Source organism: Notechis scutatus, chromosome 1 (genome assembly GCF_049901735.1).
Source record: "Notechis scutatus isolate UNSWTSFEM ecotype Mainland chromosome 1, rNotScu1.2, whole genome shotgun sequence".
NCBI lineage: Eukaryota > Metazoa > Chordata > Lepidosauria > Squamata > Elapidae > Notechis > Notechis scutatus.
In genome coordinates, this window is record NC_142009.1 from 115,168,729 (window position 1) to 115,312,907 (window position 144,179).

Genomic DNA, 144,179 nt, shown 5'->3' on the forward strand with positions numbered 1-144,179 from the left:
GGAGTGGGAGACCTTCTCTACTGCCTTCTCCACTGACTTTGCATATTGAAACGGGCAAGAAGAAGTCACAAGTCCCAGTCATGTGAAGTCCTCGCTTAATGACCCATGATCCTAACTTAACAACAGCAATTGCCAGGATTGTCATCGCTAAGCAGTGCAATTATGTGACATTGCATATTAAGACCTCGTTGCTGAGCTATGGAAATTCAAATCCCAATGAGCGTTCAACAACAGCACTAGTACAAAATAGGGAACAAGAGTTATCAGATAAGCTAATACCATGCTTAATGTTTTGTGGTTTAATTATTACCTGCAAATCCTGAACATAGAACAGCAATTGCTATCGCTCCAAATCCTAGCAGTGGATTCTGTTCCATCTAAAGATATAATAAACAAGAAAATCAATTTATTTCTTCTCTATTGGCAACAACTACTTCTCAAAACTTAGGACACCGATTTATTAAGCCAGAATAGGTTTAAGCAACCCTGTACTGTTTGCCTATAAGTTGAGCTGCAACGTTTGAATATAATGCAAATATATAATCTCAAGAAAATAAAGTCAGGTGCCAAAACCTTCTGGACTAAAGGAGGGAATTGCCCCAATAACTGCACACAGATCCCTCATTTCTATTTTTGTAATGTTCTTTAGGTCCTTTGGCTATTGTCATTTGCATTACCATTAGACAAATAAGTAGCACTTTATTTATCTATAATCTATGTTCCAAAGAACACAGCCAGTGTTTTTGATGGATTAAATAAATTCTGATAAAGTAGTAATAGAGAACAAATCTGTATCACTGGTTCTGGATGAAAATATTGGCTATTTTGGACACAGAGTAGAAGTGCAGGTATTTTTCGTAGATCTCACTCATCCCATTAAATTCAATGAGTCCAATTGCCAAGTCCCTATGCCCAAGATTGGGATTTATTTATTTTTCCTACCAGATCTCACTTTGCATTTATGTAACACGTAAAGTAGCTTATTATGATCCCAAACAGGAATAGGAAACCTTTGGGTGCATTGAGATTAACTTATTTCATCAGACTCTTAAGCTAAACTCAGAAGCTTTTGCCATTAATTCACACTTATCTCTTTCTTGCAAAAGAGAGTCAGAAAGAAGGATACAGTGGAGGCAAAAAGAGGGAGGTCAGAAAGAAAACAAAAATGCTAGAGAGTAATGTAAGAATTTCCTGGAAGTTCTGAAATCGCTCCTTCCTCATTTCAACCCCCATAAAAATTGTGCCAAGAAATAGCTGGCCCCTCTACTGAGAAAAGGTAGAGTGCTCTTGTCCTAGGAGTACTCCCCAAAAAATTACCCATGTTTAAATATTAAAACAAAGCAAAAACTATAATTCGATACATGTGCACTTCTGTTAAACATTCAACTATGGAACACAGGTTTCGGTTCTTTGTTCCCTAAAAACCTACTGTCCTTGGTACAAGTCGCCATTTTTTTTTCTATAAGAAAAAATGAAAATTAAAGCTCCCAAGGAGAATGCTTACCTGAACTTTAGTAGCCTGAGCTGGTTTCCACTGCACAAGTGTGACTCCACCACACAGCATAAACACTGAGAACCACTGCAATCGACTAAGACTACGGTTCAGCATCAGGACAGTACATAAGGCTGTGCAGGGGATTTTCAGCTGGTATGTCACCTAAACCATTGGGTTTAAAACATGTTTTATTTCAGAGATGCATAATCCCAACTATAGGGCCAAAAATCATTTTAATGTAGAGACAAATAAGGAAAAAGTGATTGTTATGTCATTCAAATGATACGGAGACTAATATTAATAGCATATAGTTAAATGTAATTTTTGTTTTGATGAGCTGTAAGTGACCAATTATATCAACTGTTACTGTTACAGTGTCCCTTCTATGAAGTGTGATTTGCAGAGTTCTACTTATATGCCAAATATAGTTGTCACCAATCAAAATTGCACACCCTGGTCGTCTTTAATTTTGAATATGGCATTAAATGCCAGATAGCAAAAATAATCATTCGCTTCCCCATTCATCCCCAAAATGTTCCAACATTTTGCATTTTCCCTGTCATTTTTCAGTAATGACACTGTTAAGACAACCTACTGAGTTACCAACTTCTCTTCCTACATCAACAAAAGTTCACACAAGAATTATGGAGGACCTAAAGCACTTCACTTATGGAAGTTTTCTATGATCTTTCTTTCTTGACTTTTCCTTCAGAAGCATACAGCTAAAAGGTTAACTATTTCTACTGGAAAATAGTTGAGTTACAATGCCACCCTTCCCCCAGTAGCACTGCTATTCCTCTTCCTTGTGTGCCAGAGGTCCCTAGACATTGCAATCATTCACTGAAGAACACACACATGTGTGTCTACGAGATTCTCACTCATCCAGGTCATGGTTGTCCCAAAGGTGCTTTTCCAAAAGGCAACTGGACTTTGCTTTTCTTTGAAGATGTTTCCCTTCTCATCCAAGAAGCTTCTTCAGTTTCAGGACTGTATGTTTCACTTCTTAGATGAGAACCAAAACATCTCCAGTGAAAAACAACGGCCTGTTGCGTTTTGGAAAAAGCACCTTTGGGACAACCACATATGTGTAAAACCTGCTTCTAGCTGTCACGGCAAAGGATTCAACTTTCGAACATCAAGTTACCTGATAAACTGCTGCATCCAAGTTGCTGAGAGCCAGGAAGGCCATATTATTCTGAACAGCATACACAACTGAAGGAACACTTAATTTCAATAATTCTTTAGGACTGCCTAAAACATTTTCTTTCAAAGACATTGACAATTTACCCAGGCTTCCTGTCTCCCTGAGGAAAATAAAAAGGGAAATGTTTTAGGAGAAATAGGACTACTTCTCTTCTTTTTTTTTTTTTAAATAATTTTATTAAGAATTATAAATGAACAGAATAAAAGTGAATACAAACTACAAAAAATACCAACAGAAAAATACAAAAACTGCACTCATAACTGCCCGGTCTAGTCAGTGAAAGCCAGAAAGGCATCAGCTCACCATGGTGCTTACAGGAAGTCAGGATTGCCACTTCTTATAGTAGGGAGGTACAGGCATTATATTAGATTCAAAGTCAGTCTATTTCGGTCTTTGACCAGAAAGAGGCCATTGAAGAGATCTGTGCTCAGAACTTTCCCCTTTGCCAGAGTTTTTTTACACCAGTTTCAGTGAAAACAATTCCATCTGAGATGAGCTTGGCGAAATTCCACTTTGTTAACATGCATTTATTAACCAGATGGTTCCTGAGAAAGTGCAAAAGGACAGGACACTTCTTAATCTATCCTGTCAAACGACTTGGATTGGTCTACAGTAATTCTGAATAGATCTTCCCTGCCCTTAAACATCTTTCCCATTATCATCCACTATGGTGACAGCCATATTTGCCGGTGCTCCATCAGGTATAGAGTTTGGTTTTATGTGCAGGAAAGAGGGAGAGGAGAGCAGTTGACCAACCTCTTACTTTTTTCACACATAAGAAAAAACATAACGCCCTAGAACAGGGGTGTCAAACTCAAGGCCCGTGGGCCGGATTTGACCCATAGGGGACAAGGCCAGTGGGGCCAGCCTGGAAATAGCAAAGGACCGACCCGCAGTGCCTCTGGAAGACAAAACGGGGTGTGAGGGGGACCTGTTTTTGGCTTGGACCCCTCCCCACGCACTCTGGTTTGGCCAGCAGGGTGCTGCAGGAGGAGTACGTCCCATCTCCCCGCCAGCCAGCCCACGGAGGACAACTACAATGATGATCCAGCCCTCAAAGAAATCCAGTTTGACACCACTGTCCTAGAAGAAAGGTTTTATTTTTATTTATTTATTAAATCTATTACATTTTTATCCCTTTATATTACTTCATAAATAACTCAAGACGGCGAATATGCATAAATGTCTTGGTATTTAGAAAACTGTATTTATTGAAACTCTGATTTCAGAATAACTCAAACCTCTCAGAGATAATTAAGACTTGGTATCAGAACAAATCTCTCTTGGTAACAATGCCAAATGACCAGTAAATAAGATACTACAGTGGTCCCTGCAAACTTTTGGGGAGTTGTTGTTGAGTCAAGCTGTATGCAACAGCTTACCAAGCTAGGAGCTTAAATATAAAAACAACGCGTCGTAGCTTAAACTTGGATTTTATCCATCATGTGGGCTGGTAGGCCCAATTTTAGGAGTAGTAGGGACATGTGGCTAGTTGTGGAACCTATTCTCTCATCAGCCCCACCTGGGTGTGTCATTTTTCCTTCTCACCCAGGGTTCCTTTTGGTGCCTAAATCCAATTGAAAGAAAAGTAGCTTCAGGGAACAGACCGTGGAGAGGGAACCCTGTTCTTATAGCCGATACCACTGAGGAATTAATAAAGCTCATTATAAATCCTTTACACCAGCATTCTCCGACTCACTGTCCTCCAAAATGTATTCGGACTGTATCATCTCCATCCATCATGGTCATGACAAAGGAGGGTGATTTGAATTGCTGATCTATATCCCTAGAAAGTACAATGCTGATTCCTCAATTATGACTCCTTAAGAAACTCAGCATAAACAGAAAAAAAAAAACGCAGGGGAGTTTGTTATTTGTATGATGTATCCAAGCATCAGATGGCAATATATCATAGCAATTGTCTAAATATTGTCATGATCTACCTATGCCACAAAGGCAGCATAGTATATTTTGCTGCAAATTCAAGGCAGCAGGTTTGAAGTACCACTAAATAAAGACTGAAAGTTATACATTTGTTGAGACTGTTTTCAGGTTATTTTTGTTACATGAACTCTAAGTTTGCCTTGTTCAAAAGCTCTAAGGAAGTCATAACTGAGGAAGAACAGCATGAATAAATTGCCAATCTTTAAATGCCCTCTTGTAAGAATATAGGATCTTTTGAATGTTTGCAAAGAATCATGTCTGCACTAAATCACTTCGGCTCAAGTTTCAGAATTCAATTCACACTAACACTCTGGTCTTTAGCCGGAACAATGAACAAGTATTTGAGTAATGGCATCTGTTTATTAAGTTGCTGGGAGGAAAAAAAAATCTAGAACAAAAACTCAATCCGGAATGTTTTTGTTCGCTTTGAAAATATTCTTCTATTTAAAGAAGCAAAACTCACACAGCATACAAGAATCATAACAGGAACTATGGGAGGGTTTTTTTTAAAGGAAGAAAATAAATCAGAAACAAGCAAGTAAATTTATCATCTGACTATCCTCACCGGCATTCATACTTACTTTGCTAAAATGCCCAAACTTAGGAACAATTTGATAACTTCTGTAATGCAAACAGCTGTGGATGAAAAGTACAGAACTGCTCCAGTTGTTCTTGTATATCGTAACGCTACTGTATATGTTGCAGCCACTAAGGTCATCACCGTCAAGCAGTACAATTTAAAAAGTAGGCTGACATTTTCTGGAAAAGCAAAAGGATCCCTCTGTGAAATGCAAGAATTAAAACCCCACCTTCAACAGTCACAAATAAGTTCACATGGATCATATTGATCTTAAATACAGAAAGAGAGAGGGGAGGAGAGGAAGTGGGAGAGGGGAAAGAAGAGAGGGAAAGAGAGGGAATATAATAAATTAATTTTAGATACCCCAGCAACTATGACAGCTGGCTATCTACAGAGGAATATCTAGTAGCCATTAGAGCAAGTTTCCGAAATTTGGCAATCTTAAAATGTGCAGATTTAAACTTCCACAGCTGGCTGAGGAATTCTGGAAATTGAACACTGCCAAGTTTCAGAAACACTGCATTAGAGGCTGATACATGAATCTTCACTGGCATCATATATAACAATTGTTCAGGCTGGTCAGATCTGTTTCACAGTGTGCATGGGAAACAAATTTTCCCTATGTCTAAGTCAACTGCTATTTTTTTTTAGGATCATTACCATGGCATCTCCCACCTAATCAGCCTATTTGGGAGGGATGCAATTTTGTGCCTCAGTATTATTTCTCTTCTATGCCAACCAACCTAAAACAAGAGGATGGGGGCTTGGTTCAGAGTGAGCTGTCCTGGAGCAAAAAGCCTCAGATCTTCATGTCTTTGGGATGGAGAGTGGGTTTCAGTCACTGACTGCCTAAACTAGTCCCTGCAGTTTTTCTTGGTGAGGTTTTTCAGAAGTGGCTTGCCCTTGTCTCCTTCCTAAGTTGAGAAAGAGTGATTGGTCCAAGGTCATCTTCTAGCTGCTGTGTGCAACTGGCTCTCCTCACATCTCCAGTGATTAACATCAGGGTATTCACTGCATAGCATCTCATAAAGATACATCTAGCTCTACCCAATTTTTCAGATAGGATAATTTTCTGTAATTTTATTTCTTTGTTACAGATTTTGTTTTAATAATTATATAAGAGATTAAGAATTAAAAATCCTGGCAGCATCCAGTTCCAGGTAATGATTTAGAACTGATACCATCTCTCATTATCAAGAAAGACTAGTAATGTTTGCCTCAGATTTTTTGCTTTACTTCTACAAAGTTAGGTTTTTTTTTTGTATTCCCACAACATTGGTATACATGGATCATTATACCGGTATTCCAATACAGCTTTGCATTCCCAAATCCATTTATTATTTCAAGGGAGTTCCACCTTGTATAAATATTCCTCCAAGGTATGACAGGTTACACTTTGCAATCATATAATTTATGCTTGTCTTAAAGATAAGATCTCATTTGCTTCAACATGTGGCATGTGAGGCTAGGTTCTGCAGCAGATACAAATATCATCCAGTGCAACCAGGTGATGAACAGTGTTAGGGATAACATTGTTTACCTAACTTAGTTTGGGTAAAATAATATATATAGACTATGACTGTGTGTATCACTTTAAACTGTAAACCAAGTTTTTGGTTGCGGTTGTAAAATCACCATAAGAGGGAGCAAGAGAGCTCACTGTTGCCCTGGCTTTTACTGGAATGCTGACAATGGATTGGTGGTGATAGCTGCGTGTTTGCTGAGAGAAGAAAAGGGGTTTGATTTTTCTTCATATCTCTGACTGCAAAAGAGATATATCACTGGACTGATTGATTGTAAGTTTAATGAACTCTTCTTCGACACTGGACTTTGCAAACTGAATAACCCCTGGACTGATTGAACTTAGTGTATGACATATGGACCGTTTTGACTATGCTATAACTCTTGCTGGAATAAAAACTATTTAACTTGCACAGTGTATCTGTCTTACTGAGTGTAAGCTACTACAACGTTTTGTCTCACATATCTGCCTGTCTGCTAGACTGCCGTTGCACGTTCTGCTAGGGTGTATATCCCTAACAAACAGCACTATTAAATGTTTTTCTTCCTTTGAGTAGTAACAAGGAAACTTACTTTTCATATTATTTGGGGTGGGTATATTGTTTATTCTGCTTCCAGGACAGAATGCAAAATTGTTACACATGGTGCCTACATGGCAAGGTGATTAAATAAAATTAAGAGAAAGACTTGTTTATTTAAAACACTAAATTGCAGAGATACGGTATCATAACGGTATAACCATATGATATAATTTAACTTTGACTTCAAAAGAGCATTGCATATTTATAACATAATACCTCATAAAGCCAAATCAGTTTTTTTAAAATTACCATATTAACAACTCTGCCAAACTAGCAATGAATTAAAACTTCTCTTTAAATATATATTAAACCTACATATAAACATGCCAAAAACTGGATCAATCTGTAAAATGTGAACCACTTCCACAGAGAACTATTAGAAGTACAGAGAACAGCTACATTTAAATTAGGGGTCTACATGGCACAAATCTTTGAAAGCAAGAAATATTGTAGTTCTCTCAAAATGAACTGAATTCAATGAACAATTTGTGTACTTCCTTCACACATCCAGATCATTGTGAACATTGTCTTCATTTCTACAATTTCTGATATCAAATCTAATTTGGTAATCAAAATATAATTTCATTCCATAGTTAGCTCATATGCTTCCAAACTAAGTTCCTATGTTACTCTATTATTTCAGCCAGGTCAATTCATATTTAAAGAATAAATCACTTGTCATGCCTGACAACTGAATATTTACTTGACTGAAAACAAGAATGGGAGTCATTAGATCTGGATATCGCTTGCACAAATTAAGGATTATTTCCACAGAGTAAATTACAAGCTATCCTTTCAAACAGCTCTGGAGACTTATTTTAGCAACACAGACGGGACTGGAAAGGCGTGCATTTTTTTCCGTGCCAAAAGGCTCTTACGGACCAGTTACTTCAACCAAAATCACTCCGACCATTTTTTCCAACATGGGGCCAAATCAGTTGGACTTCTAAACCTATCATTCCCAGCCAGCATAATTTCTTTTTTTTAAAAAGTCCAATACATCTGAAAAGCTTTGGTTGGGGAAAACTTGTTATAATGCAACGGAACGGTTACCCACAGACAGCAGAATGGGTGGCAACAAGCGGATATCGGCTTGCGTCTTATTTAAACTAGCCACCTTCTTCTAATCAGACTGGGTTCCATTCCGGGGGGGGGGGCTTCAGAATTCCTCCTTTTCTATACGGAATCCCCCCGCCGCACGTGGGGATGCCCAACCATTAGCGGATCGCTCTCTTTCTGCACAAGTAGTAAAGCGGAGCCGATCGCAGCGGCTGGTTTTGCGATCCGAGTACCAGCGGGATCAGACGTTAGGATACGAGTCATCGTTTACCTTTCGGAGGCGCCATAGTAGCCAAGAGAAGGTATCAATTGGCGTGAGAATAAGCCCGCCCAGCCGATCAGTCCAATTTACCATAGAGAGCTATAGAAGCCAACTAGAGGGTCCGTTCCGGTACGCGTCGCTTCGATCCTACCGCCGGAAAGAGAAATAGACCGAAGCTTTCCGTGGAACTTCTCAGTTGTCTGTTCTAGGAAGTAGATTGGTGTTGGCAGGGCTGTTCCTTAAAGGAACAGGACGGCGCAGATTCTTATTTTTAATATCAAGACAGACTTCAGCTAGCCCAATTCAGCAACTTTTAAGACATGTGGACTTCAAATCATGTAGTCTTCAGCCTGCTGGTTGGGGAATGCTGGGAGTTGAAATCCACGTCTTAAGGGTCTATATGGAGATTCTCAGTCATCCAGGTGATATTTGTTCCAAAGGTGCATTTTTCAGAAGATAATTGGACTTTCTTGTTTTTCTTTGAAGACATTTCGCTTCTCATCCAAGAAGCTTCTTCAGTTCGGACTGGATGGTGGAGATCTTTTTTCTTCAAGGAAAAAAACAAGAAGGTCCAGTTATCTTTTTGGGGGGGAAAGCACCTTTGGGCCCATGTATTAAGGTTGACAAGTTTGAGAAACCCTGAGCTAGTAGAGCGCACCTAAGGTCTGATCTCTTCTTGTGTCTTTTTTTGGAACGGACAGTAGTATCACTGTCCAATGCCATCTTTTACAGCCAGGATTTCTCCCAATGAAAAGAAGCAATTTCTAGAACAATATTTGTTAAAGTGTAGCCTGAGGATCGCCAGAGACAATCTAAATCAAAATTATTAGCCAAATATTGAAGATATTTGCAAAAACGTAAAACAACACTCTTTATTATGTTAAAATTACAAGGTTTTTCATGAAAAATATGTTAGTATCCAATGGATAAAGTAGTTAATTTTACATGGATCAATAATTTTTTTTGCAAATGCATCAATTTTAATTTTTAATATGGTTAATATCAATAAATCTAATTCATATAAGCAAAAGCTCTTTTTAAAAGTGGGAGGTGGTCTTGAGAGGGAAAAGTTTAAGAAATAGTGTTCTGGAGCACTTTTAGGCAGATGTATACTGTGATGGCATGACCTTTCCTGGAGTGTGAGTCATTCATCTTGGATTATTTACACCTCAGACATTGGTTTGGTTTTTGTTATACTAAAATTAGTTTTTGGTTTTTAACTCTTGCCTGCCCACTCCAGTCACTTAGACTGTATCCTCATGGTAAAGTCCTTCAAATTCAGGTCCTAGTAATTATGTCAACCCGTTCATAGTTTTCTTGGCAACAATGTGTAAGTAGTTTGTCACTGCCTTGTTCTCTTGTTTTCTTTTTTCTATTTCCCAGTGTAAAAGTGATGTCCTCTAAGCCAGGGGTCCTCAACCACCGGTCCGCTGACCGGGACCGGTCCGTGGAGTACTCTGTACCGGGCCGCAAAGAAAAAAATTTAAAAATGGCGGCTTTCTTCGCCTTCGGTGAATGCTGCTGGGATCGGGATCAAGGACACAAATGAGAGAAGGGGAGGGAGGAAGCAACCAAAGCCTGTCCTGCTCTCTGGCTCAGCAGCTCGGTTTCCTCCCGCCAGTCGTTCCTCGCTGCCCACCAGCCCAGGCTGTCAAAGAAGCGGGGGGGGTGGCTTCCTGTTGGGGGCGGGTCACCCCCCCCGCCCCCGCCCGCCGCGCCATCAGGCATCGCGCCGCTCTGGGTTTGGGAGCGCCGCTGAGAATAACTATTCGCCTCTTTCAGGGGCGCCACGCAGCGGGGCTGGGGCGGGGGGGGGGGGGGAAAGGCGCGGGGGCGGGGGGCCCGGGCCTGGGTGGTGGGGGGGGAGGGCGCCTGAGGGGGGGGCACCGGGTGGGGCTGAGGAGGCAGGGCGGGCCCTGAACTTGGTGGGCTGGCGGGTTCCGCAGGTAACAACTCGATGTCCGTCAGGTAGCCCGCAACCACCAAACTGCCCCCGGTCCGAAGGTTGTGCGAAACGGCCCTGGAAGGTGGGGACCCTGCTCTAAGCAATGCATGTGCTGGTAGCATTTTTTTTCCCATTTACTGTTACATTAATAAACATGCCTTTCCTGCCCCACAATGTCTGTGTATAGGAATATTGGTTGTTGAGGTTGAGATTTAATATGACCAACCATATATACATATAAAGTCACTGTGGGGTTCTGAGGCTCTAAGGCAGGCCTATAGGGACGTGGTGGCTCAATGGCTAAGATGCTGAGCTTGTCGATCAGAAAGGTCAGCAGTTTGGCAGTTCGAATTCCTAGCACCACGTAACGGAGTGAGCTCCCATTACTTGTCCCAGCTTCTGCCAACCTAGCAGTTTGAAAGCATGTAAAAATGCAAGTAGAAAAATAGGGGCCACTTTGGTGGGAAGGTAACAGCATTCCATGCGCCTTCGGCATTTAGTCATTCCAGACTTTAGTCATGACTAAGAGAATAAGCAATCTGAAAATGCAAGAAATAAATATCAGTAATAAGAAACTGAAGTGCAGTCGATGAGATGCAGTGTATCTTAATTTATATTTGATAAAATTAAGTTATTGTTTAATACAGGGCATCATAGAGGGACAGGTCTGGCCATGAATATACTGCAGCTTATTATTGATATTTGGAGCCCCCCCTCCTATTAATGAAATGTATTTCCAACCTTCCAACAAAAAAAATGGGACGCTCATTTATATTTTTAAACATTTTAATTTATTGATTTTTTTCTCAGTTAAACAACAACATTATGTTTCATCAACTGCTCTAGTTAAATTCACTTTGGTCATACGAGTAGTTGGGGGTGTTCCTCCACGAAGACCAGCTAGGAAAATCTGTGGCTTCGGTACATTGCTACTGTTCTCTCGCTTAGTTTGTGAGCTAGAATCCTTTAACAAGTATACTTGGCTGCAGTTGTCCCGTCTCATATGGCTGAGGTTAGTTTGCATTGAATGAGTTAGCTTTTGGCGCAAGTTGGCCTGAATACAGAAAAATATATGCAACTAAGCAAAATCACACTCTTGAAATTATATGGATTCACTGCATATGTTTTAATGCTGGAATGCCAGTAATTGAAAGCTAATATATATGAAACTATAACTATGAATCTAGGTCAACTAGATTGTTAATAGGAAATAATCATTTTGAGAAGATTTCTATCTGTTTTAAAATTGGCACAGTCTAGACTTTTCTCTTGTAATAGAGAGGGCAAAGGCAGAACAGGCATCTGTTTAATTCAGTTAAACTTCTATGAATTAAATTTCCAGCTGAACGATTATCTACGAGTAAATATAGATTCAAGAGCCTCACTCAATCTTCTCTAGTTTCTGGTTTAAAAATAAAGATTAACTTCATTCTGGAGAATCCATTGGCTTATAAGTGTACTGTACCATTTTGAATTAGCATAGCTTTCTTCTTACATGTTAAAAAGAACAAGGGCAATTTATGCCATGATAATTTATTAAATATATATCCTGGCTTTCCATTACAAAAATTCAAAAGAAAGTTTACTTTTTAAAAACACTTAAAAATTAAAATAGTGTAAGAGCAAACAAGAGCAGATCTTATGGAAAACTTGTAGAAAATTGTTTTAAACTGGAGCTCAAACACTGTTAAATTAATTAACATTTCAAACTTAAAACTTTCAGAGCTTCACATAGTTGCAAAGAATATTCAAACATGGGGTATAAATAAAAAGTCTATTCTGCATACTGTATAAATGATTATTCTCAATCTTCGTAGTTCACATTTCTTGCAAATAATCAACCATCGCCCCAGCTTTAATAATCTGAATATTTTGTCTCATAATCTCAGATCTTACCAAAACTAGATATTTTGTTCAACTGGAAAATTGGGAATTCCAGTAATTAACTGAGATTGTGGGACAAAAATTCCAGCCCTTTTAGTTCAATTATCAGGCTAGGATACAGACCAGTTTGATGGCTTTTCTCCTCAACTCCCATTCATTCCACTCATAATTCTTCACAATTGTTGGTGGCAAAATGTGGGTATCAGTCTGAGTACTGGTGTCACATTTTGAGATTGGCTGCTGTAAATGTTTGTCTTTAGTTCTAAACTGGAACAACGGCACAAATAAAAACAAAATGTTATTCTCATCCCCTTTCCTTAATTTTTGGACCAATATCACAGAAACTCAATCTGAATTTTTTAAGAAAAAGGTTTTAAGTAGTATGGCTCACTGCTTTCTTCTCATTAAGCATGCCTAAGAAGAATATCAGTTACCGATTGCTTAGCGTATTTCAAATTGGGAAGTCTGCAGAGCTAAACTCACTACCAACAGTGCAGACATCACCACTGCACCAAGTTCCACCTTTGCTTTGAGAGATATTCTAGTCAGCTTCCTAGAACAGGTGTTTTCCAGCAGTGCCTCTTTAAAGCAATCATTGAAGAATATAATGGAGCACCTGAGAATAAGGAGCCAAGTATTCAAACTGATGGTGAAGCTCAAGCAGCTGAATAAGCTCTGCACATTCCTTTGCTTTTTCTGCTACCATCTTAATATATTTATCTGGACACTTGGCAAAAGTATATGCAGCTTCCTTAGAATTAAAAGAATAATATCTCTCCTTATGTTTCAAGACTCCAATGGAAGGATTTCCTAAAAAATGAAAAGCACAAAACATTCACTATACATATATCTAAACATAATTTTCTTAACTTTTGAATGAAGAAAACATGCAATATACAGATTCTTTTTTAAAAAAGCTAAGCCCAATTTTTACATTGTGTTATCCTCTCCCGCTCCCTGTTTTTCAGCTGTGTTCTTAAAAGAAAAGGGGGAGAGAAGAGGAGAAAAGAGGGAGATAGAGAGACACTAATATAGTGTGGCTGCACAGCAAATAGCATCAGGAAGCCATTATCATGCTACATTCATATCATGCTCATGAATCTGAGAAGTGTCCTAAATAACACTGTCTTCCATTTATAACCATTTCATATGATCTGATCTTTAAATATATTTAAATATATATCTGATCTTTAAATATATCATATTTTTATGATATTTAAATATATTTAAAGCAAGAATTATCTATAATTACCTGGGATAAGAAGGCCATCCTTAACAGCAAAAGTGTATGCACAAAAACCATGATACTGAAGCAGCAGTTGACTAAAATTAATTGTACTTTCTGGAAAGAACCATTCTTCTTTGACAAAATCAGCAGGATTTACTTTGTCATCTAAAACGAATAAATTGAGAAGAATACAAATTAAAGCCTTAGCCAGTACAGGACACCTAAGGCCAGGGCCTGTAGTATTCCCCGGGATGTTCTCATCAATGTCTTCAAAAGAGATCATACATGAATCATTACATGTGCGGAACAGCTAGCTTGCAGTAGTTTGGGCACAAACTAGATATTCAGCAGGTTCTGACCAGTTCTGGAGAACCGGTAGCGGAAATTTTGAATAGTTGTATACATGTCCCAGGATAATGTTGCAATTGGATCCTGCATCATCCAGAACACTTTGTGTTTGTTCCAGAAGTTCCAGAATGCAGCATTTGTTTTAGATTAGAAGCTAAATACATTTTTCTATTTCATGCTCATTTTTCATGCTTAACATCACGCTGCCTTCTCCCTGAGGGATAAAAAGTTCACTATAATTTTTTTCTATCCTGAACCAATTCCAACTTAAGCCATGGAACTATGTTGTCAATATTTCCTTAAAATATCAATATAGTATAAGAAAAGTATGAATGCAAAACATGTTATTTTGTCTACAAAATTAAAGATACAAGAGATTCTTGATATTATATGGTTTAAAGACATGGGGACTGCTACTTTGTTCCCCCACCCCCAAACTTCACAATTGCAAAGAATATATAGCAGCTTCCATTTTTTATTTACTCCTTCTACTTACCAGCATTTTTAAATAACCTTTCTTCATCAGTTTTGATAACAAGGCCTTCAAGAAGAGGCACTATCAACTCTTCGGGAAAGATTAATGTGTGGGATTCTAAGAACTGCTGGAGACTGACGGTCAAATTATTGAGGAAACTGAGCACCAATATTTCATCTTGAAAACTGGTCCAAAGGTTAGAAAGTCCAATAAATATAGGCTAGAAGGAAAAATATATATATACATCTAAAAATATGTTTCTATTATGGCTGCGAAACTGTATTGTACATTTGTCAAAAGTATGCAGAACCTATTTTGTACGCACCAGAGGTGGTATTCAGCAGGTTCTGATCAGTTCTGGAGAACCAGTAGCGGAAATTTTGAGTAGTTCAGAGAACAGGCAAATACCACCTCTGACTGGAGATTTTACAGTATCCTTCCCCTGCCACACCCACCAAGCCACACCCACAGAACCGGTAGTAAAAAAAATTGAATCCTACCACTGGTACGCACCTTGTATATTATAAGGTATGTCCATCAAAAATGTATATAAGCGGTGCGTTTGTGGATGTGTCTTTTTTTTTTTTTTAGTAAAATTTTATTGATTTTAACGACAAACAAAAACACATAAAACATAAAACATAACATAAAAAACATCATCATTCATATATTTACAGACAGTGTATCGGTTGCTTTACCACTCCTTTTTGTGCATCCATTTCATAGTCATCATAATAATTATATTACATAATAACTCATATTATCAATCAACAATTATATATCCTAATATCATTATTAAACAATCATTTGACTATAATTTTACTAATTCATACTTAAGCGAGATAACTGTAATTTAGTTACTTTATTTTATAACAGATCATAAAATCATACCAAATCTATCTTAATAAATATTCTAAAAATGTTATCAAGACCAAGAAAAAATGTATATTCGTTATTTCCTAAATTTCTAACTATTCTATTATTATATTATATTATCTAACCATTGATAAAAAAGATCCCAAACTTCATAAAATTGTTTATCTTCTTGTTCTCTAATTTCAAATGTCAATCTACTCATTTCAGCACATTCCAATATTTTCTTAATAATTTCTTCCTCTAATGGTATTTTCTCACTCTTCCAATTTTTAGCAAATACAATCCTAGCCGCTGTTAATACATTTACAATCAAATACTTTAAGTTTTTATTATATGTACCAGGTAAGATTCCCAATAAAAAAATCTCTGGTTTCAAATCTATATGTTTCTTTGTCATTTTTTCCAACCATATGCGAATTCTAGTCCAGTATTTCCTGGCCTCCTCACAAGTCCACCACATATGGTAATATGAATCAGGAATCTAATGACATTTCCAGCACTTTTCAGATTTGTTCTTGAACATTCTTGCTATTCTTGTCGGGGGAAAGTGCCACCTGTAAAACATCTTATACAAATTTTCTTTATATGCTGTTGACATTGTCATTTTATAATTTTGAGACCACAATTTTTGCCATTTCTCTAAATCAATCCCATATCCAAAATTCTTCTCCCAAGCAATCATTGTTTCTTTAACTTGTTCTTCCTCTAATTTAATTTCCAACAAATAACTATATAATTTTTTGATCACTTTTTCATCAGTACCTGTCAAAATCCTATCTAAATCAGTCAATTTATCATAAAATCCTTCCATTTTAGAATCTTTAAGATACCTTGAATGTATTTGCGCATATGAAAACCAATTCATCTTTATACCTTGTTCTTCTAAATTTTGCATCGTTTTAAGTTCACCCTTTTCATCCAATATTTCCCCATATCTAACTGTTTGTTCCTTCTTATAAATTATAGGATAAGAAAAAGCTTCAATAGTTGATAACCAAACTGGGATTTTCAAATAACATTGTTTCTTAATTTTCTCCCAATTCAACCATAACGATTCCCATATAAATGCCTTCTAAAGTAACCCTGTGTTTTAGTTCCCTTATAGCATAGAAAAGCATGCCAACCCAATAATAAATCATGTCCTTCTAATGCCAACAATCTAGTCTTTCTTAACGTTATCCATTCTTTAGCCCACATTAAATTTGCAGCTTGATAGTACAACTCCCAATTAGGAAGGCCAAAGCCTCCTCTAATTCTAGCATCCTGTAAGAGTTTTAATTTTATTCTCGCTTTCTTACCTTGCCATATATACTTCAACACAATTTTATTTAGTTCTATTTAACTGGTATTGTTTGGAAAAAATATAAAATTCTGGGTAAAATATTCATCTTAATTGTTGAAATTCTACCTATCAATGACAATTGTAGGTTTTCCCATTTTTTCAGATCAGATGCTATCTGCTGTTTAAGTTTAATATAGTTATTCTCTTTCAGTGTAGTACATCTTGACGTCAAATATATCCCCAAATATTTAACTTTGTTCGTGACTTGAATTTTCAATAGGTCTGCCAGCTCTTCTCTTTGTCTTAATAACATGTTCTTTGTCAAAATCTTTGTTTTATCTTTATTTATTTTCAAGCCAGCCATCTCACCATACATCTCTATCTTTTCCAATAATTTTAAGGCTGTCTCTAGAGGGTCTTCCAAAATAAAGACCAAGTCGTCCGCAAAGGCTTGTAATTTAAATTCCTCCTTTTTAACTTTCATTCCTTTTATGTTTGTATCCTCTCTGATATTTCTATTTAACACTTCCAAGGTCAATACAAATAACAAAGGAGATAATGGGCATCCTTGTCTTGTACCTTTTTTAATATTAATAAAGTCTGTAAATTCTCCGTCTATCATTACTTTTGCCGTTTGCTTATAATATATGGCTTCTATTGCTTGGATAAATTTTCTACCAAAGCCCATCTGTTCCAATAATAATAACATAAATCTCCAATTCACATTATCAAATGCCTTTTGGGCATCTAAGAATATCAAAGCCATTTGTTTTTCAGGGTGTGCCTCGTAATATTCCAATGTGTCCAGGATTACCCTCATATTGTCTTTAATTTGTCTCTTTGGTAAAAATCCATTCTGATCAGAGTGAATAAAGTTGTTTAAGTATTTTTTAAGCCTTTCTGCCAAGATTGAAGCAAAGATTTTATAGTCTGCATTCAATAAGGAAATAGGTCTATAGTTCTTAATTTGTAATGGGTCAACCCCTTCTTTTGGGATAAGTGTAATATAAGCTTCTGACCATGTTTTAGGTATTTTCTTATTTATCATAACTTCATTCACGACTTCTAACAGTGAAGTGCTCAACGATTCTTGTAAAGTTTTATAAAATTCTGCCGGGAGACCATCTGGTCCAGGTGCTTTTCCATTGTTCTGTCTGTTGAGTGCTTCGGTAAGTTCCATCATTGTTATAGCACTTTCTAACATTTTCCCAGTTTCATCAGGTATCTTAGGTAGGTTAGCATTTTGTAAATACTGTTTAATTTTTTCCTCATCAAGATCCTCCTGTTTATATAATTGTCCTTTTATAAAAGTCTTGGATGATTGCCTTTTTCTCCTTATTACCATAACAAATTTGACCTTGATCATTTATTAACTGTAATATTTTCCTTGATTCTTTCTCTTTTCTCAATTTATATGCTAACCATCTACCTGGCCTATTTGCATCTTCAAAATAGTTCTGATAAGCACTTCTAATTTTTTATGCCAGTTCTTCTTTCTCTACTTGATCCATTTTATGTTTAATTATGTCCATTTTAAGTTTAATATGTTTTTTCTGTGGCGTTTTCTGTAATTCTTTTTCCAGTTTTTTATGGTCATCTTCTAGAGCTTTGATCATTTGCCTCTTCCTAATGTTCTTTTTCTTTGAATAGTCTATTATTAATCCTCTTGCGTATGCCTTCATTGTATCCCAAACATTCTGTATTGAAGTATCTTCTTTTTTGTTTTCATTAAAGAAGAAGGCCAATTCTTTTTCCATCCATTGTGTAAAGTTTTTTTCCTTTAAAATAGTATTATTTAATGTCCATCTAGATCTTCTTTTTTGTCCTTTCCATTTAATTATCATTGGATTGTGGTCTGCCCATGTACTTGTTTCAATATTTATTTCTTGAATATTGGATAATAATTCTGTTGATGTCCAAATCATATCTATTCTGGACCATGATAAATGTCTATTTGAGTAAAAAGTATATTGTTGAATTTTAGCATTTCTTTCTCTCCATATATCTTTTAAATTTAATTCATCTGTCATTTTAAAAAAGGATTTAGGGAGGGTCTTCCTATTTTGTCGTGTTGCTTTTGCTGTATAGTCCAGTTTATTGTCTACAATTTCATTGAAATCTCCCATCATAAGTATATTAGCATAGTCCAGTCCAATTATTTTCATGTGTAATTTTTTATAGAATTCTTCTTGTTTATCATTCGGGGCATAAATTGCAACCAAGAGTGTTTTTGTAATATTATCGACTATTTCAACCATTAATACTCTTCCGTCTTCATCAGTATAAATCAGTTTTGCTGGAATGGTTTCTTTAATGTACAAAGCCACTCCTCTTTTCTTACAGTGAGTCAGAGAAGTAAATATTTTCCCTAATTTTGATCGTACCAGTAGTTGTTCGTGTTGTTTTTTAATGTGTAGTTCTTGTAAACAAATTATATCAAATTTTAGCTTCTCTAGTTTGTGAAAAAAATTTCTTCTTTTGATAGCTGAATTCAGTCCATTTATATTCATGGAAATCAGTTTTTTTTCCTCCATGGTTATGCTTTATATTTAGGTCTAACAGCTCTCGTGGATCTTACTTCACGTTGTTCTTTGGTCTCCACTTGTCCACCTATTGCGCCTTCCTCTTTTCCCATTCCCATTTGGTCCTCTTCAAATTCAGTTAATATATTCTCTTTTTCTATCTCCATTTCTCTTCTTTCGAAAAATTCCTTGTAGAATATTTCTGCTTTCTCAATTGAATCAATTCTGTGTCTCTGTTCTTGCCATGTAAACATTAATCCTTCTGGAATCAGCCATCTTTAGTTCACCTCTTTTTTCAATAGCATTTTGGTCAAAAATCGATATTCTCTTCTGATCTCTCTCACTTTTCTAGGTACTTGTTTTAAGACCACAATCTCTTTGTCTTTGTATTTCAACACCTTCTCTCTTGCCACTTGTAATATTTGAGTTTTAATAGTTTTTTTGGTGAATCTAACATGGACCTCTCTTGGTAATTGGTTCCTTATCGCATATCTTGTGAAGACCCGATATATCTCATCTACTCCATCCATCATCTTTTCCTCTGTTATTTCCAGGGCTCCAGCCAAAATTTCAATCATTACTGCAGCCAAATTTTGTCCTTTTTCTTCCTCGATATTTTGGAATCTAAGATAAAATTCTGACCTGTCCATCTCCCACTTCAACATCCCACTTTTTTCTTGTTCAACCGTTGTTAATCTGCTATCAATATTTCCAATTGTGTCATCTCTTTGCTTATCTTTCTCTTCTATTTTTTGGATTCTCTCATCATGTTTCACCATCATTTGTTGAACATTTTCAAATTTTTCATCAATCTTCCCAATTCTTTGGTCAATACTCTCCATTCTTTGTTTAATACTCATTTTAAGTTCTTGTATTCCTTGCTAAACCATCGTTAAATCCACTTGTGCTTTATCTTGCTTCGCCATTGTTGGAAGTCGTCCTCCAGATGATGGGGAGACAGGAGCAGAAGTTGAGATGCCCGAAGGTAAAATTTTCTTACTCATTTCCATAGCTCAGAGTCTTCCGGCTCTTTTAATCCAATTAATAAGGTAACCAATTATAATCCAGTTAGGAAAAAGGAAAACACACAGACAAAAAAAAAAGCCAATAAAAAGTAAAAAGGCCAAAAAATTTTAAAAAAGGAAATTCTTCAGGTTCTTCAAGACCTTAATGCAATTGTGAAATACTCAATTATAATTCAAAAGTAAAAAATTAAAAATAAAGAGATAAAAAGACAAAATAAAGCCCAACAATATTAAAAAATAATAAGCAAATAAAAAGGAAAAAAAGGAGTTCTTCAGGTTCTTCCCACCTTAATCCAATTGAAAGACCTCAAAAAATGGAAAATAGCCATAAAAATAAGCCAAAAATAGAGATAGATAGGCAAACATCCCAATAAAAAAAAAGCGAAAAACAAATATTCTGAGGCTTCCCCTTTAAAAATAAAAATAAGGTAAAATAAAAAAATAAGTATACCAATATTACAAAATACTATGGGGTTGGAGGGAGGGGATAGAACAATTAATAGAAGATTAAAAAAAAAAAAGCACACACTGCCTTTTATTTATCCAAGGCTCTTATTTGGCTTCTACACAAATTTCAAAGCCAAGCTTCAAATATTCAATTGATAATAGAAGTCCCAAAGAGCACCTGTATAAACATCCTCCAGTGTTCTTCCCTCTATCTTATCATTTCCAGTAGCCTTGAGAAGAATTTTCTTTTCCCAGCTCTCAACTTCAAATAAAGTATTTTCAGCCTCTAGTTGGCAGTGTTATAAAGTTTCTTAAATCCACTCCCCCTTCTTTCCCCCCTGAAAAAGCCTATATATGTATGTATGTATGTATGTATGTATGTATGTATGTATATTTATATATATTTTAAAAAAGATACTAAAGGGAGCCTCTATTTTAAAAAATATAAACAGTCAAAAAGGAGAAAAAAGAGCAAGTAAATATAAAAGAAAAAACCAGTCTGATTAACTAGATCACGATAGAAGTTCAATGAAGAAAAAAAAAGTAAAAGTAAAAAGCCAAGCCTCACTTTGACATTCTTTAAAGAATCGCCGCTAAATCAGATTTTGTCAAAAATTTTACAGATTTCTTCTCACTCTAGAGTGTCCTTAAGTCCCAAGTATTAAAAAAAAAAAAAAGTCCTCATCAGCCGATACACTTTCTTTCTGTCTCTTCCTTCCGGAGCTGTCCCAGCTTCCGCAGCTTTGATGGCTGCCTCTCCGCCAATGGTATAAGGGCTTCTCCTCGATCCACCAGGGACTTGCGATGTCCCTGGGATCAACAGAACGCGCCCCTTACTATCACCGTCTCTACGGGACAGTTTAGGTCCGTTAGAACCGACCAGGGGCGAAGATATCAGCTGCGATCTCAGAACCCCGAGATCGCAGCTGTATTGCAGCGACGAAGCTCCGCCTTCTCCGTGGATGTGTCTATAGGTAATCTTTGACTTACAACCACAATTGAGCCCAAAGTCTTTATTGCTAAGCAAGACAGTTAGTTAGTTATTAAGTGATTTCTGTGCCATGTTATGGTTTTTCTTGCCAGGGTTGTTAAGTCAGTAGCATGGTTGCTAAGTGAATCTGGCTTCCCCCACTGACTTTGCTTGTCAGAAGTTCACAAAAGGTGATCACATAACCCTGGGACACTGCAACTGTCACAAATATATGCCAGGTGCCAAGCCTCTGAATTTTGATAATGTGTGACCGCAGGAAAGCTTCAATAGTCGTAAGTATGAAAAATGGTCATAGATCACCTTTTTCAGTGCTGCTGTAACTTCGAGTGGTCACTAAGCGAATGGTTTTAAGTCAAGGCCTACCTGTGTATGGATTGGGGAGGTACCTTTAAAGCTAATCCAGATATACTGTCAGAAATGCTGTTGTCATGCCCCTATCAGAATCTGATTCTGAGGGGGAGGCCAAGCAGCTGACAGGGAGTGTGAGTGAGGCTCCATTGGCTGTGGAAGAAACCGGGGAAGAGCAAAGTCTGCCTGGGCAGAGCAGGGAGAGGTAGAGCAAGGCAGAGAGGAACGGAGAAGGGAGCAACGTGAGTTGCATGACTTACGGGGGAGGAAAGGGCCCTGATTCCCTTCATTAGCTGCAGCTGGGAACACAGTGTTTAAAAAGGGAAGATGCGCACAACAAAGTTGTTGGGAGCAAATCATGAATTGTCTGGTATCGTGGAGGCTTATCTGGGTTCCTGATGTCTTCCCAACTGTGTGTGTTTTGCTGGGCTTTCAGCAAAACACACACAGATTTCCTTCTCCTGCCCTGTCAAGTTAATTGCTGCAGCATGGTTTGTGAGGATTTTTATTTACAGCTTGTATGTACTTTGTTTTTGGACTGAATTTCCTCCACTTAAAAACTGTTCTTTTTCTCCAGCCGAAGGTCACCTGGACATTGGGGGCAAGTTGGAGGTATTAAAGGGACTCTTCTTATTTATGTGACTGTGTTGCCTTTGTGCCACGCCCCGGGTCATCACAGCTGTGTTCAGATCTCCTGCAGGTGCTTTAAAAGTTAAACAAAGTAGTTGATGCATTTTTTGCCACATATAGTGTGCATGTCACATTGAGCAAGTATTCTTTGGTTGGCAAATTAAACATAGAGCAGGTATGATGCAAATGTAATGGCAAGTGACAGTTCTGGGAAAAATTCTACTTGATAAAACAAGATGAAGTCCTTGAAAGCTTGGAGATCATGATCCTGTAATGAGGAACAATAAGAAGACTCTGGCCAGGGTATGTGATAAATGAACAGAATTAAGAATGGAGTGATACTGGGAGTTTGTGCCAGCGGGCTCTAAACACATTTCATATGGTCTGAACAGGATGCTGGGAAGAACCCTACAGGTTAACAAAATATGAGCTGAAGTTGGAAGGTGTAGAACAGGCCAAATGACTCAGTTCTGGATTAGGATCAGGAAACAGAGAGAAGATTTGCCAAGAGACAATTGCAATAATCTAACTGAGAAACAACCAGAGCCTGCATCAATAAAGCTACAGCTTTTCTATCAAATCCATTGGATTCAACAATCATCAAGTGAATATCTGTGCCCTTGCTATATGCATCTTAAAAGGGTTTAAAATCAGCTTATCACATGGCAAGATATTGAAACTGCAGAAAAGATATATCTAGTACAGTGGTGGGATTCAAAAAAATTTTACTACCATTTTGTGGGCGTGGCATGGCTTGGTGGGTGTGGCAGGGGAAGGATACTGCAAAATCCCCATTCCCTCCTCATCCCACTAACCTGCTTTCAGCTCCATTCTCCTGTGCAGGCAACAAAAGAAGACCCACCCAATCAGCTGGGACTCAGGAGGCAGAGAATAGATGGGGGCAGGGCCAGTCAGAGGTGCTATTTGCCAGTTCTCCAAACTACTCAACATTTCTGCTACCGGTTCTCCAGAACTGGTCAGAACTTGCTGAGTACCATCTCTGATCTAGTATGTTAGAATGTTAAAGCTTTAGTCTGGCAAGATACTGTCCATTAGATGTAAGCAAATAAAGGATAGGACTTGACTGGATTTCTTTGTGTTGTCTTTGAGACTGGGCCAGTGGCCTTGCCTAATGACCATGGGATTCAATTCCAATTCCCACATAAATTGAGGATTGCTTGTATTGTTTTTAACTACAGCTAGCCAACCAGTAATACAGGAGTCGATGACTATAGAAACTGAAATTAAATAAATAAGAGCACAAAGGATTACAAAATAGGAGTTGGAACTAATCCTCAAGGGATATCTCAATTGCAAAAGAAAACAAAGAAAACTTGAACTAATGCAATGCTTAGCCAATGATGTTCAGGGCCTGTACCCTAGACAGCAATGTCTGTTAATCAAAAGTATTAAACACTGGGTCCAAAAAGACAAACATCAATTTAAGATGTTGGGGTTTGACCCCCAGATTCAGTACTCTTGACAGCATTACCCAAGTTGAATGACCTGCCCCAAATCTTAATTGGACAAACAAGACCACTGGAAGACAAAGGAACAAGTGTGAGAAGACAGTTGACTCAAAAACCTCGATAAAAAGGGAAGCAGAGATACAGGTTAGTAAGTTTATTTAGTAATATTATAGTACTATATTTTAGCTATGTTAGCGTATTTGTAACAATTTGTAACAACACTGTGCAGGTTGAGTTGTGTTTAGACATGTTTAAATGCCTGCAGAACAATTCCTTATCAGTCTGGTACAGAGCTCACAATGGAAGCATGTTATGTACATTCTCTGTACTCAAATTAAATATTTGGTTGTAATAATGTTGCGCTTATTTACAATGCCACAAAACAGTGTAATTCATCCTGTGATATGTGTGATGAATTTGCATTTAAATTTCCGAAACAAAACTTGTCCAAAAAATGCAATGAACATTATTTTGGTTGTAAAGTGGATAACCAACATAAGAACTGGGGAATTGGGGCCCTCACATTTGTTGTATAATATGTGTTAAGATTTTTAACACAATGATTAGAAGATTCACACCATATGCCGTTCTCTGTTTCTATGACTGTAGGAAGCCCATCGCCCTCCACCCCACCCCAAATATATCTCTGCCTAAAAAGCACAATAGCAATCCACTTCTAAAAGAAAGCATGCTGTGAAATACCACTTAACCATCTGGAATGAGGACCGGTCCCACATAACAAGGAGGTGACTGTACCAAGGTCTCCAGAAAATGTGACATTTAGTTTTCTTCTCTCCTTTTCACATCAATTTTGGGCTCAATAAAAGCAGTGAATAAAATTGCAATTGGATTCAGTTGCTAGAGGAATACATTTCCCAGGTTTAGGGATGTTAAATTTAAGGAAGATATTTCTGTAGCTCCTTGGATTAAAAAAAAAAAAAAAGATAAAACATGACAAATTGGATGAAGTGATTGATGAAGTGCTAAGGGAGATTGGAAATGCTTCATGGTAATTATTCCACAGCACCTGTATAAACTTTTAGGAACATTATAAGGCAGAAAGCTATTGCAAAACAGTGAGTGATTTCTTGATGTCGTGCCAAGTTATGCAATGTAACATGTCATTGAAAGTTCATTTCTCAGACTCTCTCTTGGATCTTTTTCCTGACAACCACAGTGCAGTCAAGTGATGAGCACGGCGAGTGATTTTATCAGGATTTTTCGAACATGGGAAAGCATCACAAAGGCAAGTGGAGACTTGGTATCCTGGCTGTGTCTACTGCTAGATATTTGGGAGAGATATTCCTAAAATGAGATTCAGCAGAAAATCAAACACTGCTTCTTTTGGATATTATTTTTCTGCTTTTAATTAACTTTTAAATATAGGCTGTAATCAAAGTAAAGTTGCGTGTCACTCAAAAACCCTGCCAGACTGATTGGGTAAATCTATCAACTGGTAAATAAAAGCTTATAATTTCAGAACATTCTTGAAATTCAGAAACTCACATAAACAAGAGATGTGGGCACTGCCGTTTTTGACTTAACAATGTTGTTGACCTGTTCCATCTCGGCTGCAAATTCCTTTTGCATCATTTCAACTTCTTGTGCGCATGTGATCACATCAGACTGAAAATATATGTTAGAGGTGGCAGATATAACGTTTGTAGGAAATTATAAAAGTTGTATCGAGTTGCTTAATAAACAAAAACAATACTTTGAAGATTGGACCATTTCACTTTTCAAAGAATGAGAACATGAGAACATTGTATATTCTTATTTCAGCTAAAAGTGATTTGCCATCACTCAAATTTTGCCCACCTTTCACTAAGAGAGTTTTAGCTATATTGAACGTTTGCAACACACAATGGAATCTCACCAGTATAATGCAGAGGAAAGCTTCGTGTTGTCTGACATTGTAGAGGGCTTCTTTCAACATTGTCTGCCTCAGTTCTATGTCAGCGTTTTTATCCTGGTGCATCATTTCAATCAAGGCCGTGTATCGGTAGGCTAGCTGTTGGGAAGCATGCAGTTCAATGTCTATATGATGGCTGGCTGCTGGGATAGCTTCATTCAGAATCGCTGGCACTGTTGACACACAATTCATCTCAAAGTTCCATTTCTTTAATTAGCAAAATACATTTTCCTCACACTTCCAGGTCTAAATTATTACTCAAAGAGCATTCTCCATCCCTTAACTGTACACTTGGGCTTTTGAGAAGTCCTTCCTCTATAGCCACCTACATGCTTCAGAAAGTGTCCCCAGAAACCGAGATTCTCCAATAATATCTATATCGAACACAAAAGGTTAAATAAGAAAGGAAACATCACCCATTGGTGAATGTGCATAAGGACTTCATGTATATCCACAGATCTCCTTGGATTGTGCTTTAAATCAATTAGGCACAAATAAGGAATATTCTATCTAATTTTCTATCTTTGGAAAAAACTATGATCAGATTGTTCTGGAGGATATTCGGAGAAAAATAACTTATCATTTTGGGGTGGGAGGAATTAAAGGTAACTTTCATCTCAAGCAACTCTCTTGAAGTTCTTAAACAATTCCAAGCAGCTCTGAACATTTCTGATATGTTCAAAAATAGGATAAGTCTATATGTTCTGCACCTTCATTAGTAGATATGTATTCACTTACAGTCGTCAATGCCTTCGCCACCTTTCCCACAGTCCTTGTTGAACAATCGGATTCCTGTGACAATCATGGTGAGTTCTTTCAATTGCTGTTCTTTCTCTTTTTTACTGAGAGAGAGGAAAGCTGCAAGCTCTGTTTGAGGAAATACACTCTGCAGGGCAGCTGGTAAAATATTAAATATGCAAAGAGTCAGATCATGAAAAAACACTGACTTCCAAGGGAGAACAGTAATGCCTGTATGGAAGCAGACCATCTCTAATCCCTACCGTACGCCTAGCGTAGAATATAATTCTTGCTCATTTTTTAGTTCTGCTATTGCAAATTTCTGTTTAGATTTTAAGATTTTAGATATTTAACATGTGGAGCTTCATAAAAAAAAAATCAGTAGTCATTATTTAATTGTGCAAATGTAAAGACAAGCTTGGAGACTTGTTGGAATTTCAATTGTCCTACAGTCCAGAAAAAATCCTTTCTGGAGCTCCTGAAAATGGGTTCTGGCTTAGTGATGGACAACTTCTGCCTGTTCCAACAATGCCCAGGAATTTATGTGCTCTATATGGCAACCATAGACTTGTTTCAAATAGTCATAGGTTCAACACATATAGGGGACCATGCATGTCATGTTTGTTTCAGAATAGAGGTTACATGATCCATGGAAGAGTTTTGTCATGACCAAATCTCATGCCAATTGTTAGCCACCCAGGATCTCCATGGGACAGGAGAACCGATTTGAGTGATCTGTTCCACATCGCCTAAAAAACCCAAGTTTCCAGAAAGCTCTTAGGGAATTCTCAGCTGTGTAGCAGGCAGTGCTATGCAGTGCCCAGTGAACAATTTGTAGCAGAAAGCAAACAGGATGTTGAACAGTGTTGCCCCTGAATAGTCTTTTTCTAGGGCTGCTGACTGGTTCCTTCATTTATGAGCCCCTTTGGAAATGGAACCAGGAATAATAGCATTGGTAGAAGAAGATGGGAAGTGAATTCAACTGATCGTGGTAAGTTTAGCAATATGGGAAGTGACGTCTGCCTAGTTCTCCATTATTGCATTAGCCAGCTGTTCTCAAGCAATCTTGTTTATAGCGACTGACTAGGGAGAAATTAACATAGATATCTCCTGCTGGACACTGAATATTTTATATTAGTGGCTTGGTGGGCGTGGTGTGGCTTGGTGGGCGTGGCAGGGGAAGGATACTGCAAAATCTCCATTCCTACCCCACACTCCAGGGGGAAGGTTACTGCAAAATCCCCATTCCCTCCCCACCCCACTAACCTGCTTTCCAGCTCTGTTCTCCTGTGCAGGCAACAAAAGAAGACCCAGCCAATCAGCTGGGATTCAGGAGGCAGAGAATAGATGGGGGCGGGGCCAGTCAGAGGTGGTATTTTCTGCTTCTCCAAACTACTCAAAATTCCTGCTACCGGTTCTCCAGAACTGGTCAGAACCTGCTGAATACCACCTCTGATGTGAATGTGTGGATAGATAGGACATAGAAACAGACAACCTTTAATGGCAGAGACAGAGAACCTTTAACGTTTCCAGCTTAAGCTGAAGGACAGCATTGAAAGTGATATTTATTTTTTTCTAATATATCCTTGAGTAACTACTGTAGTCCAATCACGATATGCAATATTACTAACAAGCTATAATTTTCTTATTTGGACATTTTTACTAACCAGTTGCCTCTCTAATGACTTTAATGTCTGTAGGAGATCCAAGGCCAGAGCGAAGCAGCACATAGCTGACAATCTTTCGATAAACACTTTCTAATTCTTCTCGGGTACGCGCTCGATTATCGGTAATTTCTCTAGATACAGGAGCAAGCCTTGAGTCTAGAACGTGATGCTGTTCCTTAATTAACTCAACTAAGAAAAAGCACAAAACCATTGCATGAAAGCTATTCCCAAGGTTAGCGTACCACAATATATTCTAGCAGAGAGAGACTTTCTCTCACTGGGCTTAATCCCGCAGTTAGACTTTCAATTCAAATCACAGAGAAAGCAAAGGGCTATAGCAGAGAAATAAAAAAGACTTTCAGTACAGTATAGCTATGTAAAAGTACCTGTGTCTTAATATACTCAACTCTTCCCACACATTCATACTACTATAACCCTACCAAATTATTCTAATTGCACAGTAGGGTTCCTCACTGAGTTAAAACAGATTGAATTATATTTTACAATTGGTAATTACACTGAAATACAATATATCTGTGTTATCAATCTGATAAGGATATCTTTTCAGGGGCGCTATCTCAGTGGATTAAAAAGATCAGAAAAGGTCTATACTCCAGTGTTTAAATCAGGGGTCTTCAAACTTGACAGCTTTAAGACTTGTGGACTTCAGTTCCCAGAATTCCTCCTCCTGTCACGTTAGCTCAGGAATTCTGGGAGTTGAACTCCAAAAGTCTTAAACTTGCCAAGTTTGAAGACCCTTGGTTTAAATCTTACCACTATGTGACAGAGTAAGCTTCATGCACCTGCCTCAGCTCCTACCAATCTAGCAGTTTGAAAGCATGCAAATGTAGGTAGATACATAGATACCACTTCTGTGGGAAGGTAATAGCGTTCCCTGTTTCGCCAAATGCTTTGCACTGCAGCATGATGTCATGCTGGCCACAAACGTCTTTGGACAGCATTGACTCGGTGGCTTAACAAAACAGAGATGAGCACTGGCCCATAAAATTGACTGTGACTAGTGGAGTAAAACCAGCAAGGATACCTTTACCTGTATAATGTTTTCAGGATTTCAAGACTATTAATTTCAAGACTATTAATGCTCGGCAAAGTACAGGTTGGTAATATTTGAAGAAGTTTCATGTATAACTTCCTTGCTTTCATTTGTGTGTGATTGTTTATTACATAAACAATGTAATAACGAGAGTAAAAGTAAGTACTCTCGATATTAATATTATAAATGATAAATATCTGAATAAACAAGAATGGATGTTTTACTAGGCAAGAAGCCCCATTAAAATCTAAATTTTGACCAAATGTAAGCATGAATGAGAATGCATTACCAGAGTAATATATTCACCATATATAACTTTACCACAAAGTGCTTACCTCGATTTGTATAGTTCATATCAAAATAAACTTGCATCTTAATTGTGTTCAGGGATGGATTTTTAACATCAAGAAGTCTATAGACGCAAAGCTGAAAAGAGAAACTGCTGAAATAAGTTGTTTCAAGCTATCTTGCAAATGATGAAAACAGTATTTCTAGCAACATTTATTAATCTCTTGGCTCAAAATTTAGAATCAAACATTATCATTCCAATGGAAATATAAGGCAAATCTCATATATATCTGCACGCTACCCATGTAATATTCTGGTAAAAAAAAACAACCTAGTTTATGAGTACAACAGTATGGGACATCTCTGACAATCTCTGACAATCTCATAAAAGCAAAATAATAAAAACTGTATTATTGTACTTTATTAGTAGTACTGTTATTATTAAGTATCAGCTCCTTCTTTTTACTAAAGCAGATTAGGATTATAAGGAAAAACTTATGTAACTTTTATGTCTTTCAACACACTGAAATCTCTAGCAAGACAAGTTCCATCTGCCTTAAAACAATTTTACTCAATTTGGAAATTTATGTCTTCATTCTTTGGATTTCCCACACATCTCAAAAAGGCCCAAGTAGGATTCATCTAATTATTTCTAGAAATCAATTTGTATGAGAATGATTTTTAATTTCAAAGTGTTGCGGCGGAAAACATTGAATGTAACATGTTAACCACATTTTCATTATATTTTTACACACAGAGTTGATCTTGAGGAACAGTGGGGATAATTCCAACGTACAGTTAGAAAATAATCTAATAATTGATTGATATCAAATTATTTTTAGAAGATATTTAAATAATACTGCAACGGTGAACTCCTCCCTTTTTCTTTCATAGAAGTCGTCTGCAAATATTTGCTTTTCCTTCTCTTAGCTTAGTTGTGACAGATGTTGCTGGGCCTGTTCAATCATGAGGCAACATAAGTCTTATTTATAAGCTTCTTTTCTTCAGAGCAACTTGCTTGGTTGATCATGAAGGATGTTGGCCACTTGTCCACATAGCTCAAACTGGCTTCCTCTTTTGGGCAGCTCTTGCACAATCTGTCAAGGGTTCCCTTGATCTTGCCCCTGGATGTTAATGCTACCTGCAGACCCACTCACAGCTCACCACTACAACTATATGGGGCTTCTGGTTGGGACTGTCCCCTTTCCTCTGAAGCTTCTGACTACAACTTAGGCAATCACAGCTGATACTACTCCTGCAAGTGGGAATGCAGTAATCTCTATGGGATGAAGGACTTGTAAAGGGACAAGAGCAATCATAGAATGATGACAGGGTCTGGAATCTCACATCCAAACTTGCATAAATTCAAGGTCCCATGATTTTTATTTTTTTAAGAATGATTTTATACTGGTGTACCACTCCCAAGAATAAAAAGGGTTATATGTTTTTGTATATATAACATTGAATAGAACCCTTTTGCATAAGTTCCAAAGCAGGTATTTACCTGAATAAGTTTCTGTACATCAGCCTTTGTTAGAGTCTTATCCACATTAAATCCATTTTTTGGATCCAGTACAACAGCTTTCACCTATAAAATGACAAAGAAGCTTCCTGATTAATGTGTTTCTTTTATGCTTATTTAGGATTAAAGAGTACTTAGCAATGCCTAATTTAAATCTTACACTTAAAACGTACATTTAAATTAACAAGATCCAACACCAGTAAATTAGTTTTGTATTTCAACTGCAATCTGGTCAAAGATTAATAAATGACAGTTTCATCACTCGATCAACAGAATCATCAGAAAAAAGATGAAGCTATATTATATCACTGGTCAATAGGAGATAAGTGTCATGATTTATTCTTCATTCAATGATGAAAACTTTAAATGGCTGTCACCACTTCCCCATACTGAAAGCCACATTCAGTTAGAAGCTGGGAGACCATGAATTCTTTTCATTGGCACAAAAGCCAGATAGATGATTTTGAGCCAGTCATTGTCTCTTCCCTAAATAGGAAATTGAAAAATATCTACCTAACAACTCCATTGGATCCAATATTAGATTAAGGTCCATTATCTTTAATGAAGAGGACTTTGTCCTGTAGTGAAATAATTCAGGCTACTAATATTAACTTTTTAAAACCAATATATTTAAATAGTTGTGTGATTTAATGTCTTTCACATGGTCCCAGCACACCACTCAAAAACCAGGTAGGCACTTCCAGTTAAAAATAGCTCAGCACCCCAAATTTAAATAGAAAAGGTTGATTGTTGATGCTGTTACCATGAATGCTACCAGAGTTTCTGTTACATTTTGCCCATTCATTGCACATTCTTGCCCTATTTCACGGATGATGTTCTTGATGACATTTTCAGCTTGACAGTGAGCCATTCTGCAGCAATAAAAAAGGAAGATGGACATTTGTCCTATTACTATTTTCAAGCTTGCTTTTATTGACAATACTGCATATTTAAAGTCCCCGCCCCCCCAACCTATAAACTTTCAAGGATATCCTAGCCGAAAGACTGGCATGATTAATGGCTATCAAGAAAACTGATCAAAATGTTTATCCAAATAGCTCTTGTTTGTTATATAAAGCTTATCATACCAAGCAGACAATGGCTTAATGCTCTGACAATTTAAGAATTGTAGCACCATGGAAGAGGCCGTGTTTCCAGTTCAGTCTTTTACATTTCCAACTGTAGAAGGAGTTTACCTGTCCAAAGTCTTAGAAACATGGATCAACCACCTGCATCCATACATTGTAATTTCAACATTTTTGGCATCATATACAATAGTAGTGTTGCTGCCAGTATCAGCAGAAGGCCAAAAACCTTAGCAAGTGAAGGGATGCTTAGTAAGTAATGAAGTGATCTTCATCAGTGCTATTCTTGGAGTAACTCTTATTTCATGTCTTCCAATACCCCTTTCTCCATTTAACTAGCTTTTAAAACTAATTCTAGTTAATTAGTCAAACTAATTTTGACTAACAGATTTGATCACTTATTTTTCAACCCCAAAAGCGTTAATTAAAATGAATTCTTACTGTTCATATACAGTCAAAGTATGGTGTAGGACATTTACAATACCTACCCAGAACACTGCTAAAAGACCAAAACATATGGTTTCAGACAGATTTCTGATTCAGTCATCAGAAAAACCTGCACAAATTTACAGCATGGCACTTCCAATTTCATGCCATGTGAATGTGATTAAGAACATTTATTTTCTCCTTCCTAGTTCTTCTCACTGCCCACTTCCCAAATCCATGACACATTGCCATGCAGCAGCTTTGTTAACTTCCCAGAGGTACCTGAAAAATCAGAGATGGAGCATTCAAAGTGGATCTATAGGTGGGAAAGGGTTAATGGATCTACAGGTGGGAAACTGAGGATCATGTATTCACTTACAGAAGTTCTTCAGAAACAGAGGAGGCACAACACCTCCAAAAGATCTTCTCACCGCTCTTCTAGCTTCGGGTCATATACACCTTTTCTCCTTTCCGCAACTGTTGCTTCCAGAAAACACACGATCGGGACGGGAAAAAAAAAAAAAAGAGAGCAGGTAACGTCAGGAGACCTATGCTTTCTCGGTGCACACAGGTTGTGCCACAGAAACCACTCGGTCCCTTTAAAATGGGTGCAAGGGGCGCTAGAAAGCCGACTAACGACTGGCCCGAGGTTGTGCGAAGGTTACCTTGGTTCTTCTCACGAAACCAAGAGGAAGGTTAGACGGGATTACTTTCCACTCCCACCTTTTCCCCACGACCGATTTTCCTTCCCTTCTTTTTCCCCAAGAAGCACGTTGATCCATGCAAGCAGTCCTTCGTTTCCATGGAGACCGCAGGCGCCTAGCCAACAGAGAGCCGCGGACCGATTGAAAGGCGGGGCCAACGAGCCTCCCACTGTTGACTTCTGTCCTTTCTCGGAGTTGGTGCTCCGCGTTCCCTCCAACAGAGTGAATATGTTCTACCTGTAGATTTCTTCCTTGGAACAATCTCATTCAAAGGGATTTAGGAAGCATGCCCTCTCAGTGATGGCATCTGCCATGTGTAATGCTTCCCACCCCTCACTTTACCCAAGTAATCCAGTAGTGTTGAATCCTGCAAAACTGCCCTTGAGTATGGCTCAAATGTTACAGGTAGTAGTGTGAGGTTCACTGCTGTGCACAAAATATCCTGAAAATTTGCTGAAACAAAGGACCCTTACTCAAAAAAGGTTGACATCATCACCACATGGGCTCAGCCACAGGTCACATCCTAGATACCTTTCCTCAGTCAGGACTTACCTGGATTCTAATATTATTACTTCTTACATCTCAGTGGTTATTTGACTTTTTGGATTGTTGACACTTTTTTTTTTTTTTTTTAAGCTTCCTTCCTTTCATAAAATGGAGGCAGTTTATACTTCCAGCAATCCTGGTAAAGAACTTTGTAGGGTTGGGTGTATGGTATTGTAGCTCTCTCCAGCAAAGTATTCATTACAACGAGATAATAAAGAATTTAGCCTCTAAATGTTTGCATTGTTGGGAGGGGGGGGCAGGAATTGAGTGGCCATAAAAATGGATTTGACACTAGTACATGAAGCCTACACGTTTCCCCCATGCTTTATAAGCTGCACAGAATGTAGAAGGGGTAAAGTAGGTTATGGACTAGGTACTGATAATATTTTTAAAAATCGTAATATTACAGAGTATTATTTAACGCAAAGAATCAGCCATTTAAATCTCATGTACAATAAAGCAAGCTAAAGCAGTTACAAAAACGAGTGAAGCTGACACCGCTTCCCATGATGCACTATGCATAAATTTCATTGTTAGCTGTGATCAGATTCCACAGATGTTTGAAACCATATGAACGTCCCATTGACATTACCGATATTTGTGTATACCCATACCGAAATCAGAATTTTTTTTCTTACAGGTAGTCCTCAATTTAACAACCATTTGTTTAGTGACTGTTCAAAGCTAAAACAGCACTGAAAAAAAATGACATGACTGTTTTTCACACTTACGACCGTTGCAGTATCCCCACGAACATGTGATCAAAATTCAGGCGCTTGGCAACTAATTCATATTTATGACGGTTGCAGTGTCATTGATCAGCTTTTGCGACCTTCTGACAAGCAAAGTCAATGGGGAAGCCAGGTTCATTCTTAGCAGGGTCACTTAGCAGCCATGATCGTAAAATGGGGCAAAACTCACTTAACAAGTGTCTTGCTTAACAACAGAAATTTTGGGTTCACTTGTGGTCGTTCAGTCGAGGACTACCTGTATACACAAATATCAGAACCACCCATATTTTCACCTGGAGGCTATGGTCCTAATTCGGCCTCCTTGCTTTGTTCTTGGCCCATGAATAAGGAAGCATTTAAGTTCCCTTACAGCCACATGTTCATTGTACAGTGGATTTATTTCTTTTTTCCCAGCACCTCCGTATCCCCTTAGGGCATATTGGTATCTCTGGAGCCAATCCACTACTCTCCGGAGTGTCTTTCCCGATGGACATTGATCTTACAATTCTACACCAGAGTCTCTGAATTCAGATATTTTTCGGAATGGTAAGATGAAATCCGCTTGCCCCGGGGCAAGCTGCGGAAAGGTGAGGTTAATGTATTTCTGAAAAGCTTCCCTGATTTCTAATATTTCGGCTTCCAGGCTGTCTTTCCAGGCTGTCATACATTCCAGCTGCTGGTTCAGCGATAGGATTTCACTTTCTTTCTTGTTCACTTCAGTGTTCACTTCTTCAAGTTGAGCCTCCCGAATATTGTCAGCGTTTTCAAGCAGTTTCCTCGTCTCTTCCTCAAACTCCTTTTGGGAGACCATAAAGGCCATTTCCAATTCATGTTTTTTCTCCCAGGCTAACCTTTGCAGGTTCTTCTGATAAATTTCATTAGCAATTATCCCAGCCTGGTGGATTTGCTCCAAAAATTTCCTGGATGAATGAAAGGAAAGAGCATGCCATCTGTTTAGAAATGATTTCCTTTGCAAGTGATTTTGTACTTAAGTTTACATAAATTGCTTAATTAAATTATAAAATTATGTAGACAATTAAGGCAAGAAAAAAGAATAACCCCAGAGTGAAATCTGTAAAATAAGAAGACAACCTTGACATAAATATACAGTATTTGTCACCAAGACAGCAGAGTGGTGTGTGGGTGAAACATACTTTAAGCCTGCAACATACAGATAATATTCAGAAGTAACACCTCCTTAATTCACTGCACAATGATATTTTCAAGATTCTGTTATTATAGTCAACCTCAATAAAAGTAGTTTTAACATTTCCTATGAAGTTACAGGTAGTCCTCAACTTATGACCACAATTGAGCCCAAGATTTCTGTTGCTAAGCGAGACAGTTGTTAAGTGAAATTTGTTAAGTGAATTTTACGATCTTTCTTCCCCCAGTTGTTAAGTGAATCATTGCAGTTGTTAAGTTAGTAACATGGTTGTTAAGTTTCCCTATTGACTTTGTTTGTCAGAAGATCACAAAAGGAGATCACATGACCTAAAGATATCGTAATGGTCATAAATGTGAACCGGTTGCCAAGCATCTGAATTTTGATCACTTGATCATGGGGATGCTGCAATGGTCATAAGTGTGAAAAACAGTCATAAGTCACTTTTTTCAGTGCCATTGTAACTTTTGAATGGTCACTAAATGAATGGTCACTAAATGTTGTAAGTCGAAGACTACCTGTATTTTCTTGGTCTGGTCTATCTAGCAGGGCTGACAAAATCCAAATGGCAAAACTCACATTTATTCTATCACACTAATTTGTGCCCCTAAACACACTCTTAGCAAGCTTGTTATTCTGACTCAGCTAAATATTGCAAAACCTGTTAATCTCTACCATGTGTGTCTTAGATGTACTAATCTACAAAAAAACAGATGTCACACTAGGACACACCATATACCAGAAGAAAACACATACCAACCGCTACCTCAACGCCCAATCCCACCACCAGCCAGCACAGATAAACTCCGTGGCCAAAACACTAATTGCCAGAACCAAACATCTGGCAGACAAGACACACATAAAGACTGAACTATGCACCCTGACTAAAGTACTGACAGCCAATGGCTTCCACAAAAGCAAAATCACAGGCCTGATCCACAAAAACACACTGAGACATAATGGAGACCTAGAAGATGAACAGACCTATAGAACATCTGTCCTGCCCTACATAAGAGGTACTACAGACAAAATCAGTAAGATACTACACAGGCATCACATCAAGACTGCCTTCAAAACAGACAGAAATATAGCAGCCATCCTAAGAAACCCCAAAGATAAAATTGACCTGGAAAACCAAGGCATAAATGAAGTCCCCTGTGCATCATGCCCTGCCACATACATTGGACAGACCAATAGAAGAATAAGTACCCGCCTGGATGAACACAAAAATGCAGTAAAAAAGCTGGAACACACTTCCTCACTAGTCCAACACATGAAAGCCACAGGTCATAGCATCGACTTCAATGGCAGCAAAACCCTAGCCACTATAGAAAACCCCAGCTACAGAATTATCAGAGAAGCCATAGAGATTTTAAAAAGACCTGAAAGCATGAATAAAAGAGATGACTCCACCAGACTGTCAATTATCTGGAAGCCTGCACTCACAAACAAAAAAATCTCCACACCACAAGCCAAGCAAACACCTGGGCACAAACAGACCCCCCCCCGATAACTCCAGCTCAAACACACCCCAACCAGGCACCCAGATGAAACCTAGCTTCCTAATAAATGATAGCCGTCCGTTTACTTGGAGCCAAGTCCCACTAAAAGCCTCCAATACAGGAAACACAATGTTGCCAGCCAATCAAGACAAAAAAACACTACAAAACAGACAGAAGATATTAGAAACACCAATCAAGCAGAACACAGCAAACTCCAAGACCAACAAACACAGACCAAGACTCCCAACCAATCAGGATGAAGAAAAAACCATTCTAACACAGCAGTAAGATAGCACCAAATTTAAAACAGAAACGGCTGTGAAAGCCTGACTCACAGACGAACCCAATACACAAGCCTGATGATGGCAGATGAGATTCTGCCAAAACGTTGCTACAACTTTAAAAGCAAAACTACAATGACGTGGGAAAATACCCAAACAAAGCTGAATACCATAGATAGATAGATAGATAGATAGATAGATAGATAGATAGATAGATAGATAGATATAGATATAGATATAGATATAGATATAGATATAGATATAGATATAGATATAGATTAGATATAGATATAGATATAGATATATAGATATATAGATATATAGATATATAGATATATAGATATATAGAAAAAGTTGTATTTATGTAATTAAGATTGAGGCGAAAAAAATATAAAACTTTATATATATATATCACACACATATATAAGCACATTGTTCTTAAATGGAGAAAGAGAATAAATCTAGAAAAATGCTCTAATACAAGGTAATTGTCTTGTACATAAATATTTTAAATACTAGCAAAAAAATATTCTCTATTTGCATGCCCAACACAAAGGCCTACAATGCTGGCTCTTACAACCATTGAATAGAGCAGTTTGAGGAAGATTTCTTCTCTTCAGAAAATTCTGGATTAAAGCCAATGACTGATGCGAAATCAGATTTTTTGATTTAAAGGACATGGGCTAGTTAAGCTTAGTACTTTTCCTGTTTGGCGAGGTGTACAGTTGCCTTGCATCTCTCATCCTGCCTCCCTTCAGCCACAGCTGTCATTTTTTCCATGGCCAGCTGTAGCATCAGCCGCTGAAGTTTGTGAGTGTTCCTCTGTTCAGCAGCCTCCGATTCTCTCTTCAGCTCCAGTTCCAAGTGCTGCAGCATTTCGGCCCTTGTTTTCTTCACAGTATTCTTTAGCAAAAATAAATACACCAACAAATACATCAGAAGAACAAACAATCAGAACAAGGAAGAGTTACTATTTTTCTTCTCCCTGCTTCAAATAAAAGTCCGCAAAGAATGTGCCTACAGAGGTAAGGTTGAGGTTTTGAATTCTCTCCTAAGCTTCCCTCTGTAATAAAAATCCAGCATGTTGTGGGGGGAAATTAGAAGATTTAGATTACTACAATTTCATGACTTTTCGTATGTAAGGAGAAAGCAGATATCTGACACCGATTAAGATCTGACCTAGTATAGGAAAGATAATATCTTCGGTAATTTCTACATGCTCATAAAGATCTGGAGCCTATTTTTACTTGCACAAATTTAATAAAATTCTGTATAGGTAGTCCTCAACTTACGACCACAATTGAGCCCAAAATTTCCACTGCTGGGTGAAACATTTGTTATGTGAGTTTTGTCCCATTTTATGACTTTCCTTGCTCCAGTTGTTAAGTACATCGCTGCAGTCGGGGGTGGGATTCAAATTTTTTAATAATCAGTTCTGTTGGGTGTGGCTAGGTGAGCGTGGCCAGGTGGGTGTGACCACGTGACTGAGTGGGTGTGGCTTTTTTGCAGCACAACCCCGCTGCTTTTGGGCCTCCTGGGCCTCAGGGAAGCTTCCTGGGAGGTGTTTTTGCTCCCAGGAAGCTTCCCTGGAGCCCAGGAAGGCAAAAAATGGAGTGTGGAGGGGTCATGCGCAGCCCATACACACCCCCACGTGCCCTTTTTTTGCCTCCTTGGCCTCAGGGAAGCCTCCTTGGCAAAGCGGTAAGACAGCGAGGGGGATCCCAACACAGCTGATCATCAGGCTGATCATCGGGAGGAAAAACAAAGAAATACCTTAAGGAGTGACTGGACAGGGGAGAATGCAGTCAGCGATGTCGGGCATGTGTGCGATGTCGTGCATGCACGATAAGTGACTGGGCAGGGAGGGGAGGGGCGGGTGGAGAGGGGCGGGGTCAGCCAGGGGCACGATTTGCCGGTTCTCTGAACTGCGCAGAGTCATAACAATCTGTTCTATAGAGCCGGTCTGAACCCGTAGAATCCCACCCCTGGCTGCCGTTGGTAATTTAGTAACATGCTTTTTGAGTGAATGAATTTTGCTGGTCAGAAGGTCAGAGATTCACTTTCATTCACTGACGGTTGCAACTGTCATAAATATGAGTCAGTTACCAAGTGCCTGAATTTTGATCACTTGATTATGGAGATGCTGCAAGGGTGATAAGTGTGAAAAAACGGTCATAAGTCACTTTTTTCACTGCCGTTGTAACTTTGAATGGTTACTAAATGGACTGTTGTAAGTTGAGGACTATCTCTATAGAGAATGGACTTTCTTATTACTTTCTTTTCTTTGTCCCCTTGCCAATCTTTTCCCGAGGATTGGATAACCCTTGGGAATGATATGTGACAGACATATACTGTAGGAGGAAGAGTCTCAAATCACCAGGAATCCGTTTCTCATGCTAATGATATGTCTGTGTTAAGTTCCAAAGCCTTGTGATGTTGTTTCATATGGTGGATACAAAAATAAAATTACCACTGACTTCTAATGTTTGTTGATGTTTCTTTTTAAGTTCTTCAATATCTTGCTTGTGCAGCACTTCAGCACGATTGAGAGCCTCTTCTACTGCATCTTCTTTTGCTGTTTCAGCCTACAAAACAGAATAGAAGCAGTTGGTTAATACAACTATGCTAACGACACCACACAGGACTGATCACACAGGACAATCTCAACTGCTATGATGGCTCTTTGGCAACAACAGTTGCACTTGTTAATGGAACTGATTGTTCTTCCATTGTGTCCTCCCTAACCAGTTCTAGATGGCTTGTTCAAGAAGGAAAAGTGTTATTGCACAAGCAGAAGTCAACTCTAATCCCAGATTTCTTACAGTGGTCCTCGACTTACAACCGTTTGTTTAGTGACCATTCGATGTTGCAACAGAACAGAAAAAAGTGACTTATGACCAGTTTTCAAACCACCCTGCAACATCCCCTTGGACACTTGAATAAAATTTGGGCACTTGGCAACTGGCATGTTTTTATGTTGGCTGCAGTGTTCTGGGTTTATCAGCATTTGTAATCTTCCCAGCCAGCTTCCAACAAATGTGGAAGAAGTCAGATTTGCCTAATGACTGGTTATTCACTTAACAATTGCAGTGATTTGCTTAACAACTGTGCCACAAAAGGTCATAAAATGGGGCAAAACTCACTTAACAACTGCCTTGCAAAGCAATCGACATTTTGGGCTCAGTTGTGTTTGTAAGTCAAGGACTACCTGTAATTCTTCATAACTTGAGAAGAACATAAGGATATGTTCTGGAAGCGGGCTTGTTTTATTTTATTATTACTAATATTTGCATCCCTCTGTGCTTCAGCTAACTCCAGTGCTTCTTTTAAATTTAAAATGAAGTTAATACAATAACATTCTACTTCATGTATATTGAACACTTCAGACAATGCTCTAAAAAGTAAAATCAATTGCCTAATTGGAAATACAATTGAGAAGTTGGAACCTTAACCCAGGGGTGGGATTCTACCTGGTCGGACCAGTTCTATAGAACCGGTTGTTACGATTCTGTGCAGTTTGGAGAACTGGCAATTTGGGCTACTGGCTGGCCCCTCCCCTCCCCGCCCACTCACTACTTACCTGGCATGCATGCCATCAAACTTGCCTGCATTTGGTAAGTTGCTATTTTTTTCTTTTTTCTTTTCCCTGACCATCATTTAGATTAGCTAGAAAGCTAGGACATTGGATTTCTTGCTTTCTAGCTCATCTAAAAGCAGAGCTGAACCTTCCTGAGGACTGAAGCTTCTATTTTTCAGTGCAAACTCAAGTAGCAGATTGCGGAAAGATAGATATCTGAGTGAATCTGTGATTCTGCGAGCAACTCAATCTGCCTGCCTGCTTTGCCTGCTTTTGGGTAAAAGTTGCTCTTTTTTAAATAAAAAATTCAATATTTGCATAAATATTTATAATATTTACATACAAGACACAGCCAGCCAGTCACATGACCTCCAAGCCACGCCCAGTCAGCAAGCCACGCCTAGCCAGTCACGACCACCAAGCCACACCCATAAATTAGGCCACGCCCACACATTGAATTTGAATCCCACCCCTGCATTAACCACGTGGTCTAGATTAAACTTTTATTGTCACTCTTTCAGAGAAATCCATAGGATATTCAAACCGAAGATTATTGGTTAAGGACAGATAGCATTCGGATTCTATCAAGATTTTTTTGAATAGGCAAAAACTATTTTTAAAAATCACCACATTAAAAAAAAAGATGTTGAGACTCTGGAAAGAGTGCAGAGAACAGCAATAAAAATGAGTAAGGGCCTGGACATTAAAATGTATGAAGAATGGTTGCAGGAATTGAGTTTGTCTAGACTCTAGTACATTAAAAAGAAGAATTAGTGGTAACATGATAGCAATCTTCCAATATTTGAAGGGCTATCACAAAGAAGATGGGGGTCAACCTATTCTCCAAAGCACTGGAAGGCAGGACGAGAAGCAATGGATGGAAACTAATCAAGGAGAGAAGCAATCTATAACTAAGGAGAAATTTCCTAGCAGTGAGAATAATTAACCAGTGGAACAGCTTGCCTTCAGAAGTTGAGGATGCTCCATCACTGAAGGCTTTTAAAAAGAATCTGAGCACTCACTTGTCTGAAGAGGTATGGGGCCTCTTGCTTGCACAGGGATTGGACTATAAGACCTTCAAAGTCCCCTCCAACTCTGTTAGTATTAAACAACATTAAGACAAATCTACACCTGATTTGTACCAGTGCTGCTGATGTACCTATGACACCTATTAACACGCATCAGAGGAAAATCGGAATAATAAACATTAGAAAGGTTTATATTTAACATGATAGAGAATAGTTTTACCTGAAGCCAGAGTTTAGTCTGCATTTTATCAATTCGTTTTTGTATTTCCTGTTCTCTTTGATCTACATCTTCTCGCTTAAGGTCTGCTCCAATCTCTATATAAAGCAATATAGTAAATGAAGGCCACAGCATATATTATATATGGATTATGTAGGTCACACATTCTATAAAATAATCAAAAGTTTAATTTAAAAGCATTAAATTATTACCATCCTATTGTGAAGACTAGTGTGCACATTTCAAATGTGCCATACTGACATTAATTAAACATATAAGTGGTGTGTGTGTTAAGCTGCTATTCTCTGATTAGGCTTGATAAAAATTTAACCCAATAATTTAGGGAAAGATGGAAACAGCAATTAGACTAATATACTGCTCCATAGTGCTTTACAGCACTCTCTGAGCAGTTTACAGAGTCCGCATATTGCCCCCAACAATTTAGGTCCTCATTTTATTGACCTCGGTTGACCTGAATCAACCTTGAGTCAGTCAGGATCTACCTCCTGACAGTGGGCAGTTAGCCTGCAATACTGCATTCTAACCATTGTGCCCCCCACAAGTCATAAATCCCATATCTCTATCCTAAACATTTCACATTTCAGCTTATCTCAACAGACTACATGGCAATGGCAAGATAAATCCCTACAAATGTTTACGATGAACCCTTGGATGCTGTTCCATCTATACTAGTGAAGGGATCCTGGCAGAGTATTCCATCTACAGCAGGAGTGTCCAACCTTGCCAATTTTAAGACTTGTGTACTTCAACTTCCCTGGCTGGCTGGAATTCTGGGAGCTGAAGTTCTCAAGTCTTAAAATTGCCACTCCTGATCTACAGTTTTATGCAGATAACTTCAATATCTGAAGCAGGCATTTTACATTGGTGGACAACCAGCAGTGAAGGCATCAAGCTTGCTCTAGTTTCCTTTCCAAAGTGATCAAAAGAAAGATCACAAGGCCAGAAATAATATCATGTGATTATGCCATAGAAATTGGACATAAATCTTCATATATTTCATTTTCCTCTTTTCTTGGCAAGTATCAAGTAGAAGGATGTCTTTCCTACTAAACCAAAGATGCTCTTTTCCTTAATATTTGCAGCCTTTTCTATTTTTTATCATTTTATTAATATGAATAGCTGGAATTGTTCATGTTCTTGTATGCAGATTCCTTAGAACATGTCAAATACATGAAATCATCATCGGTTACTGAGGAGATTGACTTACCTAATATATCTTTGTGTGTATAATACCGAGTTTTGTAAGGTTTATATTCCCTAATCCGATCAAAGGTCTCTGGTGTAGGAGGCGGTGGAATTAGTTTTGAACAAACAGCACAGCAAACAAATGTATCAAAATCTGGGTTTCTAATCATGATTGCATGAGATCTTTTTTCCTCCTTTGAAGAGAATGAAGTAATTGATTCAGATGCAGATACAAACACTTAGTTCTTCCATTCAAAGCTGAATTATATTTGGTGTCCCTTTGGTTCTGTGCATGTCAGTGGAATAAATAAGCTTCAGCATTGTATGACAAGATGGTCAGTGGAAGGAAGAGAAAAGGACCACCATTATATGGCAAGGTGCATTCACCTGCCTCCTCAGGAGCTCTTTATTAAGAAACTCTGGCAGTTACATTGTCATGACTATGTCTGAGCCTATGAGTTAAATGCTACCCAATAACTGTTGCTAGGCAAAGTAGGTTTTGCTCATAAAATCATTTGAGACATCAGTTAGTATTACTTAGCATCTTGGAATATATTTTTTGTAATTGATAATGTTTCATCTGCTTTTCTTAAACAATGTACATGAATTATTACAGCCTTTACTATCCAAATATTTAAACCAAAAACTTAACATTCCACTAAATGGAAATATTCAAGGAAGCTCAAAATATTGAAATAACTCATGGGAACGTATTTTAACAGATTAGTTTTATTGCCTTGAGTGAAAAATATCAATCCATCAATCATTTTGTACACTAAATCATAAATAAATAACTTCAGAAGAGACTATGGAAAAGTTTTCCCTTATTTAATATTTGAAATATTAAAAATTTGCACAGGTGGATGATTGCACAAATAACACATTTTAGAAATGTTTTTTGAGTGACTTACTAAAACACTGACAATTAATAATAAACTTTAAAACCAGACAGTGCAATTCTGGCAATAATTCTAAAGCATCTTTTGGCACAGTATAGATAAGAAATAAGTTGCACATATTCTGCAGTACCCTTTTTGTTATAATGTGCTTTATTCAAAATATCAATAGATAATAGCATTTCACACTGATGTTTAAACTGATTTTTTTTAAAAAAGCATTCATTGTATAAAAATAAATGCTAATGCTTCAGTCAAAATCCTGAAAGTCACCATGCAGAAAATCAAATGTCTTCTTCCATGTTGATATTTGTCAACACTGACAGTTTTTTCAGTCCCATTTTGAAGTCTTGCGTTTCATAAGTCTGTTTCCTTCACTGTCAATAGCTTCATAGAGATCCTTTTTGTTTTCTTGTTGTGCGTGCAAGTACCCAATATAAGCCACACAGAGAGTAATTGTCACAAGGCCAAAAGCCATAACTGCTTTGTTCTGTGAAAATAAAAATAATAGCTTGAAATCCAGACATTTTATTTAATCCACTTTCTAAACCATGCATCCTAAAGGTAGTTTATTAAATTATGTCCCGATGACCTATTTTACTTTCCATTTTCATCTACCCTGTTTCTCCAACAATACGGCCTCCCCAATAGGAAGTCCCAGCATGTTTTATAGGCATGAAATGAAATTAAGCCCCTCCCCAAATTAAGGCCTATATTAAAACATGCGAAATGGGGGAAATGGCGGGGGCTTGCTTCTTAGGAAGTACTTTTGTTGCACACCGGATATGGTGCTGCCTGCATTGACCCCGATACGAAGTGCCCCACCAACGCCGAGGTCAACATCCAAGCCGCGCTGCCCGCCCACCTGAAGATGCAGGGGGAATTAAGTCACCCCGAAAAGACGGCCTAGCCATTTTTGGGGGGCTCAAAAAAAAAAAAGACCCGGCCTTATTATATGAGAAACACGGTAGCTTTTAAAGAGAAAAGGAAATGGCTAGAATTAACGCTTCAGTCCTCTATATAACTGGAAATATACCCCACCCAATACTGTTAAATTGTTACTGAGAAGAGAGTTGGAGATTGCACTGAAGCCACTATGACCATTAGGAAAGATTGACATAAGATCCAACTGAGTTTTTGAAAATTATATATCATCATTTGGATGATCTTACTGATCTTGGAAAAGCTAAGCAGGGAGGGATCTGGTTAGTAATTGAAAGGGAGACTATTAGGGCAGCCCAGGGCTCTCTAGGCTGGAATGAAAATTTGAAAGGGCATCCTGGAAGAAGGCAGTTGCAAAACACATCTGTATGTTGCCAAAACAGCAGCATTAATGCATTTGTGCAGCCCCGTAAAAGTCAAGCTTTTTAAAAACCAGTAAAGGAAATGCTCCTAACTGTTTTATTATGAAATGAAAGGCCTGTAAATTGCAAAGAAATGAAATGACTTAGTTGATTAAAGTGTAGAAAATATATTTAATCTTTTTTAGTTCCTCAATACCTTTTTTTTTTTCACAGACTGTATGTTGTTTGAGTGTAAGATGTTTCTATTTGGAAAAAATGGGTCTCATCCAGAGTGAATGCTGTTTTTCCATACATTTTAAATATGTTCCTATTCATGACTGATTAGGTTTTATAGTATTTTGTTTGCAATTTAGTCTAATTATTGAACTAGCCACTGACTTCTGAAAGCTTAATTCAATAGGCAAATTACTTCTTCATCGTAACAGTTTTCCTATTCATGTTAAAAAAGTGAGATATTGTAGCTAAAGTATTTTGATGTCATACTATTCTAATTAGCAAGTTATTAATTAGCAACTTATTTTTTTATCAAAACTAATGTTACACCTGAATTAAAAATGGAAAATAATCAGAAATTAAATATAAATGACCTCTTAAATAACATGTTATACTCCAGTTTACTTAATTGTGATAAACCATAATTGACTGAATTTAGATATAATGCTAAAGTCATTAACCATAAATCCCAAACAGAAAGACTAGGCTCATATATCATAAACCCAAACAATAATTCAGATGTAATAACTATGGTCGTATATCAGACTATGCAACTGAGATGCAGGCAAAAGTATGGATGTATTTAAACCAGCTGCCCCAAATAATTGCTGTTTTCTTACAGGTTTAATGAAAAGTTCTGGATTCACAGCACGGAACAAAGTAGTAGTTTGAGCACCTCGGAGTCCTGGAATTCGATAATCTTTTCTTTTGGGTGCTTCATGTTGAACATCTGAAGGCTGGGGTGCTGAAGACATCTTACTGTGGCAAAAATATTTGGACTCTGTGTGTGTGAGACACTTTACTAATATCCTATATTCTGATTGCAATCTAATTGACAAATATAAATAATAATAAAAGTCCAGGTCTATTATTTACCAAACCTGGAAAATGCAGTGATGGGTTATCTCCAGAGGGTTGCTAGCCAAAGACCTTGAATAATTATCCTGTTTTTCTTTCTTAGCAGCTTTCTGTCAAAACAAAACAAACAAAAAACCCTGAGCAAACTATAGCATATAAACAAAGAATTTAATCTGGGCCTTGGCATAAGATTCCAGAGAGCAGTAGTAAAATTATACATCAGGTTTAATTCCTGACAATGTCAGGTAGAGCAGAGTTTCAAACACTGCTAGTCAGGCTAGCCAGAGCCAAAGTAAACAGAACAATATATTATTATGAAGGATAATATGTAACTTCCCATTAATCTTAATTCAATATGATTCACTTAATAATCCAGTGTTTTGGCCTTCCCCAATGTTGTGTCATCTTCTAGATACCTTGATCTGTGACTTCACTGTTCATCAATTAGGGAAAATAGGAACTGCAGTCCAACAAGTTAGCACAATATTGTCCCAGATTTATGAGTTCCAACCAACGAAGAAAGTTGATTAAGAATAAGGAAGCAGCTGAAGTTCATAAAGATAATACAGGTTTCACCTGCAGACATCTTGATATTACACGGGTGATGCTTTGTAAAATCATGTGGTGGAGCCATCTGGGAAGCTAACAAGATTGGATTAGCAGGCGATAGCTCCTTCTACTCTCACTTCCTAGCAACCAGTATTTAAGATGGAATGGAATCCCCTGGAGATACATTTGGTTTTCACTCTCTTAAAACCTGGCTCAGCACATAAACTTGGGTTATCCGCTATTTGATATCCAGCATTTTGGATCTAAAAAAAAGTAGGGTGGCCTGGGCATGTGCATGGATTCCACGTTTGCCTATACCCCCTACAATTCCAGGAAAATACAGATAGTCCTTGACTTACGGTATAACAGTTCATTTAGTGACCATTTTACCAAGTTACAACAGTGCTGAAAAAAATTAACTTATGACCACTTTTCACTCTTACGACCATTGCAGTATTCCTATGGTCACATGATCAAAATTCAGGTGCTTGGCAACTAACTCATATTTATGACGGTTGCAATGTCCTGGGGTCATGTGATCACCTTTTGCAACCTTCTGACAAAGTCAATGGGGAAGTCAAATTCACTTAACAAGTCAAGGTCTACCTGTAATGCATCTGATGCTCAAAGATGTGTATATTTCAAGGGATGCCATTGTGTTTTAAAACTGGGAGAAAGGACATACTTCTATGCTATACATATAAGGTAACTTCTTGTCCTCCTTCATCCAAACTAAAGACTTATAATTCTTCTTCATAGGAGGACTGATCTAGACTTCTATTTATTTTGGTTCGTTTTGAGCTCTGTAATACCCCCTCTGAAAATGTGATGACTAAAACTGCATTCCAAATACCACAAGAATAATCTTTGCTATATATTTTCATTAAATTAGCAATTCTATTTTCAATTCAATTCCTTTGACTTCTAATATGGAATCTGCCTTCTTCACATTGGCTGCACACTGGATTGACATTTTTATCCAGCTGGCCATCAAGCTCCTCTTGATCAATCAGTTCAGATTCCATTAATATAAAAGTCAGAGATGGATTTTTTTTTTTTTTGCACCAACATTCATTACACTTGCTTACATTGTTATTTAAGTCAGAAATGGTGTAGGGCAAAGGTCTTCAAACTTGACAGCTTTAAGACTTGTGGGCTTCAACTCCCAGAATTCCTGAGCTAACATGACTGGAGGAGGAATTCTGGGAGTTGAAGTCCACAAGTCTTCAACCTGCCAAGTTTGAAGACCCTTAGTGTAGGTAGGGTACCCTGCTTGGGCGGAGGGTTGGACTAGATGACCTACAAGGTTCCTTCCAACTCTGCTATTCTGTTATTTTTGTTAAAGTCTTATGATGACCATCTGCCAGTTTGGAAAGTTTGACTGTGGTATTTTTCTACACCAATAGCCACACACCAAACTGTCTTCCACCATATCACACCATGTAACTAAAGACTTCCATCCATAAATCTCTCATCACTAGCCATCTGTCAGACAAAGTGCAAACTTTTTTCCTTTACAGATTTTCCTTGGTAAGGAAGAAGTACAGTAGGAAGTGAGGGAAACCTGGGATGACTCTCTGTGAACCACCACAATGTCAGCATCTCATTTATTTATTTATTTTTTTTTGGGGGAGGAAATCTGCAAGCTTTCCTGGAAGCACCCAAGCTCTCTAGAGCAAAAGTCTTCAAACTTGGCAAGTTTAAGACTTATGGGCTTCAACTCCCAGAATCCCTGAGCTAACGTGACTGGAGGAGGAATTCTGGGAGTTGAAGTCCACAAGTCTTGAAGCTGTCAAGTTTGAAGACTCCCCTGCTCTAGAGTCTAGGAAGCCCTAATTTGAGAAAAGCAAGTTTGAAACGATGATCTCATCGACGTGGAAAGCACAAGCAAATAGCTCGCCACTTTTTCTAACCGTAGTACGGCTACCAGGAAAAAAATCCGGACGGTCCCTGCGTCCGAGTCATGGGGTGGGGGGCTGTCTCCAACCTTGGCAACTTTAAGACTTGTGGACTTCAACTCCCAGAGTTCCTCAGCCAGCTTTGCTGGCTGAGGAATTCTGGGAGTTGAAGTCCAGAAGTCTTAAAGTTGCCAAGGTTGGAGACCCCTGAAGTCTGCGGCAGCCTAGGTCTGGAACCTCTTAGCAGGTTCCTAGCTAAGAGGTGTAGCTAGTTACTACTAAGAGGTGGCTGACCAGGCGCCCTCTTCGATATTTAAGTACGCTAAGAAAAGCATACCTAGGAAGACAAAAGCAAAGCATCGAAAGTCCTCCAGTTTCTTGCTTACCTCCCTCCGCGGGCAATCTGAGCCAATGGCCCCCCGTTTACCTTTCCAACGCAGAACTAAGAAGGGCTGGCGGGGCCAGGGGGGCGTTTTCCGCCTCTGCCGTCCTTTTGGGCCCAACTCGAGGGCGCCCCCTGCTGTGCGGAGGCCAGGACAGCACTTTGCTTTACAAGCTGGAGACGGCTGGGTTAGAAAGAGAGTTCGCAAGCAGGACGGGGCGGGGGCATTTCCCCCGCTTCTGTCAACCAGCTCTTGCGGGGAGAATTGTTATTATGTATGGCCGCACAATCAAGTCAGATGTGTAGACTGGATTTGCCGTTTTTAATCTACCTATTGAGTCCTTCCCAAGGGCCTGGGATAAGCAGATGTTATTTGATTGATGGTGATAATTTATTTATTCATTTATTTGATTTTGTCAGTTGCTTACAAGATAAACAGGTATAAGTATAAACATAGTTATGAATACATGGATACATATAAGCAAAGTAAAAGAAGCAATGGGACAGGGACGGTAGGCACGTTGGTGCGCTTATGCACGCCCCCTACTCTTAGGAAAGGGGTGAGGTCAATAGTAGACAGTCTAAGGTGAAAGTTTTTGGGGTTTGGGGAAGAAACTACAGTCAGGTAGAGTATTCCAGACATTGACCACTCTGTTGCTGAAGTTGTATTTCCTGCAATCAAGTTTGGTGCGGTTTAGCTTGAGTTTGTATCTATTGTTCGCTCTTGTGTTGTTATGGTTGAAGCTGAAGTATTCATTGACAGGTAAGTCATTGCAATATATGGTTTATTAATGTATGATTTTTAAATAAAGATATGATCACAAAATGTGACCTTTACTTTGGCCAAGTAAAGTTGCCTTTTGCAATTGGTTGATGGTCAGTGCTAATAGGGTATGCTCCAGATATTTTGGAATTGCACTATTACTATTGGTGCTATCTTTGCTTTCTTTTGCTACAGAACTTTGTATTTCTATTTGCATCTCTTTGTATTTTGTGATTTTTCCCCCAGGCTTTCTTTCCTGTTCTGATGTTTCCAGGTCATGTCCAGTATCCAAATCTTTTTTGTCTTTCTTATCAACAGCTGTTAAGTCCTGGGTATTGTGTGGCAAGTGCCTGTCTATTTGAATTTTAAAGTCCCAGAGCACTTTAGCTTCTTCATTTTCTATTATTTTTTCTATTTTATGCTCCTGCTAGTTTTTCCTGCAAGCAAATGGTATTTCTGGCAGGTTTTTCAATGCACCATTGTTGCTACTTTGTCAGTATCATTGTAAGTAGTATGTACAATATTTTTGGAATGGGTTAGCCTGCCACATGTTTTTGATGTTTGGTATCCATGGCCTCATTTGTTTAGTATTTTTGACAGAGGAATTAGTACAATGGCAAACAGTACTGATCATGAGCCTCTTTGAAATATTCCTCTTGATATTAACTCCTCCCAATCCATCACTATTGATCAGCAACTATGTCATTCATTATATCATTGACCTTTGCACAAAGCTTCTGATGTGTCTACTGGCTCCTGTTATTTCTAGGCACTTGATTATCCAGACATGTGGCAGTGAGTCAAATGTCTCCTTATCCAATCCAAGCTACATAGTTGGTCTTCCTACTGTTTTCCAAAATCCCCTTGTCAACTAGGAGCTGATCTTTTATTCCTCTGGCTGGTTGATTAGTTTCCTGTCGGTTCAGGTGGAAAGAGCTTGTTATCAACTAAATTCTGCTTGACTGCATCAGCAGCCACACTAGTTAGCAAATGGAAAGTTGTTGGTAAGCAGGTAACTGGCCTGTAGTTGCCTGATACTACCTTATTTGTTAGAACTTTCATTATCAGGTAGGTTTTAGTCAGATGTTAACCTATCTTCAATTTCACCTCTTTGCACCATTTGTTAAATTGCTTTGCAGTGAATAGATGACAAAGAGTGGGTGTAGATATTTCAACCAAAACCCATTCAGTTCAGTGATGGTATTCAATTTTTTTTGGGTGTGGTGTGGCTTGGTGGGTGTGGCAGGAGAAGGATACTGTAAAATCCCCATTCCCTCCCCACCCCACTAACCTGCTTTCCAGCTCCCTTCTCCTGTGCAGGGCAACCAAAGAAGACCCAGCCAATCAGCTGAGACTCGGGAGGCAGAGAATAGATGGGGGTGGGGCCAGTCAGAGGTGGTATTTGCCGGTTCTCCGAACTACTCAAAATTTCCACTACCGTTCTCCAGAACCTGTCAGAACTGGATGAATACCACCTCTGATTCAGTTCATTTTCACCTGGTGCTGAACTGTTCTTCCTTGCCCATTTCTCCACCATTTCATTATTATTATTTGCAATTTATTCACTGCCCAATTCCAGTGGACTCTTGGCAATGTATAAAACTTTAAAAAACAAAACCAGCTAAAACATTAAATTAGCAGAAGGATTAAATCAGGTGGAGAGCTCCAGAAAAATATTCCCATTTGGGATCAGAGTGGGATGATCAGAGATATTCTGGAGACCTACCTGAAGCTTAAAGAAAATTCCAACTGCAATGGATTAAGATCTGGAGGCATCTGTTCCATGAATGTGGAACTCAGTTATGCATATGTATCTTCCTATTTGTCTATTAGGTAGTGTTACATCAGGTGACTTGACCTCACATCTTCTAGATAAGTTAAACTGCCCTTCCCATCATGCCCAGGCCCCACCATGCCTGCAAAGCATCTCCTTCATGAAACATTTTTTTTTCATCCAGAGCAGACATCTGATAGACTTTTGAATATCTGAATGTCTTTTGTCCTAGGGTTTGCTCCAGCAGAGTGAATTAAGATCATTCTATTCCTCTTTTATTTTCTGATATTGGAGAAATTTTGCTGCAGAACTGCAGTTCAAACCCTTTCCTGGGAGTGACAATGTAATAAACGTGTTCTCTTCTTGTACTTATGTGGAACGTCCAATTGGAAATCAAAAATTAGCAGATCACTTAGGTCAGTGGTCCCCAACCTTTTTTGTACCACAGACCGGTACAATCCACAGACCGATCCATGGACCGGTACCGGCATCAGCACGCACGACCAAGGCAAGGCGAGCCGAGCGACTGGCCAGCCAGCTGTCCCCCGCTTCTCCCCGCCACCTTCAACTCCTCCTTTGTACCTTCTCGCGGTCGATGGGCTTTTCGGGCTCTTTCTTAATCTCCTCCTGAGTAACGCGAGACTCCACCGCCATCGGTACGGCTCTTCGTTTGAAGCCGCCCCGCCCCCTTCGACGAAACTAAGGCGCGAGGATTCTTTCAGCACCCAAACTCCGCTTTCCAACCAATGACCAACAAGCTCACCTGGAAGCACTTTCTCAAGAGCCATCGAAACAAGATGGTGGCGCCCAAGTAAAATAGGTGGCCCGGTACAAAATGATCCATGGACCGGTACCGGTCCGGGGCCCGGTGGTTGGGGACCACTGACTTAGGGAACCTTCTACAGATGTGTTTGGATTCATACTACAATTCCCAGAATTTCTAGGCAACATGGCCACTGCCACTCGACATATGTAAAGAGCCTGGGGCGGGTAGCATAATCTAAGATTAGCAAACCACACCTTCTTATTTAAACAGAATGTGACATTTATCTGTGTAAATGCAATTTATATACATTACTTGTTTGCAAATAGAAAAGAATGAAAATGAAGACAGTCTGCATTAGTAGGAAAGATTCAATGAGCCATCTGTGTTTTATGTCAATATTTAACTCACAGCGCATCATCTGCTCTACTAGCAGTTATTGTTGTGGCAACAGCTTTTATAATGAATCTTACTGAAGAAAACAAAGAGGATGTTAGTAGGATAATAAATCTTACAAATTCATATACATCAACGAATCCTATAATTGCCAGGTTCTACAGCTCAACACTGATTTGGGTCAAAGGTGGATGTCCAATACATCTGGTGGAACCAGGTTGGGGAAAACTACAGAACATGCTGAATTTGTCAACATGAGCCACTGACATACCTATTAAAGTTGTGTATGTGTGTGTGTGTGTGTCCTGAGTCAAGTATTTTTCATAAGACACAATAGAAGTGGATGTTTACATCTCAGAATTAAATATCTGATAAAAAGTAAAAAAAATTGCTATTTCTGTGTTGAATTGAATTGGCATCCTCCCGTCTCAAGAGACAATGGTATCGTGCTCAGGGGTGGGATACGACCGGTGTAACTACCGGTTCGGTGATTTTACATTTTACACTGCGTGCACGTGTATATCATCATCAGCTAGCTGCCTGGACAGCTGAGCAGCACTGTGCGTGGATGCGCAGTGGTTGAAAAAACACTTTTTTCCTGCTTTTTCAACTGCAGTTGTGTTGCGCAAAGCAGCTGCGGTTGAAAAAGCAGGAAATAAAGGTCAGGTAAGAGCCCAGGAGGGTGGGTGGGTGAGCCAAAACAGCAGCAGACATAGAACCAGTTCTATGTATGCTCTCTGTCTATTGCTCTTCAGAGCAACTGGTTCTACAGAGGTGGACAGAACCAGTAGAATCCCGCCCCTAATCGTGCTATAAAACCGGTAACTGTCACTTCCAGTGTTGTTTCAATACTGTATGCAAGGCTGGAGTGCTCAATTATATTTAAGGATATGCACAAACAGGTAGAGCACGAGGCCGGGTAATTTAATATGGAGGATAAACTGTTTACCCAAGCAGCAGATCCCCTCTCTCCATGTCACTGAAATAGTCTAATGGAACGGCAGAGTGGATACGCTTAGTTCCAGCTGCGTCACAGGAGTTACCAGAACGTGATTGTACACAGTCATGAACTGCTTCCGGGACTCCGGCTCCGGATTTTGCCTCGAGGTTGACTCCTGAAACCTTTTCCAATAATAGGTATATCCACAAGGCAGTAGAGGTTTGAAATCAGAGTTTCCCTTCTCCTAGAAGATGGTTCTACTGTTTTATCTGCCGTTGGGGCATAAAGCCCTCTTCCGCCTTCAAAACTGTAACCCTGGAAAGGGGCCTTTATGAGATGCTACCAGCCAGGCCAGCTGGACCAAGGTTTTGTAAGGAGGTATTACTCCTCCAGCACTTCTCCTCACTCCAGGATGCCCGGTTCGGCTCCATTTCTGTGTTACCGACTGTGGAAAGAAGCATTGAATTCAATTGCCTGGCTTGCTTTGGTAAATAAAGATTAAAACAAATGAGTCACTGATTAAATAATAGGAAGAAAACGATAAAGATCACTTTAAATATCACAGTAGACAAACAGTGTTTTGTTCCATTTGTTTTTGTATAATTTTGATTCATTTTCATATATCTTTACATTGAATAAAACTACAGGGCAGAAAGTATACCACAAAGCCAGAACTATTACTCAGAGCAGAGGTCTGTCAGCCAGCTAAGAATATAAATGACAGAAATACAGAGCAGTTCATTTATCAGTTCAATACTAACAGCAGTTCCTTTAGTGACCGTTTGAAGTTACAATGGCACTGAAAAAAGTGACATGATCATTTTTCACATTCATGACCTTTGCAACATCCTCATGGTCACATAATCAAAATTTAAATGCTTGGCAATTGACTCGTATTTATGACAGCTGCAGTGTCCCGGAGTTATGTGATCCCTTTTTGCAACCTTCTGACAAGCAAAGTCAATGGGGAAGCCAGATTCACTTAACAGCTGTGTTACTAACTTAATAACTGCAGCAATTCACTTAACAACAGTTGCAAGAAAGGTCATAAAATGAGGCAAAATTCACTTAACAAATGCCTCAGCAGCAGAAATTTTGTGCTCAATTGTGGTTGCAAGTTCAGGTCTACCTGCATGTTATTTAGTTTACATCCCATATTAATGCTTTTGAGATACACATTGTTTGGATAGCCTCTAGCCATAAGGCTGAACCCAAACTTTAGGATCACTCATTATACTCAACCAGGGGTCTGCAACCTTAAACACTCAAAGAGCCATTTGGATCCGTTTCCCACAGAAAAGAAACACCAGGAGCCAATAATTTAACAACTGGTGTGACTGGTGGGCCAACTCAACATCACTCACTCCCACCTAGTCACCTCCTGCTCCGAAATATGGAGCAAGTTTCCATCCCCTGCCATCACCCCTTATTTTTTCAGGCCAGGCGAGGAGTGATGGGGAGGGAAGGGGAAGGGCCAGCCAATAGTGGGATCAGCTGACAGGGAGCTGCAGCAGAGGGCTGAAAGAGCCGCACGTGGCTCCAGAGTTGCAGGTTGCAGACCCCCTGCACTAAACCATATTGTGAATTGGTTTTTGTTACAAAAAACACTTGTATATAAATCATTATTTGTTGTTTAGTATAATGCATGAATCAGCTAATTGTGGCTTATTTAACAAACCATGATAAAACACATTGAAGTTCAATTTTCCAATGACTGGTCCCTAGAAACCTACTGACTACTAGTGACACTAAGTCATTAACTATAGAGATAGCTGAAGGACTCTGCGTTTTTATCACCTGTTCTTGCCTAAAAGGCTTACTTTCCATGTGTTACATTATTGGTTAGGTTGGTATTTTTTTCAGGGTTTCCATCACTTTCATCCCCTCTCAGTTCATTTATTTTTCATCATTGGAGGCTTTCAAGAAAAGACTGGACAGCCACTTGTCAGAAATTGTATAGGGTCTCCTGCTTGAACGAGGGGTTGAACTAGATGACCTACAGGGTCCCTTCCAACTCTGTTATTCTGTATTAAGTGGAAGATTCCAATTGGTGTTACCTCAACATTTATGCGATGCAAAATAGAATACAATTAAGTAAGTTAGAATATGACATTGCAGAACGAAAACTTTTGTACTTGAAAATTGAGCATAATAAAGATACCACAACATTGTCCCTCACTATGGATTTTTTATAGAATTAAAACAAAACATGGGAGATTAGCAGCCGAATAACCTGCCACATTATACTGCAAAGCTAGATTTGGATCCTGCTGCCTTTCTTCCAACAAGTTCAGAATATTTTGCTCAACTTTCTTACATGCCTTTGTGAGATATTTTTGTCTGCACTGGCTTCTCTTCACCAAAAGAGGTCATTATTTATTGAGAATAAGTCAATAAGTCCAAGTCTGGCAGTAGTTGTCTCTCAGCTACTCTTTACCTCAGGTATTTCCAAGCTAAGTGTCAGCTCTGTCCACACTAATATTATTTTGAAAATGAAAGAAAACAGCAGATGAGGAACTATTGTGCCGTCCAATAAAAGACAGGCTAGGTTTCTCTTTTGAATTATATATTAGAAGAAATGATCAGGTTGCACTTACGTGGATTGCACTGCCTAGGAAACCACCCGACTCCATTTTCAAGGCTGGTGACTTTCTGGGAAATGAAAGATGAATTTTTAATGCTCCTGATTTCTGCTGTGTTGACAACCACTTGCCACTCTGAAGGTAAGTATGTTTTCTAGAGATCTTAAGGAATATGTAGATGTGTTCTTCTAAAATGGGATGTAAGTAATAGAATACCATCTTTGTGGTTAGATTGGTGGATTGTAATTGTGCTAAGCTTGGTGGCCCATAGTCAGTCAAAACAGCTTAGAATCTAAGTAAATAAAAAACAAAAACATTGTTCAGTTGATAAGAGGTGATTGTTTATTGATTTGAGATTCTAAATAACTTTGAGTTTGTGTCTTTCCTCCCTCTCCCCCTTTTACTGTACTTTAAATTTTTGTTCTGATCATTCTTTAAAAATGCATTTTAGCATTGGTTGAAATGGCACATTAGTATTTGTTGTTCTGTAGTCTGGAGAGCCTTTTAAATCTCACTAAAGACTCTTTCCAACAAATAAAGCAGATTTCAAGCAGAGTTGACTCTTCAAACACAGTCTCATATGGAGGGCACTGAAGTATCAAATTGTATGGTGATCAAGGCATGAGTTATTGTTGGCAAGACTTCATGTTCTGAGTAGGGCCATAATTGATTCATCAGCTGGGCAAAGATCTCTTTAGTCATGACCTCAATCTGGTGCTCAAGCAGGACCCTAAGTTACAGACTGGGGGACCACAATACCACAATGAGAAGCCACAGGAGCTGTTGTTACCAGATAGCCAGGCTATTCCTGGATGAAGAATTTTGCTTGGGTTTATGCTGAGATTTTTTTTCTTCTCATCCAGTTCCTTACAACTTCCAAGAGTCACCTCAAGACCTCTATAACATCTTCAACCTGGCCTGTGTGGTGATGAACAATTGACTATCATCACCATGTTGATGTCCCTTCATCTCAAACTAACAGGCTTTCCAACTATAAATGTCCAATAACACTGAGGAAAGGACCAAATTGGGTGGTACTCCACATTGGAAAAACAAGGGCTTGATCTTTCCTCTCCCAGAGCTATCAGTTGGAACCATTTGCTCTGTGGTAAAACTAATGCAAGACAATGTCCCAACTCTCAACCCCTCGAGATGTGAGAGACTGTGGGAAAGGCAGTGGTGAGGTTCAGTGGTGCAAGAAGTGGTAGCTCAGTCCAGAAGTGGGGGCTATAGGAAGGAAGGATTTCAAAGAGACTCTGCTTAAATTGGTTTGCTATAAGATTTCCTGGACACTTGCTTTTACAGTTTTAAAGATTGTGTTTTTACTCTAATTGGCATTAAAGATCCCTTCCTGGAATTCACATGGCTCATTTCTTGACTGCCAGCTATGTGTAGTTTGACTTAAGGTGCTCCAGAAGAACACCATGATTAAATGAGCAATGATAAGGTCTCATTTGGAACAGGAAGTCCTACCTCTCCCATCCAGTTCTCAGCAGTGGTCATTCACCAGAGCAACAGGTCCTGGTTCTGTCCCAGTAGCAATAGCAATAGCACTTAGACTTATATTCCTCTATGTCAGGGGTGTCAAACTCGTGTCATCACAGCATCGTCATGTGATATATGGTGACTTTATAGCCTTTCGCTAAACTGGACATGGGTGTAACCAGTATGTGATGCATCTGGGCCACAGGGTGCAAGTTTGACAGCCCTGCTCTAAGTGGTTTACAAAGACAGCATATTGCCTCCAACAATCTGGGTCCTCATTTTACTGACCTTGGCAGGATGGGAGGCTGTGACAACCTACCAACTGTCAACTATGAGTGAAAGGAGCCCATTGCTATAATATCTCAAAGGTTTTAAGCAATGACACAATCAATCATGTAGCTTGATTCTTTTCTGCCCTTATTTGTTTAAAATGGGTTAGATTGGAAAGATTTGGAAAGTGCTTCAAAAGCTCATCTTTTCCCTGAAGCTTGGAAGCTGTTTCTACTAACTCGGTTGAGAGGCAAAAACATCAACATGGTAGTTGGTATAATAGCACCTGACATCTTTAAATTCTTGCATCTTGAACCATTCTCACTATTCAGAGGCTTGACATGACTCTATGTCATTTTTATATAATGTAAAATTTACAAGTAGTCCTTGTTTACTGCAATTGGGACCAGCAACTCAGTCATTTAAGTGAAGTGCCACTAAGTGAAATCATGACTGTGCTTACAATCTTACTTCAGCTTTCCTCTGCTTTACAGACCTGTAAAGATGATAAACGTGAGGATTGCTTGCAAAGTTACTTTTTCATCACTGTCATATCTGTGAAAGGTCATTTATACAAGGCAATTGCTAAACAAGGACAGCCTGTACCACCACCTGCTTTATCTAAACACATGGCCACACATATTTAGCCACTGAGAATTATTTAAGATAATGCACTTTAACTTAAAAAATAGGATTAAAATTTAAAATGTATCAGTTGCATTTTACATTAGCAAAAATACAAGAGTAAAAATGCAGTTTTTTATTACTGGATAATGCAAGGAGAGCACAATGTAGAGATAAAGTGCTATTAAATGAGAGAACAGCACCCTCTAGTAGCAAAAGAGCAGAATTAAAATTAAATGTTAAATTCTCGAGGCAAATTTCTCAAGGGAAAAAAATAGCCCAGTTGCCTTTTGAAAAAGCACCTTTGAGCAGAATTAAAAGTTGGTCTCTGGTAGCTACCCAACTTATTTCCCTCAAATACCATTTGTTATTTAAACAGTGGCATTTCCTCTAGTGCAAACTTCCCTCGATTTTATGTAACGTTTACATCCAGGAATCAACCCATACCCACTCATTCTGCCTGTTTCATAGTTACTGTTATTATACACACACCATCTAGATCTTGTCTTGTACACAACCAAATTCTTTAGTTCTCCGATCTTGACTCAAGAGATTCTAATACTTGAAATTCCTACATACTACTTTGCTTTTTAAATGTTGAAAAATCTACCTATTAAACCTAATTCCCATTTTGGCTATATTCTTTATATTCTGTATCTACCTCCTGTATATATTATTTGCTTAGAGGACATGTACATACTACATATTTTGTTTTGTTACAGTTTCTTGGCCTTCTTGAAGGAGAAACTATGAGCTGGGGATTCCTGCGCGATATTTTAAGTGGTGTAAATAAATACTCAACAGAAATCGGCAGAGTCTGGCTGGCTATTGTGTTTATATTTCGCCTCCTTGTCTACGTTGTAGCTGCCGAACATGTCTGGAAAGATGAACAGAAGGAGTTTGAGTGTAACATCAGACAACCTGGTTGTGCAAATGTCTGCTTTGACCATTTCTTCCCAATTTCCCAAGTCAGGCTTTGGGCCCTGCAACTGATCATGGTTTCTACGCCATCACTTCTAGTTGTTCTCCATGTTGCTTATCGAGAAAGTAGGGAAAAGAGACACCAAACAAAGCTGTATAAGGATCTGAAAAGTATTGATGGGGGATTGCTCTGCACCTATCTCATCAGCCTCCTTTCCAAAATTGGATTTGAAATAGGTTTCCTCTACTTGTTTTACAAGATATATGGAGGATTTGATGTACCCCGCCTTGTGCAATGTGACATGAGTCCTTGTCCTAACACAGTTGATTGCTACATATCGAAGCCTACTGAGAAGAAAATTTTCCTGTACATTGTGGTGGTGACATCCTGTTTGTGCATAGCCTTAAATATAATTGAATTCAGCTATTTGATTTTCAAATACTCAATCAAATGCTGCTTCAGGAATCGCATCAAGAAAGTCCAAAACTCCAAAAGTGAACATAAAAAAACAAATTATATGGCTCACAATGGTACCACTGTGTCTCTTGACCAAGATTCACCCAGTATCCAAGGAGATGAAAAATATTTGGGTCACTTTCAACTATAACGAATAAAATAGCACTCAATTTATTTTAATAATGTTAACAATAGTTTTTCAGATAATAAGAGTCTGATTATTTTAACCAACATGCTCCGTATTTAGTTTTTTCCACATATGAATAAGGTTCATAAAATTTGCATCTCTTGGAATCTCCTTCTGAGGGATTCATAAGCATTGATATTTCTGATACAGATAATGCTACCTTAACTGTTGATGTTTTGGTGCGATTCTTTCAAAACATCTATTTTCATTCTTGATTTTTTTTTTCCAACCAAAGGGATAGTAATTTAACTTTCTCCATTCTGGCAACTACCAGAAATCCAACCTGGCAAGGCCAAAGGAATCACTGGAAACCTAGGAAAATTGTTGTATTCTATTAAGAGAAACCCTTTAGGTCATCATGTCATGAAAAACTATGCCTAATGATGGGAAACTTATTTTTTTTCCCCCTTTTCCCCAAACATGCAACATTTTAGTTTGTTTAGACATTTAATTGTATTAGTTTTCACTTAGTTTTCCTGCTGCAGTTATATACTTGTTCTGTGCATTATTAGCTGTGTATAATTTTAAAGTACTGTGTTAAGTGTGTGTGCCTTTTTTTCTGTCATCTGTTCTTGTAAGTTCCTCACCCTATCATTGCTTTACTGGTCTCTGTGTATAATTTATGTATAAATTTTTAGATTTAAAGGCCACCCAACTCCAAAGTGACTTTGGGTTTACATTTTAAAAGAATAGAAAAATGAAGATAAAATGCTCATATATCTCTAGACAAGCTATAAAAAACATACCAGACAGGAATTCAGCAGTCACTCTATCCCACCAAGGGCAGGAAAAACAGCCACATTCTGAAAGATTTACAGAAAAGATGGAAGCCACATAGATCTCATTTGTATCATGTGGTGTTCTAGTGGGCAAATGCCAGAACTTAAAAGCCATTTTTGGGGTCTTGATAGATGGCAGGTGGTGGTAGGTGAAACACATCAGTTCTGCTACTTTTAATGGACAGGCATACATCTGCTTTTGTAGGTGATAAACAGCATCTTGAGTTGTACTCAGAGGTTTATTGGCAACCAGTGAAGTTTGCAAGGTAATGATATCATGCAGGAAGACTGAGGCAGGCCAATCATTGCTTGTGCTACTGAATTCTGGACCAGCTAACTTTCATGTGATCTTCAAGAGCAGCCCCATGTGCAGCATAATACAGTAGTCCAACTATTAGGTTATTGGTCTGGGGACCCTCCTGATCCCCCCCTTAAAATTTCTACTTCAGGGCAGCACCCCGCTGTCACATGACGTATTATGACTTTTACCCCCTTCGCTAAAATGGGGTGGGCATGAGCAGTGCATGACAAATCCAGCCTGTGGGCTGTGAGTATGACACCCCTGCTCTACTTGGAGGGTCAAAACTGTACTTTATGGAAAGAACACAGCCTCTTCTTTTTACATGTATATTTTTACATTTATAGCTGTCCAGAAATTTTTTAAAAAATTCTCCCAATACAGGCTTAGCCAAAACAATACAATTATTTTTTCAATCATTACTTCACCTTAATACATTTTTAATTATTGGAACATTAGTACTATTTAGGAGTTGCCAATAAAAGAAACAGACTTGATATATTTTTTTGCCATTTTTCAAGCTACAGATTTTGCACTTGAAAAATTGCTCTTTGCTATTAAATTCCAGGAAAACTAAAACCACAAGTCATTGCTGTAACATAAAAGTAACACCACATATTTGTGTTATATTGTATATATATTTTAAAATTCTTATTGCTTTCGGTATACTATAGACTTAAGAAATTGGGCGCAATAAATTTAAGCAAGAAGCAGGTGAACCTTTCTATATTTCAGATAATTTTCCTCATAGAGTTTCTCTATGGTATTTGTGAATATTCAGATGAGATGTTTGCTCACATAAATGCTGAATGGATGTTTGTATAGGCTATTTTAGTACTCAATCCTGGTTCAAATCTGTCCTGTCTCCCTCTGTAAAGAATACTGGTATATGTTGGAAATCAGCCTTCACCCAAGCAGATAAACTATTTCCAAATCTGTTTTTCATTGGGCATGCAAGAATGATACTAGGGGCAAAACGTTATACGAAAGCACATTTTAACTCAGGCTTTATGCAAGGTATCAGTTCCAATGGGAAACAGACAAACATTTATTTTTTGGAGATACACTGTTAACAACCCACTTTTACTGGAAATTCTTAGATGACTTTTATTTGTATGCTACAATGATTTTTACAATATTCCGAAATCAGCTCCAGATCCTCCTCAAATATCTCCACTACTATTTGAAATGTTTTGTTAAGGCATTTATTTCATTGTTATTGACCTAGATGCTATAAACTATTGGGGGATGAGGATGAAGTACCTACTGATTGCCAATACAGTATTATTTACCTATTCTGTTTAGTTTTTCATCTGGATTCCTGGTTAACATACTAAATGCTGTGAGTCTTCATGCTAAACATTGAAAGAGGGCTTTTTATTGAATAGCTGTAGACACTGGACAGAAATCCTACAATAACAAATCCTACATTTGCACCACTATTGAAAGGAAAAAATGTTTCCAGGAAAACCAATATGCATTCACCTAGGGTACAAAAGCAAGCTTTGGCATTATCCACCATCCATATTGCACAATATAAAAAGGCTGATGATTAGTGTGTGTGTGTATTTGTGTAGGGAATGCACAACATATGAACCTTTAAAGGGATTCAGGTGTTAAGCATCCTCATGAAGCAATAAAAAGGAAGACTTCACAACAATGTAGTATTCTGTGGCTGGCTATAGAGTGAAGTGAAATATCAGTGGTTTTGAAAAGAAGCAGTTTGCCAGTATTTAGCGTTTACATTCAAACTGCACAAATAATGTTTAAAATATTTAAAAATGAGAACCTTGAAAGATAACATACCTTACATACAGTTTTCTTCCTTCAGTCTTTCATACCAACTTGATATTATATTACTTTAGGCATGCATTTTATATGAAAAGAAAATTGTACTAATTATATTCATATTCATACAAGAACACAGAAACAGCCCTCAGTCTGAACTGGAATGTTTACTGCTACTATGCAGGAGTACAGAACACCAGCTTCTTAGTAACAGTTAAAGGTATTGTATCAGAAACCAGGAGACTGAATTTCAGTCCTGCCCTACGCATGAGGCAAGCTGTGTGACTTTGGACCATTCCCTCTCTATCAGTCCCAGGAGGAAGGTAAAGGGCAAACCATTTCTGCAAGTCTTGCCAAGGAAGAAAGTCAGGATTTAAGACTGACACAAAGACAAAAAGAAAAAAGAAAAAGCACCAGTGCTGTGGAGTAAGGAAGAAGAAAAGTTATAGTTTATCATTCTGACCTGTATATGAGAAACAATTGTGTGTTTCTTTCCTTATCCTTCTGGTACAGACGACTATGTGATACTAAAATGTGGCCTATTTTCAATCTCAAAATATGACCCATGTGGCAGGATGAGGGAAGAGACTGGCAGCTATAACTAAAGATTTTTTTCTATTAAACATCATGCTCCGTGCAGTTATTAACTAGTACACTAGTAGCCACAAATATTTCAATGGATAAATAGTAGGCAAGAAGAAATTTAGTTCCAGTTGCAACTGGGAATAAACAAACTGTCTTGTCTCTTCTGAAGATCTTCTATTTTTTAGCACTTTTTACATTTTAATGCTACCTTGAACACATATTGCAAATATAAAGGTGGTAAATTTCAAAATTCATTCTTTAGAAAGCACTGTCTACAAAGCAGTGCTATAGAAGTTACTCTATACACCAATCAAAAATTTCAAACGGAAAAGGATTTTTGTACGATAAAATGTAAAAAACAAGAAATGAAATGTGATTTTATTTAAGGCAATACTGGGCTACTTCACAAATCACCACCTCAAATATATACACTGCTCCACACTACTAATTTTCTAGCACATTCACGATGGATTGTTTAATACCAAATGGTGTTTAAATTTTCATTGCCAGCAAAGTATTTAAATTTTACATTTCCATCATTTTATGGAAGTGGAAGTTTTCGATCTGATTAAAAGCAATGCATATGCAGTTGTAGGAAAACTTTTGAGTTCGCTACATATGAATACTATCCAATAATATTGGACACTTGCAGTTACAAATACAACTGTGTCAGTATGTATTTTAACCATTTAAATGTGATATGGTAACTTTTTCTCCTATACACACAGTTTAGGCAAAATAAATTGGATATGGTAAACTCACCTATTGTAGTTTTTACTTCAAAAGGATTTAAGTTTAAAATAACATTTTAAAAACTGGATCACTTTGTTACAAATTAAAATTCTGAATATAAATGTGTCATTTAATATTTCAGACTTACAGACTGCCATTTGCAGCAAATGATTTACAATAATAAATATATACAAAAATGTATCTACAAATAAAAAGTACTGTTATATATGAGCAGTGACCCGGCGAAAGATACCACAGACAATTCACAAAGATTTCAGTTATGGAAAAGGACAAATTTTGATAAAAAATTGAGGTTTTGTTCAATTATTTACAAAACTGAAACAATGATTCTGTTCCAAGTCCCATAGGGATAAAAATTAAATTTACATGACAACTGTCATGATCTTGCTAGGTTAAATCACTTCAAAAAAAAAAAACACTTTAAGAAATAGCATCATGCTCAATGGCTTCCTACTCAAAATAAAAAAAAAAGTGATACAGATATACATGAATGATCAGAACAAGGAGCCTGCTCATATTACCTGATTATTTTGTAACCTCTAGTTTCGCTTCCCAGTGTCCATCAAGTCTTATCAGACTGACAATAGGTTTCATTTCCTGAAGCTGCTTCAATACACGCTCAGTGCAATCTTTAAAAGTCTTATCTAAAACTATTTTTACAGTACCACTACACTGAAATTGTGATGGATTAGCAAACTGTACACGAGTTTCACTTTCTGAACATGATCGCGTTCTCACAACAGAGTTCTTTTCATTAGACTTTCTTGAGTTAGAATGAGAACGTTTTCTGGTTCCACAATTATTATAACCCCCCCTTTCTGTGTTTTTCTTCTGCTTCACTGCAGATTCTTCAAGGAACTTGAGGAAAGATACTTCAAATCCCATGGGCTTAAATGAACTCCAATCAAAAGTAGAAGACTGTTCTTCAACAGTTTGAATAGCAACAGCACTTTCTTGTTCTCTATGTACACTGCTTAATTCAACAGCCAAGATTTCTTCCTGCTTTTCAACTTTTCTCTTTTTACTTTGGGATAGATTTTTTTCTTTGTTTAGTCTTTTAAAATTACTGCTTAAGCTTTGCTTTTCTAAAAGGGAAGAACTAGTTTCCTGACAGTCATTATTTACATCAGAAGAGGCCTTTAAGTGGTTTTCTGAACTTGCTAGATCCTCATTAATAAGTTTGGTAATAAACAATTCTGCAAGCTCATCCACTTCATCCTTCTCAGTCTTTTCTGGCTCTTTTGGCATCACCTGTGGAGACAATCTCAAATCCTCACAAGTGTCTGGCAAGGGTGGCTGCACTTCTTTTACATCACAAACCTTGTCTTCAGTTGCTTTGTTTTGTGAGAAAACCTCTTCTCCTGAAGGTTTTGCATGCTTATTTGAGACAACCAAGAGATCCCGATGTTGTAAAATAAATGCTTTAGATAATTTATGACATTTATAGTGCCGAATTACATTATTCTCACTTGTAACAACTGATGAACAACCTTTTATCATACATGGATATTGTACAATAAATTTGTTGCTGCATTCAGATAATGCATCATCTTTTGTCTTTACTGAATAAATATACTTTCCACATTTTAAAGAATATGTTTGATTTCCATCAATTTGCCCTAGTTGGAAGTTTCTCTCTTCTACACTTATTGCTTTTCTTCGCTTGGTTCTAAATGATATTCTGTTTCCATGTTTTCCTGTCCTGTATTTTAATCCTTTGCGTTTAATTTTCATGATTTTCTCCTGATTAGCTTTAATTGATATATTTTCCTGACCCGGTGTCAGGAATCGCCTAGGTCTTATTAAATGATCTTTATGCCTATCATTATGTTTATTAAAAATGTGCCTTAGAAGATTAGATCTTGTTGCATAAATACGATCGCAACCTTCACAATCACATTTGTACATGCAATCTTCTGTTTTGTTCTGCTTTATTTTTAAGTCATGATCTGTCTCAAGGTGAGTAATATAATTAACATATGTTGTAAATGATGATTTACATTCAGATTGATCACAGGGGAACCTTCCAACATCCAAGGATGACTTCATACTACCAATTTCTTCAGGAGTCATCTCATGAAGTTTCATATAGTGCTGAATAAGATTAGTAACTTCTTGAAATATCCTAGAGCAATTTCTTACTTCACATCTGAACTCTTTCACAGTTTCACTTGCATCACTCTCCTCTTCCTTATGAGACTCTTCTTCTTTACTTGGTTCACTTTCTTCTTCTGCCTCCAAAGAGAATAATGGCAGGTCAGATTTATGTACAGCTTGATAGTGCAGAATCAAATTCTGTTGTATTGTAAAAGCTGCACAACACCCTTGATGCACACATTTGTAAGGTCTATAAGGATTGTAACTAGTGGGCAATTCCACAGGCTTGGGAATTGGCTTTTTGTTCTTTTTTTCTTCTTCTTTCCTATGCCTTCTGATCTTACGTAATTTGGGCTGCACCTGATTATTATTAAGTATGGATATATTATGAATTTCCAGAGAAACTGGAACTATTTGGGAGGGTTTTTCTAATTTTTCAGATTTATCAGAAATATTTTCTGATATTGCTGCTTCTGATATCAATCTTTCTTGAACCTTCATAGATTCTATGACTGGTTCTTTCTTTAGATCAAGCTCCTTAGTCAAGTGTGACTCTCTTTTGCTTTCTATTAACACATATGGCACGTTTCTTATTTCATTAGGTCTTGGTAACACATTTAGGGTTTTGCTTTGGGATCGGCGTCCATAAGGCCTTTTTAGCTTTAATTTTACCATTTCCTCTGTTGTAAAATGATGTACCAGCTGGCAGTGTGCCCGGAGGTTAGAATTTCTTGTAAATGTTTTGGGACAGTTAGCAACAACACACTTAAACGGAGCATACTTTAACTGGTGTTTCTTAATTTCAAGAATCATTTCTGCAGTGTACTGATGTATTTTGCTATAGTGTTTAAATAATGCATCCTTTGTCATGGCACTATAATTACAACCCGGAGCCTGGCACGTAAATGGCTTATGAACTTTTTCAACAAACACAGGATGCGTTTCTGAAGCTGTCTGGACAAGAGATGTTGTCTCAGGTGTTACACTTGGAATAAGGACTTGTGGCATTAATGTATTTGCTGGAAGACAATGAGATATATTATCGAGTACTTGATTTGATGTTTCACTTTCTAAATTCAGCTTTTTCAAGCCTTCTAAAATTCCCATAAGTTGAATATCATCTTTATGAGAGGCTTCAGACTCATGACTTTTGGCAAGGGCGATATTCTGTGTATGTGTAGAATCAGGTTTAAGGAGTTGTGCAGGGTTTTCAAAAATACATTGAGCAGTATTGTTTTGTGGGCTCCGTATTGCTTCAATGGATATCTCTTGAATTTCACTTTTAACTTCTATCTTCTGAGAATTCATAGCTGTTTTAATTATTTCAAGAGTTTTCTCAAAGTTCTGAACAACGTTATCTTTTGAAATCTCAAAATTGGACTTCTCTGGAATGCAACATTCCAGAGTAACCTGAGGATCATCATTTTCATTTTTCAATGGCAAGGAAACAATTTCTACAGGATTTTCTTCACCTGACTTTATGTTTTCTTTGATATCTGCTGTTAATCCACTGTTAACATTACTTAATTTCTTTGTAAGATTTTCCACTAACCCTTGAGTTTCACTATTTGCTATTACATTTGACTGAAAATTTTCTGCTGTTGCTTGCATATTCTCTTCAACATTTCTAGTGATAAGCCCTAAACCTGCTAAATCATTAACTACCAACTTTTGTGAAATGTGAGGTACAACCAATGGGACAGGTGTTTTCTTCTTTTTCTTTGAACCACTATTCTCTTTTTTAGTCAAACTACATACTTCTGAATTTTTGATGCTACTTATGACTGAAACACGAGGAAAACTGTTTCCCAAATTATGTGTTGTGGCAGCAGAATTAGGAACCAGATGGGGGCACAAGCCATTTTCAATAGTCTTAAGTATTAAATCATCTGAAAACACAGGTAAACTGTTGCATTCTTCTGATGAAATTTTGGTGTTAAGTGTTCTGTTTTGGTCTGTGAACAAGGTAGATGGGTTGCAATTTGTTGGTAATGAAGGTGATATGCCTGGATTTGGTAAAACTGTTGTATTTATTTGTGTAGTACTAGTAACACAACTGGTAGTAATGATATGTGGTAATGTATCTGCAGAATCAAAAGTGCTTGGAATTCCTGCAGTTTCCAAAGCTTGTTTGATAATTTCATTTCCTTCCTCATTTTCACTTGGATTAAAACTTGTCATGTTCGTCCGTGGAAACAAATTCTGCAAAATGGCAGTTGGTCGATTTTCATTAGCAAGCAGCTGTAAAAATGATGGTTCCTTAAAACATGCATCTGGATTGTAAGTTGACTCCTGTTGCTGTTGTAAGCTTAAAGCATTTGAAGAAAGAATCATACTTGCAAGTAGGGAGGATTGTCCATTAAGCTGTAGAACTTCAGGGGAAATTTCAGATTCATCCAAAGGTTTGCAATAGGATCGTTTAGACAGATGACCACCAAGTGATCTAGGATTGGAAAAAACCCTGTAACATCTACTACAAATAAATTTGCCATCCCTGATAATTGCTGGCCATTTTGCCCGCTTATTATGCTTTGGCTTTTTGTCTTTTCCATCTGTACCTCGCCTACGATCCTTTTTTGTTTTTCCTGATATAACAGGCTGTGCAGTGGTTTCACCGAAGTTACTTTCGTTATTTATTTGTGAAGGAAAGAGTATGTCAACACTTTCCTCTTTTGAAAACGAATTTGTATTTCCTTCTAGTTGGGAGGAAAAATGATTGGCATTCTCCATTTGTGAGAAGACAGAACTCGGACTATTGTGAGCTGGGGAAGGAAAAAGAGAAATGAGCCCATTTTCTGCTGGCAAAGGAAGAAAAGGATCAGAACCACTGTCAATGTTCAGAGGCATAACTGGCTTTTCTAAATCATCCATCTGTGAAGGTAAAGTTGCACTGGACATACTTGCCAACTGAGAGCTTAAAGCGTTTTCTGATTCATTTTTAATATGAGAAGAAAGACCAACATTTTCCACTATTGGTAATAATGAGTTAGTTGTATTTTCCAAACGTGTTGGAAAAAGAACATTTGACAGTTGCTGCAGCTGACTTGTACAAGTAGGATTTAAGATGGTCTTGGTTTGTGGAGGAAAAGCATCATTAGCAGGAGTAGATACTTGCGATGATAAAAAATAAGCTGGTTTGTTATCATTTGGCAGGTTTTGCGAACTTATTTTTTTACTCTTCTTATTCTTCCACTGTATTTTAAATTCAGCATATTGATCAGGATGTGCTGTCTTCATATGCTTTCCAATGCTCTGAGAAGAATTGTAGATTCGCGTGCATCCTTCAACCTGGCAAGTAAACCCCTGAACTGGAGCTGCCAATGGTACAACGGGTAAAAAAGTAGTGCCTACAAAGTTCTGGGTAGAAGAAGCAAGTGGAACTTCTAAATTCTTCAGAGGCTGATTATAGAGATTGGCAACTGGCCTAACGCTCTCTTCAAGCTGAGGCTTTGGAGAAAGCAAATTCTGACACTCTAACTGATTTTGTGTGCTGAATGACATATGGCTACTCTCTTTTTCTTGGCTTTTTGTTGCAAGAGCATCAGGTTCAAGCTTGGCTGAGTTCAGGGAAATGGTTTGAGGCTCACCAATACAACCATCTTCCTTCCCTTCATGGAAAACAGAAAGGTCCCTGCAAGTATCAACTCTTGAGCAAAACGGATGGATGACAGATGCACCAACATCTATGGCAGTATTTAGAGCAGGTAGTTTTCCTTTTTTTGCCATGTTCTCTCGAATTTTTTGGCCTAGAAGAGGTATCAAAACATTGCTGGCTGGACCTAACGATTCTGTTTTTGTTGCAGTAGTTAAATGTTGTTCCCCATTATCAACGGAGACTGAATTAGATTGCTCCAGAACACTGGTTGATAGTTTTGTACTTTCAGACTCAAGTGATTCATCATGGATATCATCTGTGATGTAATTTTCTACTTTGGCACAGTTATTTACATTATTGTCAGATGGTTGCACCAGCATCTCTTCTGGATGGACTTCTTCAGTATTTTCATTATTTTCTAAAGACTGGGAATAGTTACTATCACCATCAGACTGTAGTATTTTTTCAGATTTAGTGTGATCTTCAATATGCTTTTCTAATTCATTCTGTGAGTGATAAACTTTCCCACAACCTGCAAGTTTGCAGGTGAAAGTATTATAGTGCTGAGCTTCATGATCATAAAGCAAATATGCTTCTGAAAATACTCTCCCACATTTGGGAAACATGCATCTTGCCCTGAAGACTGGGTGTTCTTTTCTGTGACTCAAAAGTTCAGCATAACTGTTAAAACTAGCCTTACACTTAATTTGTATACAAATATAAGGTTTGATACCACAATGCATTTGTAAATGATCATTAAGATGGGTAACACTTACAAAATGTCGTCTACAGTACTGGCAAATTACTTTTTTGCTCTGCATTTCAAGAAAGCGTTTAGCCTCTTCATTATCTTTGTGACCTTTTACATGGGCAATCAAATTCTTGAAGTATTTAAAGCCTTTTTTACACAAGGTAACAGGGCAAGTAAACTCGTTGACAGGCAATGGCTTTTGAACTGGAATTACTTCTGGAATGTAAGGTTTGTCTTTGTCATAATTTTCATCATCTGAGCCATCGTTGTCATTAAAAACAATGAAGTCTGCCGCATAAAGACTGTTCTTTTTTATGTGTCGTTGTTCTTGCTTTACTAAGGTATTGTTCTTTTTGTTTATACCAGTGGTTGCTGTTTTGGGTGGCCTTCCTAATTTTCTCAGTGGTTTCATTGCAGCTAGTCTTTCCTTACTGGATTTCTTAACATGTAGTGTTACATGAGGAACAAAAGTTTCTTTAGAATTAAAATTTTGTGCACATATTGGACAACTATAAATCCCATCCTTGTAGTGTTTCTGTGCATGCCTGACTATTCTGTGTCCAAGAAATTCCTTATCACACAGCACACAATATTGCATGTATGCTTGCCAGTTCCTGAACCTAGCAGATATGAATCCCCTCTCCCTTAATTTTTTAATTTCTCTGTTTTTCTGTTTCTTATCTCTAATGCCTCTGAGCAAATTTGTAGCTTCATCGAAACATCCAGAAAGCCCATTTGCTGAAGTGTCTTTGTTCTCATCTTGACAGTCCTCTACCTTTTCATGCATTTCACTATCGTTCAGTTCATCTATTGAAGATACAATTGATGCCTCTTCTCCCATCAATGCTAGACACTGACGTTTCAGCATTTTCCAGTCCCAAAATTCTGGATCAAAAGGCCACTGAGTTTTTAATACCAGTAAAAGCTCACAGCGTAATGAATTTGGAATTGGAAGGTTTTCTTCATCATATTTCTGGTCAGGCTGATTATACAACATTTCTACGGCATAATATGCATCCACAGTAGGTTCAAGAAGAAATTCACTTAGTTGGCAAGCACGTTTAACTTCTAAATCATCAGGCAATAAGCAAGATATTGTCTTGCAAATGGAAATTTTGACTTCTGTATTCTCACTAGCCTCCAAGCGTAATGCTTTCACACAAAGTTCAATACAGGTTGCAAGACCAGCAGCATCAATCTGTAGAGCAAGAAACAGATTATATTGTAAATGTGATACCAGTTCCTAAATATAAAAATGCATGTATGCTTAGATTTTGATTTCAATTAATTTTGCATTAACTATAACATTAAGAATTCCCAGTGTTAATTACCTCAAAGGGGCAAATGTTAATTTCAGATTTTCATTTATTTTGGATTCATACTCATTCTAGTGTATGAATCCCAAATAAATCAAAATCTGAAATTAACATTTTTATGTAAAACATTAACTTCGTTATAAAAATATGCTTTTCAGCAAGGTCTTTGGCTTAGCAACAACATTTCATTTATGCATCACTACGAGCAAATGTCAATTTGAGATTGAGATTGAGTCAGTAATACTTGATTAAGGCAAATTCCACTCTTGAAATCCAAAAATCCAAACCTGGGTAAATTATCTAAATTTGTATAAAAATGGGTTTTCTTTGGGCCCATTATTCATCACAACAGGGACATTTAAATTAACTTAAAGATTACTATTTGTACTAAAATAGATTTGAAAATCTCCTAAATTATTCCTATTAAGATAAAATGGATGAAATTGCCAATAGATATAATTGATCATTCAAAGATCATTTAATGATATTGTTTTTATATCACAGATAGTCCTCAATTAAGACCATTCATTCAGCAACTGTTCAGAGTTATAATGGAGGTTATTTATGACTGGTTTGATAAGACTTTTAAGAGTCTTTAGATATAAAAGATTTGATAAGAGTCCACTTAACTTCCTGTAAAAAGTTGACAAGTACATTTTTCAAAGAAATATTGAAATCTATGGATTGTGAAAGAAAAAATAAAACTACACAGAAAACAATTATCACATTTGCTGAATATATATCTGAAGTTGTCCAAAGGTCCCTAGCTATTATCTTCTAATTGCTACAATAATTTATTTTACGAATTTTATCTTAAGATACCTTAACACATTAAAAGAAACTAACATCTTCCTATCTGATAAGGCCTTCTTATCTAACTTCATGTGGGATCTTAACATTTAATATGATTTTAATTGGCAGATTTTATTTTAATTTCACACAGTGATAAAAATAATTATCTTACACATATTTACCTCAGAATTTATTACTTTAATCAGGAAGAAAATGTGGTACACAGTCTTTGTTAATACAGATAGTTGACGGCATCTCTCCAAATATATTTGTGTAGAAGGTTCTACCCTTTGCTGTAGTTTACTCCAGAAGAGAGTCAGTTCCCTGAAAATGAATTTTACCAAAAATTAACTGTATTAATGCTGAAATAACACCAAATTAGTTTTTCTAACTAATTTTCAATTGCTGCGAAGGTAGGGGTACAAGAGGAATGCCACAAGACTATTACATACTATTATTTATTACCATTAAATGTTACTTTTCAGAGAAATAAGTTTATTCTTTAAAACCACATCCAACACATAGGGTATCTAATGTCTATGGGATCCTTTGTCTGATCACCTGCTTGGTTGTGGAGCCAATCATGTCTTCTATTGGGAAATTTAAACCTCCTTCAGTAGGGCCATGTCTAATAAAATCCAATTTAGGATCTTCATAGTAACAATGGACTTGTCCACAAATGGCCAAGGTAATCTTGGCTCCAACATATATAGTCAAGTTAGACCTTGTCACTATCTCAAAACATTTATTATATTATAGCAATAGCAACATCACTTACATACCGCTTCACAGTGCTTTACAGCCCTCTCTAAGCAGTTTACAAAGTCAACATATTGCCCCCAACAATTTGGGTCCTCATTTTACTAACCTCAAAAGGATGGAAGGCTTAGTCAACCTTGAGCCTGGTGAGATTCGAACTGCCAAACTGCAGACAGTTAGCAGTCAGCAGAAGTAGCCTGCAGTACTGCACTCTTAACCACTGTAGCACTATGGCTCATATAAGCTGAATGTGAATAGCACTATCATCTTTTCTCTGCCACTGTCAAATCACTTTCTGATCCAAATGCAAAATGACTGCCACCCATTTTATATGCATGATTGAACATGGTTCACCCAGATCCTTTATAGAACTGCCTGGTTTCCAGCAGTATGTGGTGATTTTCTGATACTCTATCAGGCAAATTGGTTGAATATCTGTTCTGTAACAAGCAAGAGGCAGCACTTAGGTTGTTTATGAAATTACTCCACAAATGGCCTTTCTCCAATCTCAGAGGGCTCCTTTATTCTCAGAAGGCCTCTGGAAGATGAAACAATAAGAATGCTGCTTGAAGTACAAGTGGACAGCAGCGAAGAGGGATTCTGACTGAACACAGGTACATGCCCAGTTCTGGCCTATTTCAGCAATAAAGTTGTTAAGTTGTGAATCAGCAGCTCTTTTGCAGGTGATTAACCTTTCTTTAGCGCTAAGAGCTACCCAGCAGAGTTACCATTGAGCCCTTGTGATTAGTTAGGACATTTTGCTTGCATTCATTTAAATCTGGAGTCTACTTGGGTGGGGTCTTTGTAATGACTGGGGCATTATCCTGTGCCATTACCTAGGATTCTTTCTGGCATGTAATTTTCTAAAAAGTGGGCACAATGCCCCATCAGTTATTTGATACCTATCCTTTGGGAAGCTGGAGGGAAAGATAATTTCTAAGATCTGAAAGGCTGTGAATTCCTTGTTGGGGAGGGGGCAAGGCCAGCAGCCCTTGAAAGTATACTGGTATGTTCTTCCTCAACAGGCCCTCCTTGGATCTGAAGATATTAGGACAGCAGTCACCAACTGGTGGGCCGTGAGAAAATTTTGGTGGGCCGTAGAGAAATCTCACCCCCAGAGCACCCCCCAAAGCAATTAATCCAGGCTGTGCAGAAACACAAGGGTGCACTGCCCACATGGCCCGTGGGGACCTCCCCGCCCACTCACTCCTTACCCGGCAAACTTGCCTGCTAAATTGTTATTTTTCCTTTTCCCGACCATCATCTGTTCTGCTGTGCCGGGAGATTTAGATTAGCTAGGAAGCAGGAAATGGTTGGATTTCTTGCTTTCTAGCTAGTCTTTAGATCTTCAGCTCTGCTTTTAAGCACAGCCAAACCTCCCTTAGGACTGAAGGTTCTATTATTCAGTGCAGACTCACAGCAAGCAAATTTGAGAGACTGAGCTAGCCGATGACAGATAGATAGCTCACTGAATGATTCTGTGAGCAACTAAATCTGTCTGCCTGCTTTGGGGTAAAAATTGCTCTTTTTTATAAAAAAAAATATCAATATTTAGACACATGGTGTGTTGTGAGTTAATTTTGTGAGTTTGCTTGCTAGCGAATTTTATGTGACAGACAGAGCTAGCCATTGGCAGATAGATAGATCTCTGAATGAATCTGTGAGCAACTCAATCTGTCTGCCTGCTTTGCCTGATTTTGGGTAAAAGTTGCTTTTTTAATAAAAAATTCAATATTTATATAAATATTTATAATACTTACATAAAAGCCATGCCCAGCCAGCCACATGACCAAGCCACACCCACAAATTAGGCCATGCCCACAGAACCAGTTAGTGGTCCCTGGGATTTAAAATTATGAGTTTGGTGGTCCATGAGGTCCAAAAAGTTGGCGACCCCTGTATTAGGAGACTATTGATTTCCAACCTTCTCTTTTTCGCAGAGGTTATTGAGACAGTTACTCAGAGCCAAATACAGGGTGACTTAGACTAAATTTACAGTATTACCTGGATCCTGTCAGGGTTCAGATCCAGGCAGGGGGAAGATACATTCCTGGAGGATCATCTTCATTAAAGATCTGGACAGGGATAGAATACCTGTCCTGGTCACTTTGCATCTCCAAATCATCCTTACTAGTGTTGACAATGGTGTTCTTCTAGACCTTCTAAAGGGGTTGAGGATGGGAGGCATTCCTCTTTTTTTAGTGATTTCACTCCTTTCCTGGTGGAGGGTTCCAGTTGTTGGTAATAGGGGAATAGAGTTTAGCAAGATGGTTGATCCCTGGTGGGATGCTGCAAGAATTAGTTTCTTCCCTTCTATTATTTGGTATCTACATAAAGTCCCTAGGGAGATTAACTGGCAGGTTGAGGTCTGGTATCATTAGCATATTGATGATATCCAGTTTTACCTGAAGACCCCCTAGCAGCACTACAGTTGCAGTTGAAATCTCTCCTGAAGATTGTGACAGTCTGAATGGGATAGAATAGATTAAAATTCAACTCCAGCAAGACAAAGTTATTGAATGTACACTAGGACTCTCCTGGTGTACGGTCCCAGTAGTGATTTTGGATGGGGTTGCATAACTTGCATTACTCTAAAGAAATAATAGATACTTCAGATGAGCAAATTGCAGCCTTATCCAGGACATGAAAACTTGGTTATGATGGCTCATGCCTTCTTCACCATTAACTGAGACTGCTGCAATACATTCTAAAGACTTTAAAGACTTGTGAGAAGCTTTAATTGGCAGAAAATGCAATGGCCTGGTTGCTCACTGGCAATATTTGGTAGGTTAACATTATGTCTTACACTGGCTCCGTTAACTTCTCAGTGCAATTTAAATTAATGGCATTAATTTATACAGCTTTTAGGACTTGGCCTCAAATAACCTGTAAAATCACATCTCTCCACTGGAGTTATGACCTAGTCAATATTATTGTGACAGGAGAAGCAGTTGCTTGTTCTCCACTTTGGGGTCAAAACCCACAATAATTATTTTTCTGTAATAGGCTTGGCCCTCTAGAATGATTTCTCGTTAGAGGTTCATTTAGTTCAGACATGAAGCAGAAGCAGAAGACAGAACTCTGTTGAAGGCCACTTGGGAGAGGATGCCACTTAATGACTGCTAGTGGATTTAGGTATATTTTTTGGTATTGCTATGTATTTTGCATTTTATTTTCACTTTAGATCACAGAGGTGTCTGTTCAGATTGCAGTAGGATAGAAATTTTAAATATTTTTTTCTGAGAGCATTCTACTACTCATTAACAGAAGAATGAATTCCAGGGTCACCCCGTTGGCATATAAATTTAATAAATAAATAAAATTGATAGATGAAACACCATGTACATTTTGGCAGAAAAACACAATCCTTTAAAATGAAGAATACTCTTTGTGAAATTATGGTGCTCTTTGCTCTAAATTACTAAAGATGACCATGACGAAAAAATGTAATTTTTGTGTTTGTTAAGGGGATGAAACATTGTTCATCTAAATCCTTCCTGAGGCTGGAGTTTAGTTAAAAAATAAAGAAATCTACACAACATACTTCATTATTACTCTTCAAGCATTACTTATGCTTTTCAGTGTATAAAACATCCTGAAATATTAAATGTCAACATTTTCAAACCTAAGTTAACTTTTCTAAATACTAAAAGTAAAATTTCAAATGGTACCCTAGAAGAATGGGAAATTTCAATATTAACTGTGTTCTAATGTAAGTTTAGGTTTATTTAAAAATTCTGGTTATTACCAACAAATGGTAATACAAACATATGGAACAAGTAATTTCATAACCACACAAAAAGATGACATGAAATGCAGAAAGGATGATAAAAATCATGTCTGCAACATGTATTAATAGAACATTAAATTATTAATGGAAAAAGATACCCAGAAACTGATGTTTTGAAGACTTTAAAACTAATGTTGCTATATAACAATCGATATGCTACATGACCTTTAACTTTTTTAAAAATAACATCAAGTGGATTAGTTATCTGGTGATAAAAGCCTTTATTTTACTGCTAAATGTGACACATGCTGACCACAACAGAGTCCAACAGACTCAACCTACCATGCACAATACATCTCTCCTTGCTGTAGCTGCCGAGATAAGAATGCTGCACACAGAATCAGAGCACTCTTTTCATCTCCTTCTGATTCTAGATTACAGATCATTTCTAAAGCATCTTTACAGTCTATATCTGTAATCTGTAGGACAAGACAAATCATGATCAATAAACCTTTATTTTCAAATGAACAACAATTTGATACTAACATTTCAAAATGCTGGAAACTTTCAAAAATAAATGGGTTGGATCTTAACATCTAAAATTAAATGCTAATTGAATTATCTTCCCATTACACATTTATTAATTATCCTTTTCTTCCACATTAATATTTTTCATTTCTAATAACCTTAGAATGTTTTGAGGCAAGTCTTTCAAGGTGCACATGCAACCTTGGTGTTTCAGATAATGTGCCTATATCAGAGTTATTTTTCAAAAATAAAACGAATTCTTATATATTAAATCAATTATTCAAACTGTGATTCTATGCATATTGTGAAAGAAAGAGACAAAGAGAATCTGCCTTTCAGTCAGGCTTGACTCTTAGTGACCACAGAGTATTTCCTGGTTTTCTTAGCAAGGTATTTTACAACTGGTTTGCTATTGCCTGCTTCCTGGGGTTGAGAAAGGGTGACTGGCCCTAGGTCACTAGGTTACCAGCTGGCTTTGCACCTAAGGCGTACTATAACTCATAGTCTCCTACTTTCTAGACTTCCCACCTAGTGCAATAGCTACCTCAATTACTTCATATCTCAAGTACTGCTGCAGAAAACCATACCCAGAATTATCATTTATTATTTCAATACTTTAAAAAGTAGAAATAGTCTTTGACTTATGACTGTTTGCTTAACAATGATTCAAAGCCTTGACTAAGTGACTTATGACTTATACTCACACGTACAACTTTACGCACATCCCGATGGTCATTTGCAATTTGACCTCTTGGCATTTGGCTCACATTTAAAGCTGGTTACAGTATCCCATGGTTAAATGATCACAATTTGCAATATATTTTGCCAGTTTCCACAAAAAACCGCCCCATTGGGAAAACTAGATTTAATAATCACGATTTGCTTAATGACTGATGACTGCAGTAAAAATTATTGTAAAACTGGGTCCAACTCAATTTGTAACTCCAATGATTTATGACAGAAATTCCAGTCACAACTGTAGTAAAAGCCCATTTGGAAAAGCTGGATACACTTAACTGATTTGTTTCAGTGGTTCCCTTAATGACCACCATAGATATTGTTGCACAACTGGGTACAACTTATGATTCATGACAGAAATTCTGATCCCAACTGTGGTAACAAGTTTAGGACTATCAGTAACAAAACATTTTTGTTAATCAATTGCAAAAGAAATGCAAAAATCGGAAGACTTAATTCCTGCAAACCACAATTTTGTCTTTTTGCTCTTGTTTAGCAACCACAATTGGGGCTGGCAACTTGGTCATCAAGCAAAAACAGTCACTAAATGAAACTGACTATACTTCTGACCTAACTTCAGTTTATTTCATAATTTTCAGATAATGGTTTCCAATATTTTCCCCTCGAGAGAAAGGAATTTTGTTTTGAGAAACAGACATAAAATGTACTCACCTCTTGCATTAGTTTTTCATTTGGTGATCCAGAACAAAGACAGACTAGATAGGTTTGCTTAAAATTGCCTTTGCTGCTGATTTCTGGATGGTCTGAGCATAGATTTGCTAAGGCAGTTGCTTGAGATAATTGCTTTGTTTTCATCAAATGCTTAATACGCATATCCAGAAGCACTGGGCCTTCGAAGGCTAAAAATTTATTCACTGAAAGACAGACCATTGCAGGCAATATTATTTCCCCATATAATTAGCATATAAAATCTGCATAACCCTGTTAATATGCAAGACAAATATAAATATTATTAGAAAAACTGTAATGATAGAAAGACCAATAAACCAAATGCCTGGACAAGATACAGTCAATTTAATTCTAACAAGGGCAAGAATCTCAGTTCTTCAATGTCATGACCATCTTAATTGTACAGTTATATAAAATTATAGACTGAAAGCAGACCTAGGCCAGTATTTGACTCTCATGAATGATTCCTATGTCTCAGCATTGACATAGTCAATTGGGTGATTTTGTTCATCCTATGCAAAACAGGTGTACACAAACAGAAAATGTGTTTGGCTTCAATCTTTAAACAAATACAATATGTTCTATAAGTTCACTGAACTCTAAATTGATCATGACTTGGCAGAAACAAAACCCGGGACATTTTGTTGTTCTGAGGTTTGACCAAAAACATTTCTTTTTGCAAGGATGCAGAAATGATTTCACAGAGCAAGTAGACCCCAATCTTCCTGATAATTTCCTTTCCCTCCCTTCTTTGCATTAACTGCCAGCGTCCCAGTGTAGCATATTTTTTCAAATACTTCAATTTACCCAATCTCTTTACTTTCCCTCCCTGTAGCTGTCACTGTCACCAAGATAATATTCAATCCTGAATCCACGTCCCCTCACCACAAACCAACCACATTTCAAACCATATCCAAACAAATATGCTATGGACACTAACCAACTGCAAAAAATTACTTTTAAATTGTTTTCAGTATGCAGTCAACCCTCGCTGAGGAGACACTAAAATCACTGTAGTTTAGGAAAAACCCGAGGTACCATGATAGCATGCAGAAGAAATTAGAGAGTGAATGGGCCATTTAAGACTGTTTTTCTTTAAGCTGTTGATATCATAAATCAGTAATTAATTTATGTGTAAAGTGGTAGAAACTGGGTCTTCCGAGGAAGAATAAATGAGAAACTGAAGAAACCAGATGGTTTATTCATAGTTGTGACTCATCTATAAATATAAAACTACTGTACACAATACAGGAACAAAACTATACCACCAAGAATAATTTTAATTAATAATAAACTCAATTGCACCACAGACTTTCCCCAGCCTGGCTGGATTAAGATGTCTTATAATATGAAAACTGATACAGGTAAACCCATTGCTTTAATTACTTTAGCAAGATGATGAAATTAGATAAATGGGATAGATACCAGTGTCATTCAACTAAATGGATACTGAACTTTCTCTTCTGTAATGAACTCCTTGCCTACACCCAAATGTGTTCCAAAACATGGAGAAAATGGGGGTGAAGGGAGTTGCTGCTAGAGAATATTAACAAACTTTAGATTTATCCAACTAGTTGTCCTTATCCAACTTGATATTACAGATGGAACATAATCCGTTATTATTTATTAGAGGAAGAAAAAACAATCATGATATAATTAATAAATCTAATGATAACTAAATTGATAAAACATGATTTGCAAGATTCTTACAAGAAGAAAAATACATATAGTTTAATAATTCAGATTAATATGGGTGACCTTATGATTTATTTAAGTAAATAAGATAAACATTTTTAAACATAAGAAATAATCACTGTACACTAATGTAAAACAAACATCAGAAATATTTAATAGAAGAAATTAAAATGTTTTATATGAACAATAGAAAGATTAAAATGTAGATGCAATTTGACTGTGAACACAAAATGATAATAAAGGTTCAAAATCATCATGATTCAGGTCTATGGTTCAAAGTAATATAGGTCTAGTGCCAAAAAAGGTCACCTCTTAGGTTCTAGTTATGAAGACTAGCCATAAAAATGTTCCTTAATTAATTGTTAAAGTGTTATATTACATAACATTTTGTATACTAGGATAGAACACAATAAATTTAAGAAAAACATTCCAGCAAAAGGCAGCCATTACAAAAACGATTAGCAATACTCATCTTAGAACTATACTGAAGCAGTGAGTTATATCCTTCTGTTATCAAAACAAAATGACTAGACAAACAAGCAGGATTTTAATATGTAGCAGATAATAAATATCATATAGAAGGTACTTGTTATTTATTTTAAAAAACCTTTCCTTTGATGTCACAATCAATTGTATGTAGAAAATGGCTTCCAATCATCATCTTAAAATTGAGACAAATTGTCCACAAAAATTTGGTGCCAGGCTTTTCAGGCCTTCAGCATAAGAATTACCACAAAAGCAAACAAGAAATCAAGTACATATCAAAATGAATGTTATAAGACTCCAATTGGTGTCCTGATTACAATCTTGTGCATTCTGCACTAGCTAAAGCTTCCCAGTTTTCTTTAAAGGCTGCCATGTGTATGATAGCTCTGAAGAAATATAACTCTATTTTGGCTTATAAACTTCTGAAAAGTGAAACTATATTTGACGATGATAGATGAATCAGATCCATTAAGAAACACAAATAAGTACTCAATATTTTTGATTAAAATGTTTTTGTTCAGTACCCTATAGAATTCACTGTAAGAAAAAAATGTTTTACAAAGGAAGAGTTTTTGTATGTAAGATTTAGTCCACAAAAATAGTTTATCAACAGTTTGTTATAAAATGGGAAATAATAATTGCACTTAGACTTCTATACCGCTTCAGTGCTTTACAGCAGTGATCCCCAACCTTTCTTATGCCGCAGCCCGGTATCCCCAACCTTTTTTATGGCGTGGCCTGGTACCGGCATTAGCTGGGCGCCGCCATCTTTTTGATGAAAAAGTGCTTCCGGTGAGGTCACCGGAAGCACTTTTTCATCAAAAAAAGATGGCGGCGCCCAGCAAACCAGCGGCCCAGTAGGACTTGTTCCACGGACCGGTACCGGTCCGCGGACTGGTGGTTGGGGACCCCTGCTTTACAGCACTCTCTTAGCGATTTACAGAGTCAGCCTATTGCTCCCAACAATCTGGGTCATTTTACCCACCTTGGAAGGATAGAAGGCTGAGTCAACCTTGAGCCGCTCAGAATTGAACTGGCATTGAGCAGTGAGTTAGCCCTGCAGTACTGCATTCTAACCACTGCACCACCACGGCTCTATATAACATATACAAAAATATATATAAAAGAACTGGATAAATTGAATAAATAAATGGAAATTATAAGCCAGAAATAGTTCTCCTAATCATCATATTCTATTCTGATGCACATGGCTCAAAAATACTTGAACCAAAATAAATATTCACTTTATATGTTTAAACTTACAACTTGAAATATTTTAAATTAGTTTACTAAAAAAAATAATACTAAGTTATGTTTTCATATCAGAAAGCTGAATGCATTCAAAGAACTTTCTGAAATTCATGTAACTATATTTCAAATTAAAATCATCCATCCATTTTAGATTTCTTATTAGAAATAAACATGTCTTTCAAATCTGAAAACATTAATTAGAAATGTTTGGTTTAGTATGTTTCTTAAAGTGTGCTGGACCACAGTTTCAAAATTATTTGCCAGCCTAAATCCCATCAAACAATTGTGAGAAGTGGTAGTAGCAATGAATGCATCTATTTTAATTCTTAATATATAGATATGAATAAATATAATCCATACAAACAAAATCTCCTTTGGGGTTTTCCATAAATTTTAAAAGTGGGAAGAAGTGCTAAGAAAAAGTATAAAAGTTTAATGTCTAAATACATATTCAAATGCTAAACTTGCTTAATATTTATTCATAGTCTCTCTGTCTTCAAATAATCTGGTAATATATTAAATTTGCTATTTTTTAGCCTTGTTCTTCCACCCACAGGAACTAATAATCCTTTAAACCACAATGTTTATCATTTCAGGTTGTTTCTCTTGTGTTAACACAGTTATAATTGAAATACGATACAAAAGGACCTTGAGAGTTTAAAATGTATTATTTCCAACTCAAAAACAGGAACTGTAAGTCACGTCAATGTTAAAAAATATGTAGAAGTGTTAATGTCAAGGTTTACATTATTGTTTATTTCCCATATATCTGACAATATTTAATCTGGAATTTTAACTTGTACCCAAGGAATACCTACATTTTTATTTATTTATTTCTATCCCATCTTCATTATTTTTACAAATAACTCAGTGTGGCGAACATATCCAACACATTTTCTTCCTCCTATTTTCCTTACAACAACACTGACATGTGAGTTGGGCTGAAAGTGTAACGACTGGCCCAAGGTCATCCAGCTGGCTTTCATGGCTAACGTAGGACTAGAACTCGCTGTCACCTGCTTTATTGCCTGGTGCCTAAACCACTAGAACAATCTTTAAATGGCTGTAATTTTTATTACAATTGTATCACAAAAGGAATTCCTTCAAAATACTGCAATATGGACAAACCATAATTATTTGCTCTATTAGTTTGTAAACAGTGCTATGGACAAGCATAATTAAAGGCATTAGGGCTATGCAAAGCATGTAAGGGGATGTTGTCTCACCTAATGATCATGGCATTTAGTTAACAATGGCAACTGGAACTGCAGGGATTTACTTTATGACTGCATCACTTAGTGACAGAATTCCAGTCTCAACTGCCATCTTAAATCACCTACCTATAGATGGACTACCTATAACTCAATGGTAGAAGCAGTAGCTGTCTTCAAGTTCCTACAGTGCTTGTTTAATTTTTGTAAGATCTACTACTATTTGGAAGGATTAGCTGTAATTTTAAAAGATTAATGTTTTAAAAAGGATAGCTTGTATAATAGTTCTACCAGATTCTTTAAAAAATAAAACCTAACTTGCAGAAATTAGTATTCGGCTAAGAAGCCCAGACATAAAGCCTATACTGAATTCACCATCTGAATTGAAAAATTTCTACTTCCACGCATTAGTATTTTTGTCTTCTCTTACACACTGTATAGTCCATCTTTTTGTGAAAGCAGAAAAAAGAAATAATAAAATTCACAACAGAAAAAGACAGCACAATTAGGCAACAAGTTCCAAATTAACCAATTATGGTATCTTCTACCTTTAATCAAGCAGGTTCCAAAAATGAATGTTTCTTCATATTAATGGAACTTCTATTTACCGTATTGCAGGCGTATAAGACGACTTTTTGCCCTGAAAAACATGCCTCCAAGTGGGGGGTCGCTTATACGCCGGGAGGACTCCGACTCCCACTTCGAGCTTGAGTTGCAGCCGGGAGGGAGGCTGGGGGAGCGGTGTGTGTGTGTGTGTGTGTGTGTGCGGGTGTCACTCGCCACGCGCTGCGCAACCTTTCCCCTCTTCCTTCCTTAGCGGTGTGGGGAGGAGAGGATTCAAGATCCTCACGTGCGGCGTACTTTTCTTTTTCTTTTTCTTTTTGCACACAGGTTTTGCATGCGGGCGGCTGTAGGTTAAGGATGGGGAGCCCCGGTGGGTTATCAGGTTTTAGGGTGCTTCCAACATGTGCGAACGGTGGGAGAGCGGAGAAGAGAGCGGCGAGCGCCCGCTGTGTGAAATCCTGCCGTCAAAGCAACACTGGGGGAGGCAGGGTATAAATTTACCAGGTTAATGTAGCAATGGTGATTAATGCCCAGAACATTGTTTGCGGGTATTGGGGTGTGTGTGTGTGTGTGGTGGTGGTGAGGAGAGGTTGTCCTTTGAATGCGGAAAAGTAGGTGTGACCTTGTGTAGGAAAATAAAGAGATCCTTTTAGCGTGTTTGGCTTCTTTGCCTCCCCTCGTTCGTTTGACGTGGACATAATGGCCTTCGGGCGGGAGGGGAAGAAAACGGTAGCTGGATCATTTCAAATTTCACTTACTCTCCTGCCTCACTTCAATATGTCTGAGCGACTCCAGATACTGGAAGACTTTTTGAATGAAAGTGTTACCTCCATATTTTTTTTAAAGAGGGCCACTTGGGGAAAAAAAAAAGATTCTAAGGAATTCCTTGTTTCTTGATTAAAGAGAAGGCATTGAATATACTGTTCCTTGGCAGCCTTTTCAGTGTCCGGTTTTTGGTGTGTGTGTGTGTGTGTGTGAGAGAGAGAGAGAGAGAGAGAGATCAGCTGTATTGAGAAGAGAATGTTTCCTGTGTTCTCATTTTATTTACAACATATTTTACGCTTAATGGTAAGCAATGAAAAATATTTTTAAAACTCATTTCTAAACTCCATAGCTATTTGCATATTCTTGGTTCAAAATTGGATTAGCTCATTTCAAAATTGTCCAAAGCAGAAAAGTGCGTCAAAAAAAAAAAAAAAAAAGTGCAAAAGTGGAAGGTGTGTGGAAGAGGGGTAGTCTTATACGGCGAGTATATAACAAACTCTATATTTTGAGTGGAAATGTTGGGGGTCGTCTTATACGCCCAGTCGCTTATACGCCCGGCAAATACGGTATTTATTTTTGCCTCTATAAATTCTCCAGAACTTGAGAAGTACAAAGGAATGGGTAGGGGTGAGGATGGGGGGAAATTACCAACTGATGCCATTCCACCAGTGAACCAACTCAATAAATCTAATCTTTCTACTCTTCCAGTTTTAATCAGATTATTCTAAAATAATAATCATTTCACTATGAATAAATGGAATATTAATATATTATTAAAATATTAATTTCACTAGTATACATTTATTTACACATTAGAAATAAACCTACAGTGCAAAGAAGCCCCCGTTTGCCAATGAAATAACTTAGCTTTTTAGGAATTAAATTTTAGCAGATTTTAGGCCATTTACCATTCAAATAAAAGTATTCAACATTACCTTCAGAAAATATCTATACTCCTTCTTTGCCTTCTTCAGTTTGGATAGCGGTGATCCAGCTTGCATCTACAGGTAATCCTTGTCCATTCATTCAGTGACCATTTGAAGTTACGATGCCACCAAACAAAGGGACTTATGACTGGTCTCCAACGTTACAGCAATGCAGCACCCTGGGGCCCTATTATCAAATTTTGGATGCTTGGAAGCCTGCATGCACTTAAGGTTTTATATGCTCTTCAATTTGACCCACCCACCTATCTTCCCCCATCCAGGTCCTTTTTATTTTTTATTTATTTTATTTATTAAATTTGTTTGCTGCCTATCTCACCACAAGTTGAGTTTTACTTCCTTTTTTCTGCAACCTGAGAGAAAGTTGAAGCGGAGGTCAGTATAGCAGGGCAGGAGAAATGTGAGATCCTGGTCTAACAATGATGCAGTCCTATTTTAACATATACAACCAAGACTACCAGAAGTGCTGCCACTAAGCAGGGTAGTCACATGACATTTTGCCTAATGACTGCTAGGCAACCTAGACTCTAAATTGGGGTTATTTATTGTTTATTAATTGATTGACTGATATGTTACCCATCTTACCTGGAGGTGACTTTAAGTGGCTAAAACAATAGTGGCATTTAAATTGATTAAAATGGACAAAAATGGAGCAGGGAGCAAGACTATTAAGTGTGGACTACCTGTAACCACTCTCTGTTTAGCTGGTAAGGTATTTGTAAAATAATAATAAAAAAGAATGTTTTTCTTATTTCAGGAAGGACTGAAATAGGTCTAATACCTACGTGCTTGGTTTAATAACAAACGTTGTAAATTTCACATCATGTATATTAAAAGCACTTCATAAAAATTACTACTAAAGTTTCATCCAACCAATCTATGGGGTGGGGAGGCATTTACCGACAGATGAGGAATTCCAAGGGAAGGGGAAGAATCTCTAATTATATGAACACTCAATCTTCATATGTGAACAACTATGCAGCCAAGATATATTGGACTTGTAGTACTGTAATAATAATGGAGGTGCTGGCTCCTTTCACATTATAATTCCAAAATAATTCATTATAAGAGTAGTTCTGGATAGCATATTCTTTCTTATAAATATTCTTCAGTGTGGTTTCAGGAAAAAATATATTAAAAAACTGTTGTTTTTTGGTATACTAGACACGATTCTTTATATGCAATTGCAGCTTATCATCATACATGAAGATATCTGCAAGCTAACCCCCCCAAAATAACTAGTTTGAGATGATGAAACATTTGAAGAGATATAGTATCTTCAAAATATTTGTGATATAAAAATATTAAAAGAGCAATATCCTTAAAATATTTTTTTGCCGATAGAGCAGTAATTAATCCCCCCCCCCCCCAAACTATCACCTTACCCTTATCCCAATCCAGTAGCTGTTGGGAAAGAATGTTGCGAAGAACTGGATTCTTCCATGCTCCATCCTCTTGGGCAAGAACAGATAAAATATGTAATTGATGGCTGCCGTTTTGCATTAATTTTGTATGTGCCATCTGGAAAAAGAAGAGCATTTGTTATATAACAAGTGACAGAAAATTATACTTGCTCCAGCATTTTTATCCTCAAAATCCCAACACTTTCACTAATTGCCATGCTTAAAAACATAATGCAAACCTACAATTTTTCGCATGTTGACTTAAACCCAATGAAAACTTGTAAATAAAATTATGGAATTATCTAGTGATCTTGATATAAGAACATTGTAACATTTGTTTATTTAATTTGCTGCCTTTATTGTAATTATACAATATAAATATTGTCCTTGTCTAACGTTCTATTCTCATCTTGAATACAGAAAATTCTAATTAGAATTACAAGTAAGGGCAGTACGGAATTCTAAAATGTTAAGCAAAGGGCTAAATAATGACAGGTTATTAAACCAAGCCAGAGCTCCCTTATTTTACATTTAAATCATTTTAAGTAAACAATGACAATCATAATGATTTTTAACAATGAAAACCAATTATCTTACAGGTTATTAGTACTATTGCATTGGCACACTTGAACTTTATTTTATGGAACTGATGTATACACTAGCTATAAAATAAGATACCCACTTGAATAAATGATTGAAACTCTTTCCATCGATTTTCAGGCAGTTCAAGAGGCAAGCATAGCAAAAGTTCAGCATAGCTTCTGAAAAAGCAAATGGAATAATGTAAAAGTCAGCATTAAGTGCCCAGAAAAGAGTTCTACTACTTTTTAAACTTAATAAATGTGTGCTTTAAAACAAATTAGAAAACAAAGTTATATATAATTTACTTACAGAGCTAAGCGTTCAAGCACAAAGGCTACATTTTCACACTCGGAGGTAAGGTAAGGTCTTGCCTTTATATATCCATGGATTGCCTGCGTGTATACCTCCAACAAAGGCAATGGATCCTCAGATGTCTTCCACTTTTCTGCATATTCAAGAAGGGTCTGTTTATAAAATAGAAATTTAAGTCATCATGAAAGAGTAGGTTATAATTTGGAGAAATGGCATTTAGCATATCAACTACTGTTTTCTGAGCATACTATCCACATTCTTAGAACTAATGCATCAATAGACAAGATTTTATTCCTTGAAATATTCAATTTCAAGATATGTGGAAACAGAACATTTAGAATCTGACCCATAGAATCCAATATTGCTGTACCATATAGTACAGACTCTATAAAAAGCTGTATCTCCCAATGGTTAGTTACTGCAATAGCTCCAATCAGCTCAATCTAATCCTGCTACTAGCTTTTGGACATTGATTAGGCTGTATATGATATCTAATTATTGATTTCTAATTATGCTCAATATTAAGATACTGAAGGAGTAGACGCAAGAAATAATTTCAGAACACATAAGATATTTTCAGCTCTATAAAAGGTCACGTTTTAACAGCAATGATAATGAAATTTTAAAATGGCAGTATAGTGGCCCTTGATTGAAATATGCAATAGAGAGTGCAGATTATATTATATACTAATGGAATAAGGAAGAACTTTTCAACATATGACAAGAGCACAAAATGATGAATTTTTTTAAAGAAACAATCTACTTTGATATTGTAGTCAATTAAGTTTATTACACTTTCTTTAAGGGTTAGCACCTGCAGTTGAATAAGCTGTGCATTAGGGCAACACGACGACAATCCAACCTGCTTCAAGATTGGATTCTTAAATTTGAAATGAGACAAATGTATGAATCTGGAGGGAACTCAAATTCTGGGGCATGAATGTGAAAAAAACAAGAAACGCTGTCTCCTGTTGTCTATCATGAAAAAGGTTGTACTTTAAAAAAAATCAGAATAGGATGATATTAGCTTTAAAGCTCTGTTGTTTTATAAAAGTTTTTTTCGCAACACATCTTCACAATCTGATTCTTAAAGCCTGCTCCTCTTTTCCTTTTCATCAAAACAGGGCTGATGGATTGCTGTTAAGAGGTGATGACTACCACATTTCAAACTATTGATACTTGATACTTTGAACTATGATATTAACAAAACATAATGTAGTGAAAGTTGAGGCAAAATGGATCCTATTATAAAGGGTATCTGCAACAAATTTCAGGCACATTGATAAATTTCTGTGCAAAAGGAAGAGATGGTTAGCAACCCATTGCTGATTGTAACTAACCCAACTGTTGAGAATTGAGGACAGGGAAAAGTCAACTAATTATCTTTTCCTTAAAATATCATTTTTACAATAGACAGATAGATAAAACAACCACAACACCTTTCTTTTCCCCATGTATGGGAAAAGGTAAGCAGTAATGGAAGAAAATAGCTAAAATAGGATTCATTCTCAGGTTCTCATTTCTATTCCAATCCCAGGATGCTGTGACTAGATAAAAAGTGTCAGTCACACACAAAGGTTCACACTGATTAAGATCTCATCAGACACTATGTGCACAATTATTAAGCAAGTTGTGTTTTGGAGGATTAATTTTATTATCGAACAACTACAGTCCTCTCGATCAATTCAAAATGTTAATAAACCTCAAACCAGAATATTTAAGAAAATAAAAGTGAGGTTTTGGCTTTCCTAGGAGAATATCTATGTGTGCACAATTATTGGGCAACTATTATGCAGAATTATGCAACTAAATGAAAAATGAAAATTTGTCCATCTCACTCGTTTACTTGCATCTGTTAAAGTGAAAATAATAAAGAACTAAAAATATACAAATAAACATTTCTGACATTTCAAAATCAGTGATCAGTATAGCCACCCTTCTTTTCAATAAGAGTCATAAGCCTTCCATTCATGGAGTCTGTCAGTTTCCTGATCTGTTGACAAGCAACTTTTTGTGCAGCAGCAACCACAGCTTCCCAGACATTGTTCAGAGAGGTGTACTGTTTTCCTTCACTGTAAATCTCCCATATAAGAAGGGCTCACAAATTCTCAGTACGGTTTAGGTCAGGTAAGGAAGGGGCCCCTGTCATTGTTCTGTCATCTTTAAGGTCTTTACTGGCTAGCCACACAGTGCAGTACTTTGATGCATGCGATGGAGTATTGTCCTGCATAAAAATCATGGTCTTCTTGAAAGATGCAGACTTTTTCCTGTACCACTGCTTGAAGAAAGTGTCTTCTAAAAACTGGCAGTAGGTTTGGGAGTTGAATTTGAATCCATCTTCAATACAAGAAGGTCCAATTAGCTAATATTTAATAATAACAGCCCATACCAGTACTCCACTGCCACCTTGCCGGCCTTTGAGTTGAAGTGGAACTCTGTGTCCATTATTGATCCAGCCATGGGCCCATTCATCTGGTCCATCAACAGTCACTTTCATCTCATCAGTCCATAAACCTTTGAAAAATCCATCTTCAGATGTTCTTTGGCACAGTCTTCCTGTTTCAACATGTGTTTATTCAGTGGTGGTCAGGTTTCAGCCTTCCTTGCTTTGGCCATGTCTCTGAGCACTGGACACCTTGTACTTCTGGCACTCCAGTAGGTTACAGTTCTAGAATATGACAGCACTGGAGGATAATAAGTTCTGGGTAGCTTCATGTTTAATTCTTCACAAATCTTTACCACTCAATATGTATCTTTTTTTCTAAACACATTTCTTGTGGCCCTGTTGACTATTTGCAACAAAACATTTAATGGTTCTGTGATCATACCCCAATATTTTAGCAATTTCAAGAGTGCTGCTTCCCTCTGAGAAACTTTTATGTTTTTTGACTTTTTGGAGTCAGTTAAATCTCTTTTTTGGCCCATTTTGCCTGAGGAAAAGCAGCTGCCTAATAATAATGCTCACCTTGATATATGGTGTTGATCTCCTTAGGCCACACCCTCCCTCGTTACACAAATACACATCACCTGATATACAGCTTGGAGGGAGAAATATGAATACAAATGATACGGTCAAAATACCCATTTGCCTACTAAATGTGCACACAGTGTATTTGGAAGTAACAACGCTCAATAGATAACTGGTACATATAATAGTACACACTGCCAAAAACTAGCTAGAATGTCAGACTAAGCCTACCGAAATCCAGGACCATTTGTCTTGGTCACAAACCTCACTAGTTGCCTTTGAGCTTCCCTCTCTTCTGCATAATTTACCTCATATAATTGTTTCTAGGATTTAAAAAAAATAAAGACAGAATAGCATGCAGTTCCCTAAGCTCCTTGGAAAAAAGACAGAATAAAGGTGTCATATATGGCATAGCCTCAACTTAAAAGAGCTGGGATGGGGAGAGAGAACACCTATGAGGCCTAACTAGGAAGCCTTGAAAGTTTAAACCATCTTTCAAACTGAATACATTGCCAATATGATTCCTATCCCTGTATCTGAGATGTGACTCAAGTTTGGAAACCCAGTAATCACTCTAAAATATGGTTTACAATTACTGTTTTTTAAGCACCCTCTTAAATTTAAAAAAATGGATAAAATCTTCTAATAAAATTGGTAAGAATTCAAAGTATTGATCACTTTTGTTCTCTTTTTGATTTTGAGCTTATAAATAAAGCTTAATGATATCATTAGGATCAGAACCTTTTTCTGACCCCTATATAATACAAGCACATTATGGAATATTATATCTAAAGAATAGAAGAAAAACGGAATCCACAGTTTGTTATGGATATTAAACTTCCATAGAAAACATCTCTCTGAAATCCAATTTATAGAGCTATTTCATTATGAACAAAAGTCTAAACTAAAATTCAAGCAATCTATAAATGAATTATTATCAATTCCCAGCACAAAATATACATTGGATCAAGCAACTGAGCACTAGTTTTATATGGCTACTAATCTAGATGCGGTTCCTTTCTACACTTGCTGGGGGTGGAATTATGATACCCTCAGCTCTCTTCACTGCACAGCATCAGGATTCCTCTATTATACACAAGCTAGTTAGCCAACTGGACAGAGTATCATCATATCTGTCTAAAACCTCTATTTTTGCCCTTATTGCAAGTAAATCAACTTGAACAAAGGAATTTGTCTGTGAATGCTATTCAAAAATTGACTAGAAATATGGTTGAATGCCTTTCCTTTTAAAATTTATCACTGCCTAATAAATGTGTCCTCGAGGCCAGAACAAGACTGAGAAATTTTTGAGTAGTAGGAGTTCCTTCTTGATTCTCCTATATACAACAGGGGAAAAATATGAACAATGTTCTTTTGTTTCAGTTACTTCTTTGTCTAAAAGTGCAGTCAAAGGGTATATTGGAAGAAGTGGATTTTCCTATACCCTGCCAATTCCCCACTATTGTTATTGTTACATACTGAGAGAATGATTGTAATAATTTGAAGAAAAGGTTGCTTGTAACTCATTGGCTTCTTTCTCTCACCAATTTGCTTTTAAGTTGCCTTAATCTACCCTTAGTTTGATTCTATACAAAATGGATTTTTGCTATATAGCAGAAAGAAAATTTAATGCTTAAAAATGATGGGTTATTGTGGGAATCAGACACCTCACTCCCTTGTAATTAGGATCTCTATTAAGTGACTTGCCTGTTTCCAGCAGTTTTCTTTTGCGCAAAATGGGCTTCTGCTGGAACAGAAAGAAAAATATAGGATCAAGAGAATAGTTCTCTTTGCTACTGAACCCTCCCCCTTGTTGAATAAGTAATTTATGTTATTTGTCTTAATTTGTCTTTGTGGATCGAAACCTATGAAGTGAAATAATAATTGCATGTTAGGATATCGCCGGCTCACCCTATCATTAACTACCTATCTTACATCCCAAGTTTAATTAAATAAAATAAAAACAAGAAAACAAGTTTGTACTGTGTTTACACACACTGATTCTTTTAAAAGCGACGCCATAAGAAGCATACAAAATTAGAGCAAAAGTATCCCACTAAAAGAGTAATTCCAACAATAACAACCAGACTGTATTATTAATCAGACAGTATTATTAAAAATGCTGTTTGGTAAACTATTCTGGTCACTACCTTATAGATAGATGGCATAATTAGCCAATCAAATTTTTGGAGGGTATTATTAGCTGGTTGTCTAAATAAACTTTGCAAGTAAATGCAGATAAACTTTGTATTTATTTGTATGTTTGATTATCTAAACAAGGAACTGAAATTATGACTGTCCATTTTTTAATTTTTCTAGATTTCCTTTGACATTAGGAGTGTATTTTATATTTTTCTTTATTTACTTCTGATGGTTAGCATTTGCTATTAATTAGAAAAATGTTCATTACAGATAGTCCTCAACTTATATCAGTTCATTTAGTGACCTTTAAAAATTACAATGGCACTGAAAAAAGTGACATGACAGTTTTTTCAGTTTCAACCTTTGGAGCATCCCCATGTTCATGTGATCAAAATTCAGATACTTGGAAACGGGTTCATATTTATGATGGTTGCCGTGTCCCAGGGTCATATGATCACCTCTTGCAACCTTCTGACAAGCAAAGTCAATGGGGAAGCCAGATTCACTTAACATTAGTTATGAATTAATCAACTGCAGAGACTCACTTAACAACTGTGGCAAGAAAGGTTGTAAACTGGGGCAAAAGTCACTTAACAAATGTCTCATGTAACAGTTTTGGGCTCAGTTGTGGTCATAAGTTGACGACTACTTGTATTTGTTTTAAAGCTTTTGACTGCATTTTTATTACAATATCTTACTCAAGAGTGCTATGCACAACTACTGGTAGGCCTTATTGTAGAATGACAATACAGAAATATGATGTGGGTCTCAAGACAAAGAATGATCAGCTGGAAATAAATGTATAAAATTATAATTGATACATGGCTTCAAACAAGAACTCTGTACCTATGCACTTGCTATTTTATGGTTACTTCATACAAGGATACCTTTTACTGGAGTATTTAACAATATCTAGCCATGGTCAAATGACAGGAGACTAAGTGATGATATATTGACTAACATCCACATGAAATTGAAAACATTGTTTTTAATATGAAATCCCCAGCGGAAAGGAAATGTAGGCTAGGCAAAGAGACTTGAGGTTTAAAATATTATTCAATTTTATATATAAATGACATTTTCATATGTAAAAGTCATTTTGTAATGATGTTTGCATTAATGATGATAAGAAATGGTGCATAAACTGATGCTATATAAAGAAGCTTCAAGAAGTTTACAAAATATAATTAAAGTAAAAACACTAAGATATATACATGCACAATAGCATACAGATGTCAACATTTAAATGATTAGGTGAAGTACACATTGCATCCATGAATCCTTCATAATCTGGACTATTAAACTGAACCCAGTGACTGATATATAGCATCTATATAGAGGTTGAAGAAATTCCATTATTTTAGTGAACACATCCTGAAATACTTAATGTAACGTACTGCTGACACCTTCTCACACTCCAGGAACCAACTGATATGGCAGAGGTTCATTATTATAATCTGTGTAATACTGCACTTTTTGTGAAATTGAATTTGACTCATTGACTCTTCTAGAACAAAGTTTTATAATCAAAAACTTCTGATTTAGTTACATCAAATAAGCTACTGAAGAACTAAAGTTTTTCTGTCATCTTCCCAATCGTTCCAAGAAAAGCTAGGAAATACCAAGATATTGGAAGTGAAAGTGAGCAAGTAAACTCCTATTGTATAAGCAAATATATTTGACATGTGAAGTGATCCCTTATTACTATAACTGATACAGAAATCTGGTTTGATTTTCTATTCTTGCTTTAACCCAATAATATTGTCAACACAAATATCCAAGTTTATGCAACAAAATCTGTTTTCATAACCCCCGCCCTGTGGAAAACCTGCTTATGTAGTATGTAAATTACAAAATATATAACATATTTCAATTATCAATTCAAATAAAGATACATATTGTTTGTGTTGAAATCCTGAATTTTGTTTTCCAGATTAAAGAAATAATGCTACAATAATTTATCAATATAAAAATCATTGCTTCAAAAAGGCAATGAGTTTTTCCCACTTTAAGGCACCATACACTTTTACTAAGCTCTTTCCTTTTGATAGATCCTCAATTCTAAACAAGAGCTGTAATTAAAAGGATTTAACTCCTACTTAGCCACTTTAAACTACTTATTTCTTACAACAATATTTTAAAGGTGATGAAAAGTTACAGTATATTATAATTTCAGGCCAACTTCAGTACAGGTCTGGAAACAGCGTCAACCTGAACAATTGATTGACTTTAAATGAAAGTATTGTTCCTGAAGGTAGTCCAGAAACAAGATTAAACAAGTGACTCTAAAACGTCTATGTTTCTGTAATTTAGCACGTTAGAATTCAAGTACTCTAACATCATTTTCGTATTTTGCCTCTTAGAGACCCTCTGTGAACCAATTTAGTGCACAAGGTAGTGAATTAAGTCTCAATTACAAGATTAAACCATAGCCCATAAATATTTACTGAGGGACAGAACACAATAAGCAACGAATAAAATAACACGTCGGTGTACCTTTAAGGCAATGTGAAGTGAAAGTGAGGCACATTCAGGCCACAATTCAAAAAGGAAGTAAGGTCACTTAATTTGGAAGAAGCAAGGACAGTTTGAGACAACGCACCTCCAAGCTAGTAGAGATTTCAGCTGGAGGACTACTGGTTTTTGGTTTTTATATATATATATAAATAATAGTACATATATATATACTATTATAGATATATATTATATACAGCCAGAGGTCTTACGAAGGAGTCCCATTAAGACTCCCCCCCTCAACTATGGGATACAGATGGAGGCATGCTTGGGGAGCTGATGACAACGGCACGAAGGGAAGGCGACAGCCCCAGCTCTCGCCTTCTCGTTTGCAGCGCTACTAATCCGAGGTGGAACGAAGCGGGCAAGAAAAGCCCCCGCCGGCCTTTCTCCCCAAGAACCAGCCACCCGGTTCCTCTGCCATCGCTCTCGGCAAAAGGGGGACACGGCGCTCTCTCTCTCTCTCCGCCGTCAGCAGACAAAGGCCCCTCCAGAGCCGAGGCGGCACCAACACAACAAAGGGGCCGAGTTCCGAGCTGAGCGCTAGCACCCAAGGCGGCGGGTGGGGGAGACGCAGAGAGAGCGAGAGCTGTTCCGGGCCGCCAGAAGCTCCTCTCCGGCGCAGGGGGGCGGGACACCCGCCTGGAATCAAGAGGTGCAATGGGTGCTGGCGGCGCTCCTCAGACGAGCAAAGCGCGGCCCAGCTATTAACATCGCCCAGCCTCTTCCACCGCCTCCCCCCCCAAAGGGGCTCCCTCCTCTTTCTTCCCCCCTCCCCCTTCAAAAGCGGCCAGGCCCCATCCCGACCTGGCACAGCTGCTGACAGTATTCGGTGGCCGCTTCCACGGCTGGCTGGCCGCTTTCCCTCAGCTCCGTTTCCAGCTCCAGCAGCCTCTTCTTCAGGCTCGGCATGTCCAGGAGGCCGCTCTCGCCGCCGACGCTACCGCTGTCCTGCTCGGCCTCCTCGTCCGCCATCTTCGCACCCAGCTCCGTCGCGTACGCAGCCCCCTCCCCCACCTCTAATTCCTCCGGAACGGCCTACCTCCCCTCCCGCAATCCCCCCTTCGCACAGGTCACGTGATTACACAATGCCACGTTCCGGGGAGGCGGTCACGTGAGGGATGAGGGAGGAGAGATCGGAAAGAGAGAGAGAGACCTATGCCTTTTTTTTCCCCTGTCCCCCTTCTTTCCCCCCTTACCAGGCGCTCCCTTTTCGCAGAGGGGCGGGATCACCCGTCCCGGCGCTGTCACGTGCGGAGTTGGCGGGTGCCGAATGGCACTCGCCGCCTCGTGATGTCTCTCGAGGACTTTTGGCGGCAGGAAAATAAACGTCAACTGGTCGCTTCTCGGTTTCCTTTCGGTAGCGAGAGCTCCTTTTCATTTGTGAGAGGAAAAACGTCGCAATTACTCTTGCAATTAAAACTAAGTGGCAAGAAAAGGAAAAACCCTTGCAAAAACTAAAGTGGCAAGAAAAGAAAAAACCTTTGCAATTAAAACTAAGTGGCAAGAAATGGGAACTCTTGTAAATAAAAACGTTTATTTTAACGTGGATTGTACGCTTGAGATTTCCCGTGGGAGAGATTGCCTTTATATTGGTTGTCCTTCTACAATATTTGCAAAATACACCACTGCTTCAGCTGACCCAGGGACAAATATAAACCCTTGAAAAAGAGCTAAATTTATCTGTCATTAATTTATAAACAAATGTCATGTTTCTCACAAAGACGTTTGACTTCCTGCCACTAGAAAATCAAGTGCCTAGAAATAACAGGACTCAGAAACACCAGAAGCTTAATGGGAAGTTCAATGGAAGACTCAGTTGCTGGTCAATGGTGGTGGTGGGGGTTGACCTCCAGAAAGGAATCTTTCAAAGAGATTGACTATCTCCACTACTTTTGTCATTGCATTGAATCTTCTGTCAAAAATACTGAACCAAGTCAGATCATGGCTACCAAATATCATGAATATCTGCCAGGCTACCCCACCTTCTTTACATGGATGATCTGAAGCTGCAAGGAAACACATCATCTGAAATAGAATCACTGCCCAACACTGTCTGTGTATACATCCAAGATTTTGCAATGGGATATGACTGAACAAATGTGCTTACTCTCACATAGTGAAAACTGAAGGGCTCAAGATGCCCCATTGAAAGAACATCAAGAGTTCAGATGAAGAAGATCACTACTAAACTTAAGTATTCTTCAGGCTGGCAACATAAAACATTTCAGTGTAAGACAAAAGAAAGGTTAAAAGTGACTACATCATGAGAGTGAAGAAGTCCAAATTTAGTGGAGGAAGTACTATCACGTTGATTAACAACTGAGCATATCCATTGTTTAAATATACAGCTGGCATTCTGGACAGGACTCAACATGGACTAGAACTGTTGTCTACATTTTGTTTGGGGGATTACCTGAAACAGGACCTCTGAAAATATGTGTTCATTGACCCCAAACTTCTCCATTCTAATGAATTCCAGATATGTCAAACTGAACCTTATCAAATTTCCACCCCTACTTGTGTAAGTAGGCATGTAGTCCAAAGGAACTGATAAAGTGCCAGGAGCCCTAGAGGCCAATTGACTCTTCAAATATTTCTGAGGCATAAATCTGAGCTCTCTAGAGGGAGCACAACTCTTCCAAATCAGACTGAATTCTGCTCAAATTGTTAAACAAGGGGAGCAGATCCTGTATAGCAGGAGTTCGGGGTAAGGGAATACTTTTGGCCCTCCATGGTGATGTATGGGGTTGGAAAACTGCACATTGCTGAATCTTTTCACAGAATGCAAATTTTCTCACTTTCCTAATCATCATCATTTCACACTGTGATGAAATGACTCCCATTTAAACAGTAGAAGGGATGAATTGTGGGATTCGTGATTGATACTGGATAGAATTACGTAGTACATTACTATTCTTTTAATAATAATAAAATAAAAATTAGCATATGCAAAACAGCAGAATGATTTATAACCATGAATGTTATCTAGTCACAGCATATAGTCTGAGGTACTATGAGAAAATAAATAAAAATGGAAAAGAGTTTAAAGAGCTGAAATTCTAGAATATTATTTCTAGGACCTTGGTTTTCTACGGCATATTAAAATTACTATAAATACATTTATAGTCTGAGTGAATAGAACTTGACCTTATGTTCCAGATTTTTTAAAATTGTTTTTCCCAATTTACAGTAAATATGCATAATAAAAATGCATACGAAAGATAAAAATGGCTGCTGCTATGACATTTTTACTGCCGCATTATTGTTCACAGAAATTTCCTTTTCATTTTCCATCTAATTAATATTACAAGCTCGAAGACTTCAGAGGATCCCTGCTGTTCTTTCATTGATTGCAAACTACTGCTATATTGCCAGTTACAAGAATATTGAATTGAGAGAAAAACAAAATTACTAGGAGTGCAAATGAAAAGCTAGATATGCAATAACATCCTAGATTAAGTGATGGCTTTTGTAATAAAATGATTTTTAAAAATGCACTTCTAAAATTAAAATGCACTTCTAAAATTAAATTCTTACATTTTTTTAGCTAAGGAAATGAGTGACAAAACATTGACTCTAATAACTACATGTTCTTCATTCTAAATTTATGTACTGTTGATTTCCAAACCAGAAGAATATGTTTATCCTTTTCCCACTACAAATACTAAAACTAACCCTTTTGAGATAAAAAACATGGTTGTATGAACCTTAATAATAAGCTTTATTTTTAAAAAACTCAGAAACATTCCCAAATTCTTCTCAAAAAAGGAAAAAGCCTGACTCTTGTCAATGTCTGCAAGTGTACTTACTTGCATCACCCCATTTTCTCAAAAATGTTAAGTCTGCCCCCTGATTTGCCATTTGTTTGCTTACTTTTTTCATACTTTTATGTTGTAAGTGTCCAAAGTCATTCTGGATGGAACAATGTCAGAGTTATATTACAGAAATAAAAGTATGAAAGAGAGTAAATATATTAGGAAAATTTCATATGGAGAGATAATATCTTTGTCTTGAAATCCTGTGGTGTAAACCTGCATGTAAAGGCTTGCCATTTTCCAGAGCATCAGTGATATGTATAGACTGCTTGAACATGGTCCATTTTATTATTTGAAAAAAACCATAATAAGAAAATGCAACCAATTATATACAGCAGTCAAGATTTAATTATACTGAATTGATTAATATTTACATTACCTTGTGCGGAAAAATAGTGTTTTGGCTGAGTGTATCCATGCATGTAACTAGATAAGATCCAGACCAAGATAGGCTCAGGGCCAAACAGGCTGTAGTGGACCCTCTGTTTTGCACCCAATATAACATACATTTGCCTACAGAAATATATTAATTAGAGCTATATTTATACAGCAATTATCAGGAACAATTCATACTAATATAAAAGAAATGGTGGGTGTTAAAGCAGAGATTCTCCTGGCAGAACTGCTGCTTCTGTCAAAAACCAAAACTGCTTGGCTTTAGAGCCATGAAGCACAGGACAGAGAATTTTGAAAATGCAAAGACAGCAGGTTTAAACTGCTGCAGATAAAATGAGGCAACTACAACCTCATGCTAACAAAGGGCAATCATTTCTTTAATATGGTTGTAGCCCACTTTGCAGATATGTTAAAAGTTCTGAGAGACTTCTGTTGAATGCAAGTTTAGCATACTAGTTAAATAAAATTGAAAACTTGGAGATTTACAGTAGTCAGGGAAACTGATATGAATCTGCTGTCCTGGAAGTAAAAGACTAATAGTTTGCTAGTGGTACAAAACAAACATAAATGTAATACTAAAATCAGCAATACAGTGGCACACATTGAAGAATGGATTTTGAAACTGACTGAATTAGCAGAGATGGCGAAGTTAACTGGTTATTATTAAAGATAATGGACTAGACAGTTTTATAAGAGACTGGAAACCATATGTGGACTTTCTCTGTGCTAAATATAAACAGATGGTTAACAGAGATTTGAAGATTAGTGTAACCTATTGACTGCTTTTTCTTCTTTTTCTTCTTTCTTCATGTATGTATGTATGTATGTATGTATGTATGTATGTAAGAGAATTTACTGCTTTTTCTTTTTTTTTTTAGCACCCAGCCAGGGTGTTAACATTTAAATTTATTTAAAATTATTTAAATATATCTTAAATGTTAAATTTATTTGTTTACTTTCTCCTCTTTTTTTCATACACCATTTTTTTCTTTGTTGTTGTAAGGGTTGAATGTATGCTTTTGTTTCATCTTGTTTGTTTGTTTGTTTTGTATTTTACTTTTTATGATAAAACAATGAATAATGAAAATAAAAAAAAAATACAGTGGCACAGGAAACACAGGTGCACACAGACACAAAGAGAAAGAACTACAGCTGAAGTCATTACCTAAGTGATAATAATCAAACAGGAAAGGAGAGAGATGCCCCCAAAGATATAAAAGATTTGCCCTTGACATTTTGTTGGAGAGCTGGATTAACCAATGCCCTTTTCTATTCCTTGATGACATTGAATCAGTTATTGTCTTTCATCACAATCTGTTTCATTGCATTGATTCAAGGAAAAAAATAAGTCCTTCAAATTCTGAGGGGAAGCACAATTTAGTTATAATGAAATTAAGTAAAAAATGATATGACCAGAAAAATGTAATTATCTTAAATTGTATGGTGGTTGAGTAAACCTTGATATTAATATGGACAAGACAGGATCTCCACTGGACATTTTTCTATTAGTCAGATGACAGTTTTCCAAAATGCAATTGTCGCCTAAATCTACTGCCAATGTTCATTCACTTTATAACAACACTTGAATGATCATGTATATTATGCAACATACAGCACTGTAAAGTCTAGTTTATATAAAAGTCTAAATTTTCATCTGTTAATGTGCACAGGTTCCAATCATCACAGATAACTCCTGCTTGATTATAAATCTTCATTTACCTGTCCCGATCTTTATTAATGACAAAAAATTATGCAACAAATAATAGCTACAGTATCTACTCAGAATAAGTTCTAAAGAGTTTACATAAAGCAAAGATATGAAGGATTACAATATTATGTAGGTATCTGTGTGGGAGAGACAGCTCAATTTTTGTTAAATAAGATGTCATCTCAGATCACTGTGAATGCGGTTACAACTTAAATTTGTCTCCTCTCTTCACTTTCCCCCTCCCCTCCCCTTTCCACTCCTTATTGCTATATTATCCATAATTTTGCACACTCCAAATATATTTACCTAAAGGCATTAGAAAAGAACAATAATTTAATATATTAACTGCCAGTATAACAATACTGGAATCTACATCACAATGGGAACATACAGTACACCATTCTTGCTATTCCTCTCAGCAATGTGGGCACAACAACACTGGTCAAATTTTGCACAGTTGGTTAATTGTTAGATTAATGTTTCAGCTCCAGTTCCCATTCTTCACAAATAATACAGTAGACTTTTATTTTGATTGGTAGGATGTAAAAATACATTTACAAATTTAGTTAAGAATTTTTTGGGTAATAGTATGAAATAAAATACTCTATTCATAGCTATTCACTTGTACCTTGAGACAAAATATGCTACTTTTTCAACTAGATTAGTTATAGTTACAGTTGGTACAGTTCATTACAGTTACTTCTACAATCAAAACTGCTTACTATGAACAATAATGATTAAATTTCCTCAGCTAAACATGCTGAAAGGCAGAAGCAGAATGAAAACCATTAAGTTTATTGAATATCTTGACTATGAATTAGGTTATTGGAGAAGCTAAACAATTAACGTGCATATTCAGTTTCTGTGGAAATGTTCAGAAATAAGACAGTAACAAAATTATCTCTTACTCAAAATCCAAGCAAAAGGGAATTCATATTGCATAGAGAGAAAAGAAGACATCTAAATGTCTCCTGTGATTAAAAGATTAGAAGTGTAATTTTGTTCTGAAATTTATGGAATTTGTAGCATTATCTGTATGTTGTGGGGTTGGCTGTGTGTTTGAAATCATCATGAATCAATCCAATAAAGACTCTGAAAAACTGCAGATAGAAAACCTTTTTTGCAGAGTAAACAAATATAGATGGAAGCAGTATTGTGTAAAGTAATGTCCAAATTAATGTATCTTTCTTACTAATCTTTACTGGTTTCTCTTGACAGGAAAAAAGATTCATGGGGTTAAAAGGAAAATCAGGACATTTTAAAAGCTGTTGGAAATTTTTTTCAGCAAAACAGTGTTTATTTTTGTTTTATGACAGCAGTTTTTTAAAAACATGGCAATGAAGTGTAGTTAACAATGACAGAGTAATCTACATGGTAAATATCAAGAGGAATCAGAATTTTTTCATACTACTGTAACAAATTTGTTTTTAAAAGATAGATGTCATGAGCAATTTAATCTGATAAATTGTTTGTGACTTTTAATAACATTTGTTAGTTTGAAAAGGGACTACCAGACTCCTCCTAATTTTGGACTAAAGCAGCTCTTGTCCTACAAGCAAATGGCATTGATCCATGCGATTACCATCTGACATTTCTTTAATATGACAATTGAAAAAGCAATCAGTTTAAGGGTAAAGAAAGAGATACCATCAGTATATGGCAGAATAGTAATTGCATCAAGCAATATTGAGCCATTGAGTGAAATTACAGTTGATCCATTGGCTTAAGTGTGGGTGGAAGATGGATTATTTTGCAGGTATAAAAGAAAAGCACAGGGTTTATCCTTTCCTAGCTTTGTCAGACAAGCTGCAGCTAAGCATCCAAAACTCTCTTTCATACCCTTAAACAACAGGACTCTTGTGAAAAAAGAAAGGTAATATTATTTGTTAACCCTGTACAGTATCTATCTCTAATTTATTTATTTTATCCTGCCTTTATTATTTTTATAAATATATGTATTATTGATTTATTTAGAATATCAAATGAGCAAATGTTTGTAACATCTCATATGGTTAACGTTGAAAAATTGCTGTTATTTCTTACTAAATTAGTATGTCATAGATACATTGCCAAAATGCCCTGATGCCCACAAAGTTTCCCCCTTGACTTCCATTAAGTTTCTTCCCCCCCCCACATGTTTTATTTATTTTATTTATACAACATGTAAAAATCAATTTCAATCAAATAGTGTGTTGTCTGGGTACAATTATTTTTAAGCTATCATAATCAAAATGTTTACAATGATATTCATCACAATAATATTAATACTATAATAACAATAATGTTTAACTTAAAGTCTCCTTTTAACATTTGTCCTGCATTTATATCCCCATATTTCTAAATTCTGTTTTTATTATCTAACCATTGGTAAAATAAGTCCCATATCAAGAAATATTCAGTTTCTTCTTTTTCCTTAATTGTAAGCGTTAATATATCCATTTCTGCATGTTCTAATTTTTTTTAATTACACTCTTATCTGTCGGGATCTCATCATTTTTCCATTGTTGTACAAAAATAATTCTGGCTGCAGTTTATACACGTAAAATTGAATATATATTCCTTTTATCATACTTTTACAGCAGGATGCCCAATAAGAAATTTATGGTTTCAAATTTATATGTTGCAGCCAGGAAACATTTGTAGGATTTCAATGTTTGTTACTCACATTATTTCACATACTTTCCTGTCATAGCAACTGCATAGATTTTATTTGTAAACCAGAAGCCAAATGAACACAAATATAGATTCTGAAACCACCAGACAAGGTGGGGTTCAAAAGCTGTTTGTGTTATTTCTTTTTTTTATATGAATTGGGACTGAGCAGATTTTTGTTATTCTGGGATAACTCATGAGCGAGGTTTGGATTGGATGGTTTTCTATTCATTCTCCTCTTAAAAGTGAATAAAAAAGGATTAATAACAATTGGTCCATTATATTTCTGCATTTCTAGATGTATAGAACCGAAGATAATTAGAAAATATCTAAATGCTAGTAATCTGAAAGAACTCTAGATAAGGTGGAATCAATCTGACACCAGGAAAGATCTGCAGTTTAAATATTTTCATTAGTTTATCAAAATGTAAAATACAAAAATACAAAGAAAAATGAAGATAATGGGAAAATAAGGGAGGAAAGGGGTAAGAGAACAAAATGTAGGGGAAAGGGGAAAAAGAAAAAGAATTGACTTCTGACTCCATCTGGTGCAGAAGAATAAGGTAGTAACATAAAACCTCAACTTTTTACTTTTATATAATAATATGCACTAGCCATTTCTGTAACAACAAACCTATCTAAATCAGCAAAATCCAAAATCAAATTTTCATTCCCCCCCGCCCCCCGCCCTCATAAGCAAAAGTCCAAAAGTAGTTTCCAAGTAGAAGTGTCCAGGAAAGATTTGCAGATTCAACTAGTAGCCAATAACTTCTGCATCTTTTCCTAATTTAGGTACAGATTGTATTTCATATGGCTACTTAATGCATGAAGTAGGGGGCGTGCATAAGCGCACCATCGTGCCTACCGTCCCTGTCCTATTGTTTCTCTTATTCTTTTATTTTTCTTATATGTACCCATTTCATGTATTCACAACTATGTATACACTTATACTTATTATCTTGTAAACAATTGGCAAATCAAATAAATAAATAAATAAAATAAATAAATAAAGTGTGACAAACATAGGTGGGTCAAGTAGGTGCTACTCTGATCATGGCTTAATTGCAATTGCAAGTTAAGGGCTTTTCAAGTTGAGGAGCAAAATCAAGAAGTAATTTAGAGCCCTCGGATGACACTTTAACTGGGGACTTACCATATCCAAGAGAGCAACATTAAATATTCACAATACAAATCAAGAAATAAGAAATAAATGTATAAAGCTCACTCAATATCTCTACCAATTACAGGGGTTTTTTTGCTTTCATTTTAGAAGAAGCAATAATTTGTCATTGCAGAAGCACTTCCATTTTGCTATTTTATATTGGTCAGTTACTGATATATAATTTTATTAAGGATTTTTATTACAGTAATAAAAATCTTGTTTTTATTAGTAAAACAAAAACTAAATTTAAAGAAACAGGATAACAAGAAAGAGTAAAGTGTAAAAAATATGATAAAGAAAATATATATATAAAGAAGTGACTTCCAATATTCACCGTAATGATTATAAACAAATTTAGTAATTATTTACTCCCCATAAGATTACAAGCAGATATAATCTCATATCTCATTCCTTATTTTTAAGAAAATTCACAAGACATCAACTTTTCAATCCTAATATCAGCAAAAAGTTCGTAAGTGATTGCCACAACTTTGCAATAGTCTTATTGTAAGTTTAATCAAATAAACCAACTTTATATTCTTTCCTTTCACTTCTAACAGTCTTCATCTTTAGTTCATTCAAATTTTGCCATAAGATTTCTCTTCAATTCTTTATCTCTTCATACACATTTCTACAAGGATTTAACAAGCTTTTTTTGTACCTTCGCTCAATTGAAGCTTACAAAGAATCAAACAGATATGAGGGTTGTAATAATATGTAGATACAAAAGAAACTGGCTGAAGTTCTAAAAATCAAAAAGAAATGCAAATGACAAAACAAATGTTTTCTTATCACCAGCATTGCAAAAAGTCCAGGTCTTGCTTGGCTCAGGTTAACAACAGTCTGCAGAGTAGTGGATGCTGACAGAAGAAGCTGGAAATGCAGCAAACATGGAGATACAGCAAGCAGCATCTGGCCAACTGACATTGAACCACAGCACAACAGGGAGCAATCCACGTAAATCCCCCAAAGTGACTAGTATATCTTCCTCTGACCTGTTCATCTGGTCCATCTCCAGATGCCTCACTCAGCAATCTGGCATCCCAGCACAGCCTGCATACAGTCTAATGCCGCCAACATTCTGTCTGAAAATGCCAGATTACTTGCTTGTCCATTTCTGATCAGATGAACCCTGCTCTTCTAATCTCAGAAACCAAACTAACCCAATTACTACCCATTTCTCTATCTACTTAAAATATAGGTTATTTTGGTTGATTGTGCACCCTTGGTTATGGTGACATTTAAAGAGAGTTTGATTGGTTCAATTCAGGCTAACCAATGTTTCATCTTGAATGAGAAGATTTCTAACAGTGGCATCCTAGGTTTAGACATAAGGCTCTTCAATTCGGTTTCCTTGATAAGTATGTGGAGATTACAGCTACTATATGAATGTCTCTTGAAGGAGTACAGTACTGTTTTTTTTAAATAATGCTCACAGTTATGCCCAATTCAGAATTCAAATGCAGAAATCAGATTAAAAGTTGTGATTGCCTAAAGTTGTAAGCTTTAGGCAATCAGATCTGGACTACAAACAGACACACCATAGAGCAAAGAAAGTGTTTCATATGTCCTTTTGCAACCATTTGGAGATAATTCTAGATTTTTGCAGCTGAGATCTGGTGGCTACCTGGGTTTAAATCAACCTACGTCTTAATTAATTGGATTTGTATCTGCAGTGCATGTATATCAATTTAATCAACAGAAATTAATGAAAGATTGTACGGAGGCAGAAAGTCCACTGTTTTTCTCTTTTTTTATAGGAACATCATGGACTGCTATGGAAAGTATGCTGTTGTCATTTGTGCCATGTTAGCTATATCTCTGAATATTTTTCAGTCATTGCCAGAGGAAGAGTTTATGGCACAGGGTGAGATGCTTTTAAAATATGAAATAAAAACATATGGAGATTATTGATAGTGCTGATTCTTGTTGTTTAATAATGTAATTATTGTTTTACGCTTTCTAAACTGTTAGGTTGTTTGATTATATTGAAGAAAGAGTGTATGTCTGTATTTATTTAATTTTTTTTATATTATTCAATGTATTTGGCCACCATCTCACCATAGTGACTCTGGACAGCTAATAACAATTAAAAACATAGCATAACAAGAATATGTAACCAGCAAGTGAGATTTAAAAAGAGCCCACAACTATTAACACAAACACTTCACAAGTTCTAACTGACACACTGACTCCCTTGTCTGGGTAGGTCTAAACTTCAGAAGGTTTAATCAAAGTAGATTCCCAATAAATAAGTTCAATTTAAAAATGTTGGATAAATAAACATGTGGAATATATAGCTAATTAAATAAAACACTTTCATCTCTGTACCATAATTACCAACAATTTTGCAGAAGTTGGCATACTTTTCAGGGACTGTTATGCAAACAAAGAGGTTGAAAAATTGATGTTCTTTGATTTATACACTAAAAAAAATAGGCAGTGGTTCATCAGAATACTTTTTAAAGCTTCCACGTTGTAGATTCAGTGAATGAGTATAAAGCACAGAGCTTTCCAATGGTGAGCCTTTTTGTAGTTCACCCAACTACATTATTTAATGAGAAGTTAATGCCTAGTAAAGACTCATCAAAGTTTGATGGATATGGAAAACATTGAGACCATTAATTTTGTAAAACATACTTCAAAATCATGTAGAGAGATCATTAGACTTTATATCCCTTTATCACACAGTACTATAAAGGTGTTTGACCAAAAGATAGATAATAACACCATGAAAAAGCTCAACAAATTTTCTGCATCACTCTTTTCCATGGACATTGTAGGTCAGAAACTTACAATTAAACTTACATTTATGTCCAGGAAATAAATGTACAGAACAGGGTTCTTCAAGGATACAAGGTAAGATCTAGATTGTAGACCTTCCGACCAACAAACTAAAAATGAACAAATCACAGGTCCAGGCGGTATCCATTTTAAGATATTTAAAGCATTGAACTTAATCCAACTAATGACTAATGCATTTATAAAAAAATGTATAACCTATCAATCAGATTAACTTCTTATCATAGCCTCTACTATAACCAATATTTTGTAACATGTTCTTAAATGAATCAGAACTAAAATTAGCAGCCAGATGGCCAAGTAAGTTAATGTTCCAGTATTACAGGACTGATAAAAAGTTAAAGTTTGAAAGCAGAAAATAAACATTCTTAGATTAATAAGAGTGTTCAGGAAATCTATAATGAAATTCATGAACTTCTATAAATGGAAAAGATTAGTCTATGTAAACACATAGGTGCGTGGACATGTTCTAGTGCAAATTAAATATCGATTTATAACCCTGGTTAGGGAACACACACTGGCTTCATTAAATTATATAAAAATATATTTACCATTTTACTAAAGAAGGAAAACTGGTTCCTATGAAGCAGCTTTCCCAATAGTAATGCAGCTTGGGAGGAATGAAAACTTATGCTCACCAGTTTATTCCTGATGTGACACATTTCATTCAAACTTTTCTGCTTATTTTATTACGCATTAATCTGTAGATTTCCCTAAGGACACTAAGCTTAGAATGGTTTCTCTGTTTGGAAATAGACTGCCCATGTCTAAAAAGCTGAACGTCTCTGTCCCACGACACAGTTTGAGCTGATTACGATGCAGTTTAACGTTTCATGTTAGCATGTGGTGGAGACCCAAATGGAATCTAGAGCAGGATTTCACCTTTCTTCTGTGTTCTTTTTGTGTGTTTGTTAGATTGTACTGAGTGTAAACTAATCTTGAACACTCGCATGACCAGATTGTTCAGCGGCAGGCCTGTGTACCAATGTGCAGGATGTTGTTTCTCAAGAGCTTATCCAACTCCCATGAGGTCCAAGAAGTCCATGCCCGTGCCAAAGAACATCACTTCAGAAGCGAAATGCTGTGTGGCAAGAGCCTTCAGAGAGGTAAAGGGACTATCCCTAGACAATGTATGGTGGGTTACAATTTTGTTTACTCTTCCTTTTCCGCCTAGTATACAACCAGGAACTGTAACGAAGAGGTTAAAGAGTGCAACAGGAGGGGATCGTAAGCAGATGACAAATGAACATGCTTTGTTTTCAATCTGTGTTTGGATATTAGTTCTGAGTTTGTGTTTTCATGTAGGGAAAAACAAGAATTCTGCCAAAATATCAGCTATAAATATTTCATTGGAAGGAATTATTCTGAACATTATGTTTAATGTCTGTTATCAGAGATATGACTTGGGAACATTTATCCAGAATTTCCCTTAATAGAATGAACAGGAGGACTATCGATTGATTCGTAATATTTATATGGCTGCCTCAGTCAAATAAAATGATTCTGGGCAATGTGCAAAAAGTCAACTACAAATACAAACCTCAAAGAAAGTAATACTCTAAATTAGAAGTCAACTAAAATGAGGAGAGAGTTAAATGAAAACCTGGGCCCTGATGCTTTCTGAAAGGGCAGACCTCTCATTGCCAATCCTTATTACTATTGCTTATTGTACTCTATGACTATTATTAAGTGTTGTACCTTATGATTCTTGACTCTTGACGAATGTATCTTTTCTTTTATGTACACTGAGAGCATTTGCACCAAGACAAATTCCTTGTTTGTCCAATCACACTTGGCCAGTAAAGAATTCTATTCTATTCCATTATTCCCCATTTCCTATGAAGGAGCAGCATGTATACCATCCTTTTCCCTTCCAGCCAAAATTTGACCAAGTTATACAAAACAGCAAAAAAACAGCATCCAGAAATTAACTGCTCAAGATGAGTGTTATATTCCTGTCTATTGATTCAAGTTCTGTGTCAGCTCAGTACCTCTCCCTTGCTTCCCAGTCCTGGTTGCACAAGACAGCCATTTCATACCAGACTGGCGCAGTGGTGGGATTCAATTTTTTTTACTACCAGTTCTGTGGGCGTGGCTTGATGGGCATGGTGTGGCTTAGTGGGCATGGCTTGGTAGGCACAGCAGGAGAAGGATACTGTAAAATCTCCATTCCCACCCCATTCCAGAGGAAGGGTACTATGAAATCCCCATTCCCTCCCCACCCCACTAACCTGCTTTCCAGCTCCGTTCTCCTGTGCAGGGCAACAAAAAAAGACAGAGCCGATCAGCTGGGACAGGCAGAGAATAGATGGGGGCAGGGCCAGTCAGAGGTCGTATTTGCCAGTTCTCTGAACTACTCAAAACTTCTGCTACTGGTTCTCCGAGCTACTCAAAATTTCTGTTACCGGTTCTCTAGAACTGGTCAGAACCTGCTGAATACCACCTCTGGACTGGTGACTTCTACCCTGGTGACTTCTACCCTGAGAATAATTTTATAATTATTGTGATTACATACATGGGCTTTAATTGGCTGAGGAGGTAAATATATATTGTTCAAGAGATGGAAGCCAAATGTTTCTTTAGATGTCATGGTAATTCTGTAATTCTTCTTCCTCCTGACTTTAGGATTCCATCTACTGTACCTCTTTCTGCTTTGAGGAAAGGTCTTCTACTTTTAACTGCAATGCATTATGTAACTGTACAAACTAATGATTATATATAGAGGTTTTTTTTTTCTTTTTAAGACTCTTTAATCCGAGTCTGAGCGTTTATTGGCTGGATGCCCCTGTTGATGACTACATGCAGTGTTCATGGCAGATATTTTCTTTTTGAACTCTGATAAAGAAACATCTGCCACTGCCTAGGATTGAACTCTGAACCTTCCGAGTGGGAGGCGAGTGTCTTCACCTCTAGACCACCGGGATCTCAATTATTATATAGAATAAATAGGTCATGTATAGTATAATAACTATAATATTAGCATAGGTAGGAGACCGAAGAAACTTTTTGCTACTACAGTTTCCAGCAATCCTGTTAAGATGGTGAGTATTAAAAAGATGTGCTAGGTATTGGGGTTGAACAGCACTTAGGGCTGTAGGTCATCTATCCCCAGGACAGGCAATTATTCCAAGGGTGGCCAGTCTACATAAAGGCTGATGAGAGAAGGTTTAACTTTAAGTGAGAAAATAGTACTTAACCTCATTGTGGCTATTAAAATGCATTTAAATCTGATTTTAAAGTTTGCTTCCCCAGGTTTTCATTCCAAATGATGGAACTAGGAAGATTGAGAATCACACTGACTGTCATTGCAGCACCTGTTACTATCATAAATCTTAATTCCTCTACAACTGGACAACATATTCCTCTGCAGCTGGACAACAGATAGCTCAGAATGAAGTTTTATCATATCATATATTTTTGTTTTCCTTAGATTTGTAGTGAAATCATGTATATTCTTAGGTTTTGTGATATGAATGATCCTTCTGATCAGCATGTTATGAATACCCTGCTGTTCGTTCTCTATGTGTTTTGCCACACATTTGGATAAACAGAAAAATATACCTTTCTTCTGGGAATCAAATATAGAGTTATGCATGATAACCAAAGCCTTGTTTATTTTGTATGTCAGGTATACATTGATATAGGATTATGGTTTTCCAAGAGAAAAGACACAAATAGAGTCAGTGGATATAATTTTTCATCCCAAAATTAATTTCTATGTTTCATGCATTTATTCTTTTTCCCCCCTCTGTAAGACTTCAATGACACAGTTTTAGTGGTGCTAGACATGGAAAATGTTCTCTGATGCAAGGAAACTTGAATTTAATTAAAAGGAAACTTGCATCAATTCTTTTCAAGTTGGTTTTAGAATTAATTTCTCTTAGTGTTGGACTGGATATCCTTTTTAAAAAATATTGTCATTGTATTGAGCTGGCTGGCATGCAAGGAGTCTACATAGCAGTATACTGAATCAATACATAAACACACACACAAATGCTACTATAAAATCTCCATTCCACAATAAAGCAATTACATTCTATAGAACAGGGGTCCCCAACCACCGGTCCGCGGACCGGTATTGGTCCGCGGAACAAGTCCTACCGGGCGCTGGCTTGTTGGCGCCGCCATCTTTTTGATGAAAAAGTGGCTTCTGGTGAGCTTTTCCGGGTAGAAAGCTCACTGGAAGCACGTTTTCATCAAAAAGATGGCGGCGCTAGCGCTTCGTGAGCTTTTCCAGGTAGAAAGCCATTTCTACCCGGAAAAGCTCACCGAAGAACTGGCGCCACCATCTTTTTGATGAAAAAAGTGCTTCCGGTGAGGTCACCGGAAGCACTTTTCATCAAAAAGGTGGCGGCGCCCAGCTGATGCCGTACCGGGCAGCGGTGCCCAGCTGATGCCGGTACCGGGCGCGGCGTAAAAAGGTTGGGGATCACTGCTATAGAAGATCTGAATGGATTGGAGAATCAGATTTCACCACCATCACCACAAGCAGCAAATATCCATATCATATTTCTATGTGTTACAATATTGGGTTATTAAAGGCACTGTCTCTGAGATTGATCTTTTGTGGAGAGTACCAGAGACTTCTAAGGTGTCAACATCTCAGGCTATGATGACATCTGCAGAGTATTATCACCTGAATGAAAGCAAATATACGTTTCCCAGGATAATGTTGAAGGATCGAATCTCGGTCTAGAGCAGGGCTCTCCAAACTTGGCAACTTTAAGACTTGTGGACTTCAACTCTCTCTAGCTGCCTGAGGAATTCTGGGAGTTGAAATCCGTAAGTCTTAAAGCTGCCAAGTTTGGAGACCTCTGATCTAGAGGCTAGAGAGAAGTTCCTTGAAGATGGGCTCCAGCACAAGTCCGAAAGCTCAGAAGACGAAACCTCTGGTCCTGATTACTGACCCAGATTGGATCCTACAGTATTATCATATTTATATAAGATGCTATAACACCCTAGTTTTTATTGACTATTTCTGAAAGGATGGGTCTCGCTCTTCAAGAGTTCTGTGTGAGTCCATCTTCCTTTCCTAGATATTTCCATAGATCTAGTTTATTCAGATTTATCTATCTACAGGTATTCCTCGAGTTACGACCATAATGGAGCCTGCTCATCAGGTTCATGACAGTCTAAAAAGCTAGATTTGTTTTTAAAAGTCCCAGCTTTTTGGAATTGGAATTGGAAGCATCTTTCTGCTTTTCAATCCAAAATGGTGGACAGTTTGGAGTACAGGACACCTGTAATATTGGTTCACATTATTACTTTAACTGGGATGAAAAATATAACATATACATATAAAAGATGATGATGATGATGACAGGCAGAAGAAAGTGATGCTGGTCTTGGTCATACATCCACCCTAATTTGTGTTCCCATTATTTTCTTCTTGCTAAAATTAACAGTAGAATCTCAACAAAAACAGAAACGTAACAGGGTTAACACATATTGTTCACTTATTCCAAACTCGATCACATCACGTGACATATCGTGATGTATCACAATGTTATTTTGCCTTTGCAGAGCCGGGGGGAGCATGACCTGCGCATGAAACATCTGGCCCCCAGGCCCCCAGTTTGATACCTGCGACCTATTAGGTCACATAGCTTCCTGATCTAATGCTTGAGAGAAAAGCCACATTTTAAAGCCCTTATGAAGGCCATCAGAATCTTATTTCATTCAGTCTCTTTATTCTGTGGGTACCACTGAATTTGACTGAATTGGGAGGCGGTGAAGTAGACTTTTATTCATTTTTTTAAAATATAATTTTTCATCCAGATTAAACAATAAGTATGCCATTATTGTATATATATTGGGTCCCACCAGGGGTGGGATTCTACCAGTTCGCACCTATTCGCTAGAACCAGTTGTTAATATTCTAAGCAGTTCGGAGAACCGGTTGTTAGAAAAAATTACTGGCCTAATCCTGTAAGTAAGGCAGGAAGGAAACATTCTGGTGTTGCTTACAGAAACTGCCTCTCCATTATTACATTCTTGGCAGGACTAGACTTCCTGTCTCTGGAACTTCTCTGGAGTTTTTTTTCCTCCTTTGCTGGTACTTTCTTGTGTAGAGTGACCATTCAAAGTTACAATGTCACTGAAAAAAGTGACTTATGACCGTTTTTCACATTTACAACTGTTGCAGCATCCCCACAGTCATGAGAGGCCAGGTGAGGAAATGCGTGCCTCTATGTGAGTGATGTTGAGTTGGCCATGCCAGCTAGTCACATGATCACCAAACCATGCCCACCAACTAAGCCACGTCCACAGATCCGGTTGTTAAAAAATTTGAATCCCACCCCTGGGTCCCACCCCATCTAGGCCCTTAATCTTGGGTAATGGTGTTTTTGGTTATTCTGAAAAGTGCGGGTTGCAGACAATTTTACAAAATACAAACTTTATTTTATTTAGTTAGGAATGGATATAAAAATAAGGTTCTAGAGGAAATTTGGACCTTGTTGCATCAGAGTTTTTAGCCTTACCAGGAGACTGTGAAATCTAGTCCCACTGTGGGCATGAAAGCTGGCTGCATGACTTTAGGCTAGTCACAGGCTACCTCACCTCACAGGGCTGTTGTTGTAAGGAAAATAGGAAGAATGAGCATTAGATATGTTTGCCACCCTGAATTGTTCATAAAAATAATAAAGGTGGGATATAAATAAAGCAAATAAACAATAAATATAACATATCACAGGCACCCTTGTCTGTCATTGTAGTGGAGGTTAGATAGGACAAGCAGAGGGCTTACGGTTTTTCCCCCCACACTTTCCCCTCATCTCAGTTCTACGATGGCTGCTTATCTTTTATTGAAAACCTTTCCTCACAATGGAACTTCCACCTCAGTACCAACTTGCCACTGTGGCAGGCTAAAGGCCTGAAAAGTGCTTTCCATTGGAAAACAAAACAAGCCTTCCTCTACGCCAAGGGTCTTCAAACTTGGCAAGTTTAAGACTTGTGGACTTCAACTCCCAGAATTCCTGATCTAACATGACTGGAGGAGGAATTCTGGGAGTTGAAGTCCACCTGTCTTAAAACTGTCAAGTTTGAAGATGCCTGCTCCATGCAAATGTCCACATGGAAGAGGACACTGGGAGGAATTAGCAATTTGCTGAACTCCAGCAGCCTGTTGTGGGACACATCCACCTGCATCCTCTATCTCTCTGGGTTTACTCCTGGTTTGTCTGATGGAAAAAGCAGTCTTTTTTATTTCCTAGGACAGAGGGGAATGGAAGGGTGGGCGCTTTCCAAGTGACATACTTTCCTCTCTTCTTAAAGATGGGAAGAAAGCCTACCACAGATGGAACGTGGATGACCTTGAACCCAGACTGGTCCATTACAGTAACAAGGCACAGGCGTCCATGGCATCTTCTCTGTCTTCTTTTGTTACATCAGGCAGGCAGGAGAGCGAGACAAAGAACGTGAGACAAGAGGCATTAAGACCTGAACCGTGCTTTTGCTATACATATACGGTATATGGCTTCCTGTAGTTGGATGTCTTCATGAAGGTTTTTTCTAGGGTTTGCAATAAAACTAGTTTATCATTAACCTTAATGTCTGACTGCATCAGCTGTAGCTTCAGTATCACTCTGGGAGGCCTGATATTTCCTCTAGATTGTGTGTGTGTGTGTGTGTGTGTGTGAGAGAGAGAGAGAGAGAGAGAGAATTGTACATAAATAATTATAGTTCTTAAATGCCATCATCAATCACTAAATGTTTTGTTTCTGGCATCATTTTAAAAGTGTTCATTACACTGTTCTGTTTTTTATCTTTTCCTGAATTCCCTATACATTCCTGACAATGAATGGGATTCAGTCAGCCAATACCATATTAATTTCTGGTGAATCAATATTGCTGTCAGATTGATGGTTTTACATCACCATCTAGTGGAGGAACTTGTAACAGAATTTGCACTTATATATGAACGAATAAATAAAAGCTGAGCAATAAATCAACAAGGGGGTGGGGAGGGAAAGAGGAAGAGAAGAAAGAGAGAGAGAGAGAGAAAATAAAAGAATAAAAGCTAAGTGAAGAGAGGAAATCAGGCTAATCCTCTGTTTATTATACATTTATGTCAGACTTGCAGGGATATCAATGACAGGCTTTCTTGGGAAAATGACAAAACATCCCAGAAGGAAAACTTCTTCTTAAATGCTATGCAGTGCATCAATATCAGTGGGCCTCTGACCCTAAAAAGTCTGTACTTAAATTATCAGAAGCAAATGTAATGAAACTGTATGCATTTTGCCTTACCTATGTTATTTTAACCTTCTCCAATCTCAAGCTTTTATTATGTTTTGAGCTACTAATCCCATAACCTTCAGAAAAATTGCCTCTACATTTCTGGCACGGAAGAGTATTGTAATCATGTGTATTTGCAAACAGGGTCAAGGGGTGAGTGTATGACACAATGTATATGATGTCATTGAAATGCTCATCTGGTAGGAGCATCAGGCACTGGGATGCAAGCATGCAATAGGTATTTGGGTGACGGCAGTCCCATATGCATGTAATATGACAAATTCCTTATATGTCCAATCACACTTGGCCAATAAAGAATTATATAAAGAATTCTATTCTATTCTAATTATTTTTTAGTCATTTATAGCAGGGGCCCCCAACCTGTGGGCTGCAGTCCGCTAGTGAGACATGAAGGGTTTGCAACGGGGTCATGGAAATGGCCGGCGAGCAAATGCACATACAGTCACATCTTCACTTGCGTGGTTAAAGTCAAAAAGGGAAGAATACTTCATGCTCATCCTCTTCTGCAGAAAGAAAAATCAGGCCACAAACACATTGAATAGAACTCATCAGTGGTGATATTCAACCGGTTCTGCCCGGTTCTGGAGAGTCGGTAGCGGCGATGAGCAATGGAGACCAAACCGGTTCTCTTCGCTGCTCTGTGTTTGTCCCATCCGCCCGCCTGGGCTCCCGTGCTCCCATACCCCCTTTTATGGCCAGAATTCAAAGCGCAGCTGCTTTGCGTGGTGCAGAATAGCGCCGCGCAGCAGCTGCTGCAGCGACCAGCATCATGCAGGCTTGCTGGAGGCAAGTTAGAATGCCTCTGCACCTGCACAAAGTGCATGTTTGGCACGCGCGTGCACGCAAAGTGTGCATGCACCCAAAGTGCGGCCACCAAGCCACGCCCATTGAACCGGTGGCAACTTTATTTGAATACCACCACTGGAACTCATACATTGCAACATACCCATCCAAAGATTGCATTAATTCCATTTAACACTTCTACACAAATCATCACAACTGAAATATATTAATGTGGGACATGACAGAGGAATACCATGTGGATGTCATACTAGTTAGCACGTTTTGTTTATTTTGCCTTAAATCCAGGGGTACTTCCTGTGGAGATTTTTTTTTAAACTCTCTACCTTAAAATTAGGTTTAACCACATTGGGGTGCTCTCAATATCATGTGCCCCAAAGTACACACAATCCAGTTTTCTAAAATGAGCTTACATATTCTGGATATCAGTGAAATTATTTCACCTGAGTCAATTCTTTGGAAACTAAATATTATGTTGTTTCCTCTGGATACTCAAAATCTGTACGGGCACATTTTTAATAGAATAAGCTCTTCAAAATCATACCTGAATAGCTCTTGAAAATGTTGCTTACTATCAGTGGCTTTTATTGATTGAAATGGTCAGAAAGGAAGAAGTAATTTCACCCATTATTATAATCACTTTTAAATAAAGTGTTGTTCTCAGTTTTAATTGGGTAATCTCAAACCATCTAGCAAAGAATAAACATGGTCTTCATTTTAATCATGTACAGCCTTAAGACTGATGCTAATTAGCAATTTCGAAGGAGTAGTGATGCCAGAGAGAGAGATCAAAGATTATGTTGTTACTGAATATTACAGTTTACATAGCAGTTGCCGAAGCTTTCAGCACAGATGTGAAAGCAGCTGTAAAGAACAATTAGCACAATTTCTGAACCTGCGGGAACATATCTCATAATGAATGAGAATAATATGTAGCCTTTTAATACTGTGCACCAACTCCTTCATTCTACAAGGATCTATGAGTGCTTGTTCTAAAGGTCAATTATAATGGCTTTAAGTTCTTATAATTGTCATCACTTTTGAAAGCATTTTGCAATTCCTCAAAAAAAACAAAAACAAAAAACCTCTAACAGTATTTATATATTTAGATTTACTACATTGCATGTTTATTTATAACCTCCTCTAATGTGGCGCCCTCCAGCTCTGATAGAGGCATAGCTCCAGAACGCCTTTACTATCATAAGTCAAGGACTATCTAGATCAGGGGTGTCCAACCGTGGCAACTTTAAGACTTGTGGACTTCAACTCCCAGGAATTCTGGGAGTTGAAGTCCACAAGTCTTAAAGTTGCCACGGTTGGACACCCCTGATCTAGAATGTTATAAAAAAAAGACGAGGCCTGATCTTCTGAAGATGCAGCTTCATTTATAGGTGAAGATGCTCCTTGGGCTCAATGGATGCTCTTCTTTCACTTTTCTACCCAGCTTTTAGTGTGTGCATGTGGATTCATGAATGGAATACAGTAGTTTGCTGTTTTATATTTACAAGGAGAAGCAGTGAAGAGGAATTTTACCCAGTCTGGCCCAAAGTAACTATAAAGCCATAGACCTAAGGAGGAGAGGTGAAGAAGGCATTAACTTCCCATTCTGAATAATGGCTATCCTACTGAAATTCAAGGTAGGTCTCATAAATCAATGGGGGAAGCAAATGAACAGGCCATCATTGGCACAGGTGAATGTCCACAATTCAATGGCCTAAAGCTACCGTGGCTCTTTATTGTCCGTGTCCCGGCTTCAAAGGAAAAAAGGAGAAAGCAAAAGTGCCCGTAATAAAGTATATTTGAAACTCATAGAAGAGAAACTCACATACTCATGATACAAGGAGGTAGAAACAGTTTGACAAATTTACAGGTGACAAGAGAAAAGTTAAGCTGAAAGATATATATATATAATCCAACCTTTCTTCCTATAAAAGAAAACAAGATTTCTAGATGGAGTTGAACCTTTCCACATAGTTAAGACCAATAATGTCAAACAACAACATTATGCAGGGTTGTTTTAAGGGTGTTCCCAACATTTAATGAGTTTTTTAAAGGCAAATTTAAAATCTTCATTAAAACTAGTATACAGCAGAGGATTGATAAGAGAATTCACATAGCCAAGCCATGTCAAAAAATGAGCAACTTCTGCTGACACAGTGCTTATCCCAAGGCCCACAATGAGCTCCTTAATAAAAAATGGCAACCAAGACAAAATGAATGCACCTAAAATGAGGCCAAGGATGCGTGCAGCCTTTCTCTCCCTTACACTGGAAATCTGTTGGCGGTCTCCGACCAAATCGGGATCATTGTCAAAAGGAGGGCCCCTCACTGAAAACTGGATTCTATCAAATTCCGCGGTAGGATCGGACATGGATAAGTCTGAAATGCAAAATGTCTGCGTGAGTTTACAACTGGCAAAAGAGTTCTGGCTGTCGGTGCTCCTGCTGCTGAGATGCCTGCTTGACCCACGTTTTTGATACAGACTCTTTGCTGCGTGATAGATTCTGTAGTAGACAATCAGAATGAGGGTCAAAGGGATATAAAACGCTCCAAAGGTGGAATATATGGTATAAATGATATGACTGTGTTGGATTTGGCAGTCGCTGGAATTGCTGCTGTTACGGTGGTTTCGCCAAAACAATGGAGGCATTGAGATGAAAATCGATATTGCCCATACTGTGCAGATCATAATACCAGCTCTCTTGGCAGTCCTTTTCCTGGCATATTCAATAGCATCTGTAATTGCCCAGTATCTATCCAAGGCAATGACACAAAGGTGGAGTATGGAGCATGTGCAGCAGGTCATGTCTATGCTCAGCCAGACCTCACAGAGGAAGAATCCCAAGGTCCACCTGTCCATCACTATATAGGCAATGCTCAAGGGCATCACTAGAATAGCAACAAGCAGATCTGTAAGAGCCAGTGAGCATATAAGATAGTTGGCTGGCTGGTGGAGCTTCTTTGTTGTGCAGATTGCTGAAATAACAGAAGAATTCAGTAGCATAGTCAGGGTTGTAATTATGGAGAGAGACAAGGTAATTAGCAAATTTTCAGTGACAGTTTTAGATTTTGTAGCCATGTTGGCTTCTGGAGTAAAGTTAGTATGATTCATCTTTGGTGGCCTTCTGGGAGTCGGGGTTAAAATTTCTCCATTCCAAGATTACCACAAGTACTCCAGATTTGAAATTTGACATCCGTCCTTCCCATGTGTTCCAGATTGAAGCACTTTGTCTGTTAGCTTTCTGATTTCCTGGAAGATGAAATATATTTATTAATAACAGATCATCTGGTTTCATTTACTTTTACAAAGTTAAAAGCTACTTCTGTTAAAAACAACATGTAACCCAAAGGTGCAAAAATATAGCACAAATTAAACCAACATGCCAAACTTTTAAAAGTGAGTTAATGCCAACTTCAAACAATACCGAATAAGTTAAGTAATAAAGTTCTGAATAGTGATTCCTTGAAAAAGCTTGACGGGGCAGAAAAGATCTTTTAGGGCTAGGCACTATAATTCAAGTGACTGAACCTGTGCGTCAACACAACGATGACTTGCCATTACAATTTCTATGGCTCACTATGTCATGATGTTACTTAAATCTGTGTTGTACTATAGATTCTGATAAACTTAAATATGATGTTATTTGACAAATGTTGCCTCATGGTGTTATGTAATAACAGTAGTTGCATCCCAGATTTTATCCTCCACAAGTCAAGTAAACTGATCTTTCAGAGTAGCCAACACATTACAAATATATTTATCTTCCTTCCACTGCCTTCTTCAGAAGCAAATTGTTTAAGAAAATTGTACTAATTCAGTTTAGTTGCTAACTCAAGATTCACACAAAAAAAGAGAGACAACAATCAAGTAAGCTTCCACTAGGATAATACAGAATTTACCACATTGTGAGGAAATCCTGTCCTTCAAACAGTGGCTTATACTTTCCTGTCCCAAATCATTAATTAAAATATCTAGGATTCTAGATCTGTTTCCTGCCCATAGTCAATTGGGTTGAGATGGCTATAGAAATTAAACAAATGAACAAACAAATCTTGGGCTCAAGTCACTTCAGGCTTGAATCTTAATATTGTAAGCAGCAAAGTATAAGACATTTTTCATGAAACCACTGTTAAAAATCTATTGGATTGGAATTGAAATTGAACCCTTTGTATTTGGAATGTCTCTTCTTTGGGGAAGAACCAATTACTTCATTGGGAAAGAATGAAGAAACAGCTCAAACTAGATTTTTTTTTACCAAATCCATCTATAAATCAAGAATGATGGTGAGAATTAATTTCACCCCATAAGAATTGACATTATTTTCAATGGGAAAAGGTAAAATAGGATTTTTAAAAACTCGAATGGAGAATTCTTGGTAAAGGAAAACAAAATAGAATTTTCTCCTACTAACACATTTTCTACAAATGGTTTTCTATTTGTAACAATTTTGAGAAAATAATTATGTTCTACATGAGGGGTGGGAAACTGTGCCCTTTTAGGACCTGTGGACTTTAACTCCCAGAATTTCTGAGCCAATGGCTCAGGAATTCTGGGAGTTGAAGTCCACAAGTCATAAAGGGATCATAGTTCCCTACTTCTGCTTTACATGATGAGACAACTCTGTGATTTCATACCCTTCCCTGCAATATCTGAGTTAATGAGACCAGGGTTGTAGGTCAAAGGGCATAGATTCTTAGCGCTTCCAATAACAATGTGTAAATAAGGTAATGAGAATTTTTTTTGCATGTGATACAATAATGTCAATTGGTATTGATTAATAATTGTTCAATTATTCAGTTACTTCTGATCACTAATTAAGGCCAGTAGATATCATTTCATCAAAACAGCAGTTTCTTTTAAGTGTCATCAGTGGTAGTACACAAAATGCCTTCTGCCTACTCCTTTTTAGACTGCCTTTGATCTTTCAGGCATCAATAGGCTTCACATTAATAAATAAATGTTTTGAATGTATGATTAATTTTTAAAAATTGCCATCTCTCTCAAAAAGGGAGTCTAGGTGGTATATAATAAAATATTTTAAAAATATAAAAACCATATATAACATTTAAAAAGAGGCAAGCTTTAAGCTTTGTGTTCACTGTTAGTGATTCCAGTGATATTTTTTTTCCGTTTAGTATTTAATGGAATTTTTTTTGTTATGGCCCATATTATTCTCAACAATATTCTCCATCTCCTCAATTTAAAGGCATCAATTCTTTTTGTTCAGTCTTGTGACAGTCCAGTTTCATGATCGTATGTTACAACTGGGAAAACCAATGGATTTAAGAACACATACTGTATGTTTGTTGAAGGTATAATGCAGCTTCCACTTTTTATTCAGATCTATGATAGTCTTTCTCACAAGTAGCAGATGTGGAAATATTATATTTCTTGCTGCTTTTGTTTACAGAAGAAAAGATGCTTCTCATTTTACCTCATTTTACTTTACATTACATTGCTGTGCTATTTATATCACTATATTCACTGGTAGTTATCTTTTGTTTTATAAAAAAAACCAAGCCATATTTTTTTCCTCTTGCTTTCTATCCTTAAATTATTTTTCCTTCTGCTTTCACACTGTTATTCTAATATATTTTTAGTAACACTGGATTTGTCCCTTCCTACTTAAGAGAAACTTCAGATAATTAATGTCAGGTAGAACTCAGTTAAGATTAGCGCATCTGACTACAAGTAAAGATTATTTGAATTTCTTCTTACTTACACTTATTGAAGCTAGTTAAATACGTTTAACTCAATAAGTTCTGTGAATAGTGGTTTCTAGTATTGATCGTAAGTGCTAATAGCACAATTTCCTGATCATTAAAACTCATCAAGATTTTATTTATTTATTTATTTATTTATTTTTGTCAATTGCTTACAAGATAATAGGTATAAGTAAAAAGATAGTTATGAATACATGGATACATATAAGAAAAATAAAAATAAATAAAAGAAACAATAGGACAGGGACGGTAGGCACATTGGTGCGCTTATGCACGCCCCCTACAGGCCTCTTAGGAAAGGGGTGAGGAGGTGTTCCCTCTGTTACCCTTTTCATAATTTCCTTTCATTGTTTGCATCGTCTTCCTGGCTGCAAGGCTTCTCCATCTACAAGAAATGTGCTTAAATTTGTATCAAAATGCTGCAAGGAGAGGAGGGGTATAAACCAGGCAAGTTGCGCATCTCCCAATTTTGGAATTTTAAGATAAAGTGCCAATGTGTATGCTACCTGTGTGTGTGTGCTGCTAATTTTGTTAACACTGCAGTCAACATCCCTATGTATTTTTCAGCCAGGAAGATAAATTTGCACTCCTCATATTTATTCTTGGGTTAGCATTGTTTGTTAATATGGGTAGACCTTGACTTACAGCCACAATTGAGCCCAAACTTTCTGCTGTTAAGTTGTACACACACATACGTGCATGCGCACACAGACGCACACGCACACACACACACATGTATTTTCATTCATTCATTCATTCATTCGGTTTAACGACAGACATTTGCTTTGGAAATGCCTTTCAAAGAAGAAAATATCCAAGGTAATGCTCTTGCTGTTATTGAATGATGAAAGGACCCAAATGAAGTATAGAAGAGATCTTGCTTTTTTTCATGGTGCAGTCTTCCTTCCAAAACTCTGCAGCCACTCTGGCTTCCCATACTAATTCAATTAATTAAAACATTTATATTGGTGCCCATCTAATATTGAATTCTGGGTTGCTCCCAATTAAAACAATATCTATGATCAAACAACACAGTATTATATTAGATCTATCAAAACGATTTCCAAAGAATCTCAAACTAAGACCTCATGAGGGAGCTCCTCTCCTGGGCTTTATCAGATTGGGGAGAGTCAGTAGGCAGAGTGAGTAATCATACAGGGGAAGAAAACAAAACTCTACCAGTATTCTGTACATGTTTGTACACACACACACACACAAATATTCATTCTTTGTTCTCTATGTCCTCTTACATTTTTGTTACAAACCTACTATGCTCTACAGCAGGGGTGTCCAACCTTGGCAACTTTAAGACTTGTGGACTTCAACTCCCAGAATTCTTCAGCCAGTCATGTTAGATCAGGAATTCTGGGAGTTGAAGTCCACAAGTCTTAAAGTTGCCAAGGTTGGACACCCCTGCTCTACAGTATATTTATTCTTTTATTAATAACTGATGAGAAAAAAGAAGCAGAGGGGGAAAAAAAGATAAGAGAGCTGCAGAAAACAAGCCATCAACTGGCACCATTCAGAGCTGACAAAACAGGAATAAACTCAAGAAAGGATTTCATGGCATGGCCAGTGCAAATACAGAAGATTTCCCTTCCCTGGGAAAGAAGTTGAAACTGTGAATAAAAAATAATATGCACAAGGCTGGTATAAATGATGAATTAACATTTATTCTAAGAAACAGCACAGAGCTCATGACCCACAAAGATCGAAGGAGGATGTTGGAAAAACTGAGATTGTCCCAAAAAAAGCCCTCCAGAATCTCACTCCCCCCTTTAATTCATTTGGCCAATGGAGAAGGGCACCCTATTTTTCTTTATACAGGTAAGTCTTTGACTTACATGGATGGATGTAAGTCAAAGACTTACCTGAAAATAGAAAAAAAACAGTGACTGTTCAAATATCTAATGAGGCTGAACAAAGGGGATTCGTGACTGGTCCTCAGACTTCTGGCTGTCACCACATGCCATGGACACATGAGGGCAATTTCCCATGTTCCCTGCCAGCTTCTCAGCTGGAAGTTGCAGTGACAAGAAGTCTTTCCTTAATGACCTGTACAATGCTTGCTTAACTGGGGGACTGCCAGAATTGCCATTGCCAAGTGGTACAGTCACGTGATGTCATACTTTAGAACCATGTCACTTAGCAATTCCAGGCCCAATAGTCATTGTTAATGGAGGGTTAGAATGGAATGGAATGGAATAGAATAACAGAGTTGGAAGGGACCTTGGAGGTCTTATAATCCAACCCCCTGCCTAGGCAGGAAACTACACCACTTCAGACAAATGGTTATCCAACATTTTTTTAAAAAAAATTCCAGCATTGGAGCGTTCACAACTTCTGGAGGCAAGTTGTTCCACTGATTAATTGTTCTAACTGTCAGGAAATTTCTCCTTAGTTTTAAGTTGCTCCTCTCCTTGATTAGTTTCCACCCATTGCTTCTTGTCCTGCCCTCAGGTGCTTTGGAGAATAGCTTGACTCCCCCTTCTTTGTGGCAGCCCCTGAGATATTGAAACACTGCTAGGTCTCCCCTAGTCCTTCTTTTCATCAAACTAGACATACCCAGTTCCAGCAACTGTGGTTTATATGTTTTAGCCTCCAGTCCCCTGATCATCTTTGTTGTTCTTCTCTGCACTCTTCCTGGAGTTAGCAATAGCAATAGAACTTAGACTTATATGCCACTTCACAGTGCTTTACAGCCCTCTCTAAGTGGTTTACAGAGTCAGCCTGAGAGTCAGTTCTGATAAAAGAATTATAGGTCACTAACTTTAAGGACACTGGGACATGCCCTTCAGGTTGTTTTTTTAAAATCAACAGCTTGTGTACTGCATAACTACTGTGCTTTGTGTTATTGTACATGCAAATAGAGCAGGTTGATACAGTGATGTCAAATGTTTGCTCCACATCGTCTTATCACCTTCCCACGCAGGAATGATAACCATTCACACCTATCTATTATAGTGCCCTATAAACATTTGACATTTATTTGGTGCTTGCCTTGTAGTAGGCAGTGTACACTTCTCCTGACTTTTTAATTCCTCTGTCTGAGTTAGAATCCAAGCCATAAACACACCATTAGTGAATGGTATCTAATTAGTGTAACTAGGCATTTCTTAACTTTACAGATGGCTGTATTTTAAAATATGACACTTATCTTAGCCCTACAACTCTTCCACAGCATCTCTCTCTCTCTCTTATTGATTAGACACAAGCCAAATACAAATATTAAATTCAGAACTGGGAAATCTGAGTGATTCACTTTGGGGGAAAGTAATGTGATCTAAATTAATAGAGAAATGATAATCATGTCATGTAAATTAAACATGACCAAATGCACTCTGTTTTTATCAGAGTTAATATTTGCATCTTGGTTATTGCTTTTCTCTTAAAATGATTCACTTTCTTTTGCTTTTTGTATAGCTTTTTTGAGTCCCATGTTTGTTTTATATGCTCTGTTTATTTCCAAATAAGATTCTCTGACATCCAAAATAAACCCTCCAGTATTCAGAATTAGAAACATAATGAAAGTTGTAACCCTAGCCTAGAATATAGAAAATTGCATATATAAAAAAGACATTATGTGTACAACATTTTATTTAGACTAAATACCCCCAATATTTAAACATTTGGGAGAAGAGGAGGACAGGGACCACATTCCTGTAGCCTATCCTTGTTTTTTGTTTTGTTTAGGTAGATAGCAAAAGCATTTAGACTTCTATACCACTTCACACAGAGGTGGCATTCAGCAGGTTCTGACCAGTTCTGGAGAACCGATAGCAGAAATTTTGAGTAGTTCGGAGAATCTGCAAATACCACCTCTGACTGGAGATTTTACAGTATCCTCCCCATGCCACGCCTACTAAACCACGCCCACAGAACCGGTAGTAAAAAAAATTGAATCCCACCACTGACTTCACAATGCTTTACAGTCCTCTCTAAGCAATTTATAGAGTCAGCATATTGTCTCCAACAATCTGGGCCCTCATTTTACTGACTTTGGAAGGCTGGAAGGCTGCGTCAACTTGGGTTACCTATAATAGACAAGATGTTCCATAGAAAAGCACACTTTGTATAGTCGCTTGCCTATAAAGAGTTCAACTCTGAAATGCAAGTAGAAAGTAGCTTATAAGCAATCACAAATTCTAGCTATTTAAATATGCCAAATAATATTTTATACAAAGCAAATCAATTATGTGACCTTTACAGGTTGTTCTGAAAATACTTAAAACAAGGTCATACCCACAGGCATTAATGTGTCTCCAGACATCTCCTTAGGCCCATCTTTCTTCCAATTGACCTTTAAAATTAGTTTTACAGAATGAGTGAATGAATGAACACATGAATGAATGAATACATGAATGAATGAATAAGTAAAATAAATAGGAAACAGAGACACTACAAATCATCCTGAGACAGTGGATTGGGAGAAAGGTTAATCTGATATCTAAGAAATTTTCTGTGCCAGGCCATGTCTATGAGGGAAGCTATTTTGTCTCTAGACAAAATCCCAAAATGACAGCCGTTTTATATAAATATGCCCATCACTTGCTTGAATTGTGCCTCTGGCTCAACAAGGGTTGCCCAACTATGCTGTCTAGAGTCATGTTTCTCAACCAATGCAACATTAAGATGTGTGGACTTCAACTCTCAGTATGCTCCAGTTTCGGGAGTTGAAGTTCATACATCAACACAGTTGAGGTTGAGAAACCCTGGTGTAGGGCTTTGAATTCAAAGGCAAAAATTTGCTTTAGAGAGTACAAATGCTCTTAGATAGTTCCTGATTGCTATTCTGAAAACTGTCTTTTCCTGGAATGACAAGTTACTTGCATGGGGCAATCAAATTATCCTAGGCAAAAGAGGATTTGCAGGCAGAGGCTTCTGTGTGCTTTAAAGCACGCCATTGCCTCTCGACAGCTCTATTTCCTTTCACTAGGAATAATATAATTGTACCCTTAGTCCCACTAAATGGGAGAATTGAGCACACAACTAATCTCCAATATTGAAGTCAATGTAATATATCAATGCATAACTTGGGTTGAAATTTCAGTCTCATGTTGCTATACAAGCTAACCTGCAGGTCCCACGAAACTAAACACTACAGGATCAAATACAATTTTTCTTCTCTAAATCAGAATTGATGTAACAGCATTACACTTCTGACTTTTCACAGAAAGCTGAAATTTGGGGTTTTCTAAGGGACCCCAGGGAAGCTCATAGTCCAATGAGTACTGGAAGCAATGTAACAATAGGTTTATGTTGCAAACAATAATATGTCCCCATACCGGGGAGTACATCTAACTGAACTCAATGGGACTAGTTATTATGCGCAGAATGGCATTGTATTTTGTTTCCACAACACACAGTCTCCAGGTTTTTTTATGCATTTGAGAAATGCAGCAAAACGTTGAAAACTAAATATTATGTACAATTTTCTAAGTTAATAATAAAGATTGTCAAAGTCAGACTTTGACAAAAACATTTCCTTTATCTATTTTGAGTCTTATAGGACAAGGATCTTTGAATCTTGTAGGATATTGTGATGAAGAGAGAACCCCGTGCAGATTTATGTTGTCTACCATAAAGAGAGCTGGACCAAGGTGTAGCAAAGCTCCACAGGCATCCTAACGTTTCTTAAACTCTGTTTCACAGTACAAGAAATCTGCAGGTGTGCCCTGACCTCTTGTGGGAATCATTGTGGGATTCATGTCAAGTACTGCTCTGCGGCAGAACCTGTATTCCAGACAAAGTGCCACTGAAATCTCCATTAAGGCAATTCAACACATCGCTGTGACTTAAGAGGGGAAATTGCAATGCTTTTCAGAAAGCTTAATGGCAAATTATCTTGCAGCAACACATCCAGCTGCTTCATAGCAATGAAAATGTCTCCTGTGCCCAGGCAAGTTTCTGTGCTCCAAACTTTGAGCTCCTGGAAGAACGGGCAAGTTATAAATCTAATATGTAAATAAATGCAGAGAGGACAGAATGATCAGTGAAGATTTTCACAACACCTACATCTTCATTGGATGAAGGTGGAGTCGTTGAAAAGTCCTAACACAGCAGGGATTAGCCTTTGAGCAAAAGCAGGCCCAACAATTCCATCCCTGACTGCAATGCTGTGGCATTTATTTACATTGTTTAGCTTCTCAACAAAGGCACCCAATGCTTGCTGCTTTGGTGCTGCAATGGTGTCGGTGGTCCCTAAAGGGGCTGAACTTATTGTTTTTTAAAAGAAGTTATTGTTTGGTATGCCATGGTCTTGAAAAAAATTACAAAATAATAGAGTAATTGCAATTGAATGGATCTTTTAAACTGTGCTGAAAAGTGTCTCTGTGTGTGTGCAATTAGGATTTTTCAGTGTAGTAAAAGTATACAGAATAAACAAAAAGACGAGACTCAAAAAAGTTAGCTTCTTGTGATAAGTGGGAAGGGAGAGGACAAAAAAAAATTGAGAATAAACAAAAAGACATAGAAAACAAGAGAGAAAAAGGAAGGAAATGAGAGGGGGAAAAAACCCCACCTACAAATATGGCTTTTGTTGTTCTTTCTATCCAGCAATTATCATCTTAATTTTTTTCCCATTGTGCTGGAAACCTTCAGCTTAGAGAAGGGTCAGACAACTTGTGCCCCTTTGTTTTTGGACTACTGCTCCCACTATCCCTTGTCAGTAGTCATCCTGATGGGTCTGGAAGCTACTAGACTTTCTTGTCTTTGCATGCAGCAAGGTACTATAGTAGTAGAATGAGTGCTAAGTACCTGCCACAAACAGTAATTACCTGCTCTACAGAATTTGGGCGAAACCATTGCTATTCCATTTCATTTACACTTTTGTGATTACTTTTTACATCTTTACATGTTTGAAGCACCTTTTTTAATTATTGAAAGGAATGTTGTCCTTCACTTCATTTTCAATGTCTGAAAGAAATGATGGGAACAGAGCAGTGGTGGGATTCAAATTTTTTTACTACCGGTTCTGCGGGCATGGTGTGGCTTGGTGGGTGTGGCTTGGTGGGCGTGGCAGGGGAAGGTTACTGCAAAATCTCCATTCCTTCCCCACCTCACTAACCTGCTTTCCAACTCCATTCTCCTGTGGAGACCCAGCCAATCAGCTGGGACTCGGGAGGCAGAGAATAGATGGGGCAAGGCTAGTCAGTATTTGCCAGTTCTCCGAACTACTCAAAATTTCTGCTACCGGTTCTCCAGAACTGGTCAGAACCTGCTGAATGCCACCTCTGGATCAGAGGGATGACAAAGAAAGTACCCAGGGATACGCTTGGCTCCCTCCACCAGGTTCATTCTTAAAACACTCCCTTGAGGTGGCTAGGTAAGAGTTAATAACTGACCCAAAGTCATTCCAAGAGTGTCATAGCTAAGTGAAGATTTAAAACTGGATCTCCTACTCTACCAAATACTATTTGTACCAACTGATTCCAAACCAGATTAAAAGGAAATTTGGTGTAGGGTCTACTGCTTGGGCAGGGACTTGGACTAGATGACCTACAAGGTCCCTTCCAACTCTGATTACCTGTTATCTTTACCTAGCTGCAATCTTCACTTTCCTTTACTTAAATATAGTTATTAAAATGGATACTAATAGCATCAAATGTCCCTCCTAAATGAAGCCTGAAGGGCACATGCTACTCCCCAACTCTTCCCAATTTTGACACTGGGCTGGAAGAAGCTGTTTGTGGGGAATGTCCATCATGTCAACCAAATGCTACCATCTAATTACCGGTAGATGTAAATATGGAGATTGTAACTAAAATTGCCATGATGGACATTCCCCACAAACAGCTTTTGGATTTAACCTTTTTTCTAGCTTGGAAATATGTTCTCTCGCTGTTCAGAAGGTTCTCCAGACATCATGCATCCCTCTAAGTCACTTTCACTCCAAAGAAATAATCATCACAACTATATGGTCTCCACTTTGAAAACAAATGTAAATGGAATCAAAGACATTTTTTTTGCTTTAACTTTGCCTACTTACTGAAGTGCATCATTCAAAGGCCAAGTGCTGCCCGAATTTCTTCCCAAAGGGTTCATGCAAACTAATTTCAGAAGTGGAATTTATGGTATACTCCTGCATCTATTTGTACTTGGCAGCCCCTCCCCCACTTTTCTTATATAGAGAATTTTTAACCTAGAACTTCATTATTTACATTTAGCAAGCTTTCCAGTATCATTGGATATTGGAGCCGTAGTGGCACAATGGTTAGAATGCAGTATTGCAGGCTACTTCTGCTGACTGCTGGCTGCCAGCAATTTGGCAGTTCAAATCTCACCAGGCTCAAGGTTGACTCAGCCTTCCATCCTTCCGAGGTGGATAAAATGAGGACCCCGATTGTTCAGGGCAATATGCTGACTCTGTAAACCACTTAGAGAGGGCTGTAAAGCACTGTGAAGTGGTATATAAGTCTAAGTGCTATTGGGATCATCTTCTCTGGGTGCTTCACAAATGCTAAAATATTAAAGTGCAATAAATAGCCGTATAATCAAATTAAAATGCCACATAAAAGTGTCTTACTTTCAGCTGAGAGAATAGAATGAAATAAAAATAAAAGATACCTTTCAAATCATGATATTGAAAAGCTTAAGAGAATAAGATTTCAAGTGGTGGCAAGAGAATTACAAGGACAGCGCCAAGCAACCATTTGAACAAGGCCAGTCCACAATTGGAACACTAGTCCTGGAATTGGGGGGGGGGGAAATGGGGGAACTGAAATGGGAGGTGTACAAAGGGCTTTCCATTCTATTGGGTTAGCTCTCTCCTTTTCTGATAACACAGTACAAAGAAATCAGTACATAATGTAGTGTTTCCTAAATAATTCCTTATACACCCTCTACGAGTGTGTCCTGTGCTGAGTCACTGCAATAATGCTGTACTAGAAAGCCTCCAAGGTCTTTTCCAACCCTATTATTCTATGTTCTATGATGTGTGTGTGTGTTTGTAATTTGACATTGCTGCTTTTCCTTTTCAGCAAGTCATCAACTGGTGGGGAAAACATTCATCAAGCCAGGGGTAGGATTCTACAGGTTCGCACCTATTCGCTAGAACTGGTTGTTAACATTCTAAGCAGTTCGGAGAACCGGTTGTTAGAATAAATTACTGGCCTGATCCTGTAAGGAAGGCAGGAAGGAAACATTCTGGTGTTGCTTACAGAAACTGCCTCTCCCTTAACTCTTATTAAATTCTTGGCAGGACTAGACTTCCTGTCTCAGGAACTTCTCTGGAGTTTTTCCCCCCTCCTTTGCTGGGACTTTGCTTGTGTGGAGTGACCATTCAAAGTTACAATGGCACTGAAAAAAGTGACTTATGACCATTTTTCACACTTACCACTGTTGCAGCATCCTCATAGTCATGAGAGGCCAGGCGAGGAGATGCGTGCCTCGATGTGAGTGATGTTGAGTTGGCCACGCCCAGCCAATAACATGACCACCAAGCCATGCCCACCACCTAAGCTATGCCCACAGAACTGGTTGTTAAAAATTTTGAATCCCACCCCTGCATCAAGCAAAACACTCTCAAGAAGAACAAGGAGCTTCTTGATGGTGGTCTGTATATGCCCCTTTCCCCATTCCCTACAGGGGAATCTCCCAAGCTTAAAGGAATGTAAATAAAGGATTTGATTGGAGGACATCAAGACAGAAAAGACTGAGGCAGGCCTTGCCATGAGAGTGCAAGAAGCTAGGGCTGTGGAGCGGGAGAACTGAAACTTGTTAGCTGTTGATCAGTAGAGGGGGTGGAAAGAGAAAAGACCCCTAAAGGAGAGTCTTTGTAGCTCAGGATTGAAATGCCCTTGGTATTCTCTGAGCTTGTTTTCTTGCAGATGTTTCATTACTCAAAGTGGATAACATCATCAGAGAAGAGATCAAAACTGATAAGTTGGCACAAAAGGATCCCCCGCACACATATTTCTTCCCCAAATGCAATTTGGAAGTCTGTTCTCTTCTACCCTGTGGAAAGAACATTGATTCAAAAACAGAAATGGCAGCAGGGGGGAAGAGGATTGATCTCAAATGAATTCAGCAAGTAAAATGAGAAATGCCTGTGAGACAAATGGTTAAGACTGAGGCTGTCTAATAGCTAAAGGAGAGCCATTCCCCAAACATACCTTGGAACTTCAACACAGCTGATCACTTGATTTCACCTGTGTGGAAAAGTCTGACAGGTTTTACCTCCTTTGAGGCTATTCTTAAATAGTGTCAGAATAACACTAAAAATATTTTTATCCCACTCCAGCTAATGGTGACTTAAGCCAGTGATAACACCATGAAGGTAAGGAAGGCAATTGTACTGACAAGGCAGTCTAAGCTGTCATTACTGGCAAGTGTGGACAGGGCCTGATTCTGACTACTGAGCTACTTATCTCAAAATTGCTTACAGTGGTTGCCCAGGATTTTCAGACAGAGTTGCTAGTTTCACCAATCAAGTGGTCTTCCACATAAAAAGTATGCTTGTTTGTATCGCACACGTCAAAAACATGTTTATATGGATGGAAAGAATCTGATTCGGCCTTACCACCAGGAGACTACCTATCTTATTTGGAGCCTTTTATGAGTTGTCATATTTCTTCATTTGGAAAATTAAGGATAAGGATCAGAGGTGGTATTCGGCAGGTTCTGACCAGTTCTGGAGAACCGGTAGCGGAAATTTTGAGTAGTTCAGAGAACCAGCAAATACCACCTCTGACTGGAGATTTTACAGTATCCTTCTCCTGCCATGCCCACCAAGCCACGCCCACAGAACCGGTAGTAAAAAAATTTGAATCCCACCACTGATAAGGATAGGTGATCTGTAGGTCTGAACTACCCCTTTTGTATAATTTCAAATGCTGAAATATGATCAAAATCAAAACCAAAACCACCGGTCCCTTCCACACCACATTTTCATCATTTTATCCCTCACGAAGTTGTTTGAGCTTGGCCACCAGTTGTCTTCACTATTTGCAGTCTGCTGCAATTACCAAAGGTGTTACTATGTTCAAATGTTTGCAGTGTTACCTGAGTTACCACCTGAGCTACTAACTTTGGAGTTAATGTGTATGAGGAACCCAACCAATAGGGAAGTCCCTTTTGGGGGGAGGAAGGCAAAAACTGGAGCACAAGGGGTTCACTTAGGAAGTGTGGGATTACCTTTCCCTAAAGCAGGGGTCTCAAACTCGCGGCCCGCGGGCCAATTGCGGCCCGCAGGATGATATCCTGTGGCCCCCACCGTGATATGAAAGTATAATATTAGTGCGGCCCGCAGGGGGAATGGACCTCTGAAGGAAGTCCCGCCCGCCGTTCCTCGTTGTGGCTTCTTCTCCACCCTGAACTTTAACAAGTCCAAGTCCAGGTCCAGACTTACTGATGATCATCTTCAAGCCATACTGAGGGTCTCAAGTGCCTCCTCTCTCAAGCCAAATGCGGCTCAGATATGTGAGAGGAAGCGTTGTCCAGTCTCTGGCAGCAAGGAGTAAGCTGGAAAAGCCATGTTCTGAGGAAACTGTTCGTGATCTTCATTCAATGTTCCATTCACGTGTTCAGGACAGTTCACGTATTGGAGAAATCATTAACTGTTGATGACATTTGAGGATATTTTTTTAACAACGTTTTTTTGTGGAATCCCTTATGCGGCCCAGCCTCACGCAGACTCTGCCTCCAGCGGCCCCCAGGTAAATTGAGTTTGAGACCCCTGCCCTAGAGGCACCTGCCCATTCTATTAGATTAGATAGGGTGGGCGCACTCAAGGACCCTCCTTTAAATGTTGCCATCTGATAGGATCTCTTGGTAGTTGCCCATCCCTTTGGAACTGCCTCCCACCTTTGATCAGAGGGGTCCCTACACTTTTAGCCTTCCAGAGAACTGTGAAGACCTGCCTTCCCCCAAGCATTGGGCTAGGACGGCTGTTTGATCTGGTGCCTGGGTTAAAAAGTACTCTCATATTTAGGGTACAGTTCAGTTTGAGCTACCTAGAATCATAGCAGATAGGCATCAGCGTAAGTTCTGTAAATAAATAAGTCACCGTATGAAACAAACAAAAGGTTAAAAAGTTGATATTTATGTAGTTATTTACCAAGCACATCTAAATTATATTAAAGTAAACAAAATATATTTATAATCGCCAAAGCATGCCAAAACTTTTGAGCACCCCAATGTTTGCAAGTTGAAAGGTGTAAAATTTGACACATCCTACACGGTAGTTCAAATAGTGAAATTTCCAAAATACCTTGTTTCAAGACTAGCATACAGGTAGTTCTCAACTTATGATTTCAACTGAGCCCCCCCAAATTTCCATTACTAAGCCAGAAAGTTAAGTGAATTTTGCCCCATTTAACAACCTTCCTTGCCATAGTTATTAAGTGAATCACTGCAATTGTTATATTAGTAACAAGGCTCTTGAGTGAATCTGGCTTCTCCATTGACTTTATCAGGTCTCAGAAGGAGATCACATGACCTGAGACATTGCAATTGTCATAAAGATGAACCTGTTGCCAAGCATCTGAATTTTGGTCACATGACCATGGGGATGCTGCAAATGATCATAAGTGTGAAAAATGATCATAAATCATTTTTTCAGTTTCCATGTAGCTTTAAATGAATGGTTGTAAGCCATTACAAGTGTTGCCTATACAGTTGATTAACTTTCATGTCTTAATGAGATGGCCTTCTTTTTTTGATATAAGGCATTATCGTACTTTGGATGATTTGATGATGTCTCTTCCCTCACCAAGCAAAAATCTGAACGTAGCCCTTAAATGCTATATTTGCTTCCTGAAGTGAAAAAGAGAGAAAAAAATTTATTTGCCAAGAAGCTGTAATACCTGAGAGAGTTTTGCATCCCTGACAAAATACATGTAGGAATAATTTAAAAAAAACAGAAGAAGTAACTAGTACGACAGTTAGAATCCCTAATTGCACACATTTATTCAAGAGTCTCCATGGGTTTTAAATCTTCTCTTGAGCTTTCCTTTTTATATACATACAATCACACAATCCCAGTTATCTCATTTTTGGCTAGCAAGCATGATTTTATTTCCATTCATTCAAAGAAGGCATATGGATATCCTAATGGCAACAAATTTGCCAGAAAAGCACTGAATATCATTTGAGCTAGAAAGCTTATCTCTCAGTGACATCCTGGTGATATATTATTTTGACCAAATGAATCATTTTATCTCCAGGAAAACAAATTCAAATTGAATTATTTCAAAACCTTAACAGGCAAGCTATTAAGATATAATTGTCCCCAAGTTGATTTATAATCTCTCTGAATCCCAGCAATTCAGGTTGTCAAGGCAATGGAAGCTCATATTTACCTTCAAGTTCTGGGTTTTCTTTCATGTTCCTATGATTGGCCTTTGAAACTTAGAATATCTAATGGTTTCAACCCTTTCTGTATAAAATTGATATTGTTGTTTCAGTTAAATCATTTAAAATACCCCATAATATTGTGCAACCTTAATAAAGACATTCTCTATTTTTCTTATCTTGTACAGAATTAGAATTAGAATTATTTATTGGCCAAGTGTGATTGGACACACAAGGAATTTGTCTTGGTGTAAATAGTCTCAGTATACGTAAAAGAAAAGATACATTTGTCAAGAGTCAAGAATCATAAGGTACAATACTTAATAATAGTCATAGGGTACAATAAGCAATCAAATCATACTAGGAAACAGTCAATATAAATTGTAAGGATACAAGTGACAAAGTTACAGTCCTACAGTCACAAGTGGGAGGGGATGGCTGATAAGGAGTGATGAGAAGATTAACAGTAATAGTAGTGCAGACTTTGTAAATAGTTGGACAGTGTTGAGGGGATTATTTGTTTTGTAGAGTGATGGCATTCGGGAAAAAATGTTCTTGTGTCTAGTCATTCTGGTGTGCAGTGCTCTATACAGCGTCGTTTTGGGGGAAGGAGTTGAAACAGTTTATGTCCAGGATGTGATGTAAATATTTTCACAGCCCTTTTTGATTTGTGCAGTATACAGGTCCTCGATTGAAGGTTGGTAGTAATTGTTTTTTCTGCAATCCTAATTATCCTCTGAAATCTGTGTCTGTCCTGTTGGGTTGCAGAACCAAACCAGACATTTATAGAGGTGCAGATGACACACTCAATAATTCCTCTGTAGAACTGTATCAGCAGTTCAAAGGACTATAGAGGTCCCAACTTACGACCATTCATGTAACAATGGTTTAAAGTTACAAAAGCCTTGGAAAAAGGCATTTATGACCTGTACTTGCACTTGTGACTGTTGTGCCATCCCTCCACAGTCACATGATCGCAATTGAGGTGATTGGCAACTGGCCCGCATTTACAACCGGTTGCAGCATCTTGTGATAATGATGTGCGATCTTTTGCCAATTTTTGACAACCTATGCCCATTTGCTTAACAACACGTGATTCACTTCATGACCACATGGTTCACTTAAGGGCCATGGTGATTTGCTAAACAATCTCCATAAAAGTTGTAAAATCAGGTCTGACTCTGTTTACAACCACAATGACTTGCCATGGGAATTCTGGTTCCAATTGTAGTTGTAAGTCGAGGACTATTTAAATCAACGGCTGTCTGATTCCTAGGGAAACTGCTCCCATTGCAGAGTCTTTTTCTGGTTGCACGAGTCCAGCTCCAACACTCCAGCTCTGCCTTCTCCAACCTACTGTGCTCCAAACGTGTTGGGTTATCATTCCCTTCTAAGGTCACGCAGTCGCGGGAAATGGTACGCTGTCTTCCCCACCCAGTCCACGCAGATCCTACCTTCCTGCAATTCGGAAAACACATTAATTCTGCTGACTTTGGGTGCCTATCTTGAATGGTTTGAATTTGAATTTTATTTTAGGTTTTGTTTTAAAGAGAAGGAATACTGACTAGAGGTGGTATTCAGCAGGTTCTGACCAGTTCTGGAGAATTGGAGTGGAAATTTTGAGTGGTTTGGAATACCACCTCTGACTGGCCCCGCCCCCATCTCTTCTCTGCCTCCCGAGTCCCAGCTGATCAGCTGGGTCTTCTTTTGTTGCCCTGCACAGGAGAACAGAGCTGGAAAGCAGGTTAGTGGGGTGGGGAGGGAATGAGGATTTTGCAGTATCCTTCCTCCAGGAGTGGGTGGGAATGGAGACTTTGCAGTATCCTTTCCCTGCCATGCCCACCAAACCACACCACGCCCACAGAACTGGTAGTAAAAAATTTTGAATTCCACTACTGGTACTGACATGGTTTATTTATGTTTTCTTTTGGATGATACTGTATGCCACCCATGTCCATTTGGGATCAGGGTGGGTAGTCAGTGGGGTGGCATGGTGGCTCAGCAATTAAGGCACTGGTCTTATCAGATGAGGAAGCTCCATGCAACAGGGTGAGCGCCCGTCCTCATCCCAGCTCCTGCCAACCTAGCAGTTTGAAAGCATGCAAATGCAAGTAGATAAACAGGTACCACTTTGGTGGGAAGGTAACAGTATTCCATGATGTCATGCTGGCCACATGACTGCAGAAATGTCTTTGGGCAGTACTGGCTCAATGGCCTTGAAATGGAGATGAGCACCACCTCCTACAGCCAGCAGCGACTAGGAGTAAAATCTGCAGGGACTCCTTTTTTTTTTTTTTTGGTACTTGGGCATACTGTAAAATAAATAAATAACAGCATCTGATTCTAGAGTACATATTTCAATAGACCCTCCCTCCCTCCCTCCCTCTCTCTTCCTCTCCCCCTTTCCACATTAGGTAACCTAAACCTTTTATTTTTCTTTCCTTTAATTTTTAGAAAGCATTTATCCTTCAGATAAAAAGCTACAGGCTTCTTGAGTGCCTTCATTCCTTCAGAGACCCCCTAGAAAATAAAGATGAGAATATCATGGAAGTAGAGGGAAAAAAAACCTTCTTTGATTTGTTGGTTTGTTTGTAAAGTTGAGGGGTGGTAAAATTGTGTATGTGTGTTAATTTGTGGAATCCTGTATTGTACCTGAAGTCTTAAAAGTATGACCAAATTGCATATTGCTAACCTAGAAAATATATAAAGCTGTTCACCCTCATTTGCATTTGATTGTAGATTCTGCTTTCACTGCACAGCAGAGCACAGAACAGGGATGTAAAACCATAATCTAATCTGACAGGTCTATTGAACTCAATGAGACATACATTGACTAAAGAGACATGGGATCAAGTACCATGACAACCTAAATCCAAGTAACATTGTTTTGTTGGTTTTTGAGAAGGGCAGGACTGAGAAGCCTTGGAACTATTCATGGTTCCACATAATTCTTTATTTAAAAAGAAAGAAGTCATGAAAGTGTATTTGAGTATAAAAATGCTAAGATGCAAACAACCCACTTCTAATTTTTCTAACTACAGTTTGCTGCTGGCGTCAGGATTAGATCACAAAGGGTTTAAATTTAACTATAGCTCTGAACTATTAGGGACTTTCATAGGATTATGAAGTTTTCATCATTTTAATCATGTCAAGGATGATTTTGCCTTCATGAATGAGTTCCTGAAATCACCAGGAGCGAAGCTTGACTTGCAGGAACCCCTAGATTTTAATTTCAAGATGGGTTAAGTTTGGTGCCAAAGAGATTGGTAGAATCACTCATTTCCAGAAGTTGAAAAGGTTACTGGACCTTTCCTATCTTCAGCAGAGCTTTCTGAAGGTGAAGCTTTTTGTAAGAAGTAGGATGAGGGCTCAGATCTTTGGAACATTGCTTTCAGTTACTCCAAAGGAAAAATGGAAGGGTCTTATTGAGGGACTAAGCATCAGATCAATTACTTTATATAACGGTAAGGCAGGCCCGACTTCTGTCAGCAGACTACAAGTTAACCATGACATAATCAATGCATCTCTGGTGGTTGAATCCTATCATTACTATTCAGTAGGAGAAACACAGGGCAATTTAGACCAGAGGGTTGAAGAACCTTGGCAACTTTAAGACTTGTGGCCTTCAACTCCCAGAAGTCTGGGAATTGAAGTCCACAAGTCTTAAAGTTGCCAAGGTTGGAGACCCCTGGTTTAGACTATACGATGCCAAGCTTCTCTGAGCAACTGTAGTCCACAAAAAGTGGCAGACTGTGAAGCTATTTGATCCAGTTGAAAAAATATATTCCATGTGCTATTGTTGATGAGGGCCACCACCACTTTCTCTTTTGCAGAGAAGCTCCTTTTTCTTCAGAACAACTTGTAAAAACTCGATGAGATAATACAGAAATCACTGCAATGATTATGTGACAAGCGATCAAGAACCAAGAATTCCTAAGGAAAACTGAGAATACTTAAGGGAGGAGTGGTTTCCAAAATGTTTAGTGCTAGGACTTTCTCTTTCTTTCTTTCTTTCTTTCTTTCTTTCTTTCTTTCTTTCTTTCTTTCTTTCTTTCTTTCTTTCTTTCTTTCTTTCTTTCTTTCTTTTTCCTTTCCTTTCTTTCATTTTATTGTCTAGGAGATTTTCTCTTCTATTTTGTGCATCTTGTTGGAACTCTTTCCTATTTTTATTTGCTCCTTACATAGCTAGCCTTCTCACAAACCCACACGCTATTTCCCTCTCCCACTGGCACCCACAAATGAATTCACCAGGGAGTTGAAGTCCACAAGTCTTAAAGTTGCCAAGTTTGGAGACCCCTGGTTTAGATCCTCTCTCTGCAACAAAGATTAGATTTGCACCCTGGGCCAGTTTGGTAAGCCTCTTCTGTGGGTGCCTGCAGCCTCCTGGTCACTCAAAACTTTCTCTCTGGAAAGCCTAGCCTGGGGACTGCTACCTCTTTCTCAGAAAACGCATCAGTCAGGGGACCATGACAGCAGCACAGATGGTTCTTCTGCATTAGCTTCACCCATCTATAACCTTCACAGGATTGTTCTGCATCCAGAGATGCTCATGCGCAGCTAGTTAAGTACGTAAATACAAGAGGGTTACAAATGACAGATAAATCAGTAAATTCTATGAACGTAATAGGGCAATTGTATATCAAGCACCTCATTTAGAACTATTCTCATTTTCAGCAGGTGTAAGGCATCTTCTCCTATTCTACCTGTTCATCAGAAAGACGAATATTTGCAATGCAGGGAATGGAACTGGAAAGTGTAAATCACTACATGCCTATCGCACCACTTCGGCGATACTCAAACACCATTAACAAGCACCTTAGAGAGGCAAAAGCTTTAAACCCTTATAACAATCCAATTTTTATCTGACCTTCATGATCCAAGTTACTGACATCCCCTGGATAGAAACTGTTGTTTGATATGTTCTTAGGCATCTAGCATTTTCCAAGGAGGATATCCAAAGAATGTCACTCATGATAATTTAGCATCTAGAGTCTCTAGGCAGAAGTTATATTAAGCTTTAGAAATGATTTAAGTATTTGTTTCACCTGTACAAAGGTAGAAATCAAACTGAAATTAAGAACGTTATGGAATTTAAATTCTACTTTGCCCCAAAGGCAGGACTTTTATGACCTGATGCAGAAGCTGTCATGTGTAACAGCTGATGGCTTTGCATGGGTAAGTGCCTTTATTCTGTGCCTAAAGATACATCTGTCAGTTTACTATGGACATATTTATATGCAAATGTACACCTGGAGCAATTAGACATGCAGCTGAATTAGGATAACTTTAAACAATGAAAATGTTAATTAGAGCAAAGCTTCAGAGATCTACATTAAAGTGACTCATTGCATGGGATTAGGCCAGTCATCAATGGCTTTTACACAACACCTTGTGGCATGTTTTATTGAAGAAAACACAATTGGCTGGGTCTGCAATACATACTTAGGTAAAAGCATGGGGTATATGCTAACATATCAATTGTTTGTAAATGCTAAGCCAAAGCTACACTAACCATGTCAAAAGTTACAACAGAGAGGTTCATGAAAGGCCAATGGAATGCCAGGTGCCACACACAAAGCAGCTGTGAATGTCTTCAGCCTAAGAATTAAATTGGATTCCATTTAGATTTAAATGGAATTAAAAACAGTATGATGACTCTCTAGTTGTGCTTTTTCCCTTTTTGTCATATCAGACATCAGGAAGATGAATCAAATGCTTTCGGGAGGTCATATAGTTTTAGAAATCATGAATAAGTTCCTAATGATACCAAGCCAACAGTAGCCAACGTCTCACAAAATGCCTTTGTCCTTTTTTGGCTTGAGGATATTGAAGATAGTCTATATGTGCTTTGAATGCCACCCACTAAGCATCACGTACTGAAATGCTACCACAATCTGCCCATTTACCAACATGACATTCTTATCATCCAATGTCTTGGTTTTCATAACTCTAAAAATACCCCCTCTATAATATATTTAAGAAAAACAATAAAGATGTCCACTCAAGTTCAAATGTCAATTCTAATCATCTTTGGAAAGATAGCTAGGTTCATAGCTTTAAAATACATCTTAAATACAATGATTTCTTTTAAAAAGCCCCCCCCCACCTTTACTGTAGCCCTAAATATAGGGCTAGAACACTCAATCTGCCCATCCAATAGAACTAAGTGAAACTTAACTAGGATTGTAGCATTTGACCACCATTTGGGCAAATTTCACAGCTGTCCATCAAAATCCTTTCTGGCATTTAAGTACTAATGGAAGTTTGTATTAATGTTTGTTTAGGAGAAACACAACCTTTTCAATATAAGACATATGCACAACTGTTGTAGATATTATATAGAAAGGTCCCTTTTAAATATAGGTGAGGGTTTTACTCTAAGTCACAGTTTAATGCTGATCTTTGAAATAACTGGAAAACAAAAATAATTAATATACTGTGGTAACCTCTCTCTCTCTCTCTCTCTCTCTCACCTGCATAAAAAAAGAAGCACCAAGAAACATT

At 37.7% G+C, this 144,179-nt stretch overlaps 8 protein-coding genes and 1 long non-coding RNA gene across 17 annotated transcripts in view; 3 read left to right on the top strand and 6 right to left on the bottom strand.

Moving 5' to 3' along the window:
• SLC35A1 (solute carrier family 35 member A1) overlaps positions 1–8,848 on the bottom strand; it is a 14,829-nt gene extending 5,981 nt beyond the window's left edge. The window contains exons 1-5 of the mRNA XM_026666538.2: positions 8,656–8,848; positions 5,225–5,402; positions 2,640–2,799; positions 1,505–1,657; positions 311–377 (exon numbers count right to left, since the gene is read on the bottom strand). Of these exons, the coding sequence (XP_026522323.2) occupies positions 311–377; positions 1,505–1,657; positions 2,640–2,799; positions 5,225–5,402; positions 8,656–8,671 (574 nt within the window). The 5' untranslated portion in view covers positions 8,672–8,848. The remainder of the gene's footprint in view (positions 1–310; positions 378–1,504; positions 1,658–2,639; positions 2,800–5,224; positions 5,403–8,655) is intronic.
• A 2,511-nt stretch (positions 8,849–11,359) lies between these two features.
• On the bottom strand, positions 11,360–33,612 carry CFAP206 (cilia and flagella associated protein 206). Of its 4 annotated transcripts, XM_087943701.1 has the most exons (14): positions 33,474–33,590; positions 33,188–33,285; positions 32,061–32,169; positions 31,280–31,363; positions 29,823–29,913; positions 28,434–28,622; positions 26,767–26,925; positions 25,993–26,201; positions 25,623–25,742; positions 14,548–14,746; positions 13,728–13,868; positions 13,092–13,285; positions 12,599–12,742; positions 11,360–11,645 (listed from the first exon to the last, which is right to left on the bottom strand). In XM_087943701.1, exons 3-14 carry the CDS (start codon positions 32,166–32,168, stop codon positions 11,415–11,417), a joined length of 1,869 nt encoding a protein of 622 aa, XP_087799827.1. In that variant the 5' UTR covers position 32,169; positions 33,188–33,285; positions 33,474–33,590; the 3' UTR covers positions 11,360–11,414. The 4 variants fall into 4 exon arrangements, with proteins under 4 accessions (XP_087799827.1, XP_087799832.1, XP_026522293.1 ...); XM_087943706.1 differs by lacking the exon at positions 33,188–33,285 and having other exon boundaries at positions 33,474–33,612; XM_026666508.2 differs by having other exon boundaries at positions 33,188–33,590.
• Positions 33,613–34,526: 914 nt separating this feature from the next.
• C1H6orf163 (chromosome 1 C6orf163 homolog) lies at positions 34,527–43,935 on the bottom strand. Its single transcript, XM_026666495.2, has 5 exons — positions 43,788–43,935; positions 42,563–42,657; positions 40,215–40,322; positions 38,438–38,640; positions 34,527–35,709 (listed from the first exon to the last, which is right to left on the bottom strand). Exons 1-5 carry the CDS (start codon positions 43,933–43,935, stop codon positions 35,289–35,291), a joined length of 975 nt encoding a protein of 324 aa, XP_026522280.1. The 3' UTR covers positions 34,527–35,288.
• On the top strand, positions 38,610–40,945 carry LOC148132954 (uncharacterized). The gene is made up of 2 exons (XR_015745376.1): positions 38,610–38,762; positions 40,245–40,945. It is a non-coding gene; the product is annotated as an uncharacterized LOC148132954 (long non-coding RNA).
• Positions 43,936–44,478: 543 nt separating the features above from the next.
• Positions 44,479–49,986, bottom strand: SMIM8 (small integral membrane protein 8). 4 transcript variants are annotated; one of them, XM_026666537.2, is made up of 4 exons: positions 49,870–49,986; positions 47,055–47,146; positions 46,799–46,937; positions 44,479–45,151 (listed from the first exon to the last, which is right to left on the bottom strand). In XM_026666537.2, exons 3-4 carry the CDS (start codon positions 46,931–46,933, stop codon positions 44,993–44,995), a joined length of 294 nt encoding a protein of 97 aa, XP_026522322.1. In that variant the 5' UTR covers positions 46,934–46,937; positions 47,055–47,146; positions 49,870–49,986; the 3' UTR covers positions 44,479–44,992. The 4 variants fall into 4 exon arrangements, with proteins under 4 accessions (XP_026522322.1, XP_087799918.1, XP_087799925.1 ...); XM_087943792.1 differs by having other exon boundaries at positions 47,060–47,146; positions 49,870–49,923; XM_087943799.1 differs by lacking the exon at positions 47,055–47,146 and having other exon boundaries at positions 49,870–49,976.
• Positions 49,987–57,096: 7,110 nt separating this feature from the next.
• GJB7 (gap junction protein beta 7) lies at positions 57,097–61,625 on the top strand. Its single transcript, XM_026666507.2, has 2 exons — positions 57,097–57,224; positions 60,185–61,625. The coding sequence occupies exon 2, from the start codon at positions 60,212–60,214 to the stop codon at positions 60,989–60,991; it is 780 nt and encodes a 259-aa protein (XP_026522292.1). The 5' UTR covers positions 57,097–57,224; positions 60,185–60,211; the 3' UTR covers positions 60,992–61,625.
• A 3,204-nt stretch (positions 61,626–64,829) lies between these two features.
• On the bottom strand, positions 64,830–98,428 carry ZNF292 (zinc finger protein 292). 2 transcript variants are annotated; one of them, XM_087943816.1, is made up of 8 exons: positions 98,263–98,428; positions 89,437–89,591; positions 89,228–89,306; positions 88,528–88,663; positions 80,209–80,411; positions 78,613–78,749; positions 73,964–74,105; positions 64,830–72,871 (listed from the first exon to the last, which is right to left on the bottom strand). In XM_087943816.1, the coding sequence occupies exons 4-8, from the start codon at positions 88,661–88,663 to the stop codon at positions 65,756–65,758; spliced, it is 7,734 nt and encodes a 2,577-aa protein (XP_087799942.1). In that variant the 5' UTR covers positions 89,228–89,306; positions 89,437–89,591; positions 98,263–98,428; the 3' UTR covers positions 64,830–65,755. The 2 variants fall into 2 exon arrangements, with proteins under 2 accessions (XP_087799942.1, XP_026522321.2); XM_026666536.2 differs by lacking the exon at positions 98,263–98,428 and adding an exon at positions 97,871–98,246.
• A 6,363-nt stretch (positions 98,429–104,791) lies between these two features.
• On the top strand, positions 104,792–113,439 carry CGA (glycoprotein hormones, alpha polypeptide). 2 transcript variants are annotated; one of them, XM_087952850.1, is made up of 5 exons: positions 104,792–104,858; positions 107,223–107,267; positions 108,560–108,666; positions 110,517–110,707; positions 112,854–113,439. In XM_087952850.1, the coding sequence occupies exons 3-5, from the start codon at positions 108,567–108,569 to the stop codon at positions 112,935–112,937; spliced, it is 375 nt and encodes a 124-aa protein (XP_087808976.1). In that variant the 5' UTR covers positions 104,792–104,858; positions 107,223–107,267; positions 108,560–108,566; the 3' UTR covers positions 112,938–113,439. The 2 variants fall into 2 exon arrangements, with proteins under 2 accessions (XP_087808976.1, XP_026522291.2); XM_026666506.2 differs by lacking the exon at positions 107,223–107,267 and having other exon boundaries at positions 104,794–104,858.
• Positions 113,440–120,622: 7,183 nt separating this feature from the next.
• Positions 120,623–121,892, bottom strand: HTR1E (5-hydroxytryptamine receptor 1E). Its single transcript, XM_026693270.2, has one exon. It carries the CDS (start codon positions 121,771–121,773, stop codon positions 120,679–120,681), a length of 1,095 nt encoding a protein of 364 aa, XP_026549055.2. The 5' UTR covers positions 121,774–121,892; the 3' UTR covers positions 120,623–120,678.
• Between the last annotated feature and the right edge of the window lie 22,287 nt (positions 121,893–144,179).

Coding starts and splice junctions, on each gene's coding strand:
- CFAP206 (XM_087943706.1), bottom strand. CDS start 32,168: ATGGCTCACTGTCAAGCTGAAAATGTCATCAAGAACATCATCCGTGAA. Junction 26,202..26,766: donor TGGCGAAGGCATTGACGACT/GTAAGTGAATAC, acceptor GTGTGTCAACAG/TGCCAGCGATTCTGAATGAA. Junction 13,286..13,727: donor GGATGGCCTTCTTATCCCAG/GTAATTATAGAT, acceptor TTCATTTTTTAG/GAAATCCTTCCATTGGAGTC.
- C1H6orf163 (XM_026666495.2), bottom strand. CDS start 43,935: ATGATTAGAAACCCAGATTTTGATACATTTGTTTGCTGTGCTGTTTGT. Junction 42,658..43,787: donor TACACACAAAGATATATTAG/GTAAGTCAATCT, acceptor TGCTTTATATAG/AGATTGGAGCAGACCTTAAG. Junction 40,323..42,562: donor AGACTAAACTCTGGCTTCAG/GTAAAACTATTC, acceptor TCTGTTTTGTAG/GCTGAAACAGCAAAAGAAGA.
- SMIM8 (XM_026666537.2), bottom strand. CDS start 46,933: ATGTCTTCAGCACCCCAGCCTTCAGATGTTCAACATGAAGCACCCAAA. Junction 45,152..46,798: donor CAGAACTTTTCATTAAACCT/GTAAGAAAACAG, acceptor TTATTTTCACAG/AACAAAGCAGTTATGGCTTT.
- GJB7 (XM_026666507.2), top strand. CDS start 60,212: ATGAGCTGGGGATTCCTGCGCGATATTTTAAGTGGTGTAAATAAATAC.
- ZNF292 (XM_026666536.2), bottom strand. CDS start 98,038: ATGGCGGACGAGGAGGCCGAGCAGGACAGCGGTAGCGTCGGCGGCGAG. Junction 89,307..89,436: donor GTGCTTGAACGCTTAGCTCT/GTAAGTAAATTA, acceptor TTGCTTTTTCAG/AAGCTATGCTGAACTTTTGC. Junction 88,664..89,227: donor AGTTTCAATCATTTATTCAA/GTGGGTATCTTA, acceptor TTCTTTTTCCAG/ATGGCACATACAAAATTAAT.
- CGA (XM_087952850.1), top strand. CDS start 108,567: ATGGACTGCTATGGAAAGTATGCTGTTGTCATTTGTGCCATGTTAGCT. Junction 108,667..110,516: donor GGAAGAGTTTATGGCACAGG/GTGAGATGCTTT, acceptor TGTGTTTGTTAG/ATTGTACTGAGTGTAAACTA. Junction 110,708..112,853: donor TGGCAAGAGCCTTCAGAGAG/GTAAAGGGACTA, acceptor TTGCTTCCCCAG/GTTTTCATTCCAAATGATGG.
- HTR1E (XM_026693270.2), bottom strand. CDS start 121,773: ATGAATCATACTAACTTTACTCCAGAAGCCAACATGGCTACAAAATCT.